The sequence below is a fragment of the Heliconius melpomene genome, chromosome 11, assembly GCF_056956725.1.
Source record: "Heliconius melpomene rosina isolate 202511_hmr_F chromosome 11, ASM5695672v1, whole genome shotgun sequence".
Classification (NCBI taxonomy): domain Eukaryota; kingdom Metazoa; phylum Arthropoda; class Insecta; order Lepidoptera; family Nymphalidae; genus Heliconius; species Heliconius melpomene.
In genome coordinates this window covers 658,543-802,721 of record NC_140399.1, presented here as the reverse complement: position 1 = coordinate 802,721, position 144,179 = coordinate 658,543, and the positions used below count along the sequence as shown (strand labels likewise).

General features: G+C 33.1%; 3 protein-coding genes across 3 annotated transcripts; 1 reads left to right on the top strand and 2 right to left on the bottom strand.

Moving 5' to 3' along the window:
• Window positions 1–6,010: 6,010 nt before the first annotated feature.
• Window positions 6,011–6,781, bottom strand: LOC146534237 (uncharacterized). The gene has a single exon (XM_085193256.1). It carries the CDS (start codon window positions 6,779–6,781, stop codon window positions 6,011–6,013), a length of 771 nt encoding a protein of 256 aa, XP_085049382.1.
• A 42,579-nt stretch (window positions 6,782–49,360) lies between these two features.
• Window positions 49,361–50,680, bottom strand: LOC146534236 (uncharacterized). Its single transcript, XM_085193254.1, has one exon. The coding sequence runs from the start codon at window positions 50,678–50,680 to the stop codon at window positions 49,361–49,363; it is 1,320 nt and encodes a 439-aa protein (XP_085049380.1).
• Window positions 50,681–54,290: 3,610 nt separating this feature from the next.
• Window positions 54,291–140,759, top strand: Nlg3 (Neuroligin 3). The gene is made up of 12 exons (XM_085192411.1): window positions 54,291–54,448; window positions 99,583–100,135; window positions 108,844–108,999; window positions 116,286–116,483; window positions 126,552–126,668; window positions 127,283–127,408; window positions 129,107–129,242; window positions 129,722–129,934; window positions 130,356–130,494; window positions 137,181–137,332; window positions 137,676–137,834; window positions 138,251–140,759. The coding sequence occupies exons 2-12, from the start codon at window positions 99,685–99,687 to the stop codon at window positions 139,098–139,100; spliced, it is 2,697 nt and encodes an 898-aa protein (XP_085048537.1). The 5' UTR covers window positions 54,291–54,448; window positions 99,583–99,684; the 3' UTR covers window positions 139,101–140,759.
• Window positions 140,760–144,179: the final 3,420 nt, after the last annotated feature.

Below are 144,179 nucleotides of genomic sequence, written 5' to 3'. Positions count from 1 at the left end.
TATTGGAAATTTTATATAGATAGGTATATAGGCAAAGTGGTACAGTGTCAAATATACATTGGTTTTAGGTTCAATTTTTATTTAGGTTCACGCGTTATTTAATGTTAAAACACTACGTTTGCCATGCATTACCCGTTTTTAGTAAACTGACGTATCGAATGGCAGAAATCACAGTCGTACTTTGTCTTGTTTCACATTCACTTCCCATAATTAGGTGACCCGTGCGCTAATTTGCCTTCTTTTCCTTTAAAAAAAAAGAATAAGAAATGAAAATAATCCATGCCCACGAGTTAGAATCAATCCCAGAATCGTTGCACGGCGTTGTTTACGACTTTAAGCATACAGCTGCATTGCCATGGCACTCATGGCAGGTTGTAAAAGCAACAGTAGGTTCGGTTCGTACAGGGGGTTCGATTCGAGCAACGTAAATTAATAATAAGTATATTAAAAAACCAAAATAATATCAGTTTTACGGTCTGTCCCACATATAGTAGACACAGGGAGCCTAATGTTAAAACACTCAATTCCCCTCTTTCCTCTGAATTTTTCGAGGCATTGTATTTTGAGTGGTGGAATTCAACGCCGACCTTTTGCCTTGGTGACAGAGCGAAGGAATTAAAATATTAATACATAATAATTCATTCCCTCGAATGGGGATCGAACCTACAACTGTCGTGTTATAGTTACTTGTGCCCCTGTGCCCTCTCCTATTATAAAATAGTTTATTATAAAACTAGTTTCATTACCACTAGGTACCCGTAAGCTGTCTTATCCGCGTCCATTCGACTGTTCAACGCGGTCGGACGTTGAGATGGATTGATGGCCTGTCGAAGCCAGGATTAGGACGGATGCAAACTCACCGGAAAGAGTGCAGACAAATGATCAATTAAACTTTTGTGTTAATTTGTGTTTATGTGTTCTGTGCAGGTTGTGAGTTCGGTTGAAGAAATTAAATCTTTTATGTTTTTTTAACAACTGATGACAAGTTCTCAACATATAATGCCTCCAGTTTTACCTCTAATACAATTCCGCGGAATGAGGGGAATGCAAGTGCCTTAATGGGAACAGAGTATCTTAACACTAGGTTTCCCGATTAACTCTGTGCGGGATATGGCATCTTAATGAGTATATTTTTATCTAACCCAGCTGGATAGACAAACGAGTATGGCTAAATCCTAAAATAAAATTTATTTCAATAATAACTCAAACTATTTAGGTAATAATAAGTATATCTTAGGTTTACTTTATGTTCCGGCATTACCCGTAACATAATACATACATACAAAATATATAGATAAAAATTATTAGCTAAAAATGACATAAGTTTGACTATAAGAATTTTAATTTTCCTTAACTGTTATAGTAGTTATTTGCTTAACATGTAACCCCATTGGAAATGTAATTAATTATAGCAACTATTCCCCCCTCGTACAACATAGCGTGTCTCAAGGAAATGATGTCAGTGTGAATTAAAAAACTTGCGTGACACATCTATATATGTAGGTTGTAGTGAAATTTTAAGGTGGAATAATAATATAACATAAATCATAATTATTCTAGACACGTTTTTTGTTTCTATAAAAAATTCTTGCTAAGGATTTTTTTTAGAACTGTATAAAAAATTGAGGCCGGTCTTGGAACAGGAGCACAAACGTGTGACTATAAACATGACAAGTTTCCAGTTCGATTTCCACTCGAGGAAATGACATATTTGATATTTTAATTTTCCTCGCTCTGGTAACGAGCCAAAGGTGGCGTTAAGATCCGCCACGCATATTTCACACATATAATCCTCATTGTTTTCTCTCGCACTGTGGAATTCTGAAGATATTGTTTGTTGAGTGGTGGAATTGAAAGCCGTTCTATGATTGGTTTCTAAAGTGAGAAAAATGAAAATATTTAATATTTTATTTCCTCGAGTGGAACTCAACCCGCAACACCCACACGCCCCACTGCGCCACGATGGCTATCTATACACATATTATATAATTTATTTTTATACGATCCTATCCAATCTTCGCAGGATCGTCGTTTCCTCCATTTTCCCGAAATTAACGTCACGTAAGAATTAGTTGACAACTGAATCACGCCAATTACTCAACCCTAATATGCTGTGCTAGGGGCATTCAGACATATTTTATTGAGATTTTCTATGGAATGTCCGCATATAAAGTAAATACTTCATAGCTAGGACTTGTCTTATTTTTTTGGTTACTGGTACAAAATACTGAACAGTGTTTGGGCGGTTTTATTGAAACCAGGGTTCGAGTCCGCTACGTTCAGTTTTTTAATGTAGAATAATACTTTAATATTACCAAAAAAACCTTTTCGCCTTTTAAATTGTTTATAGATATATTACGTTGACTAAAATATTTTTGTTTCTACAATATAACGCTTTATAAATTTATTGTTGCGGCTGTCGTGGCGTAGAGATCAAGCGTGCGAATGTAAATTCGGCGATTGTGGGCCAAACCCACTCGAAGGTATAAAATATTTCATATTTTCATTTCTTCACCCTGATAAACAGGCAAAGCCCGGTGTTGAGTTGCACAACTCAACACACAATGCCTCAAGAATTCGGCGGAATATGAATGACGGAAGTGTCTGAATAGGCAATGTAGAGTTTTAACACTTCATTCCTAGGTTCCCTCTGCCTACCCTCTATATACAGCTATATATAAAATTAAAACGATTTTATAATATGTTCAAGGCATAATTTAAAAGTTTTTCCTTTGTATAGGAATGCTAACATACTTCATTCCACACTGTAGTAGGAAATGCAAAACTAAAAAAGTTACAAAGGAAGAACGCCTTAGAGCCTTATCACTAAAGCGTATGTACAATGAAGAATAATATATTGCTTTACGTAATAGAAAATATCTATTTTCTTTATTTATTGCATAATGTGTGAGTGTAAGCGGAACGGCTGTGAGTTCGATATCCTCTTGAGGAATGGTTATTTTTTTTAACTTCACCCTGTATCGGTCCATTAATTTAGGAGCTACAGTGCCATAGACAGACACACAAACACGTCAAATTTACGTCACTTCGCATCAGCCTAAAAAGAGCAAAACAAATACGTTTGTCAAATAATAGGACCTGTTTTGGGTACGGTAAGGTAAAAAAAGCAGAGTAAAATGATGGAATTTAATGTTAAAACAAACCGTTTACACTTAGTGTCAGAACTCAACGCCGCCCTCATTCGAAACACTTACTTTTACAATATTAAATTTATTTCCTTTATTTTAACACTTACTAGCAAATAAATGTAAAAAATCAATATTGTCAAATCACCTACTCTGTGGCTGTAGTGTGTACAGACAGACCTATAACAATGATTTCCTTTGGGAAAAATCTGATTCAATAAACGAGCTCGCTAAGTTGGCACAACAAACTCCGAACTTTGTGGTGCACTTTAATTTTTATTTTTGCGACTTTTCGATTTATCCACGGAGTAGTTGTGCCCGCGGCTTCGTCTACGTAAGCTATACATTTTTTTTCTTTATGAAGCGAATGAAATAAAACAAACACTAAGTGTAGAAATATAAGAGTGAAAATTGCATTTAAATCGATATAACCGTTCCTGAGTTTAGTGTGCAACAAATAAACAGACAATTTTTTTTATAAAGAATTGTTCTGAGTTCTGTTACACTGATAAACGCCTAATTAATAAATTCTTCACATATCTTCCGTATACGGACAATAATCCAGCAGTAAGCAAAAATAGCTGTGATTATAGTAACAACAATATTTATTTATAAGATTTTTTTGAGATGTTTTTGTATACATTATTTTCTATTTAGTGTTAAACGATATCTCACTTAAAGCCGGGTAAGCAGAGCGTGTTAATGTTCAGATTATTATCAAGATATTGCATGCTGAGTGACGAAACTTAACGTCACGTTTTCTCTTGTTATTCAAGTGGTAATTGAACCCAGAAACGTCGCGTTTACTATCAAATGCTGCGCCACTGCTCCACAATGCAATATCAGATTCAATAAACCAGTTATTTGAATCATTAAATGGATGGTCATGGATCAGTCCAGTTCTATATTTGTCGGTTTAAGCCGCACGATTCTGTCAATAAAAGCTACCGTATTGCATTTGGCAGTAAATAGCTTAGTCCGAGTTTGTGTGCTTAGGTTATAGCTCGTAATTAAATATCCTATTGTTGAGGAGTTTGATATATCCGGTGGTGACTTCCTGTAGGAGTAACTATTGACCTTTTAAAATACCTTGACATTTTGTAAGAGATAGTAGAGTTCTAATTGAATAAAATATAGTGATTTTGATTGATTTCATATATGTGTACAGACTAGGGAGATTGATTCAATCGTGCCGCTTTATATCAGTGACTGCTGGTACAAGTCATAATTACGGGTTAAATTCCCTCAGAGATATTTATTCTTTTGATAATACAAGCTGCGATGTTAGGTTCTGCCATATACGCAAAAATTACATTAGATTATAGGAGTTCTACTAGATTTGCTGATCCCGATATACTAATGTGGCAGAAATGTAAAGCTAGAAAAAGAAAGAGAATAATATTTAATTCACAGATAATATATGTATTAGATAAATATATCAGAAAAGGATATAGTGTAGTAATTGCGGCACTATAACACCTTTTTGATTCGAGTTTTTTATTTATCCCCCACCCCATATTGTAATAAGATGGCTGCCCAGTACCCATACATTCATTACCATATTACTCAGTTACATACGAATTTAATCAATCAAAAGACCGGCCGCGAAACGGGGCAACGCATTTTCATTTCGCTCGCTTTAATATTTTATTACTATCCTACTTAGCTGCGCAGAAACTTTTATAATGGTTTTGGAACGCAGCCAGAAAATGAACCTATGGCTGAGCTACATTTACCCTGAACATGCTAATATTTCTAAAAATATACATGCATTATACAATATATTACTAGTATGTAGGTATTATCGAATTTGTGTATACAATGAAGCGAGTGACAGAAATGTCCGGCTCGAAGGACTAAGACTTGGTTTTCAAATATTTTAGCTTTATTTTCTTTAGCTGTACTATACTGTACGCTGTTTGTTACCCTCTGTTAAACATTTTCCATTCAATTTTTGAGAAATTGGCTGTTGGGTGACGCAACTCAACGCCGCTCTTTTTTTGTGATGCTACGATGAGCTCAATTTTTGCCTTCTTATCTATACTTGATATTATAAAGTTGAAAAGTTTGGTTGAACTTGCTTATATAAGGAACTATCAGTTAAAATTGAAAGGTCTTATTTTTTGGAAAGTCCATTTATCGAGGAAAGCTATTATGTGTTATATTTTATCAGTTTGGTAGCGTTTCAATTTAACACACTGCAGCTTCGGTCGCATTTACCTGAGGCACTTAGAATGTGCCATGTATCATAACAATCTTTAGTTATTTATGTTCAAATACACGGGAGAAGCCACAGGTAAAAGCAATTTTTTGTCTTCATCAGCATAGGCAGAATAGGGAAAATGGGAATCTAGCATTGGGACACTCCGTAACCCCTAAAAAACTAGTTTTCTTATTAAATTCACCATTCATATTAAAAATTTGAACATACCAGGATTCGAATGCATATTGTCTATATATAAATAAAACTTTTCAAAAGCCAATTTTCGCTGAATTTTAATAAGCTCGAACCTTTATATCGAATAAACATGAGATTTCAGTACATACATTAATAAAAAATCATTCATTCCGGATTCCTGAATGCGAAGACTGAAACAATTAATAACAGATGGCATTTGATCTGACTCCATACGAGTGTGTCAGTAAATATGGTGAAAAAATAAATAATTTCAACAGGAAACATAATGGAATGTTAAAGTAATTTATAAGAAAATATAACTCCAGAACACAATATTATTTAATTTACTTAGTAAACAGACAGCAATACAAATTACAGTATATGAAAGAAATTATCGACAGACAAGTCATTGTTTTTGACATTTATCAAGATAGATGGCGTTATTCAGTGTTGCAATTAGTTAATTTCAACATCCTCTTCTTAATTGCAAACCCATAGCTGTAGAAAAAACTTCAGTCTTCTTTTGAGAAATTGGTTTTGTAAGTATGTCGGCAACCATTTCCTGAGTGCCAATATATTTGAGATCAATTTCCTGATTAGCGACTCTTTCGCGAAGAAAATGATATCGTATATCAATATGTTTGCTTCGTGCATAGTAGGAATCATTGCCTGTAAATTTAATTGCACTTTGATTATCACAGTAAATTATGGTAGGTGCAACTGAAATATTATACTGCAATTCTGACTCCAAATGTCGTAGCCACAAAGCCTCTTGTGTGGCAGTAGCTAATGCCATGTACTCTGCCTCCATGGTTGATAATGCGACTGTGTTCTGACGTTTAGAACACCATGAAACTGAAGCACCCTGAAACAGAAATGTGTAGCCAGTGCATGATCGCCGGCTGTTAGTATCTGAAGCCCAATCTGAATCACTGTAGCCAAACACTCTTTCCTCTTCTTTGCTTTGACTAAATATCAATTTACAATCCTTTGTGCCCTTTATATACCGCAGTACTTTTTTTACTGCTAGCCAGTGTTGCATTTCTGGTTTGTTATTGAAGCTGCTCAATTTGTTTACTATAAAACATATATCTGGTCTTGTACCCTGTGATAGGTAAAGTAAACTCCCAATTGCTTCTTGATAAGGGACATTTTTAACAATATTATCTTGCTCTCCTGTGCTAATCAATTTAGAGCTAAGATCACATGGTGAATGAACTGCATTGCAATCTGTCATATGGAATCTCTGTAGAATTTTTTTTATATAGGCAGTCTGATCAATATGTATTTGGTCTCTGGCCTCATTCTGAGTTATTCTCCAACCAATAAAATGATTTACTGATCCCAATGTTTTCATATGTAATTTACTTTTAAGTTGTTGCTTTATTTCTTCTCCTTTCTGTTTGTTATTATAAAAAATTAATAAATCATCAACATAAATCAGTATAGCAAGAATGTTTCCATTATCATTGGTGGTTGATTCATATATATTTCAGTGTCTATGTCTCCCTGTAAAAATGCTGTAACTGCATCCATTTGATCTATATATAAGTTTTCTTTTACAGCCATTGCAAACAAATATCTTATTGAAGTATGTCGTACTACCGGAACAAAAATCTCATTATATTCAATTCCTTTCTTTTGTATGAAACCTTTTATGACTAATCTAGCTTTATATCGTACAACTTTACCGTTTGCATCGGTTTTTATTTTAAAAACCCATTTGCAAGGAATTATCCTCTTGTTTTCAGGAAGCGTAACTAATGTATTATTCTGAAGGAGTGATTCATATTCACTATCCATGGCATCTTTCCACTCTTTTGCTTTTGAACCTGAAAGAGCTTCTTCCACAGTTTCTGGTTCCTTTAATAATATTGCTGAATCAGTTGGCTTCTCATCATGACAAAAAAATGTAGTAGGTTTATTCCTTGGCCTCAAAGTCATATTTCTAAAGGGCATTGTTTCTTCCTCTTCGAAACTCTCTGGTGTGTAATCTGGGTCATTATTATCTGACTTTGAGTTTGACAATTCACTGGTGGCGTCAAACAATTTGTCTTCTTCAGAACTTTCATTTACAAAAGTATCGGTATCAGATTCTAGTTCAGTAGCTTCCTGTTGTTGCAATGTAGTAAGCGGCATTATAACACAATTGTTTTTGACTGTGTGTTCCAGGAAAACAACATCTCTGCTCTTGTATATTTGTTTTTTACTCATATCATACAATCTGTAACCTTTTGTATGTTCACAATAACCCACAAATATCATTTTGACAGCTTTTGAATCCCATTTTTGTCTCTTTTCTTTTGGCACATGAACCATTGCATGACAACCAAAAATTTTCATGTTATTCAAATTTGGTTTTTTACCAGTCAACATTTCATATGGTGTCTTGTATTCCAAAGCTTTTGTTGGTGAACGATTTACAATATAAGCCGCTGTTGAAACCGCTTCAGCCCAAAAATATTTTTGTAATCTGGAATTCAAAATTAAACATTTAGCTCTCTCTACTAATGTGCGATTCATTCTCTCTGCCATGCCGTTTTGCTCAGGCGTATATGGGTTAGTTGTTTGATGCTGAATACCAGTTTTACACAGAAACAATTTAAATTCGTTATTTATATATTCTCTTCCGTTATCGGAGCGCAATGTCTTTATTTTTTTATTTATTTCATTTTCTACTAAATTCTTGAATTCTTTGAATTTCTCTAAAGTCTCAGACTTATTTTTCATGAAATAGACAAATACCTTCCTGCTATAATCATCTATGAAAGTAACATAATATCTGGCACCTCCAACAGAACTTGTCTCCATCGGACCACAAACATCAGAGTGAATTAATTGGAGCAATTCAGAAGCTCTAGTGCCAGTATTTTTGAACGGTTGTCTACTCATTTTACCTTCTAAACAAGTTGTACAAACTTGATTGCCTTTTTTTAATAATTCAACCCCTTCTGCACTTTCTGTTATTTTCTGTAAGTCAGTGAAATTTAGATGGCCCATCCTTTGATGCCATAAATTTATATCTTGCTCATTCACTGTTGATAGCAATGCCGGTGCTTCAGAAACATTATTTACTATATACATGTTATTGCGATGCAGAGCTGTCAATACTAATTTATTATTCTTATAAATTTGACAACCATCTCTCTCGAATTTCACTTCACAGCCATTATTTATCATTTGACTTACAGAAAGTAAATTAACTGATAGTGTGGGTACAAATAGAACATTTCTAACCTGTATTGTCTGTAATGTGCCATCTGAGTCTCTTATCTGGAAATCCACATTGCCACTGCCTTTTACTGGCACTATTTTATTATCTGCCACCTTGATGTTATTGGTTGTACATGGAGTAACATCATACATCCAATTCTCATTATTGCACATATGCAGGGATGCTCCAGAATCCACATACCAGCAGTTTCCATCCAATTCAGCAGAAACTGGAAAAGCAGCATAATAACCATTAATTTTTGAATTATCTGTGTTTGACGAACCCTTTTTTTTGTCTTTAAAATAGCAATCTTTACTCATATGCCCATACTTATTACATACATAGCACCGTGGGCCTTTGGGTTGCCTTTTTTCTTGTGTTTGGTTATGTGAATTATTCTGTGAAAACTTTGACACATTTTGTTTATTGTAAGCCTTGGTCTTTGAATAGTAAGCAACAGAATCTGATACCTTAACCTCTTGTAGCAACTTGGTTTTGACATAATCAGCAGTAATAGCCACACCAGAACTCTCTAAAGCCATTATCATCGGTTTGTAGTAATCAGGGAGGCCAGCAAGCAGCAATGTACCAAGCCACTCATCTCCTACCACAAAGTTGATATTCCGTAACTTATGAGTTGTTGACATTACCTTGTTGACATATTCCTCAACACTCGAGCAATTTTCCAAGTTGGTGGTGATCAGATCTCTTAGTAAACCTACTTTTCGACTGAGCCCAGAGTCATCAAATACTTTTTCGAGTTTTATCCATACTTGTTTCGCTGTTGTAGCTTCTTGAACGTGGACATAATTAACTGGATCTATCAAAAGTATTATTTTCGATCTTGCTTTCGTATTTTTCTTGCTGTCGGATTGATAACCCGCATCAGGTTCAATTTCCTGCCACAATTCTTCATGTTCCAGATAGTTTTTGACGGCAAATTTCCAACTTTGGTAGTTTTCTCTTCCAATGAGTTTCTCAATTGTGCCCATTGATATTTGTGACACCATTTTTAATGTACTTTTCGTCAAAGAATATGTTGGAGAAGGAAACAAACACGCCGGTAATGGCCGATTGCGAGGTTATGAAATTGAATCCAATTTAATCACAGCAGTTTTGTATCGAATTATATTTCGTATTTACTTTCGGACATTATTTGCCCATAACCTAATGGAATGTTAAAGTAATTTATAAGAAAATATAACTCCAGAACACAATATTATTTAATTTACTTAGTAAACAGACAGCAATACAAATTACAGTATATGAAAGAAATTATCGACAGACAAGTCATTGTTTTTGACATTTATCAAGATAGATGGCGTTATTCAGTGTTGCAATTAGTTAATTTCAACAAAACAGGTAAGCATTTTTTTGTCTACATAATTAATATGTTTATTTTGAGAGCGGCATAGTTATGCATTCGATTCCCACTCAGGGGAGTAAATATATCTATGTAGTAAATATTGCCGTGGTGTGTCAAAACGAAGCGTTAAGTTCCGCCATTAAACATACAATGTCTCCGAGAGTGGGTAACCAAGACGATATAATACTAGGTTCACTCTGCCTACCTTGCTATATAAGAGGTATTTAAAAAAAGAAAATTTTAATACACTCTTTGTTCCGATAAACTCTTCGTTTTTCTTCGTATGTCTTTTTGTCCAGCCTAAAATATATTTTCTCAATAAACCAAACAAAATTGTAGGCAGGATCATTGTAATAAATCAATTTTATTGCGGGTTTTTACTACCATCGTTTGTGACGATGCAGTCGATAGCGTTCATTATTCTCGGCGCTAATAGTCCCGTTGTTTTTATGATGTATTACTTTCAATAGATCTATTGGATTTGCGGATATTGAAACGTAGGTAAATAGAGATGGAAATAGTTGTCTTGAATGTTTTGATGGAACTTAGGTTCCCTACTTCCTTCCATCCTTCGAATTTTTGAGATATTTGGGAGATTGAGTGGCAGAATTCAACGATGCGCTTTGTCTTTTTTTATTGAGAGAGAAAATGAAAATAATTCATTTCTCGAAATGGGAATTGAACCCCCTTTGTCGCGTTTGCTGTCTTTCGTTAAAACAATATTTATTACGACATCTTACGTGCGTATTCCTAAAGAAATACTAACAATATAAATATATTGTAACAAATCTATAAGAGTCTAGACGTACCTCGATGAGAACATATGGAACCTTGGAAGGTTCCACAACTTCGTAGTTGCTAGATCTGATCCACCCTCCATATGGTACCACCATCTGAACCATTATTAACCGAAAGCGTAACTTATAGGTTAAAAATATAAGAGAAATATACATTTTATATGAGGAAAAAAATGTAAATTTCTACGTAGCAAGTTATTACGTAATAGTTCTAACAAGTTTATAAAAGGCTTTCAACTTTCGTAGCTCTTTCATTTAATTGTGTTAAATATTTTATTAAAGTGAACAAGTTAAGTGACATAGGTATTTGAATTCTTTAATTTTTTTTTAAATAACGAGAAACTGTATTTTTTTCTTCTTTCTGTTATTAATTTAAAATGAGAAATATTTTCTATTATATAGTTTTTTTTAAGCTCTAACTCTAGAGTCTAAAATATATATATACTAGTGGACCCGAATGCGGCTACGCCCGCTTGAACTATACATATATTTATTAAATATATTTATGAAATTATTTTCAATTTTCAATAGAAAGATGCGTTAAGCAAGCTCATTTTGGTTCTAACAACAAACTTTGCACATCGTTGCTTAGCAACGGTCGCATAGCGATGGTTGTTATTAACATGACAGTATGCATTGCATGTCAAATTAATAAGTATTTTAATATATTGGTATATATCGACAATATTACAAATATGAGAAAAAAAAGTATCATATGTTCATCCCGAGACCCTCAAGTATCTCTATATGAGTATTTTATCACAATTAAATTAGCGGTTTGGCCCTCATGGCAAAGACAGACAGACAGACAGAGTTACTTTTGAATTTATAATATAGGTATGGATATATAATGAAACACAAATAAAATTCAAATAATCACCAAGCAAATACGCACACAACATACGGACACAACTTCCACTTTATTATCGTATTGCATGTTACGACAACTAATCATTACGCTTTTTTAGCCCTAATGATAGTCAAAAGTAAACAAGTACGGAAAAGAATAAATAACTAGAACATATACGACTATCTATATATCCATAATAATATTATAAAAGTCAATAGTTTGTTTGGTTGACAGTGCTGACCTCTAGAACTACTGGTTTGAATTAAAAATATCCTCGAATGGGAATCGAATCCACAAGCTGTCTTGTATTATATACAACAACTTTGGGGTAGATAGAGCCACCGGTAGCGAGAGTTCCGTACAAAAATTTGAGGCGTCGAGCTTTTTCTAAAATTAAGGCTTAGCTTAGCCAGACCTTATAGCCTTAGCCTTAGCCTTTCCTATAAGATTAATGTTAAAAGTGATGAATAGATGTGTTCCATGAACCATCTTTAATAGCGGGTTCGAGTCCCGCAATGTACAAACTTTTAGGCATGAACTAAAAATATAAGTATAAGATTTCCAAAATACAAATTGAAAATGACACTCAGGCCTGCAAGTATTTCTCTATGAAATTTCGAGGTAAACCACAGAACTCCATTAAACTGATGCTATATCAATCAATGCCATTGGAGCACTTCTGCGAAACGCTGCTTAAGTAATTTTGGGTAAGTGATTTCTTTTATTAGATTTTTTTAATAAATTACTGTATTTATTCGCTAAATTCTTACTAAATTCGTTCTTCACTCTCCCCCCTCTTTTTGAGGCCCCTATTAACTTATTATTAACTAGCGGCCCCAGTACAAGTTTTTAATATTTTTTTTTGTCACCAAAGATTACTTATACACAGATATATAACATGAAGACAAAAATCTACACGCATATAAAATTTGGTATAAAAGATATTATTCTTAAATTAATTAAAACGTTTCTAAATTCATTTCTGCACCTGAAAATCATTAACAACAGAATATAAATGGCAGATCAATTTCTGTTTCTCACTGAGAAGTAGAAGGTTATTCTCTCATGAGAATCGTCTCTCGTACTAATTGGTATGTCAAAATATGACAGGATACACCTTGCTGATAGGCCTGAAACGACGAACGGTTTTATCGACGTCTATTCTATTCGATTTAGTGTTTTATATTCCATTTTTATAGTGTCCGTAGTGACGAAATGGCAAAGTCTCAAATTTTGACCACGAAGTTGCGAGGTTAGGGTTTGAAATGTTAGAGTGTGAAGCTTATAATACATTTACAGCTTTTTGAGAGTTTGAGTCATTCAATTCAATTAAGAAATGAAACATTTATTTAAATGTATATTTTTATTTCTTCGCTCTGATGTCGAGGCCAAGTAAGGCTTTGAGTTTCGTCACTAAACACCCAATAAAATTGGGCAGAAAGTGGGAAACAGATTCTCAATTTTCAATATTAATAATTAATTAATAATAGTATTTAAGATTAAGTATATATATTTGTATTATGTTCATCAATAATAAATTACTTCTATTTATAGAGCTATAGACAAAATAATATCATAAATTTCGTTTCCATAATGGTTTTTAGATCATTCATAAAATCGATGAAATGTAATTAAAATGCAACAAAATAAACCCCCTGTCCTAAAATAACAAAGTTTTTTCAACCCATAAAAAAATAAAATACATATTTAAAAAGTATATTCTTCATTAATCATGTCTTTTAAATTGTTAGCCAAGATTTAAAGTTTGAACGTTAACCCTAATTTGAATGTAATTGACTATGTCAATTACTGTGCCGGTACTACGATTTAGATTTTCGATACTCGCTAACGAGTACTTTACTGTATACGTGGCGTATTCTTATTATGTCAAGAACCAACTAACAGAAATTCGTTTCTTCTACCAGTTAATGAAATGAATATAAATTATTAAGTTTTTTTTTATTAAAAAAAAAAAAAATTAAATAAAAATCACAAAATACTTGCAGATATTTAAATTCTAATAAACACTGAACCATTTAATAAGAAATTGAGGTTGTTACACATTAAAAAATATAGCACACGTGTGTGGAAAACGAAATAATTAACTAATTCTAATAATACGCTTCTATTATATATAAGGCTTTCTTTCTTTAAAATTGATCAAGAACAGACATTCCATACATAATAAACAGGTACGTATTTTATAAAAGTAAGGGAAAAAAACAAGAAATTTCCTTCCTACCCTCAATAATACAATTAAGATGCTAAGTATCTACTTACCGTCTAATTACGTTCCCGGGGAAATATCAGGGTAAATATCCCATGTTTCATCGATACCTTCCTCTTGTGGATCCGCATCCACTCAATTGGTATTTGCATCGACCAAAAAAACCTACTTCTATTATTGACAGCATTCATTCGAATACAGTTTTCTTTTTTGCGATCGTCTATACAGATTTGTTGGATTTTGTGGTTGGGAAATTATGAAGATTTGTTTTTGTTTTTACGCATTTTTTATACATTGCGTCTTCATTTATGACCTATCGAGATTGTCATGGCGTTTTACTCAAAACGCAACGGTTGCGGGTTCGATACTAACCCGAGTATAAAAGTTATTTACATTAATTAGCTCTGACATGAAGATAAAACACGCCGTAGTTTTCCGCCATTCAAAACGAAATGTCTTGAAGACATTAACAATGAGACAAACAGTGTGAAGTTGAAAAACATCTCTTAAATAAGGAAGATAGAGAAAAAAAAAGTAATAAAAGCTTATGCTACTGATAGAAAACATCGTCTGTATACTTCACAAACAACTTCACTAGTTACGAGGTTCGATGGTCGAGGATGCGAGTCCTAATTGGCTTCTACGCCTCTAGAGTCGACTATTGTTTTGCAATCAATGTCTTTTCTCTTTATGTATGTTTGAAATTTTTTCGAAGTAAATGAAAATAATAGTGTTAAAAACTCTACGTTGTCCTCTTTCTTGTCCTTTTTTACCTTAACGCTGTATCCCGCATATATCTGGGTAGGTTAAGGGACCCGGCATTTGGACTTTATTCTCCACTTCTTGTCTTTCTCCTTATTTTCAAATAATTGCTTATTGAGTGGAAAACAGCGGACGGAACACACTGCGTTTACTCTACACAAGTACGTAAGCACGATGTTTTTGAATTTATTCCACCCGATGAAATTATAGATAACGTGCAGCGTTGAGTTCCGCCACATATAATTAATATTTCAAATTCTGATATTAAATAGAAAACGCAGTGATTTAGCACTAATTCATCTATTCTAATTCTATCTGCTTTCTCTGCTATATGTAGGAAAAAAACATCCCCTAAGGAAAAAAATAAATCTACAGGACTATGATGTCGTCAGTAAGCAATATTGGCTGTTTTATATTTTTTATGTTGTACTTGTGTAGTCAATTGTACAGGTTTATCGGTTCCTTTGCTTCATTACACTTTGATTGTGTCTTGACCTGATTTGAAAGTATTATTGAACATTGAATGAATATTTGCTGTAAATATTTCAGATTATTTTGTTACAGACAGAAGAATGTTATTTGCAGAAGTGTGTATACTTGAAAAGAAAAGTTATTTTTCTTTGTGGTAACGTTAAATATATAATAATAATAATACAATAATTGAAGAATAAAAAAATCAGTAGAGATTCGGAGAGATTTTCGTTCTACGTTCTGTTCTGAATTCGTTTTTCTCATCAAAAAACTACTTTTATAAGTATGCTAATAGCTTTAGTTAGATATATTGAATATTTTTAGCATTTCTTAAAGCATTAAATATTCCACTCTTAGGAAAGAAAAATACTTTTTTGGAAAAGTATAACAAATGGAACATAGAGGGATTTGAACTCGTACTTCTTAAAACATATAATTATGATGTTGTCATTTAGTTATTCAAATTTACTTTAGAAAACAATATTATTCAGGAGTCCATTTCAAATGGCGTCGGGCCACAGGGTTCAATCCTCACTCGAGGCAATGAATTATTATTTCTTAAATTTACATTTCTTCGTTCTGGCACCAAGGCAAAAGACCGGCGTTGAATTCCGCCACTTACCAAGTAATGCCTCGAAAAAATTAACACTTTCCGCTAATTTTTTACTTGGAACGGACTTTTAGTCTCCCCGCGGTGTGACGTATATAGTGTAAAACTGGTTTATTCTAAATGACCAACTCTTGTAACCATTTTTCTTTGTTTTCATTTTAATGTATGAAAGATAATCCTCCTTAGGCCCTAAACTAATATTTTTGTTGTTCTTTAGGCCTTCAATGTGATTGAACGGCCAGATTGACCATGCGTGTAAGAAGATTGTGTTGTTATTCTTTTATTTTAGTAATCTTAAAAAAAAACTATCAATGAAATTGCCTTCCTCAACATATTTGAGACGTGATCGAAAGTAAATATTGGTGGCTAAAACTATCTTGAGGTCTTCGTAGTGCAGCGGTAGAGTGTCTGACCATAAACGTGACGATTGGGGGTTCAACTCTCACAAGGTTCCTTCGTCTTATTTTCAAGTCATTGATGACTTTGCTCTTTGTTTTGTTTCCAGAAATAGAAAATGAAAATAATTTACTTTCTCTGAGCGGGATATGAATCCGAAGCCGTCGATTTTTTTATTCATCGCTGTACTCTCTAAATATATACTATATTTCAACTAATAACATCACCAGGACACCAATTTGCCTAAGTGCAAGTAAAACTTAATATTTCAATGACCCACTTTCGTCGCTTTGATCTAGCCATAACAGTGCGGGCGGGCGGGTATTGTGACAGTTTTCTAACTATTAGCAACATAGCCTCAAAATACTTGATAACTCTGTTATTTAAGCAGATTATTTGGCTAGTTTAGTTTTAACTGGTTATAAGGTCCTCGGTTCCATTCCTGGTGTGGAAGATTTTGAGTTGAGTTTATAATAATAGAGAGAGGAGGTGTAATAAGAGGGATCCTAGAGTCAATTCTTGGTTCCCTAAAATTGATAAAGTATTCCACCCAACTTTGGAGATATTATGTATGAAATGAAATAACTGAACACCGCAATCTGTCTTGTTACGAGAGCGAAGAACTGAAAATTAATTATTCCCACGAGTGGGATTGATACCCAAAGCAATCGCGATTACTATCAGATGCTGTGCCGATACACCACGACGGTCTTTTATTTATAATTATTTAGCAAAATGTACCAGATAGAAAATTTCCAAAAAAATCTATTTAATAAAAATATATATATTTAGTTTTAGCCTAACTCATTCGAATAAACTAAGGGATATTAAAAGTCTTAGAGGAGAATCTGCATAAGTTCCGTGAAATTATCAGTTCACCAAGAGATATAATACTAGTAAATCTCATCGAAAATTTTCTTGCCCGTATTATACTCGTTGCAATCCGGCTTTGGTTAATCCTCTCACGATGCACTGAGCTCTTACTCTACCTACATTACTATTATGAAAGGTGAAAAATATTTTTAATATAATATTAAAATTTACTTTTATATTATAATTTAAAGTTACTTTTAGGGATTAAATGTTTTATAGTTTAAATAATATAAAATATTGTGTAGGATTCCCTTATAGTGCCTTATGATTAAATGAGGGAGCTTTCAGATATTTAATTTTTTTTAAAATTTTAATCTCTTACCAAGTAATTGACAGATAAAACAAACAAAAACTACTGGACTTAGAAAGTTTAATTCAGTCTGTAGATAAATGAAACAGTGTAAAAATTCCTACGAAAACGGGAAATAACTAGGATTTCACTACAATTGATAAAAATTTTATACATAAAGTAAAAAAATGTAAATTTTTTATTAGAAAATATTTAATATTTTGCGATTACACAGCCACGCCTTATTCCCTGTAACTGGAACTGCGCGACCTTCCTATCGTGACCTATTATTCAGCTATTATAAGACCACCATAGAATAGAACTTGTAAGCTATTTTAGATATTTACATACTATGTATATGTAACCCGCTGTCATGGCGCAGTAGGACTGTGGCTATAAATTCGGAGGTTGCGGGTTCGATTTTTGGGAAATGGCTTATATTATTTTTATTTCCTCGCTATAGGTAAAGCGCGAGTTTAGTCTTACTACAAAAAAAGCAGAGAAAATAGGATGGAAAGTGGACAACGAAGTGTCCTATTACTAGATCTTCTGTGGCTGTCCTGCTATGCAAGACAAACGACGCAAGGCGAAACGTAAAGCTAAATAAAATTGATATTTAGCTTGTTATAGCAGTAAATGAACTAAACTGAGTTTAAAAATAATTATTAATTTTCTTTAAAATAACAGTGTAAAGTTTTAAGAAATTTGAGCCTTATTTTTCTATTACTTTATTTTACTTTCTTTCATAGCGTACAATCAAGATAGACGTTTTTAATCCTAAACTATCGATATAATGCTCAGCTGCAACGTTTTAAAAAATAAAACCATCAATACCAGTTTGAATTTAAAACGGGATGAGATTTCTGCATCGGCAATTTATAACATTGTAAAGAAACGGGCGTTGAATATATCGCGGCTTCAACAAAACAAATTTACATATCTATTAGAAAATATAGGTCGATGCATAGTTTTATCTAGATTTTTAATATGTAATTTTTTTATTGAAAAAATTGCTTAAGCAGCTTCCCGTTGTTTAGCAGGATAGCAGAGGAAACGAGTGAATATTAAAATAATACAAAATGTTGAATTGTGGCAGTGGATGGAAGACCTAGAGCGGAGAAGCCAAAAAAAATTCTCGAGAGGCAGCTGTAAAACGAATGATAAAAGGTAGGCAGACCCTCCAGAAGGTGGGCCGACGATTTCTTCAAGATTACGGGAAGCCAGTGTATGTATGCAGGTGCAGATGTAATGATGATTAAACTTTGCGAGGATATATATTTGTTCCGTAAAAGCTACTGAATTAAGTAGTAATTTCGCTAATACATTAGAATAACACATATTATTATGCTACAATTGATAAAAATATTTTGTATAATTTATCAATAATGAGCAGAATAAGTTTAAAGTTAAGATAAAACCATTTTAATACAGTTAAATATTTTTCCACCTAATAAAACTTAAATTGCCTCGTCACTCAATCTGTAACCGGAGGTACTAAAAACCAAGACTAATGAAGCTTCATTTGAAACGTTTAAAAAAACGAGTGTTGTCAATCACTTTGATGTTTATTAATTAATTATTAAGGATGATACTTTAAAAGGATTAATGAAAACACGAAATTTTGTTTTAAATTTATTTTTAACTTGGAACTCTAATACTATTGACAAAATAAAAATCAAATAAATTAGCTTTACCCTGTATCCCACATGCACCAGTATAGGCAGAGGGAGCCTCATATTAAAATCCTCCACTCTCCACTTTCAATACCAAGTTTCATACTCAATACCAGCGAAGAAATGAAAATATTAAGTATTTCATTTTCTCGAGTGGGAATTGAACGCACAACATATCACATATCACGCTTGAGCCACAACTGGCCCCAAATAAAAGTTATTTATAGACTAATATAGAAGACCGTTGAAAACTTATTTCCTTCACTCACCGCCATACACACGATCAGTTACAATTGATCTGCAAATTATCCGTACATTCCAACTGATTGATGGACATCGGCTGACATGACGTCGACCTATCAATATTGGATTAACAAACCTAAGATCGTTTGAACTAGATTGGAATTGATGAAACTTTAGTATATTATAAAAAATATGTTAGAGGAATATAAGAAGTTAGAGAAAACCTACGTCTAATGTTAAAACACTCCGTTCCCCAGTATAGAAGAAGAAGAAAATTTTTCATTGTAAGAATACATGATTATCTATATGTTAATTCTGAAGGTTTTTTTTTTTAAAAAAAGCTCATGGTGGCACAGGAGCAGAACATCTGATTGTAAATGCGACAGTTGTGGATTCGATTGCCTCGCTCTGGTAAATAGACCACGGCGTTGAGTTACAAATTGAACTGAAGTTCTTAACACTGTTCCTCTGCATCCCTACATATGTGTCCCATACAGTATAAAACACAGCATATAATACTTCCTGTCCGTTAATTAATTCAGTTTCACGTCACATATTTCCGTTTAATCTACTTACAGAACTCCACGTGGCATCGCGTAAAAGTTTGTTTTGTACACAAGTTAAGTAATCTCATTTGTAAGTTTAGAACACGTGCAATTTACGTTTGTACATAGTGTTGCGAATGTTGGCATAATGATACATTAGATATATAAAATTATATATATATATATATATTTTGCCGTCTTGCCTTGCTGTATCCTATACAAAAGAGTAGACATGGGGAACCTAGTGTTAGAACACTCCGTTCATATTAAAATCTTCCGTTCCCCACTTTTTACTGAATTCTGGAGACATCGCGGATTGAGTGGCGAGCTTTAATAATGACCAAATATATCTTAAATATAATTTGATCACACAATTATCACATTTCTACAATAAATCGAACGATACTCACAAAACTTACATAGACACAATATTTTAAAATTCAAATACATTCCAATTTTCAATACCCCATACAGAACTAGTATGAGAAAAATAAAAATTAAAATCGTACATCCCGAGCGTATATCACAATACTGACAGCGACGAGTCGAAGGCTTTATACCCACTTGGAATTTATCGTTCCACTTCCGCAATATATCTATGTATGTGTAGGTACTTGTTCGTGTATCGTTTCGTAGATATGTAATGAAATGTAAATTAATATTAGTTTTTTTATTTACATTTCTCTGGTTTTTGTGGGAGAAAATATGTAATTTTAATTATGAGATACAAAGAATGTAGATAGAATGTAGATAGCGAGGGTCTCACAAAGGGAACCTGTTCGGATAGTTTGGTATGTCGAAAGAATGAGTGATGGAAATATGGCAAAAAGATTTATGCAAGAGGTAAGAGAAACAGGTGAAAACCTCGATTGACTTAAAGGAAAGAATGAGGACCCTCCGATGGGCATTTATAAGAAGTATGCAAAGCATATACATTTGAAATCCTACCAAAAATATTTTTCGATTCGACAATAATTTGTCGAATCTCATATTTTGACTAAATTAGCCATACGTTTTGACTAAAGTGTAGAGTAGAGTTTTTTTAGTTTCATGGTTTATCCTGCAAATAGCAGCGTTGGCGGATAATCTGGAAACCTAGTGTTAAGATACTCCGATCCCATCAAAACACCTGTTCCCCACTGTCTGCTGAATTCTCTGTACGTCTGCTGTATTCTAAAAATGTGACGTGAAGGCGTTGAGTTCTGCCACTCTACAAGTTATATCTCAAATCACCTTAATATTTAGTTCTACTTTTCTGCCTACTAAATATATACTCTTATTTCGAACAGCGAACGCGCTACGAGTATTTGCGTAGTAGCAAAATGTTTCCATCGCCGCCGCCCCGCTCTTGACTCTCTTGACAGACCATCGACCCTCTATTGAACTATAGAAAAAAATTGTAAGTAATAAAATATAATATTATAATTTAATAATAATAAGATTTGTAACCGAGTTCAAAGTAAGTGAGGGGAATGTAGTGTCTTAATGGGAAATGAGTGTGTTAACACTAGGTTCTCATGCTTCTTACACCAGTTATGTGCAGGATACAGCGTAAAGCATAAAAAAATAAGATAAAACTCTCTGTTCGCCGCTAGCACTAGTTTATGTTATTGGTTGGTTTAAAAAAAGTAATAATTTTTTTGACTTTTAACATTAAATAAATACGGTTAGGCTAGAAATTAATTTTATACAAAAAAAATATCATTCCAGTTTGATATTAGTTTTATATATTTACCAGAGATTTGTGATTGTAGATTCAAATATATATATTTTTATATTCACTCAGTATCCCGCAGAAAAAAAAGGGAACGGAACCTTGCCATTTGAGGGATACAGCATCTTAACACAAAAAAATATATAAAACGTTTACATAAAAAAAGGAAAATAAATAAAATTCTAAAACGATTTGAACCTACACCACACTAAACTTTCAATCCCAACTGATAACAATAGAATAACAATTACCACTGACATTTAAAAAGGTACAATTGATTATCCCGCGGGGTACGGGATAACCCCGGCGTAATCCCATAGATTCCCCACAATCCTCCTTAAATCCTGCCGAGGACATCAATTCAGGACCAAACTACTACATATATAAAGATTAATATATACTAACTAACTACATATATAATTAATCACTATTCCAGTAAAAATAAGGGTGGCGGGCAAAGCACCTCTATTTTTGCTCTTCCCAAATTATCTTCACAATAAACTATGAATCGAGAACTCGTTGCGTAGAAGATAAAATTTGAAGTCTCTTTAATCACTTTGTGCTTGTTAAGATACGGTGTCTTTAAATGTCTTTGGGTAGAACGCACATGGTTATTAAAACCCGACCTAATATATAGAGGTCATATACATATATAGAGGTCGGCGAGGCGCAGTGGCGGAAGCGTGTGACTATAGACACGAAGGTTTTGGATTCATTTCCCACTCGGTAAATGAAATATTTCATTACCTCGACTGGGAATCAAAGCCACGACTGTCGCATTAACAGTCGCACGCTTGTATCTCTGAGTTACGACGGCTTGTATTATGTAATATAACATATAAAATATTAAATTACCCCTATAAACTTGTAATCAATGAAAGTTTGGGGTATGAGCGTCAAAAGTGTCGGGAGCAAAGCCTTTGTGTTCCAGACACTTGATGCTGTTGATAATTTAAAAACGTTATAGTAAAATTATTAACTGAAACAAAATATGAATTTTATAACAATTTCCTTTTCAGCTTCACGCGGGATATACCCGCATAACGCAAGAGGACCGAGAAAACTTAGTGCCAAGACACTCCGTTTAATACTTTACGCCTTTACTTAATATTTGATTTTTTGTAGCTTCGCTTTCTTTTTTGCACGTTGCCTTAAGGGGACGCCCTATTAGCGCACGCTTTTCTGACGTGCACGTGGTAGCGTAAGTGTTGGCAGGGGTCGTTGCGGGCTAGCCTTTCATTGTAGACCCCAATGCCACTATAATGTTAGTTTCCAAGCTAACTCTGCTATTATTAATAAAATACCGTAGCACTTCGTGCTCAGTTATCTCTGGCTACCCCATTACTACGGAATACAGCGTAGAGCTAAAAAAACGGTTTATTGTGATATACTAAGCAATCTCTTGAAATTCCAACGGGAAACGAAAAAAAAGCATGTTTTTATGTTTTTTACGTTACGAAAACGAAGTCGCGGGAAGCCACTAGTGTCAATATACAAAATCATACATTATTTCCAATACAAAACGCGAAGCTCAATATCCATCTAAGATGGAGATATCCACAATTCTCATGTACATATTATTTTCATTTTTCTCTGCAATATGTTAACGTTGCATTGTGCAACGTACAGTCATTGTTAGTTTTTAGTTTCCTATATTAAAATTTAGTAGAGCTTTCAATTCGTATTTGAAGTACGTGGATCACTATGTGTTTTGTTGGTATGTAACATATAGAGTAAACTTGGTGAAATTATTTTATTTAAATTATGTAAGCTTTTAACAATTTCGAATACTATTATACTTTCGATAACGCACGATTTAATTACGGGACGCTTAATGGATTTCTGCAAGCTCTTATGGAAAAGGGAAGAATCGGAATTTTATCCTCCACCTCCAACATCTAAGATTAAGCGGTGCGTGAAGAACAGAATGTCTTAACACTAGGTTCCCTCCGCCCTACTCTCTTATGAGCGGGATACAGCGTGAAATAAAAAAAATAGTTTCCCTTTTTTTTTAAATCCACTCAAGCGAAGCTGCCGGCTAAAACTCATCTGTCACAAACCATTTCTTTCAAATTATAAAATAATACAATATATTTTTCAATTTCAATGTGACTAAATTCAATTTCTACTTAGTTAGTTTTCTTTGATATATTTTCTGCGAAAGAAACCTAGGTCTCGAGAGATTTCAATTTCCCTTCTGTTTATCCAGTTCAGACAGTAATATATCTTGATTGATCTAAAATTGTATATAATTTGTCACTATTTTCTTTACGATCCTCTTATTTCGCATAGGTATATTGCGTAGGATTTTGTTTTTATATACCTATCTTTTTCTTTGTTCACACACTGTTATATAGCAGGTTAGGTAGACAGAACCTGCGAACCTAGTCTTAAAACACTTCTTTCCCATTAAGACACTTTAAAGTGGGGACTTTCCGCTGAATTCTGGAGTTATAACGTTTTAGTAGCGAAACTTAACGCCATAAATATTTATGGTTCTAATTTTATATGGCCATTATGGAGCAGTGGCTCAATGTTTGACGGAATTTAACGCTGCACTGTGTCTTGTTATCAGAGAGAAAAAATTAAATAAAGTATACCTCTGAATCATCAAGGGACCTTACTACATATTGTACATATGTACAATATTTACATTATTATAAGAGTTTCTAGATATGTGCGACGTAATGCCATTTTAAAGTGAAAGTAGATAAACTTTTTGAACATGGTCTTAGTTATAGCGGGTATATTAAACAGTTTTTTTTCTAAATATACTTTATATTTAGAAAAAAAACTGTTAAACGATTTCCAAATGACTAAATGGCCAGAGGAAACCTAAAGTTAAGTCATTGTGTTTCACACCTTCCGATCAATTTTAGCAATATTGCTTGTGAACTGGTGGGACGACGCGCTATGTCTACAAAAGTAAAGAAATGTAGGTAATTTCAATATAATAATTCCGTGAAGTGGGAATCTAGCACAAAACGGCGGACGGCTACAATAACATTTTTTTAATGACCTGGGATGACTCGGGATAGACCTGGGAACCTTGTGTGAGACATTTCGTTCCCATTAAGATACTTTCGTGACCGATTTTTCGTCGAATTCTCGAGGCATAAAGTGTTTTATTTATTTATTACCAGAGCGAGAATATTAAAACATTAAGCATTTCATTCTGCTAAGTAAGAATCGAACTACAACGTTCTCCACTTTCCGCCAAATACTGGAGGCATTGCGTATTGAGTTGCGGAACTCTGCCGCGCATTGCCTTGTTACTAGAACAAGGCAGTCAAAATATTTTTTTTTTCATTTCCTCGAATGTCAACCGCCATCGGAATCCAGTGGAATCGAACCCACTACCTGTCACGTTTACAGTCGCACTGGCCTCTAAACTAAGAACTGAATATCTTAAAAATCGCTGACACTGGCACAATACACATTAAGCGATATATGAAAACATTACGCCCGCATTCCAACAGAACGGTGATAAGCTCGAAATATAATTAATAACATACGGTTGTATGAATGTATGTATGTAATGTCTATAAATAAACAAAAGGGAATTAATGATTGTTCTGACGAGATATTATAGCGGTTGAGATGTGATACCACTATTCAATATGATCTTATTTATTTTACACTAAATGAGTAAAATTAAAAATCCAAATTTTGTGGAGAAATTGTCCAAATTTATTTAACTCACAGATACGTGAAGAGAAAATAATCACAGAAGGAAATAAAGAAATTTAAATAAATACCAATAGAAAATACAAGCTAAACTAGCACGTAATAGTAAGAAGTTAAGGTTGAGAATTGAATGCAAGCTAAGAGAGCAATGGATACACAAGTGAATGTCGCAAGCGATTCTAGCCGACTCTTTAAACGTGGCGATGCTAGCTAGCAGCCTACGACACGCATAGCAAAAAAACTCGGAACAGGTTTGAATTGTTCCAATGCGCTGCGTGCGGATGATTTTAGTAAATGTAATAATATTAATTTAGAATAAGTAATGTTCCCTACAATATAAAACTATTATAGGCAAACTATTCTAGGTTCGATTCCCACTTGAGGGGATGAAATATTTCTTAATAGGTGTATAACTTTAAGCCATTGCGTTTGCTTCATCATTCATTTGTATGTAGAGTACAACGTTTCGTGTAAAAAATAATATAACTGTCATATGGAAATGATGAATGCGCAGTGAAATTATGTATGGAACTGCCGTGCGTTAGTTTACTTTACATAAATGCCGCTTTGGTACGTAGAACTATATAAAAAACGAGGAATGCTTGATTGAACGACTACTATAGTCATAGATTCAAATTCTATTGTTTGAAAAAATCTTTTTTGTGTATTGTGTTATGATAGTTAAACCTTATCTAATTAATTACACGAAGGAAAAGTGAAGATTGGACTGACGAAAAGACTTTACAGTTTTTTCCTACTCAACGACGACTAATTTCCATATATTATTTTTAGTTACTCTAAAAATTATGTATTTTAAATTATAATTGTTGTTTCTTTGTAATAAGTAATAGATTGAAATTCGAATTTTTATGTCATCTTTGAAACCTCATGAGATATTTCATCAATCTCCACTATCAGCTACTGTGCTGAAAAAAAATACGCATGTAAAAATATACAGACATTCATTACTCCGAGTGGAAATCGAACCCATAGCCATTGAGTCTACAATCAACGATGTTCCACTGCGCCAGGACCGCATCAATTCCGTAATGAAAATAGCGAAAACTTTGTAAGTAATATTTTGAAATGCACTTTATGTTTCGCAATGTTGATTGTGTGCAAATTGCTACATAAATTTAAGTAGGAGCTTTACGCAGTATCTAGTATATTTGCATGTAACAGAGTAGACAGAGAGAATTTAGAGTTAAAACATTCCGTTCTTTCATTCATGTTACTAAACTCTTGACTCTTACCTAAAAATGAAAATAACTCATTCTCTAGAATAAAAATCAAACCCACACCCTTTGTGTTACAATCCAACGGCCTCGACATACCTCACACATTTACAAATGAAAATCCTGAAAATCTCTCTGAAAACTGATGCCAATATATTCAATTTTTTTAGCTTTATCATCGTAATCTAGACTTAATACATTCGGTTCCTCATTTTTCCCAGAGTTCTGGAGGCATTGCGTATTAAGTGGCAGAACTCAACGCTGCAATTTGCGTCGACATCACAGTGAAGAAATGAAGTGAATTTTTTAGTTGCTCCAGTGGAAATCGAACCCACGACCTGTCGCTTTTACAGTGACACTCTTGTGCCCCTATCCAAATACTTATAAAATAACAAAAAAAAACATGTTATTTAATATAGTTAAAACAAAATTTTCGCAGCACGATTTAAATTTTACAAGCAACCACTAAATTTGAACTGAAGAAGCTTCTAAGAGTATTAACCCATAATTTCTCTCCGTCTTCATTGCAAGTAGATGTTTTTATGTCGAGTTTTTTTACTTATTCTTATTGAAATAATTGTTTGGTTTTACAAAAATATATAGCTAGGGAATATAGAGGGTGCTGTGTTTACACACTATTCTCTGCCTCTAGCTTAATTTTCGAGACATTGTGCGTAGAGTAGCAGTCTTGAACGCCGCATTGTGTTTCTAGAGTTAGGCAATGAAAATAATTAATCATCCGAGTAGAAATCAAACCCACAACTGTCGCGCTTGCAGTCAGATGTGATGCGCCACGGCGGCCTATATGATATTTTTACCAAATCAACTAGATTATCTAATATTAGAAGCCTTTATGCTGAATTATTTTATTATCTCACAATGGTTCCAAAATAAAGGACGATATTAAGGTCTGTTACTCATCTCCCAATATCTCCAAAATTGGGTGGTAAGTAGGGAACGGAGTGTCTCAACACTAGGTTCCCTCTATACTGAAAAAATCTTTAAAAAGCATTGTAACTATTCAAATATCACGTCAGTACATCGTACCTATACTGAAAGGTGAAGAAAGTTGGATACTAAGAATGCCGTCTTTATAGGACCTGTATACGTCGAGAAATGAGTTGCCTCTGGCCACCCATCCTGCTTACTCATGGTGTCATAGGGTAAGTAAAAATAGAGATATTTGCTTTATATTGATAGAGTGAGAGTATATAAATAATGATAATTAATGTGGAAATAAAAAGGTTGTCGGTACAATGTTTGAATGTAAACTTGACGATTGTAGGTTCAATGTCCACTTGAGGGAATTAACTATTTTAATTGTAGTTATTTTATTTGTAGTGTGTTTTCTTTATTTTTATATGAAACATTTTTTTTGCCGAGACAGTCGTGGTCTCGATTCGTACTAAAAGAAATACTTTAATCTTATCGTTCTGAATAGATAATTTGCAGCGTTGAGTTTTGCAAATGAACACTCAATGTCTCAAAAATTAAATTATCTCTGCCTAACCTAGGAAGGTGGGATACAGTTCGGAGCAGAAACATTAATTAAATTATACATTTAATAATATATTATTCAGAATATTTTTTCACAAATACGATAAACCTATAAACTGCCTACGTACATTCAAAATTTTATTAAAATAGTTCCACCAGAAACTATGTATGAGAGGATGGATGTAGCTGTTATTTGGCCTTGTCTAAAGTTTCAACTGTTCCGCAACTTTTCAGTTACAAAATCCCCAAATGAAATTAGGTTATTTTGTCACTACAAAGTAGACATAGTACGTGGCTGTGTGACATTTTAGTTAATTTGCAGTAAAATTCTAAATAGCTTTTCGCAATCGTTTATGTTTTAATTGGCGCAGTGGCAATGTAAACGCGATAGGTTGTAGGTTCAATTCCCATTTGAGAAAATTAAATATTTATAATTTTTATTTCATCCCTCTGAACTGAGTAGAAATCGAAATTATAAATAATGAGACCGCTTACTAAGTTATATAACTGTTCTACAAAAAACAAATATTGCATTATGTACCAAATTATACGCAAATAAAATGATTTAATAGTTTAAGCTTAATTTTAGTTTGAAAGGAAAGAAGAAAAGCCACTGTGTACTATGAATATAAATTAAATTATAATAAAGACATCATGATTTAAACTAAAATATTTCCTTTGTTTAAACCAACTGTTATAATAAAACGTAGTGCAGTTGGAGAACAGAAAGATTTGTTTAATTTTTTTTAGCAAAACGCTTGTAGCAGGATAGGCTAAGGGAGCCTAGTGGTACGACACTCACCGCGGTACTCAAACCCGCGCTTTACCTCAACACCTGAGCAAAGACTTGTAAATATTAAATATTCCACATTTGTTCAATGGGAATCGAACCTTAGAACCTATCACGTGTACAATCACAGACAACGACAGGCCTCTTCTCTTTCCTCTAAACATTTTGATAATGAAAGCCGATAATAAGGGAACAAGGATAATTGTTATATCTATAATTAGAATTTATAGTAAACAGCTGTATTATATTATAATAACAACATTATGTTTTATGTAGAGTCGATATAAGTACAGGCAAATAACCATTTCGTTCGAGGTCGTCCTATCACAGTGGCTCAGCGCCTGAATGGGTTATGGGTTCGATTCTGTCTTGTCTCTGGTAACAAGATAAAGTTCGGCATAGTGTCTCGAAGTTGATGTCTGGCGGACAGTTTGTTCGCCAGACATTAGGTTCCCTCGTACGTAATAGGTTCCCTGTATATATGAGACAGCAGACAGCGTGACATAATAATTTTCTAATATTAGTTAAATTCTATAGTACATTACATAATATAGGTTGGCGTCTAACCAACTGCTTCGTGTCTCTTTATTACATTCCTATAACAAGTATTTAGGACTGGCAAATGAAATATTTTGTAAATTCGCTACGTGAGTGAGGCACTTAGTGAATACCTTAGTTATAGTTGTTTCAGTTTCACGATTTATGATGTGATGACGAAAATAGCTTTGTGTTGATATTTTGTGTTTCTGCACTTAAGTGTAGAGTGAGAAAGAGTAAGTAAGAGAAATCTATTAATCATAAAATTGAGTGGAAAAATTGAACGTAGTGAGATGTAAACTCGCTCCTAGAAATATCTAGACAACTAAGCAATTAGTATTTCGAAGTTAGGTCTCTGCTTATCCTGATGTGGGATATTTGTAAAATAAAAAAGAACTTGAATATAATATAACAACTCAACACAGAGTATTTTAAGATTTTGGCGCAAAATGAAATGCATCTTAGTCCTAATACTAGGTTCCCTCTCTTCCCTACTATATTCAGGAACTTAAAACAAACTTGAACATTAAAAGAAAATTAATCAGTAACCCTAGACTCAGAACTATATCTACTCTGTGACACTGACCGTAGTCACGTCACGCGTCATTAGCGTTGTCACAATGACCTCTAATTCGGACGTCATAAGTACGATAATCCGTTAACACGTGTTTAGGCATGGTATCACGATTGACAAAGCGAGGCAAATCGAGGCTAATGAAATAACGAAATGAATTCAGCTGAAATTTGAGAACGGAAGCGTCTTAAAGGAAACGGAATGTCATAACACTATGTTACCAGATTCCCTCTTCCTACTCTGCTACGTGCGTGATACAGACTAAAGCTAAAAAAATGAAATACCGCAGCACACCGTCTAACCTCGATGTTCAAACCATTATAAACTGATGTTTCAAAGGCGCTTGCGAAAGCCTAATTGAGTGCTGAATATTTTAGTTAAAATTTGACTATCTCGGGACGATGCTCTTTTGTTTAAAATTAACAAATAAACGCTGTTATGGCGCAGTGGGTTCAATTTTGTTGTAGTTGTTATAGGTTCTAACATTGTAAACCTGTTTTTATTTTTTTGTAAGAATCTTTTAATAATATACGTATACCTAGGTACTCTTTTTTTTTGAAAACGAGTTTTGTCTTTTGTAAAAAATTCGCATAATACGCTGTTAGCAGGTTTACACTGTCAGCCGATGATTCCATGTTGAGTAGCGGAACTCAACGCCGCGTTGTCTTGTACTAGCGACAGAACATGATAATAATTCGTAACTCCTTGTAGATTCGAACCCACCATCGTCGCGTTGACGTCATACGTTGTGCGCCATAATGACGTATTTCAAATAGCTTCGTATGTCCCTGACATTCAAAACCGTGACAATATTACATTTATAACTCGATTCGCTGTTAAATAGAACTGAATTATGATAAAATATCAAACAAAAAAATATATACGATTTGAACACGCAAAAACTAAATTTACATACCAGTTAGGTAAATAGCGGAAGGTTTACAATTTTAAAATATGATTTATTTATAGTAGTTTCTTTTTTGGTATAAATTATTTTACATTTAGATTTATGGTTTGGATTTTAGAAGGATAGATAATGTTCCCGTTTCTGACTCCCCAATTTTGAGATATTACAAGTTGAGTGCTAGCAGTTGAGAGGAACTCAACGCCGCGGTTTGTCTACTAAAGCGGGAAAACAAAAATAATTTAAATATAAATGTCGTTCATTTGAGGTAAGTCGTAGCGTAGGCTCAAGCATGCGACTATAAGCGCAACTGGTTGTAGGTTCTATTTTCACTTGATGAAATGAGATATTTAATATTTTCATTTTTTCGCTCTGGTAATTCAACAAGTAATTCCTTTACACCTCGGCGGGAAGTGAGAATTGTAGTGTCTTAACGGGAACACTAAGGTTCCAGGTTCCCATATTTCGCAAGTGGGAGACAAAATCAACAACCAACGCGCTTACAGTCAAATGATATCCCACTGTGACACGATTTCCGACTGCGACCTACTCACGTCATTTTATAAGGAAGATAACTTTAAATTTCCAACAAAATCATAACAACATCCAGGTAACCTCCATAGTTCCCCATTTTCTATATAATTTAGAACGTTCACTCACTTCGCAACCCTTAAATTACATGAAATATTTAAATACCACTATTAAATTACTAAAATTAAACCACCCCGAAACTAAATTAAAGTTAAATTCCAAACGTGAGGCTTTTAAGATCACTACTTCTTAATTAAGGGTCCGTTTTAAATAATATATGAGGGAATCTGCGGTTAGCTTAAGCATTTTGCGAAATGAGAGATGGGCGGGTACGCGTCGTGTACAGAAATTTTATTACTCAGAAAAGTGCTATGAAAATTGGTATTTTTTTGTTGAAATTAACGTTTTTCACCCTAAATTCTGCTATTTAAGGAATTATTTGTGAAGATTTCACTGTGATAGTAAAGGCGCTTATACTGTGTTAAGTGACGTAGGGTTAAGATACATAGTTACTCACGCGCCAGTTTTTTTTGAGATAGCGTGTTGGCTGGTGGAACTCAACTACACGTTTTGTCTATAAGCGGTAAAATGAAAACGCATTTAAAAAGTATTTAAAACCACCTAAGTGCTAGTCGAATTCGCGTACGAAGGGAAGAGAGAGAAAACTAAACATAGCAAAAAATTTATGTCTGTTCTATGATTCAATTAACTATTGCGGTTCAATAGACACAACCTGGTGACAGACAAACAGACATCAGATCGTCTTGGTAATAGGCTACTGTAAGCTCTTTGGGTACGGACCAACAATTAAAATAATATTAAACAGTAAGTACTAGTTGTCTAAATTTCTGGATTTTAAAACAAAGACCATCATAGAAACAATTGAACTTCAATGTTATTTTTAGCAGTTCCTTGTGTTTTTCTGACTTTGACTGTTCAAATCGTTAAAAATATTACAATTACATTGTTATCTCTTATCTTATCTATATCTATATTTTCATAGAGACGTATTTTCTCATGTTAAATTGGCTTCTCAATACGTGAAGAAGATTAGGACCCGGCACAAACTTTGAAGTAAAATCCAATACTCACGTATAATGAAGAGATGCTTAGACAACTCTAAATGGAATAGTCGTGTTTTCCTTCTATATTTATGATAAATACATTTTCTTTAAGATATACATGAGTCTTTCGTATATTAGGTTTTTAATTTTAACCAACTTCAAAATATGGAGGTTATCAGTTCGACACATATGTATGTGTTATTATTTACATTTATAGCTGACGAGAATTTACCAATAATATGTTTACTAATTTTGTATTTTATATACATAAATTCATCTTTCACTCCACATACTACGGCCTCAAAATTAATAGTCAATAAAAACAACGTTTACTCGACCCGATCCAAGTAATTCATCATTGTCGCGAATGGTCAGGAAAAAGCATTAATGACTGAGAAAGCTGTGAAGTTTTTGCAACTAGACCGCTAGTGTTAGTGGCTGATATAAATGAGCCTAGAATTTAGTGTTTGCAGTGACTTTGTGCCGTTTTTCTATATGAATTATAGGGAGAGGCTGTCGTTATAGGTAGGTCCAATGCCGTCAAAGTTCGACCCAAAGTGAGGTTCACTCAACACTAGGTTGTCAAGTTCCCTCTGCAAAAGAAATATAGTATGTTACATTGATATTATAATGATTAATGTGATATAATAAAGGCATCCCAAAACCTTCTTTTCCGAACCAACATTTGAGATTAGTGCATCCCACCATCCCAACTCTGCTGTATAATATTAGTATAGATCAGGCTACCTTACTAATGTAGTATCTTAATCCCGTCAAAAACATAAATGTAAAATGAAAGCCAAGTTCTGTAACAAAACGTATGCTTTCAGCGATAAAAGAAGTGAGATGTAAATGTATGCCAAGTTCAATGGTCAGTCCTGAAATTTATTTTAAACAATATAAAATATTTTATAACAACTGAAAATGCCCATTCTTCTTACAACTTGGAGACTTTATTTATGTGTAATATCTGACTTGGCTAGTTTTCAAATTAATTTACATCGATATTAATGAATGTATTCAAATTCTGTTCTATTCAGATGCTATTGTAATTTATGAATGTAATAACAAATTAATTTACATCGATATTAATGAATGTATTCAAATTCTGTTCTATTCAGATGCTATTGTAATTTATGAATGTAATAACAAATTAATTTACATCGATATTAATGAATGTATTCAAATTCTATTCTATTCAGATTCTATTGTAAATTCATATGAAAACTAGCCAAGTCAGACATTACACATAAATAAAGTCTCCAAGTTGTAAGAAGAATGGGCATTTTCAGTTGTTATAAAATATTTTATATTGTTTAAAATAAATTTCAGGACTGACCATTGAACTTGGCATACATTTACATCTCACTTCTTTTATCGCTGAAAGCATACGTTTTGTTACAGAACTTGGCTTTCATTTTACATTTATGTTTTTGACGGGATATCATTACTTTTTGTACAGAAATCATAAGTAGAAAGGTTCATAATGTAATCAAAATCTAAATATTCTTTATTCAATTTGGCCATTACAAGTACTTTTCCCATAGGAAGCTACTACGGCAAGAAACTCAATAGTTGCTCTTTTTAAAACATAGTTTAGAGTAAGCGCTTCATAGGACATTTATCTTCGCCGAATAAACCAAGTAGGACACCATTGTGATAATACACTTCTATCTTAATATTGTACAAATCTACTGCAGCCTTTATTTCGGAAGTAGCTCCGTACGTAGTTAAGCAAAGCATGTCTTCTTTAGAAGAGTAAGGATTCCCGTTTCGAGCGCTAGTGTAGATACTTAAATCATTCCAGTTACGACATACGTACTCTACTATAGTCTCGCGCAATTTATTAGTTTGTTGTATATCAATACGCTCAAACAAAGAATATGCAATAGCATGGAAGAGACAGCTCCCATCGGGAGGCATTGGAACAATTCGGTGTAAGTTCTTGTTTCAACCACAAGCAATTCTATTGAACGACTCATTGTTCAACATGTCTTGGAAAATATATAAACAATAAGTTTATTAAGTGCTGACGGTACCAATCTGAATTGATATGATCCCAAGGTCGACTTCGTTCTCTGCCGTTTTCACAAGTGTTCCTAAAACCAGTAAAATTATGAAACCCAGGCCAAAAAAAACATTAAAATATGAGCGCCTTCGTACAATTAAATATATCTAATATAATTAGGTATTTACTTTTTTATTATGGTCAATAATATTTTGTTTTATTACTCTTAAGACGATATTTAATTATATATGAAAATAGATTATATTTATCTATGAATCTCGACTATAGTTTTTATTTTGTTGATTAAATGACAGTTGTCAGATTAGAAAGTAATTATTGTATGCTGCGTTTAGAAATCTGATATATTTATTATTAATTTTATTATTTTGTTGGAATAACTCAACACGCAATGCCTCCAGAGTTCGATGGAAAGAGGGGAACTGAGTGTCTTAACACTAGGTTCCCTCTGTCTACCCCGATATGTGTGGGATACATCGTAAAGCGGATTTATTTATTTTTTATTCTTTTGTTTAAGTAATTTTTAATGTTCTCTTTTTTTCTCTTATTTTTTTATTAACAATTACTTAAATTTTTACTGTTAATAATTACTTTACAATTACTTCTGTTAAGATAGCTGGTAGGCTGACAATATATCAAATTAAAAATAAAATCAGCTTCACGCTGTATCCCGCACACAGCAGAGTAGACAGAGGGAACCTAGTGTTAATACACTCAGTAACCCCACTTTCCATCGAATTCTGGAGGCATTGCGTGTTGAGTCGCGGAACTCTCCGCCGCGCCTTGCCTCGACACCAGAGCGAAGAAATGGAAATATAAGTTTAAATAAATATTTCATTTCCTCGAGTGGGAATCGAACTCAATACCAGTCGGTTTAACAGTCACACTTTGTGCCCCTGTGCCACGACTGACCTTACAGATAGTATATTATTCTTAAATTTTATATATATTTCTATCAATATAATTATTTTTTTTATATTTATTTTTTAGTGTATTTTTTTTCTGTTTTAGGGTTCTGTACCTCGAAAGCAATAAAACAGAACCCTTATAGGATCTTATATAGGACTTAGTAATGCAAATGCAAATACTCTTAGTATAATAAGTACTAAAACATATGTTTAAATTATAATAAATAATAATGAAGGATGTTAATCCATTTATTATATTTTTATATTTTTACGTGAAGCCCTTGAAGTCCACATGATGGCAGGCTTTGTCAGGACATAAATTAGAGGCATTTTCAGCTACAAATGGAGACATATCTTATCTTAGAATATACTTGAAAGCATCGTGTTGTTTGAGATGGCTTACGTAAGTAATAGTGAAGTTAGTCTCCATAACAAATAAAATATTTACTAACGCGTGACATAAATTAAAGCAACATATATAAATAATGCATTGCTCTTATTTTTTTGTCAGGCGCTAAGCCTAAAAATCAATTATCATGAACTTTGATTGCTATGCTTTCATTACAGGCGCTATAAGTAAATGTTCCTAATTGAATCTATTTATTGAAAAATTATAAGAAAATATTTAAAAAATACTAGTTTCGGATTTTTCCCTTGACATACACCCAATTACTTAATCGGATGCTAAATTTCACCATTCTAGGTCATCTGGAACTTGGTTAACATTAAGGTCTATAGGTCAGTCACCCCCCTAAAAAAATACGATTTTTGGACGTCATTATCTAAATAACTGTTTGAGCTGTGTTTATGAAATTTAATGCACGTATACAGGTAGGGGGTCTAAATATTTGAGCCAAATATGACAGCTTTAGATGGAATAGTTTTTGAGTTACGAATAGGTAAAAAGTGGCTTCAAATGGTTCGTGTAAAATAACACACGGTGCTGCTCGCCAGTTTTGTTTGTAAAAACACTTGGCTACGCGCTCCGCGCGTTTTAAATTACTAGCTAATCTCTATAACAACAATGAAAGCTATAAAATTACTTTAGCGATAAGAAGAAAAAAACAAATATTATTTTACATTTATTCAGGCGCAGTGGCACAAGCGTGGCTAAAGATGCGATGCTTGTTCGTTCGATTCCCTCTCAGGGGAATACAATATGTAATATTTTTATTTCATCACTTTTATATGCGTCGTTGAGTTCCGCCACTCAACACACATTCTCAAAAAATCGTTGAAGATTGGGGAACAAAGTGCCTTAACACTAGGTTCCCTCCGTCTACCCTATGTCATGGATGCAGGGTGAACTTATTTATTTATCAGACAATATTTACACAGCACTCAACATCAGTTAGCATCATAAATGAATGTATTCAAATAACATCGGATGCGGTAATAGGATCCTTTCCGAGGGATCGTTTCATACATTTCGACCGTGAAGCCTTTTTATTTCGACTTCCTCCCGTTTTTCATTTTTAATAGACTATGACAGTGCTAATTATGCTTTTATTGAATTCGTTAAATTATTAACCAATTTAAAAAAGAGCCGGTTTGAGGTCGGTCGTGTCGCAGAGGGAAAACATACGACTGTAAATGTGTCAAGTTATGGGTTTGATTCCCAGTTGGGAAAATTAAATATTTAATATTTTCATTTTCTTCGCTGTAGTAACAAGATAAAACGCGGCTTTGAGCTCGCTATTGCTATCGCTCGCTCGCAAAACGCAATGCTTGCAGAATGTTGCGGAAAGTGGAGGAAGGAGTATGTTAACACTACATTCCAAGAAAATGAAAATGTTAAATTTGCATAATATGGTGATCTATTTAAGATTTTCTTATATGTTTTAGATTTAATAATTGTACATTCATATGGGAATTAAAAGTCATATAGAGATGAAAAACGTCTATCAGACTTAACATATTTTTACTAAAATGGTATTTCATCATTATTTATAGTTTAATTGGCCTATTATGTTTCTTCATCAGAAATCACAGCCAAATCTATTTTATGCCAATAAAAATCATATCTTACTACTTTATATCAATAAAAAAAAATCCTTATATACCAATAACATTTGTTAAGGCAACATTTCCTTGTTTCTTATAATTTAGTCCACCATATGGCTTGATAAAGTATACTATTATTCCGAATTAATTATAACTTCGATCCTGCTCATGTTAATTAGCTATACATCAAAAAATATAAAAGGAAATTCGTCAAATAGTTCCTAAGATTATATCTTAAAAAGTTCGTGTACAAATATTATAGTAAAACATGCTTCACAAGCGCTATTTTGAGTTTCCTTCGTAACACACAATATCTCGAAACTTAGGCAGCGCGTGGGCAACGGAGTGTCTTCTCACTAAATTTCCTCTGCCTATCCTCCTGTATGCGGAGAGCTAATCATATAAATTATTTTTAGGAAAGATCCCTAGATAGTCGTAAAGTTCTCGAGTAAATTCAATTTATAACTTTATATACGTACATACATACATATGTATATATGTACATTTTGTATTCTGTTTGTTCGTAACGTTGTTACAAAAAATATAAAAAGAAATGAAACGGGATCTTGAGATAATAAGATTTGTTTAAGATCGTAAATCTTTCGTTTTTGATGGAATGCATACATATACGCGGTGGCTCAGTGATAGTGTTTGTGGACTTAATTATTGTGAATTCTATCTTCATTTGGAGAAATTAAGGAATAATTTACACTGTAGTGCCAGTCATAAGTTTATTCTCGGTCTGATCTCGTATTCTTCAGTGAGAAATACTCTTATATGCGTGATTGGACCGGATTTTAACCGGAAAGATAGTATGAAGAGCAATGAAAGCATCGTTGTTCCCCATATACGAATATTAAGAATATATATAAGAATATTTTTTAACTGACTCTGACGAGAAAGAACAGTGACTGACTGACTGACTGGCTCTATAGTTATTTTCATTCACGAATTGTTTTAGTTTGTTTTAAATAAATAACTTCAAAATACCTTGTATTAGGAAATAAAAGAAGAAGAGTTGGTTTGCTTGAACGCGCTGATCTTCGAAACAGGTAGTCTTTTTAATTACGTATAATAGGCTATAATATATATATTACATTACGACGATTTATCAACGCTTTTCACTAAATATTTTTTTTCCTAAGCAGGTTAACTTTAAAAATATTAAAAATACCTCTTATCTTGAAACGAATAATACACAAAGTAAAAGCTAAAAACACAATTTTCCACACAATAACGAGGCTAAAATTCTATTTCCATGTATTTTTCTTGTACACAAACCCGTAAGCGTTCTAGTGCTCTCGTTACAAGAAGCTAATGCGGCGGCCATTTTGCGTCGTCACGTTTTACACGCATCTCCTTATCTTGGAATAATGTTATGCACTTTCCTTTGTTGAAAGCAAAAAATTGTATTATAATTTCTATAAAGAGACTGGGACAACGTCTCGATTCGATTGTTTTGGGTTCGATTCCTATTGGGAGTGATGAACTATTTTCATTCTCCCTTCCGGTATAACGACAGCACGACGTTGACTTCTGCTACTCAATGTTCAATGACTCAAGAATTTGGCAGTGGCAGTGGAGAAAAGTGTGTCTTAACACTAGATTATTTCTGCCTACATTCCATTGCATTGCATTCTCTATCTAACCTATATGGATAAGTTATAAAAAGATATTAATATCGAAAATGCACTATTAATCTAATCACAAAAACTATTTTAAAAAAAATATATTTTAGATTTTATCTGCGTACAAACAGATACTTTCAAACAACAAATATGATCATGATTTATTTTCCTGAGAACGACTTTTATTTAACTTGGAGCATTCGAACTCAGGACCTTCAGACGTCCAAATAAACTAACCGAATAAGGTCAGCCAAAAATATAGATTAAGAGGCTCTTAAATAACAGAAATTGATTTACTTTTTAACTATCATAAACAATTGTACTTCTACATATAACATAAGCTAGTTTTCAAATTCAACGTAAGACTCTTATTTGTATAAAAAATAGAGTCGAACTTGCATTGATAAATAACATTGGGTGCAATTTTCAAATTGCTTGAAAACCAATAAAAAGGAATAAGGGTGGAAATTAATCTAGCAAACAGCTTTTAGAAGTTTTGATTTGTTTATTCCAGTTGTTTGAGTATCTGTATGTGTGTGTACATATATTTTAGTATTGATAACTCAGAAATAGTCATTGTATTTTTTCTTTCTCTCTTTTTTCTTTTCATTTGAGCTTTCGATGACAGAGTAATGACAAGTAGTTCAAGATGGTACCAATACATTTCGGATGGTTCTAACGGTACCAATACATTTCGGAGAGAGGAAGACAATTCGAACTGCCTTTTCTTCGCGGTGAGTAGCGCTTGATTTAATTAGCATCATAGGGGGATGCTGATCAGAGACTATCTAGATTTAGGAGTCAAATTTAGGAGTTCAATTATATTTTCCTTATGTGGTTGTATGTCAGACTCTGTCTTTTATCAATTTGCTGTTTCTTATCATAAGGGAGGATGACAATAAAACAAGACACACACAAAAATGCATACACTTATAATAGACTAACCTGGAGGAGTCTCCAGGGACACCCTCAAAAATGTCCATCGGGCCCTCTCATCCAGTCACCGACCGGCTGGATGGCGCACCCTTGGCATTACATAAGAATGATTAGCTCGCTACTTAAGCCAGCAGCAGCAACTGCGGTCAGCAGTAAGCCATGCCTCGGACCCCGCTACCCTCCACATTCAGGTACCAAATGTGAATATTTATGTATGAACCTTATTCGGTCTACATAAAATGCAACGTGAGTTCAACTCTTCCCTTCGCTTTCACTTGACAACATGACGTAACACGACTAAGCCGTTTTACGACACGACTTTGTCAGGTGGTGTTGTCAGATTTGCACTACCCAGGAGTCACGTAAAGGGATTCAAGGGAACCAGTTTTCTCCTACGGACCGCTCAACCACCAAAAGATATTTTCAATTAACCTTATTCTTCCTAAAGTGGGTTACACCACGTATACTCATTTTATCCCTACATAATTATGCACACGTTATGAGGCAATACAGTTCGCTATCTAATCTCGTGTTAAGTTAAAACATAAACCTTTTACAGGCGCCCTTCCTTTACGACATCACTATACTTTATAAGTAATTTGAATATCTTTTATTATCAAAAGCTGTAAAAATATAGAGGTAAGGAAAATTGAAGCTAGTAGTAGCGCAGACGCTCAACCGAGAGATTGTGGATTTGATTTCCACTCGAGGCAACGAAATATATTTATTAAATTAAATTAAATTAAATTAAATTAAATTAAATTAAATTAAATTAAATTAAATTAAATTAAATTAAATTAAATTAAATTAAATTAAATTAAATTAAATTAAATTAAATTAAATTAAATTAAATTAAATTAAATTAAATTAAATTAAATTAAATTAAATTAAATTAAATTAAATTAAATTAAATTAAATTAAATTAAATTAAATTAAATTAAATTAAATTAAATTAAATTAAATTAAATTAAATTAAATTAAATTAAATTAAATTAAATTAAATTAAATTAAATTAAATTAAATTAAATTAAATTAAATTAAATTAAATTAAATTAAATTAAATTAAATTAAATTAAATTAAATTAAATTAAATTAAATTAAATTAAATTAAATTAAATTAAATTAAATTAAATTAAATTAAATTAAATTAAATTAAATTAAATTAAATTAAATTAAATTAAATTAAATTAAATTAAATTAAATTAAATTAAATTAAATTAAATTAAATTAAATTAAATTAAATTAAATTAAATTAAATTAAATTAAATTAAATTAAATTAAATTAAATTAAATTAAATTAAATTAAATTAAATTAAATTAAATTAAATTAAATTAAATTAAATTAAATTAAATTAAATTAAATTAAATTAAACTAAACTAAACTAAACTAAACTAAACTAAACTAAACTAAACTAAACTAAACTAAACTAAACTAAACTAAACTAAACTAAACTAAACTAAACTAAACTAAACTAAACTAAACTAAACTAAACTAAACTAAACTAAACTAAACTAAACTAAACTAAACTAAACTAAACTAAACTAAACTAAACTAAACTAAACTAAACTAAACTAAACTAAACTAAACTAAACTAAACTAAACTAAACTAAACTAAACTAAACTAAACTAAACTAAACTAAACTAAACTAAACTAAACTAAACTAAACTAAACTAAACTAAACTAAACTAAACTAAACTAAACTAAACTAAACTAAACTAAACTAAACTAAACTAAACTAAACTAAACTAAACTAAACTAAACTAAACTAAACTAAACTAAACTAAACTAAACTAAACTAAACTAAACTAAACTAAACTAAACTAAACTAAACTAAACTAAACTAAACTAAACTAAACTAAACTAAACTAAACTAAACTAAACTAAACTAAACTAAACTAAACTAAACTAAACTAAACTAAACTAAACTAAACTAAACTAAACTAAACTAAACTAAACTAAACTAAACTAAACTAAACTAAACTAAACTAAACTAAACTAAACTAAACTAAACTAAACTAAACTAAACTAAACTAAACTAAACTAAACTAAACTAAACTAAACTAAACTAAACTAAACTAAACTAAACTAAACTAAACTAAACTAAACTAAACTAAACTAAACTAAACTAAACTAAACTAAACTAAACTAAACTAAACTAAACTAAACTAAACTAAACTAAACTAAACTAAACTAAACTAAACTAAACTAAACTAAACTAAACTAAACTAAACTAAACTAAACTAAACTAAACTAAACTAAACTAAACTAAACTAAACTAAACTAAACTAAACTAAACTAAACTAAACTAAACTAAACTAAACTAAACTAAACTAAACTAAACTAAACTAAACTAAACTAAACTAAACTAAACTAAACTAAACTAAACTAAACTAAACTAAACTAAACTAAACTAAACTAAACTAAACTAAACTAAACTAAACTAAACTAAACTAAACTAAACTAAACTAAACTAAACTAAATTAAATTAAATTAAATTAAATTAAATTAAATTAAATTAAATTAAATTTATTATAAATATATTTTCATATCTTTGCTCTTGTAACTAGCTTAAGGAGGCTCTTAATGGGAACGGAGTGTTATAACACTATGTTCCCAAGTTCCCTCTGTCTATCATGCTATGTGCGAGATCCAACGTAAAGCTAATAAAAGCAATGAAACTAAAGTGAACGGTAAGTGACGTAAGAACTTAAAGTGACGATGCGTACAAACTTTTCCATAATAAGTGAGATTTGAACTTATATTTTAAATATTTCTTGAAGTATCTACATATTTATATTTAGAACATGAGATTCAAATGTGTACATACATCTTATGTATCTTATGTTCTAAATACGTAAAAGGAAAAGGTGATTGATCTATCAGAGCGCAGCTGAAAAAACTGAAATTCGACATGTAGGTAGCGTCCGCTGGAAAAGGATTTTCTGAAACCCTTAAAAGGTCAAATGGGTCTCGTAATTTGTAAGAAAAAATCAGAGTAGTTGCTGAACGAGGACTAGACAGGATACTAAAGGATGTCAGTGGAATTTTGTAGTATCTTCCTGTTTATAGCAGCATAAATAGGGAGAGCCTAGTGTCAAGACACTCTACTTTCTGGGTTTTTTTTTATTTTGGAGATTGTTATGATATGATATGTGTTGAATCAAAAATTCACACTGTACCCCGCACATTAATCTTCTATATATATAAAAGGACTTGTCCTCACTGACTGAGGTAAGACGCACGCTCAGCCGTAACCGCTGTGCGTAGAAACGTGGAATTTGGACAGATGTTTACTTTTATAATCTGGACATCCACTAAGAAGGGATTTTGAAAAATTTTAACCCTAAAGGGGTGATATAGGGGTTGAAAGTTTGTATGGAAAAAAATTTAAATCGGCACCGATTCTTAACAAAACTAGAAATTTAGATTTTTAAAAGTATTTAATTGAATACGTGTTTCATAGTTTTCTAAAATTCTCCCGCTAAGGGTGCAAATAAGGGGTTGAAAGTTTGTATAGATTTTTTTTCATCGGCACCAATTTTTATAAAATTTGTAATTCAAAGTCTTAAAAGTATTTAATTGAACACATGTTTCATGGTTTTCTTGAATTCTTCCCCAAAGGGTGCAAATAAGGTATTGAAAGTTTGTATGGAAAAATTCTTAAATCGCCACTAATTTTTATAAAATTTGAAATTTAGACTCTTAAAAACATTTAATTGAATCTGTGTTTCATGGTTTTCTAGAATTCATCCCCTAAGGATGCAAATGAGGGGTTGAAAGTTTGTATGGAAAAATCTTCAAATCGCCACCGATTTTTATAAAATTTGAAATTTAGACTCTTAAAAATATTTCATTGAACACGTGTTTCATGGTTTATTAGAATTCACCCTAAATAAGCTAGCGAAGCTGCGCGCGTCCGCTAGTTATCTATAAGAGACCAATCGACTCGGTGTCGATTGGTCTCTTATAGATAATTAATGTTAGATTACTTCAGTTGGAATATGAACTCGGATTTACAGTTACGATACTGCACTATGACAGCACAATTCTTAAAAAAATATATTAAATAATTTACTTAACTCATGGCAAAAGTTCAAATTTCTTAACTGAAATAACAAAGTTTTAGTGACCCAGTTACAATGCTCATGTTTTGTGAAACATTGAAAGAAGGAATATTTCTTAGTAACGGAGCCGTACGGAAATCCCATAGGAATATGGAATGGCGAAACTTTATTGTAATGTATCGAAATGTTCATTTTTTATGACAATATTTGATTATGAAAACGCGATTGTTGTGAGTTCGATTCTCATCTCGGAGAATGAGTTATGTCCATTTCTTCGACGTTTCCTCGATTTCCGCGACATTGAGTTCTGCCACTCAACATACAATCCTCCAGAATTCTGTGGAAATTGGGGAACAGAAATGTCTTAATAAGAAAGGAGTGTATCAACACTAGCTTCCCAGATTAACTCTGCCTACGCTACTATGTGCGGGATACAGCACGAAGCTAAAAACATACATTGAGGCTCATGTGCCAATTACACTTATGTACTTCCAATTTAAAAATAAACAAATATTTACTCATAATAATAATTCTAAGTAACTTATTTTCAATTTCTATAGTATTCAATACATATGAGTATTTATCTTTAAAACATTATTTTCATACATGTATAACATACTGAAAGAGCTCTCATACAAATTATTACTGAGAATACATACAAACATATTATCTCCACTGAAACAATAACAGAGTATACCATAAAGTAAATCAGGGAGCCGGCAGCGCATGAAAATTGAGCTAAACTGAAATTAGGTCGAGGGCTCAAAATTAACGATTTAGCTCAAACATTACATGCTCGGTCCAAATGCTACTTTGCTATGTGTTTTAAAAAGAAATTATATTTTCCTGCTTTGAAAAAAGCGCGGTGTTAAGTTCCGCCATCTGATGTCAGGAAAATTGGGTGGGAAATGGGAAACGGAGCTGCTTTGTTTTATTATGCGTAATTATATTAAGCAAAAGTTTTAATCTCTTACTACTATGGTGAGGATTTCATTATTTTTTTTATATTGTTCCTATATGATAAAATATAGCCTAGGGTCTGTCATCCAGCTCTCAAAGTATACAGCAAAGTGTATGGTAAGAAAAAGGTCTGCGTTCTCGAAGGCGAGAACATAGTATAGATGTTACTGAAGGCAGGTCACATATAAAGCAGGAGAACCCCTGCATGACGAGGTTGGTGACACGTGGAAATAGGTTCTCTCGTCTTTGGTAACCCTGCTAAGGATAAACCAAGACTGAGTGAGATGAGGGAACCCATTACCACCTTATTTAGAGTCAAAATGTGTACTCTTATGTGACGATGGCCTCAAAATATCTATCCACAAATATTTGAATTGACAAATGAAATAAAAGGAAAGAGAAAAATAAAAGTCTTTACAGACGAACGAAATAAATTTATTCACAGTTTACTTCACCCGCGGTACTGAAGGGAGTGCTAAAGATCTACAAAATGTATAGCGACTTTGCGCTTGTTTTGGCGGAAGCGGAAGTGGAATAGTTCTATTGGTTTTATGTTTGTTGATGTATGATTTTGTTTTTTTTTTTTCATTTTATAGTATTATACATTTATTAATTTCTTTGCTGCGATAAGAGACAAAGAAACAAACAAAAGGCAGCGTTAAGTTCCGCCACTCAATATACAATATTTCGAAAATTGGGGTGTAAGGCTAAAAAAATCTAAATTAAATCTACCATTAAATTTACGACGTTTTTAATATATATATATATATTTTTTTTATAATATAACCAGTCAGTTTCTTAGTTATTATTTGTAATCAGCATAAAACAGATTAAAGTCCAATTTACTTATAATTAGTACAGTTTTGCGTTCTGCTACTAAATACTTATAATATCAGAAAAAGTAAATAACAACATGAAAAGCGTGCAGCTAAAATACTTTAATTAATAATAATATTAATATTGACGTACACCACGATATAAAAATATTAAAAGGGGAAAATATTTTTCTCAAACTAATAATTAATTTCCTTTAAGTTATAGATTACAAAGTTTATTATCGGAACAAACTTCTTTGAGAGATTATTTGTTCGATAGATCATATAATTGGCAGAATGTTTTAAAAAAATATCTCAGTGCCTCTACTGAGGGACTGAGATATTTTTTGCTACTGCAAATGTGTGAATGTAAACGTGACATTTGTGGGTTTAACTCCTAGTTGAGGAAATGAAAATGAAATGCGTTGAGCCCTCAGCACGCAATATCTCGAAAATTCTGTGAAATGTGGGGAATAGAGAGGGCCCATCCCCTCTCAGACACACGATGAAGCTAAAAACATATGTTATAAAATGTAGTCAATTAAAAGACAGATATAGAGTGGAAAGATAAAGCAGATAGAGTAAGAAGTAAAACATAGCAATTTTTTTTCTATAAATAATGCTCTTTAAGATTACATAGTTTACCATCGGAGCAATTTTCTCCGAAATGCCATGTCCTAGATTGCATTTTAAAATATACATTTGACATTCTGTTAAGCTTTAAAAGGAGACTCTACCATTAAAAATAGCAAGTGTATAAAAACATTTATGTAGAAATTATTAGAATAAAGTCACTTAGCTCTACCATCATTGGTCCATGGTCTCTGTCTACCATGCTATGTCCGGGATGTTTCTAACCTAAAAAAATTAAGTCATCCTATATCTTATAAAACAAAGTCGCTTTTCGTGTCTGTCTGTTGTTTCTAACTCTTCTTCTTCTAAACCACCCAACGGATTTTGATGCGGTTTTCACCATTAGGTCGAGTATTTTCCGTAGAAGGTTTATATATAGTTTATTATTTGTACATTCTTATGTAAATTAACATAAATACGATAAATATGTATAAAGTCCTACCCGTTGAGACACTTTCGCGCATGCGCTGCTTTAATGGTAAGTACTACATGAAAAAATGTACTGGAGTATTGTTCCTCTTAATAAGATCTACAAAAAAGTCCGCGACAGCATATTTTTATCTTTTAAGGATAACGTGTAGTTAATTATTATTTTTAGACAGAAATATGATCATATTTCTGTCTAAAAATAATAATTTCAATATATTTTTTATTGTGAGGGATATTTTTCCATAATGGTATTAATCCTTATCCTTTAAAATACTTTATTAATTTTCTACGTTAAACGAAGATAAAATTTGCTTTTTGCACTATTTCGAAATTGCGAATAGTTTTAGAGAAAAACGCATTTAATTGTTGACACATCCCGCCGTTGACACATCAGCTGTATGTTACTCAAGTTTCACTTATCCCTTACTCTCAGCATATAAATAAGTATATTAGCTACGTTGGCCATTTAATGTAGATCAAAGCTGTCTTTTACTGTTTTTCTTTTTAATAACTACTTTAGAAGTTGTTATAATATCAAAAAATCCTTGCTGCGGAACGGCTCGCCACTCCGCCGCGGCCGCCTGCCTTACACACATCGGTAGTTCAGTGGTAGAATGCTCGCCTGCCACGCGGGCGGCCCGGGTTCGATTCCCGGCCGATGCATTCTATTTAATTTTCCTCACAGGCAGCCACGTAGTGCTTGCTTTTCATCAGAGGGACAGAATACCCTCTTCAGCATTAACCACAAGCTCGAAAAAAAAACCCGCCTGCCTTTATAGCAACGAAGATTTAGATGCGTTTGCACGTATTGGATAATTGGAGTTGAATGTATTATTTCAGCGCGATATATTTGGTTTCATATTTTTTGTAGTAGTTATTAGTAGGTAGGTTTTTGTTTATAATTTCTTCCGTTTAAAAATAGTCATTTAACTATCTAAAAATAGTCATTTAAATATATTTTAATAAGTACTTGAAAAGATTAGTAGCTCAGATTTAAAATTACGGTACCTACTAAAAAATCTTTGCTCTGTAAAACAATTGGAAAATCCTTATTGAAACTACGAAAATGCGGGTTGCATTAGGGTTTAATTAATTTTCACATTATCTGCTTGTGCTTTGCAAACATACATTATATGAATAATCCAGTAGTAAAAGCGGGCGAAGCCGCAAGAGGGTCGCTAGTAGATTATAAAGTTCACCATCGGAACGAGCTTCTGTGAAACGTCGCATCCCAGTTTGCTTATCGGACAGTAGATTATGTAATTGACAGAACGCTCTATGACCTCATCTTTTACACAATTTATGAGAAAAATTTTTGCTTTTAAAGAGAAAAAGATTTGAATTTTCCTTTTCTTTTGCGACTTCGAGTGGAGTTGGTGCAGTTAGTGATTTTAATTAGAGATCACTAGGTTTTTTTTTTTTTTAAAGATCCAGTGATCCCCTGGCTTGACCAGGGCCATTTTATATCTAACTTTTTATTTAATGAGACTTTTCTTTTTGGAAAGATAGGCTGCCTATTCGGTGCTTTTTATTTTACACGATACTTATTGTCTAATTTACACTTACATTTTTATAAGTTTAATAAGTACATTAAGTGCGGTTTAATTTTATACATTTTCCGCAATACTTATTGTCTAATTTATACTTACATTTTATAGATTTTATTTATACATTGGTTACGGTTTTTATTTTATACATTATTATTTAATAAAGGTTATAATTAATGCATATTGCTTGCTATCTAATATTTATATCTGGTAGATATAACCATCAGGTTATATCTGCTATATAAAGTTTCTTATACATATTTTTTATTACTTAATGTCGGAGTACAGGATTTGTGTTTTTTTTTTTTTTTTTGCATATGTGCTATATACAATTAGTATATCAAATATACTCTTCTTTTTATTTGGGTTTTTTTTTTTTTTTTTTTCTATAACTATATCTATATTTACAATTATTTTTGTCAGTATATTGCGGGGGTTTGATTCAGTATGAATCTCCTCCTCCATATAATTCTGAGTGTTCTGGTTTAGTTTGATGCAAGTATAAATGAGTGTGAAGGTCGCGTAAGTGTTTTCAAAGTGTACTTTTGTTATTCCCCAGGTACTCCAGGCGTTTGCATCCCCCCCGCGGATAATGTCTACACCTCCCAAAATGTTTATAATGTGGCCCACGTGCCAGATGTTCCGTTTCATGTCCTTATTGCGTTTGAAGCATACAGGGGTCACCCCCAGGGTCCGTGCGTCGGTCCTGAGGGTTGCGGTAGCGATGGTCTCGGCGGTGGGTATTTGATTTCCAATAGTTTCATTATTGTCGTCGAATACCACCACCGAGCCCTTGACCGGTTTGGTACTGTTTAATATCTTTTGTATTATTCGGTACCCCAGTCTGCGCTTTACGCACCCCTCAGCACCGACGCACGGCTCCCGGATCAACTCCTCGCTGGCCTTCCTCCTTCCCGCTTCGAGTTTAAACTCCTGGAGGGCCAGCTTACTCCCCTGCGACTTGGACAGTGTAAACTTAAACATTTTGGTATTATCCTGCTCGCCCGGAGCAACCCTAGCAGTACGCCACCGATGATCTGGCCAGCCTATCCCACCGCCTCCTTACGGGGCAGCTGTCATCAAAGCTGTTATGGTCCGCTCTGTCCAGTTTTGCCTGCGTGCAGTTATGGCAAGCTGGTTCGCCTCCGGCCAATCTGATCGGACACTCTGCTCTCAGATGTGGTCCGGCACAGTGACTGCATTTATCCACGGTCTCGGTGCACAGCCTTCGGCCATGGCCGTACCCCAGGCATCGTGAGCACTGGATCAAGGGGGTCTGGTCTTTCACAGTGACCCGTTGCAGGTCAATGTGGACCTTTCCTGCTTCCGTCAGCGCTATCCACACCTGTGGTGATACCTGGAGTACGACATGGCTTTCTAGCTGGTTCCGAGCCCGTCGTCGATATCTAATGCTTGTCCGGTAGTCGCCCTCGTTTATATGCCCTGTTAGGTGCTCGTTCTGGACTTTCAGAGCGCTCAGTATGTCCTCGTCGGTGTTATATGACAGGACATTTTTGATTATTATGAGCGGATCTTTATTTAGCTTCGGCTCCACTTTCAGTCCAGGTTGCCCAGAGTTTAATTTTACTTTTATCTTTTCCAGGTCGGCTTTACTTGAGCATCCTACGACCACCTTCTGGTCCCTGGCCTTTCTCAATCTGTCCACCCTGATGCCTGTCGTCCTCGCCTCAACAGCAGCGCGGATCTTGTTTATGACATCCTCGCTGCTGTCCTTGGCGTCGTCGGACGACACGACAACAGAGTAGACCGATGGATCGGCCGGGCCTCCAGCGGTCAAATGGGTGCTGTTTGTGGCTGCTTTCTCCGCGTAAGTCACTGTCTCTTTCTGGTCTTTCCTCCTAATCTCCTCTTCCAATTTTCCCATCTCCTGTCTCATTAACTTGATATCCTCTCTTGTTTCCTTTGTCATCTCTTTCTGCTCTTTTATTTCCTCAATTAGGTCCTTGTTTAAACCACTTTCCAGCTTTGCGGTAAGCTGGTGGACTTTGGTGTTTAGGAGGAGCCTTTCCTCATTCATTTTTAATATGATTTCGTACATCCTACCTAAATTCTCGATGACCGTCTCCTTTATTATTGTCTTTATATTTCCAGACTGCTCGAGGTGCGTCTTCGCCTCCTGATACAGCCGGTTTGCGGTTGCCCTCATAGTTTCAGGCTCCCCATCTGGAGGGGGCTGTACCGCCTGGATATCCCTCGACGGAGCGGGTACTTTTGGAACCACTCTTTTCCTACTCTCTAACTCTATCCTTTTTTTCTCCGCAGATTTTGCAGGACCGGCAGCGCCCGCGACCTTGGATCCGCCTTTGCTGGACATCTTGGAGGTAAGTATGTTAAGGTAAGTATATGTATTGATTTATTTAAATTTAAATTTAAATTTAAATTTAATTTAATTTAATTATTGTGTGTATATAGAACCTAACTCAAACTCAAACCAGTCAGTTTGTAAATATTAAATGTTTTTGTCAAAAGTATATATCTCTATGTATATCTCTATGTTTGTATCAATTTGTATATATCTGTGTGTATATATTTAGTCAATGTATGTATATGTCTGTGTTACAATAACTTGTCAAAATATATGTAAAGAAATATAAGTTTATATTAAACTTGTCTCAAAATTTAATCAATTTTACAGAATAAAAATGTGTATATTTATACACTTTGTCCGAGATGGTCACAACAGATCACTAGGTTTGACTCTACTAAGGGTGAGGTATGATGAACAGATGATGATGTTATTTTGCATATTCATGCTATTTATATCCAAGTATGGCTGGGTAGGTAAAGAGAGATTTCTTTTGTAACCAGAGCCAGGACATGAAAATAAGTCATTTCCTAGAGTGGAAATCAAATTAATAATTCAAAGTTTTTTCCAAATTATCACATATAAATAAAATGGAAATATTTATCTGTGATTTAAAAATATATGAAATTTCATAATACATATGTCAATAGTAAAACACAAAAATTTGAACATTTTTGTTTGCCTGTTTGTCAGGGCTAATTTTCGGAACAACTGGAACGACTTTTATGGGACTTTTACTGAAAGAGGTAGCCGTGGAGCAACAAATAGGCTACTTTTATCCCGAAATTCTCAAGATATCGAGATTTACGCGGAAAAAACCGTCTTTACCGTGCGCTCGTTTCTATCTAGATAGATATAGTATAAATCATTTAAATAAAATATATTTTTTTAAATGCGACAATTTTTGTAAGTGAAAATGAAAAATAACCTTAAAGAATTGATACCATTTTAAATATTAAATGTAACCTAAAGTACTTATATAAATAAAGGCATATATAAACTACTTTACTATACCGACTTATACTAGCAATAACAATAAATTATAGAGAATTATCGCCGCAAATTCATTCAAACTTCTGAAAACGTCTAAATATATTTTGTCGAATATATATACACATGTTTATTTCTTTACTCAAAGAAAGATGGTAGGAAAAATGCCGAAAAGGCTATCACGGGACGATTCTTCGCTAGCATACTATTTATAATACAATTTAGGAAAACGATCCTTAATAATATAAAAATAAGACAGAAAATCGTTAATTCTATTTTTTTGGCTGCAAAGTCGTAAAAATTGGGATTTTCTTGTAGTCACGATGATTGCCGAAGTTGGCCGAATTCGTCCGAACATATCCGGAATATTTACTTGTATTTAAATCTTCCTATAGTGTGCTTAGAAACGAAGATAGTAGGTAAAGTTTTTTATTGAGTCAATGCCCTATGCCCTATTTGGAATATCCGATATGGAAACAAACATGTATATCTACATAGTATAAATGTTGTAATATTAGAGATATTTTTTTAGATCCACGCTGCATCCTGTACATAACAGGTTAGGCAGGAGGCAATTATCGTCTAATTTATAGACATTGTGTGTTCAGTCGCGGCAGTCATATCAGCGTCATCCTTTGTCTTGTTATCAGAGCGAGTAATTGAAAATAATTCATTCCTCCGAGTAGGAATCGAACTCACAGCTTTGGTTTTTACCATCACTGCACCATGACGGGCCTCTATTATTATTTTGTCTATCTTACTATATTGGAATTAAAAATTTTATTATAGTACATAGGGCCTTGATAGGTTAGAAATTGGAGAACGGAGTATGTTAAAACGTAAAACTAAAAAAAAAATAATAACAAAAGAAAATATTTCGTTCCAATTATAATTTTAATATTACTTAGAAAATGTCAATTTTTATTGAAAAGGAAAATTGAAAAAGTAAACATATTTTCTCGCAAATATTTCGAGAATTTGTCAGTATTATGTTTCCATAATGTAAATAAACAATTTCTACAATTTTGATAGAACAGATTTACTTATAATACTTATATTAAAAAATAAGCTTGTTATTTTGGTAATTGTCATAATATGAATAATTTATTTATTGTTATTTACATACTTATTATTTGTTACATACATAGTTATTCAAATACTGGTAATAACAAAACCAAGTCATGTCACGCTGTACCCTCAGTGCATACAGGAGGGTAGGCAGAGGGAACCTAGTGTTAAGATACTCCATTCCCCATGTAAATCAACTTTTGATCTTAATTAATTGTAATTATTGTTGGACATTAAATACGGAAATTATCTTCTCAAATAGAATACCTTAGGGAGATCATTTCATAAGGTACTACATTTCGACGCAGTGTACGTGACAGCTAATCTTGTGATAAAAATCCAGTGTATAAAATAACACTGTCAATTTAAAGTTTAACGCCATTGTGGCATAGTATACTTGGTTAGTAGTAGATAAAGTGGGTGTGAGTTCAATTCTCATTAAGGGGAACGTTGGTGTTTGACATTTATTTCAATTTGTATGATCTGAGTATCTTGTACTGCACTATATCTCTCATTATCATAAAATACTATTATTTACTTACTGTTACTATATAATAAAAAAATGTTTAAATAGCTTTGAATTCCGCTACTCAATACGCAATACCCCCCGAATTCGATGGAGAGTGGAGAACAGAAGTGTCTTAATGGGAATGGAGTGACTTAACACCAGGTTCCCATATATATGGGGAATACAACCTGATGCTAAAATAAGATGATCCATGTTTCTAGATCTACACGCTTTCACTCTATGTACAAACCCTAACACAAACTCTTACTTCACAAACTCTACACCTCAGTTAAAATATGTAGCTTGGCCGTTTCGTTATGCACGAACTTTTTAAATCTAACTCTTACCATTTTTGGAAACGAGATGTTTCCAACACTTTCCAGTAGTCCATCAGCTTACTGTGAACACAGACTGTACTATAATATTCTATAATATAATAATAGCGAAAATCATAGATCTTATTAAAAGGACTATTAGAATAGAATATAAAACATTTACTTGCAGAACAAACCGAATACAGTACAATAAAAAATAACAATTACAAAAAACGATCTAATTTTTTTTTTAGCTGGAAGTTTGACATAACTAAGGTCAAGTGTTTCCTCTTTTCTATGATTAAAAAGTTGCGTTTAGTTACGCAATATTATCTTTAACAATGTATATAACCTATATATTTTTTCTTTTAATTCACGCTGTAGCCCGCAAATACCAGAGCAGACAAAGACAAGCTTCACAAATTTAAGTGACTTTTTTTTCCATGTTGCGGTCAATATTCGAATTGTTTAGTGGCGGAACTCTACGTCTATTTTCTATCTACAATTAGAGTGACATAACACGTATTTTTTTCATTTTTTTTTTATTTTATTTTATTCATTTTTCAAAAAAAAAATCGAAAAACAGAGTGACTTAACACTCAAATATCCAACAATAGATGAATTAACAGCGACTTATAACGTAAACCAGACAAGTATTTATTCGTAGTGAGTCGACCAGCTCCGCTCTTAGTCGGCGGTACGAGGGTGCGCGCCAACATGCGCAGTAGACCCCCAGTTTCATATTGTATCAGTTTGGCGAGAGGACTTGCCGCATATAACGACCGCGCCCGCGTTAACATTTACCCCAAATCGGAATCGAACCCATTACAAGGCTATGTGAGTGTTTGTGTGTGTGTACTGTGCTATGGATATGTCTTGATGTGTGGGATTATTATGGTATGTATACGCAAGTTAATTACATAGCTTATATGTTTTTTCTATTTCTTGACAATCAAAATCGTGGGGTTTCCTGATAAAAAAAGTGCTGAGTTTTTCGTATTTTTTAATATATGTTTTTTAAATATATTGGAAAATAAAAAAATATATTAATTTTAATGTTTGGAATTTATATTCTACTGCAGTTTTATATTTGGGTGACCTTTAAGTAAATAATATATGAGTATACGGTTCAACTAATATTGAAAGTAAAATTATTGTTCTATACAAATATACAAACAAATTTAAATACGTGCAAGGTTTGGTCAAAATTCAATGACAAGGTGTACATTTTTAAGATACCGTAGTATACCTTATATGTTTATTATTACTTAGTCTGTTTTTTTATTTTATTTATTGGGAACCTGAGAACTTAGATATTGAGACACTCCGTACTCATTAAGACACATCCGTTCCTGACATGCTATTCTGGAGGCTTTTGGTGTATGGTGGCGGAACTCAACCCCGCGCTTTGCCTTGTTACCAGACTGAGTAATATGACAATATTACATATTTAATTTCCTCTAGTGGAAATCCTACCCACAACCTATGACATGTTTTTGCCACGTGTTGCCCGTGCCACGACTGGCAGGAATTATGACAATTTCATCAAGATAAGGAGGTCATTGGCGTGGCGCAGGGGCACAATGGTGCGACTGTAACCGTAACAGGTCGTAGGTTCAATTTCCACTCGAGAAAATCATATGGAGGCGAAGCATGGCGTTAAGTTTGGCCACTCAACACAAAATGTACCCAGAATTCACCGGAAAATTAGGTATGGAAGTGGCTTAATAAGCGGAGTAACTTAACCCTAGGTAAAAAAAAGAAAATTTCATACATATTTATTGTACTTTACTATGGAAATACATTTCCACCACACATTGACTCGAGTTGGATCACGGAGTGACTTATCAGAACCTTAATCCCAACCATGAAGTCTGTAGAAAAGTGAATATAAAAAGTAAGATTAGAAAGCTTTTAAGTCGCATCCCAAAGAAAAATGCTTTTGACTAAGATGTTGGGAAGCGATTTCTTTCTATTGTAATGAAATAGTGTAGTCATCATCATCATCATCATCATCATCATCAGCCTGTCCTCATCCACTGCTTGACATAGGCCTCTCCACTACGAAGTACTAAACACATTTTTTAGCTTGATGTATCCCTAATGGAGTAACCAGAGAGAACAGAGCGAGAAAAACTACGGTCTCTGCATTATTTCCTTCGGCAGGTCCAATGTCATCAACCTCTTCAAACATGTCCTTTGGGAGTTTTCCATGATTTTTACGTGACCTTCCTTCTATTTTTTGGATTTTTTATTGGTCACAAATACCGAACCTACCACCTTCTACAGTCTGACATTCCCCAACTAAGCTTTATTAGTGCCAATAAATATCAATGCATTTTTCTTATGCTTGGTTAATTTTCTTTCACAAATGATTCAATTCACCTGAACTTTACTATTTATAATATATTATTTTATAGATCACTGCACATAAAAAATATTATAATATGAATGATTTTAATACACATATTTATTTTAAACAGCCTTTCAGTGTAGACAAAGGGAACCTAGAGTTAAGACAATCTGTTCCATTTAGACGCTTCCGTTACCAAATTTCGTGTTGAGTTGATTAATTAACTGTTTTTATTTCTCAAATTTTAAAATTTTCTATTGTGTAAATATGTGATTTTATATAGATTCATTTCCTTGAGTGGATATTCTCTGTCACTGGTGCCCATGGGCACTGCCCCTTGTTTTCTAAAATTTGTATTAGTAATCTTCTTAGTTTAGTACTAGTATTGTTCTTCGTATACGTCTAAAGATGCAAAATATTTATCATGTCCAGCTACCCAATAAAACAATTCACATTTGGAATCACGATCGAGTCAAATGTTTTATTTACTATATTCGGTTGTCATTAATAATAGATCCAGCGTACTCCATGGGGATTGGAGCCATCACAATCGATTCTTCCTAATGTATTCTGTGTTCCGGAAGCTGTGGAAGATATGTGAGTGGTTTACTAAATCAACTGATTTATGACGTCGTCGTGGCGCAACGACAGAGCGTGTGACAGCAAACGCGACTGTCGCGGGTTCGACTACCACTCACCGCCTACTTCCTTACCCCACTCACTTTCCGCCGAATTCTGGATGCATGTTCAGTGGCGGAACGCCGCGCTTTTGCCTCGTTATCAGAGCGAGGAAATGAAAATGTTAAATAATTCATTTCCTCCAGAGGGAATCGAATATACAATCTGTCGTGTTTACAGTCGCCCACTTGTGTCCCTGCACCACGACTGGTCTTAATGGCTACCCTACTCCTCGTAAATATTATAAAAATTTAGGTGTCATCAACTTTGTAATCCATTAAGCAGGTAACCTAACTATAACGGCCAAATTTATTAAATTTCCATCAATATTGATAATAATTTTATTGTATTGTACATATTTCTTCCAACCAGCATAGAAAAACTAGTATAGTTCTCAGGGTAATTAGTATTTACTCATTACGAACCATGAATGCTACGCTAGAAGAAGCCTCCACATTAGACATTAAAGTAGCACAGGTGATGTTCCAGATTCAAAACATCTCAACGTGTATTCAAGATACATTTTGACAATGCTCTTTTTGGAATAGGACCTTTTGTCCGTTAATATCGAACAAAGAGTTGTATAACGGAGGCCAGTCGTGGCGCAGGGGCGCAAGGGGCGATAGGTTGTGGGTTTGATTCCCACTCGGGGGAATTAAATATTTAATATTTTCACCTTCTAGCTCTGGTAACGAGTCAGTTTCCTTTGCTATGTACGAGTGTACCTATGTACTGTGGTCATATGGAAATAAAAAAAAAGATTAACATAAAAGGATATTTTCACTTCAAACAAGTAATTCCTGCGATTAGTGCGTTCAACCAAACAAACTCTTCAGCTTTATAATATTAATATACAGTATAGATTCAGATTAAATTGAATGTATATTTCATAATTATTTATTTTTTAGATTGTGAACATAAAAAAACAAAATATGTTGACTCATTAACTAAGACGGTTAAGGGTTCGATCCCCACCCGAGGAATTTATTATATTTAAATTGTTTTAATTTCCTGCTCTGGTAGATAATACGCGACGTTGAGTTCCGCCACTTAACACGCAATGTCTCGAAATTAGCCGTAAAGGGGGCACAAAGTGTCTTAGCACTAGGTTCCATTTTCCTACCCTTCTATGCAAAATAAGCATGAGAGCTAAAAATACTACTTAATAATAGCGAGCACAGCTTACTTTTAGAAATGGTGAAAATTTTAAAGGCCAGTTCAAGATACTCGACGACGATGATATTTAAGTAGGCTATTAGACTGACCAAGCAGCTTTGGGTGACAAGGTTATATAATGTTTTATATCCATCCATCCATCCATCAGCCTTTCAACGTACACTATATATACATGCATACATGACTATGTTTTATATACATTTATTTAATAGTTTAAATTCCTCACTCTGGTAAGTTGACAAAACGTGGCGTTGACGTCCGCCATTTAACACTCAACGCCTACAGGAATCAGAGGAAAGAAAGAAACCGATGTGATTCAATGGGAATAGAACCTCTTAATGCTAGGTTCCTAGGTACCCTCTGTCTATATAATAATAATAATAGTATATTTAATTAAAATCAAATGACTATCTTAAGGCCATTATGGAACCACAGCATCTGACAATTAAGAGTTCGATTCTCACTCATTTTCATTTCTCCGCTCCGATAACAATACAATCTGCGGCGTTTAGCTCTGCCACTTAAGAGACATTGCATATGTCTCAAAAATTAGACGGTGTGTGAGAAATATAATATTGCAGACTCACTCAATCAGACTCGATAATTAAAATCAATTATCTTAAATTATTTTTAATTAATATTTATTGTTTGTATATAATATTAAATTATCAAAATTCATAACTAAGATCGAAATTAATATCTTAATGCCTAAACAATCACTTACATTTTTGATAGTAATTTCGGGACTAACCGTATTTAATAGGATAAGCTGCGATTAAGCCAACATAATAAAACGATTTACGGCCAAAATGTACTAATAATTAAAGACTAATTAACTTATCTTATGATTATATTTTTAGAAGTGATTTCCAAGATTTTAGTTTCGTTAATTATTTTTATAAATTTCTTAGATGGTTTTGTTTGATACTGAGAACAAGTAAAATTGGACGGCGATTTAAACTATACTCGTACCTACGCAAAGGTGAAGGTTAGAAAAAGTTATGGAGCAGTAAAAGATGATTTTTAAAAAATTCTACAGGAACAGAAAAAAGACCATTTTCAATTTTACTTAATAAAATCCACGCATCGTTTAAGGGTGACGCCTAGTCCTACTAATATTATAAATGTGAAAGTTTGCGATGTATGGAGTGTATGTTGTTTCACTATTACGTGAAAACTACTGAACATATTTAGATGAAACGTTACAGTAATATATCTTATATATCAGAATAACACATAGGCTACAATTAATGTAAAGATTTTATATCATTTGTCTGTAATAAAACAATTAGTAAAAACGGACGGAGCCGCGAGTAGATCGCTACCGTATATATAAAACTCTCCCAATTCTGTTTCTAATAGATAACGCACAGGCAAAGCTTGTGAGCGTAGCATGCTCAAATCTTGGCGTGCCAGCTGAAAGCTGCATTGGGAAATGCAGAGCAGCAATACGAAGTAATTTCCCGAAATTCTTACGGAAACGAGAAGAACGAGATTTTACGTTTAATAGTTCACGTAAATGAAGTTGGGAAGGTAAACTTGTGGAGAAAAAGTAAAGTGACGGATTTCAATTTTCTTTAAGTAAGCAAACTTAGCTATCTATAATATTATGAGCTGAATATTTATTGCGTTAATCTACTGCACTAATTAGTTTTTCTTTAATTGTTTTTTTTTTAGCTTCACGCTATATCGTGCACATGTAATAGTAGACAAAGAGAACCTGGGAACCTAATGTTAAGATACTTTCATTTCTTATATTACGCTAAGAGCAGCAAAACTAGAGCGAGGAAATGAAAGTTATAAATATTTAATTTCCTCGAACAGGAATCGAACCCATAACCTATCGCCTTTACAGTCGCACGCTTGTGCCCCGCACTACGACTATCTTCTTTTTAACCGACTTCTGTAAGAAAAGGAGGTTATCAATTCGACTGTATTTTTTTATTTTTTTTTTTTATTTTTATTTTTGTTACCTCATAACTTTTGACTGGGTGAACCGATTTTGATATTTTTTTTTATTTGAAAGGTGAAGCTTCCCGAATGGTCCCATTTTTTTTTGGTCCATGTCTGACAATGGTATCTATGAGAAAATCACATAAGTCTTAAATTTGCATTAGGTATGTGCGCGACAAATAGACGAATAACTCAATGTCGCGCCAACCGATTTTAATGATTCTTTTTTTATTTGAAAGGATACACTTCAAGGATAATTTGGTGAAAGTTTGGTTAGGTTCCGATTATGGAATCCGGAGAAAATTGAGAAAGTTTGTTTTTTTTGGTAAAAAATTGGTTATACTAATTACAGTAATTTTGTTGTCAAACTACTGCTACAACAACCTTACTACAATATCTAATTACTAACCCTGTTTGTTTTACTTGGCACCGACTTCAAAATTATAAAATCTTTATATAATTATTTTTCACTTCTTAGTTCGTTGTTAGAAGTCGGTTTTTCGTTTTGTTAAAAATTAATTTATTTGTATTGAATAGTCCATTTAGCGAGGAGGACTATAGTCCATATATTCCAAACATGAGATACACATATATTAGTAATTTCGATCACACAAACAAGCGTAGGTACAGGAGAAAACTAACAAAAAATAAAATGGCAAGTCACACAAAAAGAAGGTTCCGAACTCCGCACGGCACTTCCTACTCGTAGCAATGAAACGAAATTGCTATTTGCGTAAAAGTGATACATCCGCTGGTCCATTAGCGACTCCAAGTATCCCCTTTCCCGGAACTTACGTGAAGAACGAAGTTGACTTTTTTATTTCAACTGGGTTAATAGTATCTTTGAGGGATATTTTATTTTATTTATTTTTGTACGTAGCTGTCGTTTGTACATTAAAGTTTAATTGGTGTTTTTTTTGTGGTGTTTTAATTTTAATTATTAAGGGTATTGTGGTCGTTCAGAGAAATACTTATATATCTGTCAGGCTAGTCGTGACGCGTACCACTCTAAGCGGAACAGGTTTTGGGTTCGTGTTCCACTCTGAGAAATGCAATATAATATTTTTAATTCCTCGCTTTGATGACGAGACAAAGGAAACGGAAATATCTTAATGAGTACGAAGTGTCTTAACACTATCTTTCCTGGCTCACTCGGCCTATCCTGCTAAGTGCGAGTACATGGCAGGATGGACAAAGAATACAGCGTGAAGCTAAAAAAATACTCAATTTCCTATGAGAAACTCAACACTGTCTTTAATCTTTATACCGGAACAAGGCAATGAAAATAAATTAACATAACACTCCCGATTGGAGATTGAACTCACGACCGTTGCGTTTAGAGTTAGACTCAGTGTCGCTTTACGACAACCCATATAAATTTTATTTAAGCTTGAAAAATGTTAGTTATTATATAAAGTTGTATAAAGGTTTACAAATTTCAAGAAAATTGACGTAAATGACAATCTATCGATCGAACTTCCATAGTCTTGGGGTCTTTCAAGGCCGGCTGACGGGTAATGCAGTAGGTATATTGTAAAAGTAAGCCAATATCTATATATATAAAAGGACTTGTCCTCACTGACTGAGGTAAGACGCACGCACAGCCGTAACCGCTGTGCGTAGAAACGAGAAATTTGGACAAAAGTTTACTTTCGTAATCTGGACATCCACTAAGAAGGGATTTTGAAAAATTTTAACCCTAAAGGGGTGAAATAAGGGTTTAAAGTTTGTATGGAAAACAATTTAAATCGGCACCGATTTTTATAAAATTTGAAATTTAGATTTTTAAAAGTATTTAATTGAGCACGTGTTTCATCGTTTTCTAGAATTCTCCCCCTAAGGGTACAAATAAGGGGTTGAAAGTTTGTACAGGTTTTTTTTAAATCGTCACCAATTTTTATAAAATTTTAAATTCAGACTCTTAAACGTATATAATTAAACACATATTTCATGGTTTTCTAGAATTCAGCCCCTAAGGGTGCAAATAAGGGGTTGAAAGTTTGTATGGGAAAATTCTTAAATCGCCACCGATTTTTATAAAATTTGATATTTAGACTCTTAAAAATATTTAATTGAACATATGTTTCGTGGTTTTCTAGAATTTACCCCCTAAGGGTGCATATAAGGGGTTGAAAGTTTGTATGGAAAAATCTTTAAATCGCCACCGATTTTTATACAATTTGAAATTTAGACTCTTAAAAATATTTCATTGAACACATGTTTCATGGGTTATTAGAATTCACCCTTAAATACGCAAGCGAAGCTGCGCGCGTCCGCTAGTATTGTATAAGGCTAGTTCTAGCAGTCGAGATAAAAGAGGTAACTGGTTCAAATATTCGAGTTTTTTTTTTATTACATACAAAAGATAAATAAATATAAATTTTAGGTTATTGATAGTAATCATTTTTTAAACCACCTTCATGCTTGTTCCCGCAATAGTACCTAATGATAGTTTTATATTACAATCCTTATATTACATGTAATTTTCGTAATTTACTTCGAATCGAACCCTGAAATTGGATATTTTTAACCAGGCCGAAAGAAAATGTTGGAAAGCGTTACGTGTCATTTCCGGGTAAGGGGACACTTAGTGTAGTCGCTAATGGACCAACGGATGTATCGGTTTTGTACAAATAAAGCCTTTTATTTCTTATATAATTTCTAAATGAAAATTGCCACAATAATGAAGATTAGTAATTTGAAGAAATTTAGTAATTTGAAGCGGTTTGAAACGGTAGTGAGTTCAATCCCATTCGAAGAAATTAATTATTTTTATTTTATCGCTGCAATATCAAGACTAAATGCGGCTCTAAGGTCCGCCACTCAAGACGTAATGTCTCAAAAATTGGGTACTTCGTGGGTGTTTAATCATATTTTGTACAGCAACTACGTTCTATGCGTCCTCTGATCAATTTTACGGTAAGGGTGGCCTGGAAGATCGCTTGTGTTGAAAAGCTTATATACCAAACCACAGAGCAAACTGTATACCTCTGTTTTAATATTATATCCTATCCTATATCTTATAAAACAAAGTCGCTTTTCGTGTCTGTCTGAACTTTCTAACTCTTCTTCTTCTAAACCACCCAACGGATTTGTATGCGGTTTTCACCATTAGGTCGAGTATTTCTCAGGAAAGGTTTATATATAGTTTACTAGCGGACGCGCGCAGCTTCGCTTGCGTATTTAAGGGTGAATTCTAATAACCCATGAAACATGTGTTCAATAAAATATTTTTAAGAGTCTAAATTTCAAATTTTATAAAAATCGGTGGAGATTTAAAGATTTTTCCATACAAACTTTCAACCCCTTATTTGCCCCCTTAGGGGATGAATTCTAGAAAACCATGAAACACATGTTCAATTAAATATTTTTAAGAGTCTAAATATCAAATTTTATAAAAATCGGTGGCGACTTAAGAATTTTCCCATACAAACTTTCAACCCCTTATTTGCACCCTTAGGGGGTGAATTCTAGAAAACCATGAAACATATGTTCAATTAAATATTTTTAAGAGTCTAAATATCAAATTTTATAAAAATCGGTGGCGATTTAAGAATTTTCCCATACAAACTTTCAACCCCTTATTTGCACCCTTAGGGGGTGAATTCTAAAAAACCATGAAACATATGTATAATTATATACGTTTAAGAGTCCAAATTTCAAATTTTATAAAAAATGGTGATGATTTAAAAAAACCTATACAAACTTTCAACCCCTTATTTGCACCCTTAGGCGGAGAATTCTAGAAAACGATGAAATACGTGTTCAATTAAATACTTTTAAAAATCTAAATTTCAAATTTTATAAAAATCGGTGCCGATTAAATTTTTTTTCCATACAAACTTTGAACCCCTATTTCACCCCTTTAGGGTAAAAATTTTTCAAAATCCCTTCTTAGTGGATGTCCAGATTACGAAAGTAAACATCTGTCCAAATTTCACGTTTCTACGCACAGCGGTTACGGCTGTGCGTGCGTCTTACCTCAGTCAGTGAGGACAAGTCCTTTTATATATATAGATTATTTGTACATTCTTATCTAAATTAACATAAATAAGATAAATGTGTATAAAGTCCTACCCGTTGAGACACTTTCGCGCATGCGCTGCTTTAATGGTAAGTATTACATGAAAAAAATGTACTAGAGTATTATTCCTCTTAAAAGATCTACAAAAAAGTCCCCGACAGCAAATTTTTATCTTTTAAGAATAACGTGTAGTGATCATATTTCTGTCTAAAAATAGTAATTTCAATATATTTTTTATTGTGAGGGATATATTTCCATAATGGTATTAATCCTTATCCTTTAAAATACTTTATTAATTTTCTACGTTAAACGAAGATAAAATTTGCTTTTTACACTATTTCGAAATTGCGAATAGTTTTAGAGAAAAACGCATTTAATTGTTGACACATCCCGCCGTTGACACATCAGCTGTATGTTACTCAAGTTTCACTTATCCCTTACTCTCAGCATATAAATAAGTATATTAGTTACGTTGGCCATTTAATGTAGATCAAAACTGTCTTTTACTGTTTTTTCATTTTAATAAGTACTTTAGAAGTTGTTACAATATCAAAACATCCTTGCTGCGAAACGCGCCCCGCGACGTCTTGCTTATACAAGCGCGTCATGAGCAGTCATCGGTGGTTCAGTGGTAGAATGCTCGCCTGCCACGCGGGCGGCCCGGGTTCGATTCCCGGCCAATGCATTCTATTTAGTTTTCCTCACAGGCAGCCACGTAGTGCTTGCTTTTCATCAGGAACAGAATACTCTCTTCAGCATTAACCACGAGCTCGAAAAAAAAAACCCGCCCGCTATAGAGGCATAGCAACGAAGATCTAGATGCGTTTGCACGTATTGGATAATTGGAGTTGAATGTATTATTTCAGCGCGATATATTTGGTTTCATATTTTTTGTAGTAGTTATTAGTAGGTAGGCTTTTGTTTATAATTTCTTCCGTTTATATATATAATAATAGTCATTTAACTATCTAAAAATAGTAATTTAAATATATTTTAATAAGTACTTGAAAAGATTAGTATCACAGATATAAAATTACGGTACCTAAAATCCTTGCTGTGTAAAACAATTGGAAAATCCTTATTGAAACTACTAAAATGCGGGTTGCATTAGGGTTTAATTAATTTTCACATTATCTTAAGTGATTTGCAAACATACATTATATGAATAATCCAGTAGTAAAAGCGGGCGAAGCCGCAATAGGGTCGCTAGTTTATTATAAAATACATAAATATTGTCAAACCATTAAAAAAAAAAGATCAAAACTGTTGCACTCGAGTGAAGATTTCCTTGGAAGTTGTAGATAACTGTAATTAAGTCTCAAGTTTCATTTCTCTACAGCAGATGGCCGCGTTACTAAAAAATAAAGTTTCCACCTTTCACCTGAGACTCGTAAGGATTCCTTCCTTTTAGTTGTAACTTAATTATTTTGAGACTTGGTTCTTTCTAGTACCTACTGTATAGGAATGGATATAGAATTATTTAGATCTAGAACATTAGTAAGTTTTAAATAATTTATGATATTTGATGATTTGTAGTAATATTTTCATTCAGTATCGGTCGTTCTAATCAGTAGTAATATTTTTGTTATTTTTTATGAAAAATCCGAAACTTTTAATATTTACTTCGCCGTGGGGAATGGAGTGTCTCAACGTTACGTTTTCTCTACCTTCCTTTTTATATACGAGATACTGCGTGCAACTAAAAAAATCTATATTAAAAGTCATTGTATTTAGTTAAATTAATTCACAATTCCCATAAGACAAATAATTCGACACCTAACAATCAACCTCTGCGAAATTAATAAAAAGAAAAAAAATCAAAGAAACAAAAAAACTACTTAACACAACAAAAAAAAGGTACCCTAATGAAATAACTTAAGCAATTTCCTAGAAAATGGAAGTAGAAATATAATTTATAGTTCCCATCCACAAACTTCATTTCACATATAATACAATTTTCGTCGTTTCCACGGGCCCAGGTCTATTCACGTTGAAATATAACAATGGGGACGTTTATCTTTATTTCATTCAAAAGCACCTCAAATCACTGGCGATGGCTGTTTCTTGAGTTTTTTTCTTTCTATTATAATCATATTATAGATTTTATCATTTTTATTGAAGGGAAGTGGCGTCTTCTTAACCTTTGTCTAGTACAATCGTAGTACTACTTTTTTAATTTTACATGTTATACCTATGAGGTAAACCAGTGCCTCGAGCCTAAGGCCGACTCTCATCAACCATTTCATACAAGACCTCCGGGAGGTATCATCGATATTGAGTTCGCAAAGGTTAGCTGAGTTCTACTTCCCCCTCTCTTGCTGTTCACTCACTCTTAGCAAAATCTTTAAGCAAAAGATGGTAGCCTAATCTTTCTTTTAGTAGCAATCAAGTAAAAAATTAAAAAGTTTTAAACATAAGGCGTACGGAACATCTGCAACTCACGTCAGCCATCATTTTTGATGATCTCCATCTGGAAGATTTACAGTCATTTGCAATTTGCAAGAGATTCGCATATTTTACCGTTTTTACTTTTTCTCTGTATCTTAGGAAAATATTTACAAGCTGTATTTTTTTAGTTTTACATTACATCCCACATATAGCCAGAGTACGCAGGGATAATCTAATATTAAAACACTCCGTTCTCCACTTCCCAATCATTCAATCTATTAATAAGATAATGAAAGTAATTTATCCCACCTAGCCGCTTAACTAGGCGGCGACGGCTATTTATATTATTATAATAGATGTAATATGGTCATTTCAAAATAACAATATAATAATTATATATCTACACGATTATAGTTGTTAATAATAGAACTAGCAATTATATTAACACACAAATGTGCCATATGATTTAATGCAAACAAGATCAATTGGCTATTTATTGCGTAGTATCGGCTTATTAATAAAGGAAAATAGTGAAAGTATTTTCATATGTGTCGCAGCTTAACAAAATTTTTTTGTGCCTTAAAACGATTGTGGGTTCGATTTTTCAATGATAAGATATTATTATTGTATTTCAAATTTCTAAGTTCCTCACTTTATATATATTTTATGTTCAAAAAACACAACATTTTTTCTAATTTTTATTAATCAAGAAAACCTCGAAAAAAATTAAAATCAAATTAAGCAGAATGTCTCCCAACAGTTGAAAATAATATATTCTTGAGTCATGACTAAAGATTCTGGATTAATACGCCTTTCAAGATCTTATAGACTTTTGTATATTTATATGGTTTATTTATTAACCAAACATATTACAAGCTGTGTCTGTGTGTACAAGATCAATATATATTATTACTATAAATAAAATAACTAAGGAGGAAATGGATGGATGTTTATGTAAGGTGTTGCCTGGCAAGGTCGATTATCAATAAAATTGATTGTCAAAGATAAATGATCCTTTCCTAATATTATAAATATATTACAGCTACATATATACTGCTAAGTTAATAAATTAACATTTTAATTAAATTATCCAAATAATTCAATATTATGACAAAACCTACTAGCATCAATTTGAAAAAGAGCTGATATTCTTCAAACTGCTAGAGCTTATTACCAAGCATAAATTAAAAACCACTAGAAAATAGATTTTTTATATAAAAAAATGCTAAAATTCGTTAATTTATTCAGGAGCTACGATGCCACAGACAAACAGGTCAAACCTTTTTTCGTCGGGGATTAAAAATAAAGCAGAATAAAACACTAACCACGAGTCTGTTCAAATACCTCTTAAGATTTAGACAGCGTAAGCTAGTTAAGTACGACACTTGAAATTTCGTCTACTTCATTATAAAACAGTATTTCATCTTCATTATTTAAGTGCCTTAGTTGTTTGTATTTTGATACTAAGTCAAAGGTTTATTTGCTTGTCAGAAATTTATGATCATTATGTTATGATTCTTCTTTCCGCTTTTCCTGAATATTCTCAATATTTTTTTAACCTCGCGCGTTATCAAAGGGTACGCAAAGGAAACCTAGTGTTATAACATTATGTTCCCATTAAGACACTTTATCCACCGTTTACCGTTTACCGGAAAAATTGCGTGTTGATTAGCGGAACTCAACGCAGAAGATATGCAAAATATTATATTAAATTATTTTGAAGATAAAGCCAAATTTAAGACATTACGTGTCAAATGGTAGAACTGACGTTCATCGAAATTAATGCATTGTCACAAGTAATCAAATCCACAATCATCACATTCACAGTTCACTATAAAATATTATTCTTATAACAATATAACATTTACAATAATATATAATTTAAATGCTATAGGGACTTTTCTTCTTCTAAGTCATTTGACCTACTCCTGACTACGATAGGCTTTTGAACTTAGAAACCTAGTGTTCAGTGATGTATATTTTCCACTCCATATATCTTTTATTATATAAAAGACAACTTTATATTACAAATAAAAAATATCTGCAGCCAGTCGTGGCGGAGGGGCAGAAATGTGCGTTGCGACTGCGACAGGTTGGGGGTTCGATTCCTGGGGATGGAATATATATATTTTTTATTTCTTCGCTCTGGTAACGAGGCAAAGCGCGGTTTTGAGTTCGCAATGCCATCATATTTCAGCGGAAAGCAGAGAACGGAAGCGTTGTGTAACGACCGTCTCGTTCCTATTAAGACACTTCCGTTCCCAAATTTACACCGATTTTGGAGGTAAACATTTAAAGTTATGAAATATATTTCACTATTATAATGTTTGATAACAATTAATTAACTATTACGAAGTTTAAATTATTCAATTAAACTTTCTTAATTTAGTCTTGCCTTTGTGGTTTCATGTGGATTTGGAAATGGGATGCAGCTTCTAATCTATATTCATACTAATATTATAAATCTAAAGAAATTGTTTGGTCGAACGCACTAATCTTAGGAACTACTGGTTCAATTTCATTTTTTTGTGTTCGATAGTCCTTAAAATGCTATAAAGCCTACATAATATCATTATGATCGCTTCGAAGAAAATTAGTTGTAACTATTCGATACATTTACGATTTATACGAACATAATATATATCTAAAAATCTTTAAATTGGAACCGATTTTTATAAGATTTGAAAATCAGACTTAAAAATATTTCATTGAACAAGTGTTTCGCGGTTTATTACAACTTACCCCCAAAACTGAAACTAATTTCACAAATATCTATATATATAAAATCGAAAAGTCACTCACTCATCACGAAATCTCAGAACTACAAGTGCTAGGAATCTCAAATTTTGCGTAGGATTTACTTATAGGACGTAGGTGCTCGCTAAGACGGGAATTTGCAATATTCGACTTGTAAGGGGTTGTTTTTGGGGTCGAAAGTTTGTATGAAACTTCGTTACTACAAATGCTAGGAGTCTCAAATTTTGCATAGACGTCACTAGGACGTAGTCATGGAGACAGAAATTAATAATAACATAGTTCACGCGGGTGTAACCGCGAGCGGGCCGCTAGTCTATACTTATAATAAATCTGTAGAAAAGTCATTTCTGTACATTGAAAATATTTAAAAAAAAAATAGCTAGGGTGTTAAAGGACAATTAACAGAATCCATTTCCAGCATTTTTGGAATTTTTGTCTGTTTGTCTGTTTATCTGTTTGTCTGTTTGTCTGTTTATGTGAACACGTATCACGTAAAAAGTACACAACAAATTTAAGCAACGTTTACATATAAAAATTACAAGTAAATCAGAGTAGGTTTTAGTTATTATTTCATTGTAATCGCTTCAGTCTATCAAAAGATATAAGTATTTAACGTTTTCAAGAAGTTAATATTGGAGATCTATTGACAACAAATAGTAAGTACTACCGAATCTTGATAACGAATAAAACATCTCAACAAGTTATTATTTGTTAAGCATTAATTACTTCGGGAGAAATATAATTAATTTTGAAACTTTAGCAAAATATAGTTTTTGATTATTTATACTGAGAAAACGGTATGTTTTAACTATGATCGAACGATTACAGTTTAACTATTAGCACAATAGATGGCGCTCTGGCAAGATTCTCTGGAAGAAAAGAATTTGAAAACGTGTTAATTACATGACTGTTGATAAAAATATAAATAAAATTAAATAGTCTGTTAAGTGTAGTAAAATATGTTTTTTGATTACTTATACTGAGAAAACGGTATGTTTTAACTATGATCGAACGGTGACAGTTTAACTATTAGCACAATAGATAGCGCTCTGGCAAGATTCTCTGGAAAAAAAAGAATTAGGGAATGTTGTGTTTTTATCAGTGTATATATGTTTATAACATAACTTATTTATATCTATTAATATCATATTTATTATTACTATTTACACCTTTCTGCTATCTTCTTTTCTTTCAAACGGTTGCATGTAAGAAAGCGCTTTTAGTGATAAGGCGCGCCATTGCACTTTTTTATTGTCTTTTTGTAAATATTGTTACTGTATTGTTTCTTTGTTTTTAGTGCAATAAAGTATTATTATTATTATTATTATATACTAGCCGACCTGCTGCCCCGAATAGCAGAATAAGTATTAAAAACACAAAATAAAGAATGACTGTTAGGCGGTACGAAGTTCGCCAGGTCAGCTAGTATTTAATAAATATTCGTATGACTCAAGTGGGCGAAGCGTCCTGAGTCTGCTAGTATAGAATAAAAAAATAACCTATAAAATATAAGTAACTTTTCTAACAAACAAACCATTTCCTTTCATTTCTATTTAATCGCTTTATTGGACTCTATACTTTTATTATAGGTTTACGTGTGGATTGTTATCTGATCGTATCCAGCCTTGTTAAAGTTTTGGTCTTAATTAAAAAAGTTTTCGTATATTTAAGCTCCTTATAACTGGTTTTTAGAAAGTATATAATTCTTTAAAAAATCGATCAAATGCGAGTCGCCCTCGCATACCAATTTCAGTATTGTATGTCAACGGGCAGTTCAATTTGTAAAAGTTGACAAACTTAAGTTTGTGGACGTATACACTCATTTTCTATGAAATGAACTACAAATATAAGTTCTTAATATATTTTTTCTAGATACAATTTCACTTTTCGGAATGTTCTGTACTTTAGGGAACCGTAAATTTAAATATTTGATATTATTTTCAGATCGATTACGTACATTTACGTGATCTCGAGCTCAAATAAATAAAAAAAAAATGCTTTTGACAGTTTGACAGGTGGACAACAAAGTGACCCTATAGGGGTTCCGTTTTTACTTTTTGAGGAACTTTAAAAATGTATAAAATTTGAATATATTTGGCTTGTACCGCCGCTTGGAAACGGTCCAAGCACTCTGGCCACAAAGCTATTTGTTTTTATCAAGCTACGTCGAAGTTCTTAAACGTTCATTACAACCTATTTTGCAGTGTTTGAGAACCGATAGTCGTGAGTTTGATTCTAACTTAAGGAAGTAATAAAACTAAATCTTTTTCGGACTTGTAAAAAATGGCAGTTTTCAAAAACTCACACAGAATGAGGGAATAAAAAATAGGCATATTTTTTTTAAAAAATCAAAACCACGACCACAGTGTATATAACAATACCTATCATAGAAAAGAACTTCTAGTATTGATAAACGAAACTATTTGAATTTTTCTTTTGAAATAATTACTCTTTAACCGTTTTTATCGTGAAGTTCTTAAATTAAATTAAATGATGTTTTTTCATATATAAATAAATGGAAATTAACAGCAGTCGAAAAGTACCATAAAACAAAAATAGTAACTGTAAGAACAAAACCAAACTGTGTGAAGTATTTATTCACCTAATTCCGTTATTATTTGACCTAGCAAGGTTGCCCCTGAGAGCGCACTTGTGTGGGAACAAAAACTTAATTTGCTTGCGCGAACTGCGAACTAAACATATATAATCTTGGAAATATATGTAAGACTTTTATATATTTATATAATATGTATGTATGTACATATAGATACAAAAACCCACCTTGGCGCAGTGGGACAGCTCCTGAATGTAAACGCGATAGGTGCCTTCGATTCCCAGTCATGCGATTGAAGTATTTCCACGTCCTCGCTCTGGTACTAAGAAAATTCGCGGCGTTGAGTTGTGCCATTCAACACACAATATGCACTAAGATAGCATATCGTCCAGTTGAAGAGACATTAAAGGTTGAGTGACACAGGCTACTTGCTAGTTACGTGTTGTATAACAAGACAGACAGAACCTACTGGTTTGTTACAAGCTTTTATTTAGCTTTTATTTATTTTACCTTTTCCTATGTTAGTCTGTATTAAAAAATTTTGTAAATTAAATTTGATCTACTTTTCGGTAGCATGTATAAATCGCAATGGAACCGGAAGGTAGCCATAGGAAGTTTGTAGTTAGAGGATACAACCCCATCGAGCGTCACAAACTTCTATTTAACTTGCAATGTATGTAATCACGCTGCTGCTGGAATCTTGCATGAAATTTTGAAACAGATATCACCCGATGGACCTGCAATTTTGTACAGATGTATTGTTTGGATGGCAATGCATATCGCACTAAGTTTTTTGCGTTCGTATAATATGGGTGTGTGTGTGTGCGGAATATAGCGTGAAGCTGATTTGTTTTTTGTTTTTAAAACAAGCTTTTTTAAATTTACTAAAATATACTATGCTACTAATTACACAAGTTATACGATTTTATTTATGGAAAGACTTACTTGTAGATAAACGAGTAAATTAAATAACATCTTACTCTGAAACTAAGTAAACACAAATACTTTAATCTCGAGACAAGCTTTTAAATCACATAAATTGACATTAAAAGTTATTTTTTGTGCATTTAAGTAAAAACTTTTAAAAAGTTTAACTTTTTTATTTTAAATATGTAGTTTGGACAGACAAACTGCGCTGCAATGCTTCTGAATTCAGCGAAAAGTGGAGAACGTCTTATAGGAACGAACTGACTTTACATTACGTTGTCAGGTTCCCTCTCTCTTGAGTCCAGTTTCATCCATTCCAGTTCATTTGCCAACTTACATTTGGTCAGGTAAAGTTCCATACTTAGAATGATAAAAATCAATTATAACCAACCAGTAATCACATTCTGAAAACCTAAGAAGGCCTTATATGTCGACGAAAAAAAAAAATTATAATATTAAATGAAATTTACATATATTTACAGAAAAATATGTACAATATTGATGGTATTCATAAATAAAAAACGTATATAAGTAAGTAAACCTGAATCGTCGACTGTCAAGAGCTAAACAATTTACTTGGGAAAAATGTGCTCCACTCAGGCCACGGTAGATGTCTTCATAAAATATTCTGTGCTCCGTAGCTTCTAAAGTGTCTTAGATGAAATCTAATAGGCTTGGATTTTACTTGGATAAGTGAATGTATATATAGATGTAATATTTTTTTAGAAAGTATATGTCTAGGAAATGGATGTTGTGGATAGGTGGGTGTTGACGGTTATGGGTTCAATTCAGATTAGGGGGAATGAAATATCTAATATTTGTCGTTCCTTCGATTTGGTACCACGTGAAAAGTGAGGAATAGAAGCGTAAGACACTTCTATGGGAACGGAGTGTCTTAACAACAGATTCCCAGGATCTTCTGCTGGTACATTTTAAAAATGATACAGATAAACGAAAAAAATGAGTACAGATAAAAAGAAAAAACAAAAATAATAAAAAAATATCACCTGATAAATAGGTGATAGCTTAAAATGAAATAAGGAAACGTTTCGTGTTTCAACTCCTTGAAGGACGATTACTCGCGTGGGTTCATTTCAAAAGAATGCTTGCTTATTTATTTTTAAATTTTTCTTGGGGTCAAATGTAAGAATTTAAAATTTTCTACGCTTCGATTTGCCTGTGTGACCGTAAATTATTTTCTAGATTTCATTTAATTATTTTCTAAATTTCTATTTTCCTGCGTTCTTGGCAATAATTATGTTTTAATTATTTTAATTTTACTGCTCTTGTAGACTATGACGGACTCTACCACTAACTTCCTTCTGCCTATATTCGGGAAAAGCGTGAAGCTCCCAATATATTTTTACATATACCACGTGAAATTGGGCTATAAATCTGCCAAGCTCCGTTACCAAGGTCTATAAGTCTTGCATTTTTACCGAATTACGTTGAAAAAAATCCTTGTTTAGACAGTCTTTGTTTTATATCTTGGAGTCATAAAGAGATTTTTCACCGAGAGCGTGAAATTTTCTTATATGAAAATCATTTTTCAGTGACACTTTCTATGTGTTTTTCTGTATTTTATCGTTGACGTGTAGTATGTATGGGGACAGTTAATATTTCATTTTTTAATTTATGTAATTTTTGTAGCTTCATGCTATATCCTATGTACTAAAACAGAAGGAACTTAATGGTAATAACTCATATTCCTCCACTTACCAGAGCTAGAAAAAAAATAACTCGTTCCCTCAATTGAGAATCGAACCCACGCCTTCGCGTTTACATCCACATGCTATACTATGTTAAAACAAATCATTACCTACAATCGCTTCAATTGATATTTCAGCAAATTAAGACCAGGCCTAGGTTTACGCCTCATTTAATCCTCATATTTTATGAAATAACATAACTGTCAGCGTACTAGGTATATACATATATACGTATATGTATATATATGTAAATACTACCTCATAGGTCTATAGTAATTAATATATCATTACTATACTAATACTGGAGTAATGTGGTATTCAATTTCACAGTTCAAAGTTCGTTTTATATTTGACACGACTTGAAAGACTTGTATTACGTTCTAATTTAGTTAATTTCTTAGAGACGTAGGCAAGGCGGTCGTGAGTTTGATTCTCGCCCTAGTAATATATGACAATTATTGATCCGGATATGTTCAGTGGAGGAACTTAACGCCGCGCTTTGTTTCGTTACCAGAGCAAGGAACTGAAAATTTTAAATATTCCATTCTTCTGAGTGAGAATCGAACCTGCAATCATTGGCGTAGAACCCACTTCATATATCAAAATAACTCATGCTTAATTGCGATTGTTTCTCCACAGTATATTATTTTAGCGGGTGCTTTTTACAAAATAAAAGCTTGAACAACAAAAAATATATAAATTAATTTATATAATGGACAGGTGCTTAGAAACACGACGCCGCATCGATGAACGTTTTTACCGGATTTTATGAAGATATTGTTTACTTTGTAAGATGTTTCAGTGAAATTTGTATGGAATTTAATTAAAATGTGATTTTGGTTTTTGTGTTATATATAAACTACTTTACTACTTCCCGTAACTTCGTTTTGTTTTTAGCTTCACGGTGTATGACGCACATAGCCGGGTACACAGAGTGTTGATACACTCTGTTCCCATTACGGCACTTCCGTTCCCTACTTTCCGCCAATTTCTGGTGGCATTTATAACTCACAAAATTGGTAAGTATTAACAATTCAACAATTCAAAGACCAAATGACTTTATAATTGTTAGGTGTTTCTTGTTGCTTAAATACCTTATATAAGTAAATCCGGGTTGAACAGATGGTTATATTCACATAAAATATTCCTAAGAGGCCAAAGGCGGGTACGTAAGGGCTTATGCGTAGATATTAAAAATTAAATTTGTATTCGACTTTTGCAGATGTTGCTCATTTTTAGTGTTCATCTTTATTATTCTATAGTAAAATAACAGAGAAGTTAGTGTAATCTCTAATATTATAAGCCTGCAGTGTATGTAGGGCTCGATGCGCCTATCTCAGGAACGACTAGTTCCAAATGGAAAATTATTTTTGTATTCGATAGTTCATTTATCATGAAAAGCAGTAGGATATATAATGTGATTTTTAATATTTAAAGTGTTATTCTACATTTAGGAAATAAGCTCGGACTGAAATCTCGCTATGTTAACATATTTAAACGTTTTTAAAAAAGTACTATACAGTTTCAATGCAATTTCTGTATCTGTAATCAAAGTCTAGAGGTTTTCTCACACTATTAAATATTATACACAATGTTAAATATTTCATTTCCTCGCTCTGGTAAAGAGGCATATCGCGGCGTTGATTCCCGCCACTCAACACGCAGTGCCTCCAGAATAGGTTCCCACTTCCCTCTATTTAACTCGATATGTGCACGATATGGAGTGAACCTAAAAAATCCTGTCATTGGATTTGATACTAATACTATAGTAAAACTACACAGATATTTCCCAACTTTGGCACAATAACGTTGATATCGATTTTAATTCTAAAGCCTATTCAGTTTAACCTTCACTCAGTCACGGGCTGAGCTGAGCTCTTTGATAAAAAAATATATAAAGCATTCTAGATATGCAATTCATGTTTGAATGAAGGCTTTTAAAAATTGTGGACACGTTTCATATTAAAACTTTCATAAGATATTTTAGACTGGGATCCGGCCGTTGAATCCTGCATAAACGAGTTTTCTTAATTAAACCTATATTAATGAATAATACATGATTAGTAGAACAGATTACACCTGGGTTGCCTGGAAGAATCCTGCCGCAATCACCTTTAATTACATTTTTTCGTAACTCGTTTTTGGAGAAAATTGCACCCATACGTTTTTTATATGAATCGCACATCATTTGAAAGATAATCGCATAAGGAATTGGAAAATTAAGGGTTGCCAGCTCTCAGTCTGCCGCAAGTCTAGGGTTGCCTGGTTTAAACATGTCACTAAATGTTAATAATTTGCACTCATGTGTTTTTTTAATGAATTATATATCAAATTAAAGCTTATTTTTTTCTGAACACTATAAAACAGGGTTGCCTGGAAAATTCCTGCCGCAAACAGGGGTTGCCAGCGTTTGAAATATTTTATTCCGGTTCCGTTTGACTATGAGAATAGACGATAAAATGCGCGGTCTGCCTTATGTTTTAAAGTAAAATATTATATAATAGAAGGTCAATCTTAAAATCAATGTTTATTCTAATTGTTTATCTGTTAAATGATGATTTTAATCATATTAAGTACACGCAGAAAACTATTTAAAGATCATAAGGCAGAAGAAATCATCCTTATTTTTCAAGTAAAATAATGAATCTATAATATTCTTTTTCTTTGCAAAATCTATTTTCTAAATACTAATATTTATTTATTAATTTAAATTACCATTTTGAAACAATTAAATTATCTAATTAAATAAATGTTTACAAATATCGATCTTCTATAAACTATTAATATACATACATATACATCATGTTCCCTTAATATAAAGAAGGGTGACCATTATTGCGGATATTTTTTTTATTAATTATATTGAAAAATACATTTCAATGAACTCTCTCTCTCTCTCTCTCTTCGTCCTCTACTTGTTTGATTTGATTTGATTAGATTTTTTCTCACGCAATTTTTAATAATTTGCATAGGAAAGAAATATATATAATAGAATTATAATAAACAAAACTAAGTTAGCAAAATAAATTCGAAGAAAATCCGACAGTAATGCCGACTAATAAACGCTATTTACGGTTTATGACCAAGAGTCGGCAAATATCAATTAGTTGGCTATTTTTTACTATAGATAAACATTTTGCGGCGTGATACAAAGCAAACCAAATGCAATAAAATTATTTTCGAAGATGTATTGTTTCTAAATGCAATAAAAGTGCAGATGGCCAAATGAGTTGTTTTTGAGCATATTACTTAGTTACTTACCTTTCGTTTTGGAGTAAAGACGTTTTTACTTGACAAAAATGAAGATGTGAAAATGTGATAGAATTTAACAAGGAATCTTTCCAAAAGTGTAAAATTATGTTATTGTTTCGCCAAAAAATGAATTTTAAATACAGTGACATTTTTTTAAATAGTGACATAATGCACGGTTATCATTTACAGTGTTACAAAAAGTTCATTGTTTTAAAACAAAAATATAAAGAAGTATTTTTTAATTATTTTCTAATGCAAAACGAAAGTATACTATAATCTTTAATATTATATAGTTTAATAAAATGTGACAATTGTGGTCGTGGGAATTGCCTCAGTTTTGATTACACTAAGTTAGGGACGTGAGTGAGTGATTACGCTTTATTATAATTATAAGAACAATTCTTTCAGACCTAAATGCCTTAAAAACTATCAGTATAGACGGACAAGTTCTTGCTAGCGACATTTTTTTATCTATATTTTTTAATAGTTTTTATTAGTTGAATAGTTTTCATTTACTTTGCAAAAACGTAAATATTCGTACCAAAAAGATGGGCGCCATAGTTCTTTCTATGGATACGGACGGCGTTGTCAAACAAACAAGCAGAGGGCGAAGAGAGAGAGAGATTGTTTATTGAAATGTAATTTTCCATATTTTCTTAATTAATAAAAAAATATCCGCAATAATTGTCACCTCTCATTATATTAAGGAAACATGTTGTAATTAATACCTTATAGTAGATCGATATTTGTAAACATTTACTTAATTAGATAATTTAGTTGTTTTGAAAGGGTTATTTAAATTAATAAATAAATATTAGTATTAGAAAATAGATTTTGCAAAGACTCAATATTATAGATTCATTATTTTACTTGAAAAATAAGGATGATTTCTTCTGCCCTATGATCTTTAAATAGTTTTCTGCGTGTACTTAATATGATTAAAATCATCATTTAACAGATAAACAATTAGAATAAACATTGATTTTAAGATTGACCTTCTATTATATAATATTTTACTTTAAAACATAAGGCAGACCGCGCATTTCATCGTCTATTCTCATAGTCAAACGGAACCGGAATAAAATATTTCAAACGCTGGCAACCCCTGTTTGCGGCAGGAATTTTCCAGGCAACCCTGTTTTATAGTGTTCAGAAAAAAATAAGCTTTAATTTGATATATAATTCATTAAAAAAACACATGAGTGCAAATTATTAACATTTAGTGACATGTTTAAACCAGGCAACCCTAGACTTGCGGCAGACTGAGAGCTGGCAACCCTTAATTTTCCAATTCCTTATGCGATTATCTTTCAAATGATGTGCGATTCATATAAAAAACGTATGGGTGCAATTTTCTCCAAAAACGAGTTACGAAAAAATGTAATTAAAGGTGATTGCGGCAGGATTCTTCCAGGCAACCCAGGTGTAATCTGTTCTACTAATCATGTATTATTCATTAATATAGGTTTAATTAAGAAAACTCGTTTATGCAGGATTCAACGGCCGGATCCCAGGGTATTTGAAAATTGAGGGGGTATAATAATTTAAATAAGTATTTTTTTCTTAATATTTTTTGTGGCGATTTTGAGGCCACTCATGGCGCAGAGCGCCTCATAGGCGTGGCTGGTTTTGGGTTTGATCCCCATTCGAGGAAATAAAATTCGGCTGAAAATGGGGAAAAAAATATCTTAACATTAGTTTCTCTCTGTTTACTCTGCTATATGCAGGATACACCGTGATGATGAAAAAAAATTGTAATATTTTCATTCCCTTCACTTCTCATTGGTACATTCTGCCTCGGGGAGATATCATACCATTGTACGCATGTATGGCATTCCTGGCGAATGGAATGTTGCAGATTTAGGGCTGGCAAAGACTTTTCTTTACCAAATTCCAATTACATTTAGAATGAAGATGATGATGAAAATGACGTGGAACTTAATAGTTGTGATTTTTCAAAAACAGTTGTGGAGACACAGCGTGGCGCTGAGTTCCGCGGAAGGACACAGAGTGTCTTAACACTACATTCCGCATATTTTTCTGTAGGAAATATATTATGTCAAGTTAAAAAAAACGTATTTCTGTACTCTTCACTCATCATCCATACATTTTTAAAATGAAATCAACGAATATACGTTACGAATGATATAAATCATTCAACTAAATATTAATGTGATATATGTTTTTATTGAACTAAAATTAATTAATCCCTACAATTGTCAATCAAAATTGAATCTGTCTGTACACATTTAGGTCAGTGTATTGTGATGGCGCTATGGAATATGTATATTATATATGTAATGAGGCAATCGAGGCTGTCGTGGCGTAGGGGCTTAGGAGTGAGCGCGGCGGTTGCGGGTTCAATTCTCACTCGCGAAAACGGAGTGTCTTTATATTAGGTTTTCGTCTGGCTACCGTGCTACGGGCTGCTATGTGGGAGATATAGCGGGAAGTTAAACAATAAATAAATTAATGACGATAACAAATAACTGTAAAGTGTAAACGCAATGGTTGTGGAATCGATTCCCACTTGAGGAAATGAGCAGAAGAGGTAACATGGCAAATCGCAATGTTGAGTTCTGCCACGCAATACGCAATGCCTCCAGAATTGGGAGAGAAGTGGGGAACGGAAGCGACTGTCATCTATGTATTAATCTCACACTATAGATATTTAATTTTACATCTTAAAGTCCCCGCAAAAAAAGTCAGGGCCACTACTTATGTATATCTTGAGACAAAAAACCAATATATTTTCGTCACGAACCAAAGCTTAACAATAAAAATTAAAATTCGCTTAAGACAACTGAAGTAAAGTGATTTTGTATTCGAGCCACGTCCGCGGTAACCAACTTTGTACAAAGTGTTACCGGTTCAATAATTGTATTAATTGTTGAAATGACTTCTGGTCACACAGGTGCAAAGAATATTGACTAAAGGATTTGGTTATTTAGAAGAGGTTTTACATTTTTTCCTGAATAGCAGGCAAAAGACACTTCAGTTGCTCATATTTCGCATAATTTTCGTGAAAGTACGTGTTAGTGGCAGAACTTAACCCTGCGCTTTGTTTACTCATAATCATTCTCCCGATTAGGGATAGAACCCATCACTTTTAAAGTCAGATGCTGTGCCACTGCGTGCTGCCATCCCCAATATAGTATTAGTAACATTTTGGAAAATAGCAAAGGCTTTTTATAAGTCAATATTCAGTTTTTCCTATTCTTCTATATATTTTTAGATTATATTGTTAGCAATTGAGTCTAGACATGGCGACGCCATTGAAATTGTATTGCAAATATTTGATTATTTTTTTCTATACAATAAATAATTATTCAGACGCTGTGGCGCTGTGACAAGTGCGGGGTTGAGTTTCATCCTTCAAACACGGAATGTCTCGAATTTGAGGGAAAAGCGGGAAGCGGAGTGTTTTAACACTAGGTCCTTTACACTAACCCTGTTATATGCAACATAAATCGTAAAAGTGAGAAAAAAAAACAAAACAAATATTTTTTGTCATTATTAAAACCGTAACTGGTCTGTTAAGGATCTGAGCTTCTTGCTCCTTACTTAGCCTTAACATTAAAATTAAACCTTTAATAATCTCAGAATTTGGACTTTACACGAAGAAATCTTTTTTTAGTATCTAAAATTTAATTTATATTTTTAAATAAATGCTATTCTAATTAAATGCTAGATTTACCAGTATCATGTGTTCTCCAATATTTCGGAACGTTAAATTTAAAACAACTACTTAGAAATGATCCGCATAGTGTTATATAGCCTATAATAGACTTCCTCGATATAAACACTATAAAAAATAAAATATTTTTTTTAATTGAAATCAGTAGTTCCTGAGATTAACTTGTTTAACCAAACCAACGCTATTAAATTTATTTTGTTTGAATTTATTTGGTCGTAGCAATTTATATATATTATATATTATATATATAGTCATTCGACGATTCAAAAGTACTTATAATAATTGCCTATTTGAATAAAGAATATTTTGAATTTGAATTTGAATATAGAAAAAAAAATAATTTGACATTAGCTTACACCGATTTTCATAATTATAATATATCCAAATATTAAAATCCTTTAACATGGAATTTCAATTAATTTATCACTTACCAAAAAATCAATAAATCCCATATTCCATATACATATTACGTATTTGAACTCAATACCTATAATGTTCCAAGAACGACAAGGGTCCTTACAATGAAGAACAACTCAATCAGTGGACCCAGAGATTGTTATTAACGATCACTTGTGAAATATCCCCTTTTTCCCCCGGAAAGTGCTTGGAGCTTGGAAATAGATGAGGGTCATTAGATATACGCTGACCAGGGGTCCATATTAAAAATGAGATTAGCCCGTATTTGTGAAGTACGTGAAGTTAGTGAAATTTTGTGCAGTTTTTCTTTTTCATTCTTGATTAAATAGTCTTAAGATATTTTTTTAAATTCACGTGCTATGCTGCACATAGAAGGGTAAGTAAAGGGAATTTGGGAACCTAATGTTAACACACTACGTTCCCTTTAAGATATTTCCGTTGCCCACTTTGTCACTTTCCAGTCCAATCCAGCCTTCAGTGTCTGCACTCTTTAGAGATTTCATCTTCTAAGTGCGTATCAACTAAATAAATCTAAAAAATACATCTGATTGAAAACGTGACAGTTGTGGGTTCAGCATGCACTCGATGAAATGGATTTTCTTATATCCTTGCCACGATAACAAAACAAAACGCGGAGTTGAAATCCGCCAATCAACACGCAATATCTTGAGAAATAATGAGAAACGAACATTATGTGCCATCCTCCTAGCCTTATACCTTCTTTAGATTCAATCTGTATCCTGGATCGTAGATGGAACCTGGGAACCTAGAGTTAAGACACTCGTCCCATACTTTGTTTCTCTACCAGACCTGTAATATCCGGGTTAACGTAAATCCTTCTCATTTATCTAAGCACGTTTCCACACCACAACCAGTGTCAATTAAAGATTTACTTATAAATGAATAATAAGAGCTTTACTATTCAAAGCGTTGTCTATTTCTTTAGCTGACAGATAGACAGTTGGGGCTTAGTAATTATTCCTCTCAATGTATTTTGAGTGGTAAGCACTATTAAATTTGTATTATTTAAACATATTTCGTTGTTGTAAAGTGAACGCGATGATTGTGGGTTCGATTTTCACTCGGGGGAATAAATTAGTTTCATTAGGAACAGAGTGTCTTAGCTCTATTAGGCTCTCTCTACTTATTTTGCATTACATGAAGCTATATCTACAAATACAAAAACGTCTATAATAACATTTGATTTTTTTCCCATTTATTAAATCCACGCTCATATTTGCCGCCTTTCATTTAATTGTAACGTTAGTAGGTACATTGTAGAGCCGATTTCAACAAATATACTTTGTTGGATTTTCATCATAATATAATCTATTAATACTATTTGAAGAAAATCCAACAAAAATCTAACAGTAGGCATAGAATAAAATCCGGATAGTCGTTTTAAATTTCCTCGAGTGAGAATCGAACTCATAGCCGTCGCGCTTACATAGTCACAAAGGCATTTATGTAACATATTTTAACTTTGTTAAGCGTAGCATATTTATTTGTCTCTAATCAAGGAGAACAAGGCTCTCGATACTAAGCTAGCTTTAATTAAACCCATAGTTCTAAACTAGAACAATTCAAATGCGTGTTCAAATTGTGTCAGCTTGTTACTGAAACCCGATTTGAATTAGATTCATTTTTAAAATCTTCTAAAATTTGTTTAAGATATTTCTTATGGAGGCCATTATGGCGCTGTGGAACAGCTAATGTCTTTAAACCTGACGGGTGTTGGTTTGATTTGCAATCGACAGAGTATTCATATTTTGAAGAAATTGTACATAATCCTATAAGTGAAAAATCACTGTAAAAATTGCATATATAGTCACAATAACAAAAACCGTGAAACAAAATGGAAATTAGCAAAATTTAAATTGTTTTTAGAAATCTTCTTTTTGTCCCTAAACAAATTTGTGCCATAAGTTAGTTATTATAAGGAAATATCATCAAAGAATAATCGTTTTTTATGGTATATTGCCATGTGACGCACGATGACGTCGAATGGTTATGAAATATGATGCAAGTAAAGTGTGAAAATATAAAGTTATAAATAATAATTATGTAAGTATTCTTTAGGTTTACGCTGTATCCCGCATATAGCAGATATTGCGTTCTTCATGCACAACTCAATTTCGGAGACATTGCTTGGAGAGTTGAGTAGCAGAACTTAACGCCGAACATTGTCTTGTTATACCAGAGCGTGGCAATGAAAGTAATGTAGGTATTTTACCTACTGGGAATGGAACCCACAATCAATACATTTACAGCGAGAAGTTTTGCTGCTACGCCACGACCGCTTCAATTATTCTTTATTTGTACTAAAATACAAAATTCAAGCACTTACCGAATTTCCTAAATCTAGGTCAATGAGGACTGTACCTACTGTGGATTTTGATTTGTTCCAAATTAAAATGAAATGTTCATAAAAGAAGGTATAATTAATTGTTTTTGTTTTCATTAATTTCTTCATTTATTTTGTTTTTTTTTTTCATATTACTGGAAATTGATTTTCATATTATACTTACAATTACCTAAACAGAGTCAAGAAAATATGATTTTTAACTATTTTATACAAATTATGATGCCATTGTGGTAACGCGGCGGTTATGGCTTCGATTTCCATTCGGGGAATGAATTGTTATTTATTAAAAGTTTTATTTCTTTGCTCTGGCACCAACGCAAAAACCCGGCGTTAAGTTCCCACAACTAAATGCCTTGAAAAATTTGGCGGAAAGTGGAGATCAGAGAGTCTTAACACTAGGTTCAGGATAGAGCGTGAAGCTGATTTGTGGAAATATAATTATATTATATGTTTACTTTTTGGGTTATTTAAATTACTACATTTTGAACGCCAAAAACAAAGGTCAGACATTTTTTCTTAGTCACCATTTTTTTCTCTTTTCATAAAAAAAAAACATAAAATCTAAGTATATATTCCAAACAAACACCCAGAACCCGGTCATCGTATACGCAACAATCACACTAACTTCGCAATATTGTATCCTTATCACTCGCCCTTCGCACGCGATTTGATCCCATCCATTACTCAGTATCGAGTCATTAATGGAGTTCCGATTAACGAATACATCGTTAATCAAAATGAATCCGATTCAATATCGATACAAGCGTCATTAGGGATAAATGATACAGCCAAGCCAAGCCTTTTCCAATTTTATTAATACTAACTAGCTTTTGCCTCTGGTTGTGCTTAATTTCCACTTGTAGGCGTACTTGTAAGAGTGTGACTTAAACGCGAAGATTATGGGTTCGATTCTCACTCGAGGGAATAAATTATTATTTTATTAATATTTTCATTTCATGGCTCTGGTAGCAACGCAAAAATCGCGGCGTTGAGTTTTGCCACTCAACACGCACTGTCTCGAAAATTCGGTGGATATTTGGAAACGGATTGTCTTAACACTAGGTCTCCTCTGTCTATCCTGTTATTTGCGGATACAGCGTAAAGCTGAAAAATATTGCAAAAAAGGTAAAAGAAAAGAAAATAAAATTAAGCATGTACCTATTACTTTTGTCTCAAGCTACTCATCAATAAAAGAAATGTGTACTTACACACATTTCTTTTATAAATAAATAAGTAAATGCATGTATATGTATGTAATTACACATTATTACACATAAATATAATTTTTAAATTAAACTACTTTTATAAGTATGCGTACATACAGTCATGATGATCAATTAATCAGTTGAATAGTTTACTCGTCAAAGCGTGCAAACCTATTTTCTCATTTCAACAATATTATCCGACTGGAAGTGGTGGTGGCGTGACATTATAAGCGTGACGGTTGTAGGTTCGATTCCAACCCCGTTGAACAAATTATTATCATTTCTTCGCTTTAGTAAAAAAACAAACAAGTTAAAAATAGCGGCGTTTAGTTCCGTGAATGATTTATCGGGAAATAAGGAACGAAGTGCTTTAACAGTAGCTGCCCTCTATCTCCTCGTACCTTACTATATGTGAAATCCAGAAATACAGCGATGAAGCTAAAAATACTGGCTACAATTTTTTTTTAATATAGAATGATTAAAAAGGAACCTTTATGTTTCACGCTCTACATTGACACTGGGACCGACCTATATACCATATAATGAATAAAAACATTTTAATTTAAAGATTTTTTGAAAGGTATGTATGTATATACAAATTTGAAGTGTCGTTAACCCATATACGAAGGGGTGTGCGTTTTTATAATGTAATTGTAAACACGTTTGAAATGTTGAAATAATTTTGAAATTGCAGTAATTAATATAACATTGTTACTTTTTAGCATCTCGCCTTATTCCGCATATAGCAGCTTGGTAGGGAACTTGGGAACCTAATGTTAGGACACTCTGTTTCCGGTTCACTTTCTGCCGATATTGACTCGACATATGTTTATTTAACAAATAATACGATATTAAAATGAAAATAAAGTTGAATTTCTCTAATATCAGTTCATGAAATTTCACGTTACTTTGACACGTGATACTTAAGTAAGATTTTAGAAATGTATCGAACCAGACTTACCTAATGTGTTTCAAAGCTGAAATATTAATAATGTTCTATAAATAATTTATGACAAATACTTGTTTAAATAAAATATTCAAAAAGTTTCAAAAAGAAAATAAGTTTTTTAATAGTTTCAGTTCCAAGTATTTTCAATTTTAGTTTGTAATAACTTTTCTGATTATTTATTCTAGACGAGTCATTTTTATCGCAGTATTTTATCAACAACACAGCGTGCTGTGTTAGGTAAAATTTATTAGTTTCCTCAAAATCCACATAATAGTATGTATCATCACTGTTTAGAGTAAAGCTCGATAATGCTGCGCTACTTAGGAAGACTGTGAACGTAATATCCTGAGAACATACTAGCTTCCGCTAAATATCTAAATATTCATAGTAATTAAGTAGTTCACTCTAGTACCGTAGAGTTGTATAGATGCAGGTTCGATTTACATTTAGGGTAATAATTGAAGAGGCTTTTGTGGCACAACAGCACAAGGTGTGGCCGATACGACGATTGCCCGTTCGAATCCCACTAAGGGATAAGTTATTTCTTTCATTTCTTCTGGTAATCAAACAAGACGCAGTTTCCACGTCTCTTAACAGAGTCATGCTATAAAGAAATCTTAAACATAAATGGCACTAGTAGTATATGACGTCACTTGCCACTTTATTGTTCCAATTTGTCGATTCTGAAGAACCTAATTAAATTTTCAATGTTAAGGTCCACTTCATAATAAAGCAGAAGTCAGATATAGAAAATAAATAAATTTAATTAAAAGAACAAATGGCGGACGAAAGTGAAACCGGAAAGGAGTATCTTAACATAAAGGTACCTGGATCCCTCTGCCTCCTCTGCTATGTGCAGGATCCAACATGAAGCTGCAAAAAAAGTAACCAACGAACGCAGGTTTTGCACGAACGCTTGTAAGAACAAGAAATGCCGGTTCATGCCGCCGATATGTAAAAAAAATTCTAATCATATATTTTATAGTACATAATTAAAATAGACATCATATTATAATCAAGTTCGTAGAACTTTGTTTTTGGTTTCTAAGCAAAGTTGAGAATTTGGGTTTTAGTTTAGGAATTTCTTGTATACCTCGTTACGTTGCTATTCAATTTGTTAGCTAACTTTCAAATTTCAATATAACTAAATGTTAGTAAATATGAGATACAATTACCGAAAACCATTGTATTGTTAATATTCTACAAGAACTCGCGATGAATTTCGTTACTAAGGACGCAATATCTCGATGAGATGAGATTTTTACATTAGGATCCCTCTACCGACACTGCCATATGCGGGATACAACTTAAGCAAAAACAACAGGTCTCCAGTTTTATGAAATTTAATTGTATTAAGTCCTTACTTACTCAAGACACTAATTGTATCGAAATCAACGCTGCGCTTATGCACCGAAGCAGAGTAATAATTTTTTATTTACATTTAATATTTCAATCACAAATTAAAAAAACTATACATTTACTTAACAAAATAATAAAAAAATAATCGCATTAAAATTTAGTTTACCAAGCTCTAAAAACAAACTACACATACGAAATAAACACAAGCCTTAGAGTATATCAAGTGTTTTCTTTAGCGAAGGCAATCTTTCACTTTGACTGGTGAACGCTCCTGCACTTAAGTCGAAAAGTTTTTCAGCATTACTCTAATAAACAGCCGAGCTATTCCATTAACTCACACTAAGCTGGGAAACGTCTAAAATGCTTTATTCCTGCCAATTATGTATGGCCCGAAGGATTTTACTGTTTAGTGTTTTCCTTAACACAACGCCAATCTGATATTGGTAATCGGGAGGATGAAATTTAATACGATAATGAAGAGATTTTGTGAAAGATTGGGTTTGGAGGATAGATGAGTATTTTTTTAAATTTCATGCAGGTTCTTGTGAAGCAGCAATACGGTGACTAACTGCAACGTGATGGGTGTTTAATTTCCAGTGGTTAATGTTTCCAGATGTTTCTGTATTAATAATAGATTGATTCAAAGCAGGTTTATGTATGACCGAGACACATTCCAGCTGCAAGATGAAATAAACAACCTAAATAGCTCCCTCGGAGCACTAAGTGAGAAATATGAATCCTCAGAAAATCAAATTAAAGAACATATTTTAGCTGCAGGCGATTTGGTTGATCTTTGCAATTACAACATGGAAAGATTTGAATCACTAACAAATAAACATAGTTGTGGTTGTTCAGTTGTAGGTTCCACTGAATCAATTGCCTCGCAAAATATAAACAATTCTGAGGCTGTGAGTGACTCGGCCATGCATGATATACTCAATAAAAATAAGAAAAATAATTTACATATTGTCAATTCCTCCCGCTCCTCATCAAATAATATTATTGTTATATCTGATAAATTAGGTCAAGGCTTTGGGTCCCTACTTAGTCACCACTTTTCAAATGTATTTAATGCATGTTCGCCTGGAGCCAGTTACCAGTTTAATATTAAGAAAATTATGTCCATGAATTTAAATGAGCATAGTACTGTTGTACTATTACATGGTCATAGTTTGTCAGTGAGGAAACAAGATATTATAAAGAGTATAGAAAACTTGCTTGACTTACATAGTAAAACTAAATGTAAATTTATTATATGCTCTTTTCCATATTCTTCTTCCCTCACAGAAAAACAAAATAAATATATATATAACCTGAACTTGACATTATATAATACGACACAACGTCATAGCGACGCATTATTTTATTTAGATTTAAATAAATTTATTTTTAATAGCTGTAAGTTGACAGAAGATACATTGTATCTACCTTTATATTTTAAGAAACAAATTGCTACTTTAGTAGCATATAATATACAAAACCCCGTTGTACATGGTATAACGAAGGAAATTAAATGTACTAATAATACTTCTATAAAGTATAATGATGTAAGTTCCAATTTAAACTAGACAATAAGACAACGCCTAGGTCATTTAAAGTTAAATTTAACATTGTACATCAGAATATGCAAGGCCTAGGAGGCAAAGAACTGAAACTAGAATTATTTCTAAGAAAAATTAATATACATATAATGTGTATAACTGAGCACTGGATCTCGAGATGTAACAATACAGTAAATATAGAAAACTATACATTGTCAAGTTCGTTCGTTAGAGAGAAGGCCATCCGCGGCGGTTCGCTTATATTAGTGAGAAATGACATACGTTGTAAATCGCGACCAGATATAGTAGCTCTCTCCGACGAACGCTCCATTGAATTGTCCTGCGTTGAATTCAATAGACATATTATAGTATGCGTGTATCGACCCCCCTCAGGTAGTTTTGAAGTATTTGAAGAAAAAATGGAGGATGTTCTGAATAACTTGAGTTTGAATAGTAAATCTTTAATCGTATGCGGAGACTTTAATATAGATATAATACAGGTGTCATCATTAAGCCTTCGTCTTCTAAACTTATTTAAATCTTTTAATTTGTTTAATATTTTCTCTGAACCAACTCGTATAACGAATACGTCCGCTACTTGTATAGATAATGTTTTTTGTCATTGTGAGACTGTAGAAAAACAAATTATTACTAATCTTAGCTCGGATCATTGTGGTCAAATGTTTTCGGTAATAGATAAAACAGTCGCAGAACGTAAACAAATATCAATTAGACCAATTACCGAAAATAAAATTAATCTTTTTAATAATAAAGTGAGTGAAAAAATAGCAACATTAGAAATAACCGGATTAAATCCGGATCAGGTATATTGTAAAGTTTTTAATTTACTCACTACAGAGTTTGATAACATTTTTAAAGTTAAACAAATATATAAAAACTCGAAGTTAACTTTTAGCGACTGGGCAACTGTTGGTATATACCGAAGCAGAAACAAACTATATGAATTATATGATATGAGGCAATGGAATCAAGATCCGGCGTTCTTGTTAAAAGTTAGAAATTTTTCAAAAATATTTAAAAAGGTATGTGTCCAGGCTAAGTCTATGTATATAAGAGCAAAAATTTTAAACTCTAATAATAAAATTAAAGCTACATGGGATGCTATTACTACTGTAACTGGGAGATCTAGAGCTGTCAGTGAACCTATTAAATTAAAAGTTAATAATATAATCTTAAATTCAGATTTAGAAGTGGCAAATACTTTTCAAAATTTTTTTTCCGATATACCTATCGAAGTAACACGTTCACTGCCATCATCTCCTTCGGAAGCAGAATTAATACTGAAAACCCATGTAAATAGTTGTAGACAAAATTTTGTGTTTAAGAATGTGTCACCAGATGAAATAGTTAAAACTTTTAAAAGCCTTAATTTAAAGAAAACTGGTGACCTATGGGGCATGTCTGTTAAAGTTCTTAAAACAATTATACCTAATATTGCTCCTTATCTAGCTTTAATTTTTAACAATTGTGTAGAATCCGGTACTTTTCCTGATTTAATGAAATATAGTAAAATAGTGCCCCTTTACAAAAGTGGAGATAGAACTGACCCTGGAAATTACAGACCGATCTCTGTTTTGCCGTCTCTAAGTAAAATATTTGAAAAAATAATATTTAACCAGCTCACAATTTTCTTAAATATTAACAATTGTTTCCATAGTGAGCAATATGGTTTCACCAAAGGTAGATTCACTACGGATGCGGGTGCTGCACTCCTAAAGCACATTTATGACGCATGGGAGAAGTCACAGAATGCTATTGGAGTGTTTTGTGATTTATCCAAAGCCTTTGATTGTGTAGACCATGAAACTCTGTTATTAAAACTATATCATTACGGTATACAGGATACTGCTCTTGATCTTATTGCCTCATATCTAAACCGAAGAATCCAGAAGGTTAGTATAAATAATGTAAAATCATCTGGATCTCCCCTAAAGATGGGCGTTCCACAAGGATCTATACTTGGTCCCCTTTTATTTCTTCTTTATATTAACGATCTGCCTTTTTATGTGAAGAACATATGTGATATTGTACTTTTCGCGGATGATACCTCTTTAATATTTAAAGTTGACAGAAATAAAATAAACTATGACGAAGTGAATAGTGCATTATCGCATATTCTTCGTTGGTTTGATGTTAATAATCTATTGTTAAATGCAAAAAAAAACGAAATGCATCGAGTTTGCTTTACCAAATGTTAAAAAACATAATTTTAATCTAATAATTAAAGGAGAACCTCTTAATGTGTCGGAATCAGCTATTTTCTTAGGTGTTACTATAGATTCCAAACTCCAGTGGAACGCTCATCTGGAAGCACTTGCAGATAAACTCAGCTCTGCCGCGTTCGCAATTAAGAAAGTAAGACAAATGACGGACGTTGAAACTGCCCGACTAGTCTACTTTAGCTACTTTCATAGTATTTTATCTTATGGAATGCTGCTATGGGGCAGTGCTTTAGATATCAGTTCAATATTTATTCTCCAAAAAAGAGCCGTGAGATATATTTATAATCTAAGAGCTCGAGATTCTCTGCGAGATGTTTTCAAAGATGCAGGTATTATTACAGTTGCTTCCCAATTTATATACTATAATATTCTCTTTGTCCGACAAAATATACATTGTCATAGAAAAAATAGCGACAGTCATACGATAGAAACGAGAAATAAAGATAAGATTGTTACTCCTAGTTTTCGCCTCCAAAAAGTTAATAAATCTTTTATGGGGCTGAGTATACGTGTATATAATAAAATTCCGCAGTGTATTCTTAGTTTGCCACTACCAAAATTTAAAATATCTGTAAAAAATATTCTAACAAGTAAAGCTTATTACACTGTTCAAGAATATTTAGAGGATAAACATGTATGGAATTAATGTCTATTGAATGTCAGGCAGGACAGCTGCCAGCTAATGTAATAGTAAAATATACCATTGACTTTGAAAAGAGCAACTGTTGAGTTTCTTGCCGGCTCTTCTCAGCAGAACTGCCTTCCGAACCGGTGGTAGCTTTTTGTTGACATGTACATTCGACGATTCAAAAGTGCTTTTATAGTTTATTTGAATAAAGAATATTTTGAATTTGAATTTGAATTTGAATAGCGTCGTGGCTCATTCTAGGACTATATCTGTTTTCCTTGGGGAAGTTTTTAGACTTCTAATTAAGAGTGTTGTAATTTCCTTAAAATAAGGACTTCGGAAAAAGGCATGAAGTTATCTTTTTAAACCTACCCATAGCCGGGTATTCAAAGGGGCCTAGGCACCTGGTATTAAGATATTTCTTTGTTATTAAGACACTTTCGTTTCCGTCGAATATTCGAGGTATTGCGTGCTTAGTAGCGGATCTTAACGGAGTCCAATCAATCTCAAGTTCGTTCATTCGTTTGACTCGTTACCAGAGCGAGGAAGTGAAGGTATCAACTATTTCACTCTCACGCTTGGGAATCAAACCCACAACGGCCGTGTCCGGGTCCCGGCGCTACGAAAGTCTCATATACATTTTTTTATATATCGTCATAAAGTCTTTCTACTCATCGGGGACTACTTGAGTAGTTTGAAAACTGATAAGAATAAAACAAAGGTTTCGGGTAACGATACTGAGTTCAGAAAATGGTCGGACGATAATAGAGGAAAATTTCACACAATCCTATTTCTTTTTATGTACGCTTCACTGTTAGAACCATATCGGATTAATAGCTAGAACGTTTTATAGTCTATAAATATATATTATGTTTTGTTATAGAGTGAATTTTTTATGTTTTATTCAAACAAATATAAATTTCACAAAAACAAAATTGGACCATTCGATTCAATTATCCAATTTTAATTCGCTGGGATTCAGAATGACTGGAGCATCAAACTCTACGATCTCTCTCAGGTGTACTCATGTTTTTTAGATAACTTTATAATAACGGAAGTCTCTCCTTCATCTCAACATTCACTTCTGCTTTATTACGCTGCAATTTTGTATTAAATATTTTTCTGAATGAGCGAATATTTTCTAATTACCATAAATTATAAAAACGTAAATAATAATATAATTTAATTATATTTCAAAAGGAATTCTCTAATTGAATACATTAGTTCACCTATAAATATTTATTAAAAGCCGATTGAATTGTATGAATAATAAAAGGTCCAGTATAAATTAGGAAGAATATTGTTATATTTTAACTAATTTCTTATTCAGCATCATCTCACTATGCAAGTGATAGTTTGGGGTTCTCTGCCAACTCATATGCTCTAATAAGACACAGGGTCCTTGGGTCCCGCAACCATACACATAGTTCCTCTAAAAGGCAATTTCAATACAATTTTATCCCAAAAATATTTATAAAGTGCAAACGGAGACAACATTAGGTATCCTACACCTAACCTGTTCTATGTGGGATAAAGAGAAATTAAAAAAACAAGAAAACAAACAAATAAATCTCTACCATTAGAATAACAGTATTTCAACTAACATGCAACTGTAGTCTAGTAATTTGTCACCCGCATTCGAAGCAATAACGCAAAGGAAAATGGTGTCTGTGGGAAATTGTAGGTGCCGTACTGAACTGTACTGTGCAGCCAATTGTTCGCTTTATATATCAACTTGTATTTTATGGGCCTTCCTATTTACGTAGCGTGGAAGTGCAAACTTTGTGTTTGCTACAGCTTAACGGGGAGGTTCCTTAATGTTTTTAACCCATTTTTGTTATTAGGTCGAGCTGTAATAAAATCTAGGAAAGTGAATTTTGGCTAAATTTTAATAGTTTCCAAACTAACCAATATCAGAAGATCAGGTGACGACGCAATTATATGATATCATCGAACTAGTGTGGTGATGGCGTCAGGACCTGACTAGTGGAATTCATCAGAGGTTACTAGTAAACCACTCGATTCGACGGTTTATAGTCAGGATATTAACCACGAAGGCCTCCATCAATATTCTTTTTTGGATTCACGCTGTAGCCTTCACACAGCAGGGTAGATAGAGAAAAACCTAAGAACCTAGTGCTAATCTACTTCATTTCAATTTAGACACTTCCGGTTCCCACTTTCCGCCGAATTCTTGAGACATGGAGTGTTGAGTGGTGAAACTCATCGCCGCGCTTTGCTTCCTTTCCAGAGCGAGAAGCAGAACGCCAAACCAACCAATATTAAAATATTAAATATTTCATTCCTCGAGTGGGAATTAAACCCATAGCCGTCACTTTTACAGTCACATTTATCACGGGGAGCATGTACCACGGGGTTGTGGCCTCTATCGCAATTTAACCATCTAATAATACACTCTATCAAGGAGTTAGCGATCAACAAACATAGGAACCCATTAGTAGTAACGAATTCAAACCACAGTACGAGTGAATACTCGTTGACGTCATTTGCATTACAACTGGGAAATTAAGCGCGAAACTCCAAACCTTTCTGTATCTACTTCGGTTACTATGAAAGCTAATAATGTACTGGAAATATGCATTTCAAGTTAGTTGGTATGTGTTTGTTCATTAATGTTGTGCAATTCTTTACAATTATTTATGGTGATTAACTTTTCTTCATGATATGTTAGTAGTAGAGGCCAGTCGTGGCGTACGACAGGTTGTGAATACGATTTCCACTCGAGAAAATGAAATATTTAATATAGAGATAAAAAGGTTGTTAAGACCTATCACATTCTAAGTATTCGAGGTAACTCAGACCGTAAATACTGTCGATAAAATAGAACGTGATGATGAGGCCAGTCATGAGGGGCGTAAAGCATGCGACGGTTCGATTTAATATTTTCATTTCCTCAATCTTTCAACGAAGCAAAACTCTGCTTGAAGTTCAATTACTCAATAACTAATGCCTCCAAAATTCAGCGGAAAATGGGACACGGAAATGTCTAATGGGAAGCGAGTGCCTTAACACTAGTTTCTCAGGTTCACTCTGCTTCACCCGCTATGTGCGGGATACGGAGTGAAGATAAAAAAAGTTGAATTTGTTGTGACCTTTTCGGCCACAACAAACAACACATCACACACACCTACGAACTATCTACGAAGTGTTAACTCGATAGCGATGCGTACATTTTTCCACGCATCGTCTATTCCCCGTGAAATAATATAATATGTATCTGAGCATCACGTAGCGCCCATTCGTGCGCAACTGTGATAAAACTTCGAATCAAATCATATTTTTTGTTCTAATATAACTGTTTCTGTAGTATTTCATACCAGTATTATACTGCTTGTTAAAGTAGATATACCAAAAAATATTTTTATATATTTTGTTTGGGGTGTAATTTTTTTTAATCTTTTATCTCCTTTCGAATTGAGTAGGTGGAACTTAATAACTTATTTATCTAAGAAGACTAGATCGTGGTACAGTTTCCAAGTATGAGAGGGTAGCATGGTTTTTTTTTAAATATAGCATGCTAGCTTTATGCTATGCTTTATGTTAACAATTCTCACTTTGTTAATTTTTGAGACATTTGAGACACAAGTGGCAGAACTCAACTCCGTAATTTGTCTTGTTGTCTGGGCAAGAAATGAAAAAGAATTTATTCTCCTATACCAAATCCATAACATAGCTTATAGGGAAACGATTTGCCGTGTCGGTGCGCCAGGATAGGCTTCATATCACATTTATATGCTGCTGTTGAGTGGCTAAACTCAATGCTACATTTGCTCCAATGGAGACCGAACCCACAACCATCGCGTTACAGTCACATCCTTGAGCCACTGCGCCACGATGGCCTACTATCATACTTAAGCTAATAAAATAATTTTAAAAAATGTATTATCCAAACTGGTATCAGCTCTAAAATTTGCTAAATAATAATCTTTGCCTGTCTAGAAGTATCATCAATTTGAATTTGATTTTGATTTTGATTTGATTTGGAAAAGGAAGCATCTATTGTACGCAAAAATTTCAATTTTATGTACCTAGTACATTTAATAAATATACATTTAATTTTAGTATAAAATTTCAACCAAAAAAATCACCTTGTATTTTTAAATAATACATTTTGATGCCCTTTTTGTAAGCGGTAACGCACTAACTGAAACCAGGAAACTGCATCAGCAAAAAAGACCACTTACACGAAATAAATGTATATATTTAAAATGCTTCAATATTTATTCTGTAAAAACTTTAAAATGGGTTAAATCTCTTTAATGATACCTGTAACATTTTTTTTTATTTCCACGGTGTATTTCGTATATAGGAAGGCAGTGGGAACCTAATGTATTAACATGAAGCGAAGACATGCTAGACTTTCCGCTTAATTTTAAAAATTATAATCAGAACAATTTTCTGAACTCGACTAATCTGATGTTAAAAAAAAACATTTTTTCATGAGAATCGCATTTTTATTTCAAGGACTTTCAGTGGCAGAACCAAACTTTGCCTTGTTTTACTGTATGGATAACATCTATGGATGGACAATGACAACAATTTCTCAAATTTTCAAAATAACGTTCCCACGTCCTATAGTAAAACTAAACCTAGCGCCTTCCCAAATCTTCTGTAAAACCCACTTATTATATAAAAATATATTATATACATATATTTGCTACATACATATGTTCCTGAGATAAGAAGTAAGAATCGCATCGACATGTCGAGTTATTGGCGCAATAAATTTACTAGAGATAAATATACACCGTCGTAAAACCTTGGAATGGAAGGACTTGAATGCGGACATAAAACTGTAGATACGGTTTCTGAATATTTATTGTATGGACGAACAAACAATGGTAATACGATAACTGGATTAGACCTCAATAATACGAATATAGACTAATATTTTAGAACTGAAGAGTTTGTTTGTTTGAACGCGCTAATCCCAGGAAGTACTGGTATGAATTGGAAAATTATTTTCTGTTGGAAATTCCATGTTTTGTGGAAGGTTATAATAGGCTATTAGTATAGCCTTACATTATGTTGATAGTTTCAATGTAACGTCAGGTCGTTTTGGCGCAGGGGCACAAGGCTCTGACCATAACGTAACGATTGCGGGTTTTATCGTGGATTGGGGTAAGTAACTCAACGACGCGTATTGTCAACCAGAGCGGGAAAAAATTATAATTTAACTATCCCCTCAAGTAGGAATTAAACCCACGACCGTCGCTTTTACCAAAGGCAACCTAATACCACAATTCTTGTCTCCACAAACTGTTCCTTTTATAATATCGCCCGAAACTTCACAGACAAAATTTCCAAACTTTCCTCCAATATTTATAACAACAAGTATAGTCTGATGAAACATTGCCTCGATATTTCAAAATACTTATGTCACCCAACATAAACCGTTTACTGTCGAATATTCTACGAACAAAATTCAGAAGTTTAAAATTTTAAATCGTGAAAACTTGAAGCGGTCGTAGCGCATTGCGACAAAGTAGGGAACCTAACTCGTAAAACTAGGTTCCTAGGTTCTCCTTTCCGAGTTCCACTCCGATCCACATTAAGACAATTCCATTCTCAGTTTTCACAGAATTATGAAGGAATTGCGTCTTTAGTGACGAAACTCAATACTACGCTTTGCCTCGTTACCAGAGCGAACAAATGAAAATAATAAATAATTAATTTCTTCGAGTGAGAATCGAACCCACAACCAGAAACAAAAATTCAAAAATTTTAATTTTAAACTCATATTAACTTCAATATTCTTGCCAGAAACGCTTACTCATCTTTCATGCTGTTGGTGATATAGTGCATATATTTACCCTTACAAGGTGCCAACCGAGTGTGAATAATACATGGTTAGATATGACCCAGATAACATGCAATCTTTTATGCTTTAAGTGTTTATATTAGAACATTTTTCTTTGATATTTTTTTTTCCTAAGTAAGGTGTTAAAGGAAGTGGTTGGGAAAGACGTTCTTTATCCATGCGCTAAATTCTCTTTAAACGACTAACAAGAAGGAGTCCAGTTGTGGTGCAGGGGCACAAGCGGGTGACTGTAAGCTCGAGAGATTGCGGGTTCAATTCAAACACGAGGAAATGAAATAATTAAAATTTTATCAGGCAATGCTCCAGATTTCGGCAGAAAGTAAGGAACGGAGTGTCTTAACATTAAGTTACCTCTGCCTACCCTGCTATGTGCAGTATAGCGTAAAACTGATAAAAAAATATTTTAAAGATTTTGGGAACTCGGTCACACATTATTATGGAATTACAAACAGTAATTACATGTTAAAGTCATAAAAATATAATTAAAACAGTACATTTAAATGTTCTGATTTAAGAATTTGAGCAATCAGTATAACTATAAAGTATAATTTTCAATTTATAATTTAGGCATAAAGAAAAAAGTTATTGATCTTTAATTACGTAAGGCCTGGGTCTGCCTGCCTGGCCTTCTTATAGGATAGAGTCTTACTATACACGCGATAGTTGTGGATTTAAACCACACTCGGAGACTATATCTGACTGACAGAGCTCGGTATATAACTTCTTCAGTCACTACGCAAAATGTCGTAAATATAGCGAAAAATGTTAAACGGAAGGTTAGGACACTAGGATAGTCCCTCTGGCCACCATACAAATACGTGACAAAACTTGAAATTGCTTACTAATTTCTTAGTATTAATTAAAGAATACATTGTTAATGAACATACATGTGAAAAATATTAAAAATATGCAGTCAATAAGTCAATAAAAAATATTCTACTCGAAAAGTTGTTTCCGTACCCTTTTAAATCGTTAATTTAAATAAGTCACGCTGCGAGTCCCTTGAGAAGCTACCTGAGAAGAGCGTCCAAAAGGCTTTCTGAGCTTTAAGCGCGAATAAAATCTGATATAAGTCTTCAATTAAAAGTAAAATCATATTAATATTATACTACCAATTGTCGCCCATAATTTTGTATGCGTGGAATTTTACGTGGAATATGAAAAAACTCTCGTTAATTCTTGTTCCGTTAGGAATATCTTTTTTAAGTGCTCTATACTCCCTACGTTTAAAAGTTAGGTTGGTGGAATGGTCTAATCTCAGGAATTTCTGATTCAAATCGAAAAACTCTAGCTATTTATCAAAGTAGATTATAAGCTATTTTACATCATGTCACTTTTAATTTAACTGGAGCGTTAGCCTCTCTCACCCATTCCTACAAAATTCTGTAATAAAAGAACAACAAACAGTGTGTTATAATTTTATATGTCAGGAACACAGAAGACTTCTATCGTACTGTCCGAGACGATGCGAACGACACCTCTCTCATTTTCAAAAAAAGGGACTCCTAAATAAAGCATCATATAAATATTTTAAAGCGTTCATTTGGTTTGACTCGATCCCCTCCTGACAGTTTTATGTTATTTCAAATTGTACATTTACGTTTTGAGGCCGCAACGCGGAAACAAGACCTACATGCGATGGATTTCGAAAGCAATTTGACATGAAAGTGGGTCACAACATGATGGTTGACTGTTTCAGAAATACTGGCAAAGAGCTGAATATTCTTTTGAGCCTAAAATGGACTTTAAAATATTTAACTTGTGTAATGTGTCCTAACGTCCACTCAATTACTCTTTTTATAAATCGTATATTTTAAATAAACAAAAAAAAGAAGCACTAAGTGTTTCTTTGAAATATTTGTATATGGCTACATTATTAATGAAAGGGAACAGTTGCCTAATCATTAATTACTATCAGTATCAATTAATATTAAAATTATACAATTAATTGTAAGCAATTACAAAATTGAAGAAAAAATCAATTCAGTACAATAAAAAATCCATTTTGTTACAGATACCACGTTAGATGCCGCACCGTGGAAGATTCAAATTGCAAAATGGTCGACTTATAGCACCAACCAATATCCTACGCCCACGGACGGTGTAAACGGAGAAAATGTTAATATTGATCATAGTTCACTTCATCACTCTACCCGCACTGTCACACAAAACAGTCAACGGTGAATCTACTATGGAGGAAAAGAATTTACCTGTGATAAGTTCTCGTGTTGTTCGGACTAAATATGGTGATATTCGAGGTTTCATAACTACCCCCGAATCGAGGTTTTTAGAACCAGTGGAAGTGTTCAGGGGAGTTCCCTATGCGTCACCTCCTGTAGGATCTCTAAGGTTTATGCCACCAGTATCAGGTGCTCAGTGGTCTGGTGTAAAGATTGCTGAGGAATTTGGTCCAGTCTGTCCTCAAGTCCTGCCAGATATAAGAAATGAGACTGCTGTCCTTAAAAGAATATCAAAAGGAAGACTTGAATATTTGAAAAGGATATTACCATTTTTGACCAATCAGTCGGAAGATTGCTTGTACTTGAATATCTACGCACCAGCTCAAGGTAACTAAATCTAATTTAGAATAATTTAATTAATATATTTTTCCTTAATATCTTAAAATATTTAATAATTAAATTTCAAAGGAAATCCCTTAAAATTTTGCTTCACATTTTAAGTAGATATAATTATTTTTTTACAAAGAGGAGGAATGAAAATAATTAATTATCCTGAGTCTATATAGAACCCACAACCGACGCCGTGCCGGTGGACTAGGACGGCCCCTAAAATTATATTTAAGATAAAATGTTAAAATTACAAAAATATTAACTTTTTAAGTATAAAAGTAAAGATCAAAAAGCGTTATTAGATCTAATTTATAATTGTTAAAAGACGAAGCGTTCAGTAGGAATAATTTGGAAAGTAATTTTGTCCTTAGATGGAAATAGCATTTCCAGTGAATCGGAAACGGGTCAGGAATTCGGTGGAATTAAACACGAGAGTGTATTTCACAATTCGTGGACACCTAATTAGTGAAACAAATAAAGATGCATTAGCGTTTAAATGAATTGAATTTTGCAATTTAGTTTCTGTACGACAATTTAATTTGAATTAAGGAAAAATGTATATGAGAATCAATTATTGATTTTAAATAGGTATTCATTGACAAAAAAGGCTCTTGCTCTGACAGAATTAATGCATTAACATGTACGTGGTCAATGTAATGGGTAAAACTACCGTGTAACTTTAATATAATAAATTGTAATAATTTGTGGAGTGTAGCGTCTGCCATATGCAGAGAAATATATTGATTATATGAATACCTATTATGATTCATGCTGCATGAAGTATAAATAACCCAATATGAGTACTATTAAGACCTTCTACAAAAAAAATGCTTTTCATTACGAATAATTGTTTCGGAACAATACATAGAAAACAAAACTTGATATTTTCTTTAAACCTAGCCCGAATCACTACAGTATTCATGGACAATAACCTAAAAAAGAAGTACCATCATTTCCTATTCAACCTTCCAAGTTTTAATCCTCCAAATTCTAACTATCGATCGCAAATGCAACAATGCTAAGCAGTGTCGTCATAAAGGCAACGCAGCTCCAAAAAAGACCTCACATTCTTCAATATTACGTTGAAACGAATACGTTCGGGCGTCAGTTGCTTTTTTTAGTAACTTTTTCGATTGGCGCAAAAGATCGCTTTGTTCGATCATTCAGCGAGAAATGTATTTTAAAAAGAATAAAAATGTTGAAATGTATAGAAAAATTGAGTTGAAGGTAGTTAAGGTCATGGAATTTTGAAGGTATAATATCAATATTAAATTTGAATAGGTTATACAGTCGGTTTTGCCCGCATAATCAAATACAGTTTAGTTCAATTCTTCATTTATGGTCTTTCGAGAGTGCTAGTTGAGTACGTTTTACTTGCCCAATTTCACGCTGTATTGAAAACACGCGAAGAAAATTGATCAATAGAAATAATAACTCTACATAATTACGGAGTACATGTAAAAAATAATCAATTAAAAAGTCTAATAGCTGTATTTGTAATAATTATGATACATTTTAAGTGCTCGAGGTCACTCCACACGGTAACTCCAGGTACAGTGGGCTACATCGAATCAATTAATAGATAAACAGACTCCATAATTTCACTATCACTTTTAGCACTTTCTGAAATAACACATTCGACCAAATATATTTTTCAGCCTTATATTACCTATCAATACAGATGAGAACATAATCAAAAACCTTGGACACGGACAAGGAAACGCTAAAGTATATGACTTAAAGTGTAAAGTGCGGTTAATTTTAGAAAGCTTTTAGGCTAAAAATTGAAAACCGTCTAGACAACTGACGTGCTTTGTTTCAGATATGCTTAAAAATACAACAAAAAAAATGCTACTGTTTTAAAAGGACTTTACATTTAAAACGTTTTGATATTAAAAGTATATTATAAAAAGTATAATATTGATATTAGTCATAATAGATTTGTAAAGAGACTGACGTGGTACAGGGGCAGAAGCGTGTAACTCTAAACGCGACTGTTATGGGTTCAATCCCCACTCGAGGGAATGAAAATTTTAAGATTTAACATTTTTCGCACAGGCAATCTGTGACATTGACTTTCGCCTTCCAACAGGCTATGCCTCCAGAATTCAACAGAAAAGGAACAGAACACACCATTTTTGAAGCATTGTGTGTTAAGTGGTGGACCCCAATGTCACCTCATTTTGGTACCAGAGCGAAGAAAATAAAAATAGTTCATTACTTTGAGGAGAGATTGAATCTACAACCATCGCACTTACAATCAATCGTTGTTTCCCTGCACCACGATATCCTCATTACTTCTATACATCCATATAATCTATTCCATCACTCGCTAACTGCTGATCCCATAAATTTAAGAGAAATTATTAATACAATCCATCAAATAAAATACAAAATTCAAGCCTAATTTCATAATGTAATACCTCGTTAGGGTGAATAAACGCTGCCGTGCATTAGTCACGTCGCGCTATAAATCCGTATAAATGAGTTCCGCAAATACAACGGTGGGAATTTATTCTGTCAGTTCGTACCAATCAATTAGGTATCTGTATGTGTGCATGTTTTTGGTAATGTTTCCTAGTTATTTGGTCCATGTTATGATGAAGCTGATTTTACCAGATGTTAAAAGCTAGAGCTAGAGGTATGAAGAGCCATACGCTATTTTAGCTACGCACCCTTCACTGCAACTTGAGTAGTGGAAATCAGTTTCACGCTGGGGCCTGTCGGAGCAGGAATATAAAATAATTGTGTAAGCAATTTAATGGTACGCGTAATGTTCATAATAAAAGTAAATGGGAAAAAAAGTAGTTAATCTTTTTTAAATATAGTCTATTTAAAAAAAGAACGGGAGATTTAAAATATATTTTCCATAATATTTTACACACTTAAATTTGCGGACGTATGCACTCATTTTGTATGAGAAATGCAAAATAAAGTAATCCGATAAAAGTTCTGTTTTTCCATAAGTATCAGGTACGGAACCCTAATAACAATATTTTATATCTTTGCTATAAAATAACGTTTTTACTTAACCCTTATTTTGCCATTCTCATACAATTTTACCTATCTATTATTTAGAAAATCTAACATTGTAATCTTGTTATATTTCCCCCAAGATCATAATTTATTACCTACATTCAGTCGCTACACTGTAACGTACGCCATACACTAGGTATTACCTTTGGGGTTTTTGTTTCTGTAAATGTATTGACTTGCTTACTGACCTACTTGGCCCGACCCTCGTTTGATTAATGCCGACGCCAAACGCATCGACCATATTTGCCAATTTGTAATTGATGGAAATCGGATTTGGGCATTGTTTTATCGAGCTATGTGTTTAAATTCCATATTTTGTTAAATTAGGTTCAAATTATTCATTGAGTTATCAGAGCGGAATATAGATATGTATGTTTGTGTGAAATATTTCAAATTCATTTGATATTTGAATCGCTGTACACTATTTTGTTAATTTTTTATTTATTTATTTTTTTAACTACCAGTTCTATCCCCGCACACGTCAGAAAAGTCTAAGGGAGCCTAAGAAACTAGTGTCAAGATACTCCGTTCCCATTAGGACACTTACGTTCCCAACTTTACACCAAATAGGGACCCACAAGCGACGCATTTATAGTGAAAAATTGGTAAATATTTTTTAATATTTAAGTAAACAAAGAAACAAAAATACTTAATCAAATTAAGCATAAGTTTTTAAGAAAATTTTATCAGTAAGTTTGTACTGACTCTGTTGTGAGGGAAAAAGCGTAAAGCTGCTTACATTAAATATTAGTCTCTTTTAATCTCAAAACACTTATATTCTTGCCAAGATTCTTAAAGTTCTACAAAAAAACCCGATTCATTTCCTTTAAAATATTACAAAACTTGATTTATCCCTACCCTCGATTTATCCTTGCGATAAGCCTTGCCAATGCTGAACCTTCTAGATACGTCTTTTTTGTTTAACATTTGAATAGAAGATGCGAAGTTTTCGTTCCGATACGCTTTTATTTTATATTTTTCACTTGGTACGAAAGGAATAGTATAAAAGACGACAAAGAATTGAATTTTAAAAAATTGTGTGTGAATATGTCGTGTTAAATGTCGAGTTTATTTTTTATACTTTTCTGATGTTCTCTTTCATAAAGTGGAGGAGCGAAGGTGCCTTGTAAAGGCCTGGTTTCTCTCGTTCTTTTTAACAAAAAAAGGCGAAGGGCCATCTGATGGTAAGAGGAACCGAATGTGACCTGAAAGGTTTGCAGACGCGATGCCAGTCTTGACAATGATGGTATACTCTTAGCTTGAAAACCTAGAAATTATGCCCCGAAGTTGTGTTCCTGAAACACATTAGGAGGAAGAACATTCCACAGCTTGATTACAAACAAAAAGAATTACTTTAACGTACGTACATACTTTAAGTGCAGACCATGCATCCAGGTGGTGCGCATGAGATCTCTTTCTGAGGTGGTAAAAGAGGTTCGTAGCAGCAAATGGAATAATTGAACTGCACCGAATGAAAGCATTTCCCATAGTAAAGTTAATAAAATACCATTAGAGTACCAATGCTCACAAAGAACCAGAATTCATTAATCCGTTTGTAAGTTTGCGATCATCGGCAATTCAAATTGTCTGACGTTTGTGGAGTAAAGTGGTTTTAGTTGATACTTACGGCACTGGCCCATAGGTTGGAAGAGTACTTCACATAAGGATGGACGTCAGCCTTATAAAGTATAAGTCTATTGTCAATTTGGCTTTACTCTCCAAATAACTGCTAAACCTACTAAATGGTAACCCTCTCTGCCTACTCTATAAAGCGGAAAAATGAGTTTTATTTTGTGCAAGTTTTTTAAAAATCAAATTCTTTGTCTAACCACAAGTCTAAAATCAATCAATCTTATAAGTAAGATTAAATCAACGAAAAAAGAGAATTGAGGCTATTCGTGGCACAGAGTCAGAAGCGTACCACTGTAAACGCGACTGGTTGTGGGTTCAATTCACGAGGATATTAAATATTTTCATTTCCTCGCTCTGGTAACGAGGTAAAGTTCCACCACTCAATGTCTCCAGAATTTGGCAAAAAAAGGGTAACAGCAACAACAGCGTGAAGCGCAAAAAAGAAGATATTTTTATTACATCATTATTTATCCTCATAGTACCTTGAATCTACCCTTCATACTATTTTTAGTCGCTCTCTAAACAGATAATAAACTTTTCATTCAGAAAATGGAAAATAGCATTTTATATAACGAACAGAGTAAAAGTTATCTTCCAAAGTTAGACTAAAATAATTAAAGTAAGAACTATAAATCTGTAAATCATAATTGGATTGTAAAGCTTCTCAAAACAAATAAAGTAAAACTTGTGAATTACCCGAAAATCTCTGTTTACAATTAATCTTTGCTAAATTAAAGTCATTTTAATTGGAAATTACAAAAATCTCTTCGTTTATTATGTTTACTATGATTGAAAATGTAACGATTATGGGTTCGATTCCCACTCAGTGAATATTTAATATTTTCATTTCTTCGCTCAGATAACGAGGCAAAGCACGAGATTCAGTTTTTGCAAGTGTGTTTTGATTTGCAAGAATTAGGCTCAGCATGTTATATTCTTCTGTTTCAAACTCGGTTCTGGGTTCAAATCCAATGCAAAAAGGGTAAATTAATTATTTTTATTGCCATTTCCTCCTTATGCTAACATGGCAAAGGGCTACCTTGAGTTTAGTCACTCAAAATAAAATATCTCGAAAGATTTAACGAAAAATAGACTAGATTCCCTATGCTTTATATGCGGGAAAGAGCGTGAAAGTCTTTTTAATTCAAAACAATCTAAACAACTGTAGCGCAAATTTGTCTCTACCGAGTACCAAATGATATCAATATGTTATTTTATTAGCGCTTCCTAACCAATAAAGGCAAACGGTCGTTCAATGTGTCTGTAAGGAGCTTATCTGATTAATGAAATAGGATGAAACAAGGTCGTTTATATTAATAGAACAGATAGCAGCCAAATTAGAAGTTAGAGATAAAAGTGGACAAATATTGCGGGATTTTGTTGATATTTTTCTTAGTGTTTACCAACTATATAAAAATAAATTTGCATCTATATTTTTCTATAATTAATATTATATTCTCTAGACCTCTCCAAACTCTAGATGCCGTTGTAGCGCAGGGAAACTAGCGTACGATTGTAAACGTAATAGTTGTAGCTTTGATTCCTGCTCGAAAGATTGAAATATTTAATATTTACATTTCCTCGCGCTGAAAACGAGACAAGAGCGCAGCGTTCATCTCCACCACGCATTACGCAAAGTTTCGAGAATTTTGGTTAAAGTGGAGAACAGAAGTTCTTTATTGGTATCTTAACAGGTTACGTCTGGTGATTCTAACAGGATACAGCGTGTAACCAAAAAAAAGAATATTTAAGTTGTTATATTACATTTCTATTCCTAACTCTTACAAGCGCCAGCTCATTTCAAACTATCTATCTAGCATCACACAGACAGCCGCTATGACACTCCCACTACAAACATATGAGTTTTCCAATATGTATCCAATATTAGTTAGAGCAGAAGTTTCATAAATTGTTTCGTCGTAGTTAGTTTTATTATTGTGCCTTTTATTACTTTTGACGTATACGAAAAATTTACTTTGATTGTTTGCCGACTTCATGTTGTTTGAGATTTACTTTTATTGGAATGTATAATACTTGTTAAATTTGAGGTCATGATTCTGTCTGTGTATGCGATGGTTGTGGGTTCGATTACCTGTCGGGGAAGTGAATTAATTTTAAATCCCCGTTCTGATAACACGATAGAACCCGGCGTTGAGTTCCGCCACTCAACCTGCAATATATCGTTATATTAGGACAGAAAGTTACGAATGAAGCATTTTATCACTAACTTGGTTTCTACCTTTTTCAAAATGTGTTGGTTCTTCTAATAACCGGAGGTTTGTTTTACTAATTTAAGGCCAGTCGTGGTGCAGGGACAAATTTTTATTTCCACGCTCTTCAAACACAAAAATTAAGGAAAACGCATAGAATAGAGTGTTGAATCACTAAAAAAAAAGAATACCTAAAAATCCGTGTAAATTACAAAAAGTGGACATGAACTGACGGCAGGAGACCGTTTCATTAAAGTCCGCCATTTAACGTAATGGGATCATACGCTCGCTATTCTCTTTTTATATCGTCGGTCATTGTCGCTGTGATTTAGCTATATTACTTTGTAAGAACGTCAATTTTAGAGTATTTTTATGTTCTCGTATACGTATACTGTTGTGAAAGTGTTTTAGTTTGTGATAAAAATTTACGATTTTACTAAATTTACTGGTACTATATAAATATAAAAAAATATTTGTATTTAATTTTAAAAGAAAAATCTTTAACTAAAATAATTACACATTTTTGAAAGTTCGACGTTTTAAACCCTTTGCAATAATCCGCGGTCACATTTGACATGCGTCTGCCAGTTGACATAATGATAATACCAAACTACCGCCAACAATTTCTTACTTGTCTCGCAGAACTATAATTCTTGCAATATAATCAAACATCTTATTATTCAATTATATTATGTTAAAGATCTTCTTATAGTATTTCTTTAAATAAATCACCTATCAACAACTTTGATTACAAGAAGCATCTAATTAAAACAAGGATTGTTGTGAATCATATCCCAAGTCGGGCAGCTTCTCAACAAATTCTAAATCTCAGTGTCACGATTATCTTTGCATACCCTGATATACCCCCCATTTATAAAGCGTTAAGTTCAACAAACGCTCTTTTCTTATAAAAAAATCATAAAAAATATGAATATCTAAACAATAAACTTTGATTTATTAAAATAAGTATTAAAAATGCTGTATACGATGATTTTATGGTGGCAAAGCGTGATACTTGGAAGTTAATATTAGTTTCAACATAAATAAAATTAGATGTTCTAAGTCATAACGTTTGAATGTCACGCTATACTCAAATAAAACAAATTTAAATTAGCAGTATTCAAATTCTTGTGGCATAATAGATAAGAATATAAAACAGTCGCCCTCATGGCGCAGTGGGATAATGTGGGTTTGATTTCCACTGGGGCAGTTCTCGGCATGCACCAATCAACACGCAATATCTCGAAAAGATAGACACAAGATATAAAACACCGAGGTTCCCTCCGCTTACCGTGCTATATACGGGATACAGCTTAGACCTCGTTACTAGAGCGATGAAATGAAAATATTAATTATTTAATCCCCCCGAGTGGGAATCGAACCCACAATGCTCACGTTTATAGTTTGACGATTGTGCCCATGCGAGACAATGGTCTCATTTTAAATTTTCATGTAGTACATTATATCATGTAGTAATTTAATATATTTGAAGAAAATAAATACACTCCTGTATTTTAATGGACTGCCGTTCAATTTCGTTCTAGTTTAGTTTTTGAGGTTGCACATTGTGAGAGACTAAATTTAGTTTGTATGAAAAATTTGACTTCACGGTCGGACGAAACGTTGATTAACTCCTTTAAAATTCATTTAAGATTTGACTAACTAACAAAAAAGCTAGTAAAAAAATAACACCATACAACTAAATAATGACATTAAGACCGTCTGATGGCCGTATGATCTGTAACTGATAACCTCTTCCTTTGAAGTCGGTTAAAAACCATGATATTTTTGAGCAACTGGGTTTTTAACCCTACTTTTTCTCTTCAGCAGGTGTACGTGATGCAGTAGCGAGGTACCCAGTGCTGGTGTTCGTCCACGGTGAAAGCTATGAATGGAGTTCAGGGAACCCATATGACGGGACGGTTCTAGCGTCGCACGCTGGTCTTGTCGTGGTTACTATTAACTACAGATTGGGGATTTTGGGTATGTATATATTTTTTTAAAGTATTGGTAATCCACATGCGGCTTCGCCCGCTTAAACTTATTGTGATATTATGTTAGTATAAATATTAGTTAATTTAAACTTATTATTGTATTAAATTAGTTATACGAAGCCTTTACACATGTTGTAGCCTACGTGTTATTGCGATGTGGAAGCTGTTATTTATATATCAGGGTAGGAGAGCCTGGGAAGCTAGTATTAAAACCATCCCCATGAAGACGTCGTTCCTCACTTTTTGCCAAATTTTTGAGGCAATGCGTGTTGAGTGCCAGAACTCAACGCCGTGCTTATAAAATATATCTTTTCCTGCACTCAACACATAATGCCTCCATAAAATAGCGGAAATCGGAAGTGTCTTAATGGAAACAGAATATCTTAACACTATATTCCCATGTTCCCTTTACCTAACCTGAAATGTGTGGAATTCAGCGTGAAGCTAAAAAAACTATATTTTTTCTGTTTATTCCATAAATTGGAAAAATGCGTGCTAATTAAAACGAAAGCTAATTATCACCCCCAAATATATAATTCCCAGCTAATCCACGGCATTATCATAACAAAATGACCATAACACAGTCTCATGTCCCCAATTTTGGTTTAAATGGGCAGTTTATGCCATTTACTATTATATTATACGTATGAAAGGACATTTACTGCCAGTTCTAGTTACATTTTACGACAAAGCCGCATAGTCAGGAAATATATTTTATTAGTTAAATATAGTTTGTTATCTTCACGCTGTATCCCGCAGGCAGCAGGGTGGCAGAGGGAACCTAGCTTGCTAAAATACTTGTGTTTCCCCGTGAAAATATTAAATATGGGAATAGAACCCACGACCTGTTTGTTGCTGCTGTTCTTGCGCGACGACTGACCTCTGTCTTCATGTTAATAATGAATAGAGTACATTGTAATGCTAAGTATACAATTATATTTACGTTTAAAATAAACCAAAAAGAAATACTTGGCGCATTATTATGAAAAACAAGCAAGCATCATTGACCTTCACTGCATTCAGGTCGACGTATGCTCATCTCCGCTAATATTATAAAGCTGAGATTGTATTTAGTTAAACGCGCTGATCCCAAAAATTAATAATAATAATAATAATAATAAACTCTTTATTTCACACCATAATACATAGCAAAATTAAAATTTACAATAGCTTAAAAAAAATAAAAAATAATAAAATGTGAAAAAGGCGGCCTTATCACTAAAAGTGATCTCTTCCAGGCAACCGAATTGTAGGAATAGATAGACAGGGGTGCGGGCATAGTGCGTGGGAAAAAATAATTATGTCAATACACGAGAATTAAAAACGATATATACAACACACATAACATAAATATATATACTAGAAGTATATAAAATAAATAAATAAATAAATAAATTATTAGTTCGTATTGAAAGAAACCTCTTTTAACCTTTACTTTAACCTCTTAATTTTAATTTACATGCCGAATCTTAAATTTACCCCCCCATTTCAAACGCTCTGACCACTAAGCCATATATTTTTATCAAGACTTACATGCTTTTTACAACTAGATAATATCCTGCACATAGCAGGGTAGGTAGAGAGAACCTGGAAACCTACGTTTCTGGCACCCGAGTTCTGTTTTCCAGAAATATGATAGTACATGCCACTCTCTACCTATGCCAATCCCTTATATAATCTTAATACTACGGAACCATTCATGACAAAACCCAATTCGTCTTTGTTTCTTTTAACAAGTTTTTATTTAGTTTCACCTATTACACGATTTTATTTAACTTGCCATATTAATTGATGTGTGTGAAATTTTGCAAGCTCAATTTGTCCCACTTTCCAGTTTCCGATTACGCTGAAATTTAGATTACGACTTCAGTTCTGATGACAATAAAGTTACATATAATCAATATTGTTTTCAATGCAAAATGGCCGCCATAAAATAACGGACTATAAATATTTGCACAATCCACCTAATTTGGATATCAAATGAAAAAATGTAGACACTAAATATTATCTTTAGAAAGCTTGATTTTTTTTAAAAATCTTTTTGTTACGTCTGTATCTTATATTTCACCAAAGTAAACAATTGTAAGAACAAGCAACTCAATATAGTCTTTTCCACTTTATAAGAGACGAGTAAAATCAATAATTGGTTTCATATGTCCCAGTGACCTATAAAAATAAATCTTGACGTTATTGCTATAGTAATTTACTTTACTTTTATAGCCTTTTTGTTCTTAGATCATAAAACGTAAGATAAAATTAAGATGTTGGAACCATCTTATATAATGTAAGCGGAAAGAACTTAGTAAAAGAATACTTCGTTTATTTTAGTAGTACTAAGTACTACTAAGCTTAAATTGACAAATTAAGTAGGATTTTGCGTATAGCTGTATTTTGAAATTTAAATTTCAAATCAGAAAAAAATATAGGTATAACTTGAGCTTGAGGTCAGTCGTGTCATTCTGGGTGGGTAGATGCGTTGGATTGTGAGTTTGATTCCTAGTAATGGAAATTAAATATTTAATATTCTTATGTCTTTGCTCTGGTATCGAGGCAAAGCGCGGCGTTGAATTCCACCACTCAACATGCAGTGTGTCCAGGATTCGGCGGAGGATAGATACGTTCGATGGTTCACCCTAGTGTTAATATCCCCAGGTTTCTTCTGCTAAAAGTTTAACACAAAAAAAATTGATCCACAATATTCTCTCTCGCATATACACGTAACAGGATGGGAGTGAAGATAGTGTCAAGATATACCGTTTTCTACATACCTCTAAAATTCCAGACGTTATTTATTAAGTGGCCTAACCTAAGCCGATGCCTTAATAGAGGATTGAAAAGAGAAATACTTCATTTTACCATTCCTTCCCTTTAATGTCTATAAGAATATTTATTTATAAGAAACATGTAATATTCGAACTTAGGAACCTTATTTATACACATCAAGACTTCCTAAGAAGCAAAATTGAATATTTTTTCTCATTTTTGCGAACAATAGCCGTACAGAAATTGAGTCCTCAACTCGCCAACTTTGTCTCTTTAAAAAATTTTCCTCCAAATTTTCGCATGAAAGGCTAATATTGTGTTAAGCTTGGCCAATTTCACTTCACTGGTGGCTCAAAATATTCTTACTTTAAGTTTTTTACGACATTAGCCTGTTATTGCCTTTTTCTTCCCGAGAAGCGGATTTTCAAACTGGTTTCGAAATAACAAGATTTTTTGTGATGTATTTTAGATATATCTCACTGGTGATGTTCAAAATTCATCTACATCAGTTAAATCAAACACTTGAAATGTCCTATTTAAAATATTTTATGTTGTTTTTAAGACAGTTTTAGGACAGGATGTGTCACAAAATCCTAAAAAACTGTAAAAAAAATAGTATATAAATATAATTATAATACGAGTAATATATAAAAAATAAATCAACAGAGAATTAGTTAATTAAAAAAGTTAGTTCGAGAAAGCTGGAAGGATAACACAATATACTTCCATAACCTGTCTACAGCCTATTTACAGTCACACGCTTGTACCTCCTGTGCCACGAATGGCCTAAAAACACAATATGTAAAATAATAAAACAATCTTTTTACTAGAATTATCTCCTTTCATTTTTAACCGATTTCTGTAAGAAAAGGAGGTTATCAATTCGACTGTATTTTTTTTATTTTTTTATTTTTTATTTTTTTTTTTTATGTTTGTTACCTCATAGCTTTTGACTGGGTGAACCGATTTTGATAATTTTTTTTTTATTTAAAAGGTGAAGCTTCCCGAATGGTCCCATTTTTTTTTGGTCCATGTCTGACAATGGTATCTATGAGAAAATCACATATGTATGTGCGTGACAAATAGCCGAATAACTCAATGTCGCGCTAACCGATTTTGATGATTCTTTTTTTATTTGAAAGGATACACTTCAAGGATAATTTGGTGAAAGTTTGGTTAGGTTCCGATTATGGAATCCGGTGAAAATTGAGAAAGTTTGTTTTTTTTTGGTAAAAAATTGATTATACTGTAATAGTTACAAGCAAAAACTTTTTAAATTGATGTCAGAGGTGAGATTCCTGATCGTTGCATTTCTTTACAACCAATCTCAAAAAAAATAATGTTCTCATTTTCAACCAACTTCAAAAAAGGGAGATATCGAATTCACCCGAATACTTTTTATGTATGTTCTTGTCAATATACCAAAATGTAACTTTGCACAAAAATAATAGCTAATTAAATGAAGTTTTACAAAGAACAATCACAACCACTACCACCACCATCACCACTCGTTTAAGAAGCATCTTTTTAAGATCTACCCATCACTAAAAAATCGTAAAATAAATTAATTTTTAACAAAAAGAAAAACCGACTTCTAACAACGAACTAAAAAGTGAAAAATAATTATATAAAGATTTTGTAATTTTGAAGTCGGTGTCAAACTAATGCTACAACACCCTTACTACAATATCTAATTACTAAGCCTGTTTGTTTTACTTGGCATTGGCACCGACTTCAAAATTACAAAATCTTTAGGTATATAATTATTTTTCACTTTTTAGTTCGTTGTTAGAAGTCGGTTTTTCTTTTTGTTAAAAATTAATTTATTACATACAAAAATATATTTGTATTACCAGAAAATAAACTTACAAGTTTCTTATTCGACTATTTTTATGAAATCACTTGGTCATATACCTCTATTTATGAAACTATGAACGTAGTATTACTTAAAGCTAACGCCAGTCTTGCACCAATATTTGAAATGGACGTTAGATTTGAGCTTCTATAATATCATAATCCACAAGTTATCCAATTTTGGTTCCAATTTTTAGATTGGTCTTACCAACTAAAGAATTGTGACCAAAGCTAGGACCAATAAAGTGTAACAATTTGTGGTAATAATTTAGAATATTTTTTCCTGCTTACAGAAGTGCTTTAACACTAGGTTTTCTCTGCCTATCTTACGGTATAAAGCGTAAAGCTAAATTTTGGAAACAGCCTTTTGTTTTTAAAAGTACTACTCAAACTAAATACTATTCCGAAACACCGAACTGTGCGCTCTCGCACAAAAATCTGACGTGGGTGTTAAAGTCGCTACGGTGCAATGGGACTGGGCCGGACACATCTGCCACATGCCTAAAGAGTCCGAATGTTATTGAGTTACCGGCGTAAACGGCGTTGAGTTTTGCCAATCAACACGTAATGCCTCTAGAATTCGGCCGAAAGTGAAAAACGGAAGTGTCTTAATAAGGAAAGAGTTTCTTAACAGTAGGTTTCGTCTACGTACCCTGATAGGTGCGGAACACAACGTGTAAGCTAGTTTAATAAGAATCGAGAAATAAACTTGTTTCGTAATAAACAAGCATAACGATTAAAATATATAATGCGTCAATTTCCAAATTGGCTTTCTATCCAACAAAATGTTTTCATCGAAGCAATTTATATTAACTACGTCTCGTTATAATTTACACAAAGTTGCCGTAACAATTTCCTTGCAAATTTCGTATTTATTCTTAGATTTTAATTGAATCTTACTACTTAGGCTTGTTGGTAAGTTGCTAACAAATTTTATGAGTTAATATCGATTTGCTTGTTTTATTAATTAATTAATTATATTTTTATTATTATTAAAATTTCTAGGCGAGAAGTGGCAAGGGCATAAGCTCGTGACTGTAAACGTAAAGTGGCTTCGATTCCCAATCCAGAAGATGAAATATTTAATATTATCATTTCTTCTCTGGTACCGAGCCAAAAAGCGCGGCATTGACACCGACATTCAAGACACAATGCCTTGAAAAAAATTATGGAAAATGGAGAACGGAATGTCTGAAACAAGGTTCCCTCACTTACCTAGGGTTCCCTCGCTTACCTTACCTACATGCGGGATAATATTACATTATAAAAATAAATATCGTAGCTTTAAATTTTTATCTATTAATAATGAAGTTTATACTTCGTTATTCTATTTTATCATTATTATCAATGATAACTATTAAAAATTATGAAAAAATACATGTTTAATATGTAAAAAAGTTCTAAAGCAACATCTATGGAATGTAAGGTATTTTTATGAATAGCGACCCTGCTACCAAACAATGCAACTCTTTCTTGGCATCCTTTTGACGATAAAGGGAAGCTTGTATCAAAATGTCGACTAACTCGTGAATATTATGAGACAGCTTGCAATGTCAAGTATTTCATTAAATAATTATAATATCATGATACGTGAGAGGAACTATGAAAGTAGGTTAATGTAGGTGCAATTTTGCATGTATTTTAGTAAAGACATTCTGCTGTCCATTTCTAGTCCAATTTTACGAGACATTGCATATTGAATGGCGAAACTATAAGACACATTTTATCTTATTATAACAACAAAAAATGAAAATAATCAATTCCCATGAGTGGGAATTGAACTCAAATACGTCGCATTTACAATCAAATGCTCTGCCACAATAGCCTCGAATGACAGCGATGTGTTCTACTGAAGGAAAAATTTATAACAAAACGAATTCTCTTAATACTGACTTAAGTCAACATCAAAGCTAAATTCAATAAAAGGAATATGTATTCAATAATAAGTATCTACTAAAGCTACTAAAGAATAACACAATGATAAAATATTTTTATGAAAAATATTTTATTAAGTATAATTCGTCCCTCGCGGCGCAGTATAAGCGTGCGACTGTAAACTCGACGGTTGTGGGTTCGATTCCTACTCGGGGAATGAATAATCAATATTTTTATTTTCTCATTCTAGTAACAAGGAAAAAAACGGAGCAACGAAACGAAAATATTAAATTTTCTCGAGTTGGAATCGAACCCAGAGCCTGCCGTGCCTCACAACTGGCCACAATTATATGAATAGGTGTACTAAAGAAATTTAATTAAAACTTATTAAATCTACACCAACTAACATACCAGGAAATGTTCGCAGTGACCTTTATGCGGTCTTTCCGATGCTAAAACTCGACTGAATGAGAAATGTTGTGTAATACTCATTTTCGACACTCTAAAAGCATTGTAAATGAAATTAGAACTGAAATTGTAAATATAATTTTTATATTATGTAATTTACACCTATTATATTTTATTATTTGTTTTTTGTATTCGAATGTTCATTTCTTGTCATTGCGTATCAAGTAGCGGAACTAAACACCGCGCTGTATCATATAAGAGAGCGAGGAAATGACAATAATAAATTGCCCTGTGAGAGAATCGCCCCCTGTTAAACGTAATACAAAATAATTGTGCAAGGCAGTGTTAATTAATATAACTTTTGTCTTCCACCAGGCTTCTTGAACCCTCGATCAGATGACTATCCACGGTCTCCCGCTAACTACGGCTTAATGGACCAGATAGCAGCTCTTCATTGGATCAAAGAAAACGTCGCCGTCTTCGGTGGAGATCCTACTAACGTTACACTAATGGGCCACGGTACTGGAGCTGCCTGTGTTCACTTCCTGCTCACTTCTCTTGCTGTTCCTGAAGGTATGAAGTTTTTTCTTTCTTCTTTTGTCTGCAGCGTTGAGTTACAGCACTCAACATACCATGTCTCGAATTCGGGCGGAAAACGGAGAACGATGTGTCTTAACACTAAGTTTTCTCTGCCCGCCCCGCTATAAGCGAAATAAAGTATAAAAATTAAGAAATTTTCGTTTCTCCATTCTGGTAACATAAATTATATTGGGATTCATCACACACTATAATTCAAACTCGATAAAAAGGAAAATAAAGTAACTTCTCAGTTATTTCTTACCTACGTCACAAAATATGAGTCAACCTCACCCTGCATTAACGTAACCGGGTAAACACGTTTTCTAAGCAATTTGTGATATTACCTTATATTTCATTTACTTTTCCCAATAGTCCGTAACTTCGATGCTCAATTAATCAGTCTTACAAGAACTTTGTATTTTAAAACTGGTATAATTAGACATTCTTTTAGCTTCACGCTGTATCTCGCATACAGTAGGGTAAACAGAGGGAACCTAATGCTAAGACATTTCGTTCCCCATGCACCGCTGTAATGGTATTGCGTGGTGACTGGTGTGTCGGAACCGTGGAACGTGGCGTGGCGGAACCCAATTTCAAGTTTTATCTTGTTACCAAAGAACGTGAAGAAATTAAAACAAATCATTCCTAGTGGAAATCGAATCCATTCATCATCATCGCGTTTACAGTGAAACTAATCAGTTAGTTTAATCAAGAGAATTTAATCAGTTAGGCCAAATTGTTCCAACATATCATATATGGGCTTTACATTAAAATCGATACGGTATTAGTTAGTGGATACACTAATCTTCCCTAAGGGGTTACAGTTTAAGTCTGGCTAAGCCCGTCCTATTTCATCCGTTCAGTTATTATGCAAATGAACCCTTCTAAGTAGTGTGTTTAGCATTTACTTTAATTTGCTTGATCAAGTGGTGAGAAAGATTGTATGGTTAATTTTTTTTTTACTTTCACGCTGTATTTCTCTCGAAACAGAGTAAGCAGAGGGAACCTGGGGATCTAGTGTAAACACTTGATTCTTCATTAACATACTTCTGTTACCTACTTTCTCCTAAATTCTGGAGGCTTGCGTATTGAGTGGGGAAGCTCATCAGTCATCGCCTCGTTTTGCCTCGTTACTTGACTGGGAATCCGAGTCCTTGCGAAAAAAATCTTTTTTATTAAAAAAACTTACTTACATGTAAATTGTAACTTAATCTAGATCTACTCCGCTAACCAAATACCCTATAACCAAAATAAACTAATACCATATAGTTACTTTACAAACATCATAGACAACAGCAAGGCCACCAAACAACGTATCATAGCAAGTATTTAGGGCAGATTGTGTTATTTGTACCAACTTGAATAAGCTAATATCGTGGAGTCAGTTTACATAGGACTGTTGGTATACCATAAAAGTGGAGTGGAGGAAAAGCGATGTCAGCTAAGCTGGTGGATATTAGAGGATGTCGTTGTTGACTATGGCTTTCGAGTGTTAGTCAAATGAAATCTGGTAATGATTTTATGTCCTTGATCAGTTTGGATAGGTCTTAAGGTTTTGTCTACTATCTTTTATGCTAAAGCTTGATTGCTAATGCTTTTAGGGGTATAAATTATTTTTAAATTTGATAGATATATCACGCCATTGATTTAGACTACTTAACGAGACGAGAAAATTAGGCGAAAAGTGGGAAATGGAATGTCTTCTCTACACTAGGTTCCCTCTGCTTACCATTAATAATAAAATAAATAATTATTCATATTTATATTTACATAAAATAAATCGTAAACCATTATAGTTCTTATATTACTGTGTTGCAAGACTCAAAATTTTGCAAATAAATATACTAATATGTCACTTCAGTTCAGTTCAATTATTAATTTATGGTATTCCGAGCGTGCCAGGTGAGAATATATCAATTCAAACCCATTTTTTAGATCGTTCTGACTGGAACCTCAACGGTTCTGGATTAAAACCTTAACCGGAGGAGAGTATTAATCTCATTATCAAGACATAGTGCGGCGTCGAGTTCCACCATTCCAGGGAACCTCATTTTCTACTTTACCTGCCCTGCCATATCACAGCGTGAACCTAGAAAAAATAAAACGTAAAACAAACCAACAAATAAAAAATCTGTAAGAGATTTTTCAACGTTTTAAATTTAAGTTAAACCGACTATTAGGTACAAGCTTGCATATTCATGTTACACTTATGAAAAAGGATAAAGAAGGCGTGTCATTGTTAGTCTGTTATATTAACAGCCATCGCCGATGTTGCTATAAATTTCGGTGACCGTCGTAAAGTAAGAAATTGTTATGTGGGTCTTAGTTCTGATGAAATGGCGTTATAGGATCGTTATTGTTTTTATTAGTTTTTAAATTCGTTTTGTTTTGATTTATATTTAATTTTGCGTTAAGTTAATGACAGAGGTCATAGTTGCTTAGTCTGCCTGTAAATGATCATGTTGGTTGTGGTTTCGATTCCCACTTGAGAGTGATTTTATTTAAACTATTTTAATGTCTATGCTTTAATAGACATAACGAAACATTAAGTCTCACCACTCAAAAGGCAATGTCTCATAAATAGGGCAAAATCATAATATATCGAATATAATAAAATTGATTTCTTTAGAAGAAACTGTTATATTGATTTGTTCCAATAATTTATTCATTTCCTTATCACAGAAGTGAGAAAATACGACATTACTAACAAAAAATATCCATAAATATTCCACAATGGGAACAGCATATTTCTGAACTCAAGCAATCCTAGGACTGCAGTAAGCACTACAGATTAAATACTTTGAATACACAAGAAACTGAAAATACAAAAGGAATATTGCACAATGTACTAGAAAACACTCTTTCATGTTAGAAATGTTACTAATCTTTGTGTTATTTGGATTTTTGTAATACTATTTCTTAGGATTTGAAATTTTATTTTTAGGACTTCTTTCATCGATTTTAACAATAGATTTTTTTTATATTTAGAATTTATTCTGTGGTTTATAGGTAAGCACTTTAATTAGGGATCCAAATTATCATTACGGAAGGTCGCCTTTCTTGAACAAAACTAGTGTTGAGACACTCCGTTCTATTTTGCGCCCAATTTTCGAGATATTGCCTGTTGGGCACCTAACGCTTCTTTTTGTTATCATATTTTTTGTTATCCGTTTTCAGTCAGACACTGTACCGCTGCGCGCCAAAATAAAAGATAAATAATGAAATGTGTAAAAATAAAAAAATATACGTAAAATAATTTTTAAATTTATACAAAAATATGTATACAATTTCAATATATATATATAATAATACATTTATACAGGAACATGTAAATTTGGTCATGAATTTCATATCAACAGTGACGAACAGTCATGGAAGTAGAACTGTAACCTAGACCGAGAGATATTGTAGACAAAAATAAACAATCGATTGAGTCGATTTAAAGTTTTTTATAGAAATTAATGTAATCCAATTTTAGACGTAATGTAGGTGCAGTGTAGCTTCTAATTGTAAGCACAAGAGTTGTGGGTTTGATTCCCATTTGAGGGAATAATTTATTTCATTTATAGAAAATTCAAGGAAATGAAAATAATTAATAACCCATTCATTTCTAGGAATCGGACTCACAACAGTCGTATTTGCAGTCAGACTCTTCTATGCTTAAACAATTCTCAAGCTAAAACAAAACAAACAATATATTAAAATATTATTATTATTTCATAGAAGCAGTTTGTTTAACTCAGTTCCGCTCATTTAATAAAAACGCAATTTACTTAGCTGGATTACCATTTGTATTATGACGTAGAGGCTGACGCTATAGAAAATATTAGAACAATGTTAATTCACTAAGAACGGTATTCACGGTATGAAAAAAATAATATTATTTATATACGAATGAACTATGATGAAATGATGCTAATTGGATGACAATGTTTCGATATATATAGAAACCGTTGTGGCGTATAGGTATCATTGTAATCGTGAGGGATGTAGATTCGATTACCATTACGGGGTTTGAGAATTTAATTTTTCTTGCTATGGTTATAAGACAAATCGCGGTGTTGAGTTCCGTTGCTTAACACTCAATATTTCAAAAATAAGACAGAAACCAAGTGTCTGAACACTAGATATATACCGTGATATCTTCCATTCATTTCCACTGCGAAAAATAAAATGAAAAAAAAAATATATTTTAAATATATAAATCAAAAAGCTTATCTTCTTAGTTAATAGTATTATATTAAACGGATTCATTACTCGATTCCGTTTGAATCAAACGGTTGAAATCAATCCTACGGTCATGTAAATTTAAGAACTGACTGTCATAGTGCATAATGCATGAATGGAGTGGAAACTGGGACAACCCAATTGGTTTTTCAATCAATGAATATAAAGTCTATGATTATATGAGAAATGGATTCATTATTATTCTTCTTTTTTTTTGTGTTATACTAATTTTGAGCTGTGGCTTCGTCCCCGTTTTGATATATAAGAAAGTAGGTAAGATAGAAGCTTTTTTTTAACTTTAACCTGTATCCAACTCTATGTATTCAACTCTGTATGGGTATATACATATTTATCGATAAATTGACTTTTTAATATAAAAACAAATTTTGAATACGAGCCTGTTGTTTCTGATTGTTAGCGCATTCAACTTAAGAAATTGAAATTTATTCTATTAGTAAAAATTTATTCTTTTTTTAGTTCCATGCGGTATCCCGCATATAGCAGGTTAGGCAGAAGTACCTTTGGAACCTAGTGTTAAGTCACAAAAAGCAAAAGATTTTCAATTCAAAACAGTTAATTGACATACACACTCAGAGATGTCAATTAGCACTTAATTGGAGTGCAACCCCAATAAAAAAATCTTTAAAATGGCTCGAATGAAGACAACACACATATATAAATATATATACGCCCGGGTCCTGGCTGGCTTCGAACAATGGAACTAGGACCATACATAACGTATTGTCTCTTTTCCGCCGTTTTCCTCTAATTAGAGGAGAAAATAATGCTTCCAGTCGCTGTGGTTGCGCAATAAATTATATGTAGGGATGTGTGCTATGAAATATGGTAGAAATCAGATTTTTGACGGTTATTTTTGTAAAAAAAGGACAGTCGTGGCGCAGGGGCTAGAGTGTGACTGTAAGCGCTACTGGTTGTGGTTTCGGTTCCCACTCGAGTCGATTATTTAAATTTACACTCTGCTTTCGAGGCAAAATCGCGGCGTTGAGTTCCGCTACTCAACACACAATGCTTTCAGAATTCGGCGGAAAGTGGGAAACGGAATCTCTTAACATTGGTTCCCTCTTCCTGCTGCACCCTACTGTGTGCGGGATACTGAGCGTGAAGCTGATTTGTTTAAAAATATTACCACTAAATCTCATCAACTCATTATAATGGATATATTTTCTACAAGTTTTGCAATAATGTATTCAAAGTAATTAAAACTTTAAAATAAAATTCTTATTAAAAACATGATTCAGTTGTCGTCTCTATTTCTTGTTAAGGAAATATCTTTTTTAATTAATATATATATATAATTAAACATAAGCTTCACGATGTATTTATAACAGGGTAGGCAAAGATGTTTTTTTATACATTTTATACTCAATTTTTGCAACGCCAAGTTGAATGGCGGATTACTTTCAGTAATAAATATTTAACTTTTATGCTATTTTACTTCATTATATTTTGACTATCTTGTATAATGTATGAGGGACATAAAAATAATTAAAAATACAACGCCAACTTACCTCTTTTAGAAGGATAATTAATAAAAATAAAGCAAGCGAGCGTCCCGCTAGGATCTCTTTATGTCCTCCAATATACAAAATCGTATACATATTTTGTGTCTCTTTATACAACATAAAAAAACATATTATCATCAAATAAATTTATATTTACATACTGAAAAAGTGTATTAGTTAAAGATAGTTAAGTGGTAGAAGAAGTCAGTATAATTTGGTGTACTACAAATTGTTCTACACAAAGTAAAACGAATGTTCGTAGACTTTGAAACTGAAAACAAGCGTGACACATTTTAATTAAAAGTTAGTTCAGTCTCGTGACTTCATAATAGAGACTTCAGTGTAATTTCAATTTGAATATTTACTTTGGACTTGGACTTTGCCGGACTATTATTATAATAAGAAAAAGTACCTAAAATACTTAGTCTTGAAATATAATAAAAATTATATTACTTATTTATATAATGAAAATTATATTACTTATTTATATAATGAAAATTATATTACTTATTTAGGCCTTGTTTTTTTTTTGCAGGAGCTTTTTCTAGTATACTAGTGTACGTAACAGGTTTTGGATTCGATTCCAACTTGAAGAAATGAAATATTTAACATTTTCATGTCCTGGCTCTGGTAATGAAGCAAAGCGAGGCGTTGAATTCTGCCACTTAGCACGCTATGCCTCTAGAATTTGAGGAAAACGGATTGGGGAACGGAAGTATCTTAACACTAAGTTTCCAGATTCCCTCTGCCTACTTTGTTATCTGCAGGATATACCATGAGGTAGCTAAAAAAAATTATACTGTATTGAATATAAAACAGTACACATATATAATTAACATCACTGTGTTTAACTCCGTATAAATTTGCAAGCGTAGTTAGACTCGAACTTGTTGCTCTTGGATATTTCGCTCAAGCGCTCTGGCCAATTAAGCTATACTCTCAAATACCGCTGCGGCAAAATTTTATTTGGTTGTTTCAACTTTTTTTTGTTGGGAATTTTCTGAAAAATTTCCGGCGTTTCTGAACAAAGTTCAATATTGGCTGCCCGTATTTTTAAATTGTGGACATGATTTGTCGCTAGGTTCTCTGCATACCCTCTGAAGATTGTGTTTGTAAGAGATAGTAACAATTGCAATTAAGGCAGAAATGCAGAACAAAATAAAATTCTGCCACTCAACACAAGGCAAAGACTTTCTTGAGTTTAGGTTGCCTCTTCCTACGCTATATGGGAGAAGCATACAGCGTAAAGGTTAAAAAAAATAGTATTCCGTTTACATACGGGACCCCATTACTAAAATTTCGCTGTTTGCCTGTCTGTCCATTTGTCACCAGGTTTGTCATTATATATTAAAATTATTAAATTATTAAATCACCGTACCTAAAATTATCTTCTTTAAGTTTAATAGGTCCCAAATACGCCACAAGTCCACCAAAATATTTGAATTCACAATTAAAATCGCATTGAAATAATATAATTCTTAAATATTATCGCCCTGATTTATGAAAGCCACTGCAATTGGTTAAAATATCATGAATTTCATTCGTAAACGCTCGCGTGCGGTTTAAAGTTAAACCATTGTCATTTATTTAAGTAAACCTTAACGAGCTCTTTTATTAATATCTACAGTCGAATAATGCGTACGGCCAATTTGTTAAATGTATGGATCATGTTTGAATGTATTTTTGTCATACAATAATATTTAAAGTAATATTTTGTATATTTTTGGAAAGCAATTACTTTAAGGCCGGTCGTGGCGCAGGAGCACAAGCGTGTGACTCTAAACGTGACATGTTAAGGGTAATAGTTTCATTGATTCGCTACATGAGGAACGAAAGGTAGGTTCCCTCTGCCTGCTACGTGCTTGATATATCGTGGAGCTAAAAAGCTAAGCACCTCATCAAAAATCATCGTGCAGGTACCCATGGATTTGCAGAGTAAAGAGCTTAGGGCAGTGTCTGGGACTTTCCGCCCAAGTATAGATGAAGGATAGACCTTCACTGTCGGAACTCATATATCTACCTAACCAAATTTTATATGTGATCTTTTTCATATTAAGAAAAGACAAATGATTTCAAGTACGTTTAAAAATTTTAACATAACAATATTTGATCCTGCGCCTCTTTGAATTTTTTAGTAGTTTAGTTTAAACTTTTAGTTTTTTTAATACAACTTTTTTTAATATATTTTTTAAAATGTTATTCCTTTTCTATATCTTTTATACCTGTAGCATTCTGCAGATAAGCTAGCAACTTTGTTCACTACAATCTGATTTCACATCGCGTTTCGTCGATTTGAACCGAAGTAATACCAAATGGGATGAACTAACAGCTTCTACTGCATTTCTTTAGTGAGTCGAGAAATTTCGTACGTTTCCATTGCAGACATAAAATTAACTAATCTTTTAAAAAGCTGTTTGAACTATTCAAAATTATCTTTCTAAAATACTACTTAGTTTGCTTTGCGTTTTTGTTTCACAAAAAGATTTAAATAAGAAACTGATATATGTTCATATACTCAAGACGTTCGTGTCAATATATTTTTTTTAGCCTCACCTGTATCTCGCATACATCAAGCTAGCATCAGACGGTAAGAGGGATCCTATCAATGCGTGTTGAGTGGCACAACTCAACGCCGCACTTTGCCTCGAGACAACAGAACGAAGAAATTAAAATATTAAATGTTTTACTTTCTCATGTGTGAATCGATCCCACAACCTTCCGTGTGCCCACACTTTGTGCCCCTGCACCATGACTGGTAAGTCAGCCAATTTATTTTAATCTATTAAATTATACCTAAAAGAAACTATATACGTTGAAAAAGTACTTGCCATTTCAAATGAACCTGTGACCTTTGCAAAAGAAAAAACTTGACCACTACTTCGTCCCTAACGACGACTAAATGTGAAAGGCCAAAAGATTTTCATAATAACGGAAATAAGAATGTCTGTCACTGACATAATTCGCGTCAACAAAAGTATACACTTATTTGCAGACAAAGCAAAAATGAAATTTCACTGTAAAATCCAGTGGAACCTTTCTCCAAGTTACTTTTTATTTGAGTCAAAGAGCTGACCTACTGTAAATCCAACTTTGCACCAAAGATTCCTAAAGATTTCGTATAAAAAAGTAATCTTGATATTTTCGTGGAGGAATTGTTGCCTTTTCAATATTAAAATGAAGTCTAACCATATTAAGTGCTGCTTCTTTTCTAGATGGAAACGCTTTTTGATCTAGATATTTTTCTATATTCTTATGACATTTTACAACATTTGTAGCTAGTTTTAGTCTTAAATTTTAGTCTTTAGTTTTAATATTAAAACTAGCTTTAGTTTTGTAGTAATCGTTGCGTAATTGAAGACTAATAAAGTAACTTTAAAAGTCAAAATAAAATAAAAATTAGCTTCACGCTGTATCCCGCACACAGCAGGGTAAGCAGAGGGAACACAGTGTTAATACACTTCGTTCCCCACTTTCCGCCGGATCCTAGTAGATTAGAATGTAATAAATGTAACAATAGTACTAAAACGGAACTTTTATACATTTTATACCAAGAAAAATACTTTGTAAAGTTAATACCGCGCTCGTTATAACATTTTCCTCAAAGAAATGTAATCAATTTGTTATTGATTAATCCTTCATCAATATTCAAGTAACATTATTCAACATCAAAACGCTGACTACCAAATAAATTTGCTCCTCTCAGACTTCTAAGAGTCAATTTAAATTATACTAAGTAATTTTACTTGCCTCGCTAATTAGTTATCTTAATAAAAAATGTTGAACCTTTGATAAAAAGTTATTGGGTTAATATAAACATGGCATTCATAAATATTAAGCAACTGGTTGCAACAGGGTTCAATACTGGATTTATTGGTTTGTGCCTAGAGGCTGTCGTGGCGTAGTGGCACAAACGTATGCCTGTATGCGACGGTTGTGGGTTCGATTCCCACTTGGGGGAATTAGTTATTATTTATTAATAATAGCATTTCATCGCTCTGAAAACGATGCAAGCCACGTCGTTGAGTTCCGCCACTCAACGGTAAGTGGCAAACGTAGTATCCTAACACAAAGTTCAGACAAGTGGCTTTTTACTATTTTCTGAAGAGTTCCTCTATTCAGGTCCCGGCTAGATTTTCAGACCAATTCATTATACCATATTTTGAAAAAAATTAAAACATCCTTTAAAAAAACACTAAATAATTATTAACATAATTAAATGATTACCAAATGTATTGGCTCCTTTCAGACTCCTAAAGAAGTCATTTAAAAAAAAACTTTAATTAAAATATTTAAATTAAAATTTTTGTTTCAGGTCTCCTATTCCACAGAGCGATACTAATGTCCGGATCGGGACTAAGCCCGTGGTCGCTGGTGGCTGATCCTAACAAATACGCCGAAATAGTTGCCAACCACGCGAATTGCTCACCCGGTAGGCCATCTTTGTTCTTTTAGCTTTACGATACAGTGTATAACTGGGAAGGCAGAGGGAACCTAGTGTTTAAACACTCCGTTCCTCTCATCCCACCCAAACTTTGAGACATTGTGGAGTGGAATTCAACGCAGCTCTTTATTTTTTCACAAATGAGAAGAAATAACAATAATGTATTCCCTCGTACCTGTATTATATTCTAAAAAAGAAATAAAACTGTATAAAAATAATATTACAGTGAAAAGAAAATAATCGTGTTTTACACGAGTAAAAAAATATCCTTGAACTTATAACGAGAAAAATGAATGTTCTATATTTTTATTACACATTTATAGCTAGAAATGGTTTTATAAAAAGAAAAAAGAGATAGAACTTAATACTAATTTTAAAGTTGAGTGCCGGAACTCAACGTTGCGCTTCATCTTGTTACCAAAAAGAAAATAATTGACTCCCCCAAGTGGGAGTCGAATCCACAACCGTTACAGCTACATTACCATTACGCTATTGGGCTATAGATCGTGGTCTTACTGTAACCATGTTGTGGATTCGATTCCCGTTCAAGACACTATAAGGTTTCATTTAAAAGAAAACTTAATAGATTGTTTTTGGTACAGAACTCACTCCTCCAGCATTACTTCGGTGCCTAAGAGAGCGTCCCTTAGAAGCGTTGCTATCTGCGCCAGTTCATGCGCCCGACTTCGCTTACGCTTTTGGCCCAAGTGTCGACGGCGTTGTGATTGGTAAGCATTATATATAACCACTCTTAAGAAACAATATCTTAATTATTTTTTTAGCTTCACGCTTTTCCCGTTCATAGTAGAGTAGGCAGATGGGACCTGGGAACCTAGTGTTAAGACACTCGATTTCTATTAAATCATATTTATTCTTCACACTTTGCCGAATCCCGGAGGCAGTGCACAATGAGTGGCGGAAATTTATCCCATGCTTACCAAAGTTACCAGAGTGAGGAAATGAAAGTATTAAATATTTAATTAGCCCGAATAGGAGTCGATCCCAGAACCGTCAGGTTTCCAGTAGCACCCTTGTACCACTGCGCCACTACAGCCTCTAGTATCCACTGCGCCACTACAGCCTCTAGTAGTAGTATCTTTACAACTATAAATATTTGTACAATGAACATACATAGCAGAAACTAGGAATATCCACCAACTAAGACGATTTCACAGAGACTGATACGAACGTTTGACTGCAAGATACTACTTATACTATTACGTTACTTAGAACTTTCTTGTTTCCAACGATCATACTGAGTTTGGTATATTTTAGATAATAGTAGGTAAAACTTAAATGATTAGTTATTTTATGTCTTTTATGGAGATGAAACAATAAATTTATATAGAGTGCCCTTTAATTAACACAAGATTTTGCTTTTTTCAAATTGGTTATTGTCAATTTTAAAAGAACAACTACTTCATAAGATCGGCTCCAATTCCATTCCATACCCCATGTGCTATTTCATAAATAGCAATATTATAAATAACATATACTTTATAATTCCGTTTAAAATATACTTTAATTCTTGTCTTAATATTGGGGCAAACTGTATAAAATCTAAATTCTAGATTGGTTTAACTACTCCATTACTTATCGAATTATTGTCTCATTTTATATCGTGTAAGATATAAGCTACATAAAGACATTTCCTGATCTTTGAAGAAGACCTCATACCATTACAATTTAGCCATCGTCATATCACACAAAAAATTACGAAACACCAAAACTCCTATACATATCCCATCATTCATCCTCCATATTGTTATTGTAGAGCTGATACTTCCATGTCTTCGTAAATTGTGATCCCAGAATATCTGTCAAGCCGTTCCGTCCGTCCGTTATTAAATTGCGCCCACAAAGTTTTCTCATCTCGCTCCCTTGGGCCGATGTTTTCAGTTAGCTCACTTGGTACGACACGGGATTCTTTTGATTTTATAAGGTTTTTTGTAACTAAGGACAATTTTACCAACTTTTTTTCAGAATTTATGGAACGTTTATGAAGAATTTGTGATTGGACATGATTGGTGTAATTTTTGGGTGGTATTAAATTTGATTCAAATTTGGTTGGATTCTCGTTCGGGAGAATTAAGTAATTTCATTTAATCTTGTAATGCCACAAGCGTGCATCTGTAATCACGATGGGTTCTGGATTCTATTCCCATGCGAGGATTTTTTTTTCATTTCCTCGCTCTATTAACAAAGTAAATGCGGAACGTTAAGTAACGTCTCCCAACACGCAAAATCTGAAAAATCCGCAATGGCAGAAAATGGGATACCGAGTATCCAAACACTATGTTCTCTCTGCCTAATCTTCAATATCAGGGGTACTGCGTGAAACTGAAAAAAATCTACATATTTACACCGACTTATTTAATCCATGACTTTAATTCGACCATTTTCCTAAAATAATCTTTCATTTTTAGACACAGGCGACATGCTTATCAACCCCGAGCCAAGCTACGAGTGGCAGGCGGCGCGTGCTGCCCCTGGCAAGGCCACCGCTGTTAACATTATCAATGCGGTACTTATGCGGAAAAGTGCTATCGCTCAACTCACCAAGTAAGTAAATTTGGATTGTCTTTTGTATTGTATGTTGGCATATTTAGTTAATGTATAAATTGAAAAAAAAATGGTTATATTTTTGTTGTATAAGATTTTTTTTCATGAAAAAGATTTAAACTAATTACTACTTAAAAGTACTAGATAAATGAAAAGTGAGTTAAAAAATATTAACTGATTTACGTAAGTGTGTAACACATATTACTCTTAGAGTCCTTGCTACCTGTAAACGCGACGGTTGTGGGTTCGATTTAGATTCGGACAAGATAGTTATTTCATTTCCTGGTTCTGGTAAAAAAACAAAGTGCGGAGTAATTAACTCGGTATGCCTCGAAAATTAAAGAAAAAATGGGGAACGGGGTATCTTAATACTGCTTTCCGTCTTCCTATCTTGCCACAAGCGGGTTTCAGCGTGAAGCTAAGAAAAACAAACGAGTTGATTAATAAAACTCTTAACGATATGTCTTTTTCTTTACTAGGTACGACTTAATGCTAGGTGTAACGAAAGCTGAAGCATATTTCGCCTTCAGTGGAGACGATGTTCAATATGGCATAGAAGCAGACAGAAGATCGAAAATTCTAAAATCATTTGTTAGAAACACCTATAGTTATCATTTATCTGAAATTTTAGCGACCATCATTAACGAGTACACTGATTGGGAAAGGCCTGTACAACATCCTATTAATATAAGGTAGATGGTCTTGTTTAGTAAAAGCTTTTAGTGATGTATTTCGATTATTTGGATATTCGCAGTTGTAAATTGTGAAAATTCATAACTATTTATAAATGGAAGCACGACTATTGCGGGTTCGATTCTCATTTGGTGGAATAAATAATCTTTTCCACGCTCGGTTAACGAGAAAAAACGCGGCGTTGAGTTGAGTCTCAACATACATTGCCTGGAAAGCTGGGCAGTGCAGGGGAAAAGAAGTGTCCTTTCTGTAGGTCCTCTCCGCTTAACCAATATATAACACTAGGGTCTGCCTACTCTCTATATGCTCTCTGGTATATGCTTGAAAATACAAAAGAAATTATGGATATAGAACTTTAACACTTTACTATAAAATATGCCGAAGATATCATTATAATTTAATTATACATTTTTTTAACAGAGACGAAACATTAGAAGCTCTAAGCGATGCTCAAGTTGTGGCACCAACGGTTCTCACAGCAGACACTCATTCAGCACTACGAAGGAACTCATATCTCTATGTTTTCGATTATCAAACGAAATACGGTGATTATCCTCAGGTAAGTGAATTATAACTCATATCGTAATATAATGTGACTAGCTTTAAGAAAGAAATAACTTAGATTTGTATATGATATCTTCTAAGTACCCGAGGTTACATTAAAATATACCGTGGCTTACATCAAAATGCTTAACGTGGTATTAGAATATAGCCTTAAGCCATCAACATTAGTTGTCTTGGTAAAGATGAAATTTAACGCAGGGTTCGTCCAGTTAGGATAAAATACTTAAGCCCTTTCTAAATTAACCTGTAAAATCTAAATTCAAAAATTGTTTTTAATTAATAGAAAATAGTGTTATAAACAAGTCGTTTTTAGCAAAATATATGTAAATATGACATAATTATGTTTTACGACTATAAAAGATAGGCAGTGTCCAGAAAACTGGGAAAGAAAAAAATAGACGTATCGAATATAAATCTTTTTTTACTAAACTTGCTTTAACTTTCAAACGATCTCTGCGAAAAAGAAAATGTCCACCAAATGTCTGAACCAACTTCCGAACTCTCATTAAATGCATTAAGGAATTCTATAGAAAAATGAAAACTTGCCAAGTTCAGCGTAGCATATATAAGATGGCTGGAGCTGCGGAACTTTTGACGTTAGCATTATTTTGTAGTCTGCCAAGTGGCGTAATTGAGTGTAGTTAGTCTAGTTTGAGGGAAATATAGATATTTGGCATAATATGTAGGAATAATATTGATTACGCATGTAAGTCGAGAAGGGAAAATACTTAAAGCAGGAATTTTTTAGAACAATTTTCTAAAGTCGTCGTGACGCAGCGGCTTGTGACTGTTAACGTTACGTGGTTGTGGGTTCCCCACTCCAGGGCGTAAATTATTATTTCTTAATATTTTCATTTCTTACCTCCGTACCATGGTACCAGAGCGAAGAAATATGTCACTTTCCCATGGGAAAAAAATTGACTTCTACTTCTCAACACGCTATGTTTTAAGAAATCGGCGGAAAGAAGAGACTTATTGTTGGTTTCACATCCTGTTCTCCGCTAGTGTGGGATTACAGCGTAACGCTAAAAAAAGATATCTGTCACTTAATAAAATCACTTATCGAATCTGTATTTTCTTCAATGATTTCGTAATTCCTATTAAAAGTAATTTCGATAAAATCAAACTGCAAGCTAAAAATATTTTTATTTTTTATGCATCTAAAATACACCAAAAATTACTTTCGCGAATTCCTTTATAAAATACAAAATTAATTTGCAAAGTTAGTAAAATTTTAATATGGCAATCCACCTCTGTAGGTATAAGTTCTTAATTCCCTGCTAGTATTGCTTGCATTGTGTCGAAACTATAAGCTGTTTTCATCATAAGCCCGGTATTAATACTTTGGAGAAATAAGCGATAGTTATTAGTTCGATTTTTAATAAATTGGTTCTACTTCTTTTTATCTATGAACCATTTTGGAATGGTTGAGGGTGCGATTATTGTTCGCGTGGGAAAAAAATCATTACCTCGCTCTAGAAAAAAAAAATCGTGTTTAATATCGACAAAAATCATAAAAAAGTTAATAACAAATAAAAAATAGACAGACCGACAGATTGTCGAATTAAAAACTATTAAAGATATAAACACGTGGTAGATCTAACACATATGTAGGTTAAGCCACAAAATAGATATGTAACTTGGCAAGCCAGCAACTTTTAAACTTTGGGATTTTTTTGAAATATTATGTTTTTAACTCTAAACAGGGGCCGCATTTGTTCCCCCACATTAGTGGGGGCACAAAGGTGTGACTATGAACGTCGCGGTTGTGAATTTGATTCTATTATATTAAATATTTCCTTCCTCTGACTTTATTGCAAAGTCAACCCAATATTAAGAACTAAAAATACTTCAGTTTTCCACTTTCTAACCGAATTCGAAACACCGTGTGATGAGTAACGGAGGTGAGGAATCTTGTCAGTAGAGTTAAGAGATCTATTTAATTTCTACCACTTAATAGATAGTTTTAAATGATTTGAATTATTTTTAAAATAACTATTTTTAATCCAAAGAAACTGTTCAATAATTTCCTTTAACGATATTCCTTGTACAGATTATTTTAGTAACGCAAAATCATATTGGCATCTAGCAAAGCAGTGAAGGGCAAATTAAATATTTATTTAACGCTTATTTTTCATCAAAAATGTCAGCAAAGTGCAGACTGTAAAGAGAACGTTCTCATAAAAAAATATTTCTAGATCTAAAAGAACAACTAAGCTTTTATAATGTCGTGACACTTTATGTACAAAATTAAATACCACCTACACACCACCTACTATACACTCCTTTTCATAATATTTTTATATCACTTTTATTTTTATTTTCTGCGCTTTGAAAAGTTATAATTAATAGTTCGAGCATGTCGTGGTGCAGTGTCATAGCGTTTGAAAATCAAAATCTTAAAAGTGCTCCGTTTACGTTCTCTTAGGTCGAACCGATGAAGTCATCAGCCAAATTGCCTGCTCATTAAAGTGTGGACGTGCCTTGTTGTTTCAAATTGATTTTTATCGGTACTCCATTTGAAGGCATTTTAGCAATTTATAAGTCTAGGGAATTTCGTTATTCAATTTATAGGTTGTTTGATATATCTTATTTTATGATTTTGAGGCAGTTTGGGCGCAGTTGTGTAGTATAACTGTAAACACAACTGTTGTGAGTCCCGATTATAACTCGGGGGAATGATTTATTCGTGTTTCTCGGCTGTAACAAGATAAAACGCGGGGTTGAGTACCGCCATTTAATACGCAAACGCAAATTTGATGCGAATTTTTTATCTTCTTTTTTGCAAAAGTAAAGCCATTTTTATATTGTAGTTCGACTATATCTCCTAGGGGTGCCCAAAAAGAAACGTCTTAAATGTCCTACATTTGATGATATTATGATAAACCAACACATAACAGGACTAAAAGAAATGTGCAAATTACATTTGCAATTTTTGCCAAATTGCTTGCCATTTTTTTTTTTGTAATCTACTTCTAGTCAGAATTAGCTCGTATTTTACAATGAACTATTTCTAATTTACTTGTTCTCAAAAGTTGTTAATTGGACTCCTATCTCATGAGGTTATTAGATTTTCGCAGGCTTCCTTTGCTTCTGAAAAATATTTTTAGGTAAAACGTATAAAAATAATTTAATTGGGCGGAAAGTACTCGTAGGGGACAGAGTGTCTTAACACTAGGTTCATGTACCCCGTCTGCCCTGCTGAGAGACCCTACTTCCCCGCAGAGAGAAAAAAAATAAAAAATTTAAACTGATATTACAAAACATATATCTATACTAATATAATAAAGCGGAAGAGTTTGTTTGTTTGTTTGAACGCTAAGATCTTTGGATCTGCTGGTCCGATTTACTATGTTTTTGTTTTATATAAAAGCTGCATTCTTCAGAAGTGCTATAGGCTATATAATATTACATTACACATATGTACTAATAAATTAAAATACTTTCTAATTTGACATGCAATTTATTCTGCCATGTTAATAACAACCGTTGTTGCTAACCACCGGTTTGCAAAGTTTCTTTGTTGTTTTAAGAAAACGTCACCCAAAATGAACTTATATTATGATACTAGTGGACCCGGACGCGGCTACGCCTGCTTCAACTATAAGAATATTTATTAAATATATTCATTAAATTATTTTCAATTTTCAATAGAATTAGTAAGAAAATATAAGTTTAATAATCAAAAAGAATAATAAGTAGATACACATTATTAGAAAAAATTATCAGAGTTATTGAAATGAACCAACAAAGGGATTAAAAGTGACTAAAGGATAGGTATTCTTAATATTAGAAAAAGTACCTAAAGTTTTCCGTGCGTGCGTACATAGATATCGACTCTACGAAATAACTAAACATTTCTCTCTATTAAGCAGGATAATTTTAGCGGGCAATATCAAATAAAATAAGAAGAGAACCAAAGTGTAGCTTAAATTAATTATAAACAGCAAATAATTACATAAACATTTACAATAGTTCGAAAATGTATGAAAATTTATAAAATCGTCAACGTCATCTGCCCGTTCGCGTCGGTCATACTGTGCCGCCCGTAGGCTAGGTCATTTGCAATCAGTGACATCTCCTTAATTATTTATTAGAATATTATACAGTAAACTATAATTTCAATCTAGATCAAATGTTAATAGTGACTATTATATTTATTTTCATAAGGATGAATATCAAAATGTCGCGGTAACGGTTGCGTAGCGACGCGACGGTTGTTATTAACATGGCAGAATAAATTGCATGTCAAATTAGAAAGTACTTTAAAATATATTAGTATATATGTGTAATGTAACGTTATATAGCCTATAGCACTTCTGAAGAATGCAGCTTTCATACAAAACAAAAACAATGAAAATCGGACCAGTAGATCCAGAGATCTTAGCGTTCAAACAAACAAACAAACAAACAAACAAACAAACAAACAAACAAACTCTTCCGCTTTATTATATTAGTATAGATTCATCCTTATAAAAATTAATATATTATATAATATTTAATAAATATTCTTATAGTTCAAGCAGGCGTAGCCGCGTCCGGGTCCACTAGTAAAAACATATAAACATATTTAAAACTCACTTAGAATTATCCATAAGGGATACAGTTGGCTAGTACAATTAGGATAAGCTAGCTGATTGACTTTTTATCTGATATAAGTTTCTAGACGTGATACAGAATTTCTGATTTGAGTGACGTTAGCTTTAATTTAGGTACTATATTTACGTATGATCATAATATTTATTTAAAATTTAAGATTTAACACCACAATGAAGACGAGAGAAGCAATTTACAAAAATACCACCCAACATTTCAATATCAAATTCAAAACATTGAAATAACACAACACACGAAATAAACTTAACCGCGTGAAAGAAATCACCAAATTTACATTCAACCTGCGCCCGAACTCGAAATCTGCACAAGGCAGCCTCAGAACGAACGCCGACAAATGGTCCAACCAATATTTTAGTATTGAAATGTTTTTCGACGTCTCCTAAAACGATCGTGACATTACGTACAGAACATAAATCTTTAGCGTACTTTCTTGTGTATTTTAGATAGCTTGTAGACACTCTCAATGTTGCCAATTCGATTTCTATACGCTATACGTCATATATCTTCTCTGAAACGTTTTTGGTAGCCTTATGGCTCGATGGTAATGGATTTTTGAAATTTCAAATTGATAGTCAGGTTTGAAATCCGAAATATTTTAACATTTATTCTAATATATGATGAATGGTAATGGAAATGGAATACGTTTTGGTTACATTTAAGCTGTTTAATAAATTTTATTTATAATAGGGAAAATATAATCAATTAAATTAAATTAAATCACGCTTCACGTTGTATCCTGCACACAGCAGGATAGGCAGAGGGAGCTTCGTGTTATGCCATGCCGTTCCTCACTTTCACCGTATTATGGAGGCATTGCGTGTTGAGTGGCGAACACAACACACACACACACAACCAACCGATTTTGCAGCACGCTTGTGCCCCTGCGCCACAACTAGCCTCAATGTCATCGTTAAAATTGTATCATCTGTAATGCCATTGCAGCATATGAAATTTTAAACTTAGACTTACTTATAATTGAACTTTACCAGACTTTCCGTCTCCTATACTTTATAGCAATACTAAGTTATTAGCCTAATTTGTTGATGTTTTGTTTACCAATAAATTAAAAATTATTTATATTTATAAACCCTTCTGTTAATATAAACCAAATCAACGCAGGTGCTGTTAGATACTTCTCATTTACTTTCACTACGGCCTAAAACTGTAAATAAATGATTAAAAGCATAGCAAGCAAGCATTTATATATAATTTATATTATGTATAATACACATTTGCGATACAAGACTGGATGGAAAATAAAATTTGTAAGATCCAAATATTCGAACATTTCCACATTATACACCCGCAATATTGGTACGTGAAGAAAACCATTTGATAGGAAATCGTGGAAAGTTTAAAAAAAGTATCAGAAATGAATAATATCTTCCAATACCATCCCCCAGCTTTTATTTGAACGGCGTATGAAATGAAAATGTTACCTTACATTTAATATTTCCTTTGAAAATCGTAGCGTCGTCGAAGTCAAATATTGGTCCTTGTAAAACTCAACGTTCTTTCTATGTTTATTATTTATTCATAATTTCTTAGAAATTTAATATTGTGCTGTACTTGTGATGTTACTTTTGGAAATGGAACCTTCCTGTATTATGACTTACATATTATGTCGTGGAAAACTCATAAAACTTAAATGGTTAGTTTAGTATTTCAATTTAAGTAGTAATCTATAATAACATTATAAAGCTCAAGTCGAACTCTCTAAACTGAGGAACTACTGTTTTGAATTGAAAAATTGTTTGTGTTTAATAGTTCGAAATTCAAATTATGCTTAGGTATATTTAAATATTTTACACCACGTCAAGAATATATTCATCCCGTTAATCGTCTTTATATAACCCACTGTACCTGCGATCAGAATCACCTCCTGCGCTCTTGACGTGGTCTACAAAACAAGTAGAAATAAAAATAGCTCATTCCTCTGGGCTAGTGAGTGAGTCCCCTGAATTAAATCTACAACCATCGCGTTTACAGTTAGAGCCCGTGCCGCTGCGCTACAATGGCTTCATGGAAATTATATGTATATTTACACAATATTTTCTTCAACAGCGCCAAGGCTGCATCCACGGTGAAGAACTGCCTTACATATTTGGAGCACCTCTAGTCGGTGGTCTGGCTCACTTCCCTCGAAACTACACTAAATCTGAAGTGGCATTGTCCGAATCCGTCATGCTATATTGGGGAAACTTCGCCAAAACTGGGTAACCTATTTATAAGCCAGATCAGTATTAAATTCAATAGTATATTTTTTGGCAATAGCCATACTAATAATGGTCTTTGTATTATTTATTGTTTTAGGTAAAAAAAACCTAGGCTTTAACTCTGCGCCAATTAAGACACTTAAGTTCCCCAGTTTTATATTTATTTACATACAAAGCTAGAATATGTATTTCAGTTCACAACTGATTGTATTTTTGTTTCTAAATAATAATAAAATATTACATTTTAAATAAATACTTTTAGTAAATGTTGAGTAAATATTAAATTGTGAAGTTAATTAATATTACAAATCCGTTTCACAAAAACATTTTCTATTTGATATAGAAATCCAAACGAGGCTCAAGAGAGTGACCCAATTAGAGCCGGGAGACAAGAAAGGGTGAGAATGAAGAATATTGAATGGACGGCATATGAAGCTGTTCACAAAAAATATTTAAATATCGATATTAAGTCGAAATTGAAGAACCATTACAGAGCTCACAGGTACGCAAACGCGGATGATAAATAAAACATGAGATTTCGTTTCTTAAGCTTCTCCTACTTAAAGCGGAGACAACATAATATTATACACTTATTAGTATTATTATTGCTTATTGTACAGAATACTCTAATGCCCCCCTTTTATATGCACATTCAGGTCAAGAAATATTTTTTCCAAATATAATTGGAAAAAATATTTCATCACGCAACTTTATTATTTTGAAATGAAAGTTCTTTGTACTTTTGTTTTAAAATGTCAACAATATTTATTCGTATGACTAATCCTGTTTAATAACATGGGACAATATATTTTTATTTTCATCAGTCAAAAGAAAGCTATCAAAACTTTCATAAATGTTATTTTTGCAATATTTAAACAGTGGTAGAAACAAAGGGTCATATTTTTTATTTGTTCACAGGCTATCGTTCTGGCTTAACCTAGTGCCAGATCTACATCGCCCTGGCGGTGAGGATGTTCCTCAATCACATCATCAATTAGAAAATGAAGAAACCTCTTTACAGCCTACGCTTAAAACTTTTACGCCCACTTTCAAAAAAGCTACTGAAATGGTGCTGACTGACACTGGCGTAGCCACTAAAGTTCCATTACTATCCGTTCTAAATGTCACGTCGCCATTAAATTTTAATATTGTGGGATTAAGTGTCGTAACTCAAAGTACTATTGGTGTATCTGACGTCCACAAAACTGATGGATCGACAACTGCTCCGCCAGAAGATGGATTTGCAGCGTATTCTACTGCCCTTAGTGTAACTATAGCTATAGGATGCTCATTACTTATACTTAATGTACTAATATTCGCTGGTGTGTACTATCAACGAGATAAAACTCGAATGAATGGACAAGACCACGCAAACGGTTCGCATTTAAAAAAACGTGTAGAAAATGGCCAAATGCCGAACAATATTTGTGGTGATCTTGAAAGCGCTTTAACATTTCAGACAAGTTTAAAAAACGACCCTGCAACTATTCTGAGCCATCATCATACACATTCGCATCATCAGCTACCCCCTCCGGAATTTGCAGATTTGCCGAGCAATAACGTGGCAGGTATGGCAACGTTGCCTAGAGCGCCTCCCCCTCCGAAAATCGGTAAAAGCAATATAAATACACTTGCAAGTGGCCAATTGCAAGAGAACCAACCCTTGCTCTCCCATCAGATGCAAATGATGAATACAAGTACATTAACGAAGAAGAATACTCAGCTGAACGCGAAGTCGAATGTGACTATGGAGGAGTTACGGGTGTGACGTCAGCGTGCCTGACTGCAACGGGCCGGCAGTTGCAGTGACATGGCCCATCACGACGAAATTGTGTGACTCCCGCCGGACCTTCTAAAGTGCGTTACAGATTACATATGACTCATACGCGCTAAATAAGAAGGCGTTAAAAATATTAGTGAAATGACTAGAGTGTTTATCATATCTACATTTGTCTTGGACGTTTAAATGTAAATGTTTGTATATATTATATAGTGTATTGTAAATAAGGAGGCCATATCCATCCTATGAATGTTGAACTTCGGAATTTGTTGATTTTCTTTTTTATTGTTGATGTGATGAACGGTAAATAAAGTATTTACATGATTGTGAAAGAAAACGTAGATATAAAAGTGTGAAACACCAATTTTATGACAACTTAAACAGATTGAAGCAATAAGTTAATAATGAAGGTGATCCTAAGTGTGATGATCATCATCAATTATGATTTTATTCATCATGAAGTTTGAACCTTAACTGTGAAGCAACTTGAATATTTTAGTTTTAGGTTCTTTTTTTAACCTAGAAGGACCAATAGTGTTGTAAATATGTAAATAATTAGCTAACGGTATAACAGGTTGTAATGGTTAACCTTTGTTCATTGCAATGACTTTGTCATTGACTGATTTAATAGATTCTTGATGTAAAATAATAATACTATAACAAATAATTTCTTTAATTTCCTTTAGCTAAACCTCTGTAAGTATATAAGTAAGGGTAATCATTATCTGTCTCAATGTATTTAATTATAGCAACAAATTTAGTAAATAAATAAAATTTCGACCGATTTTGGTCACGGCCAATCTCAAAGAGACTAGCCTATTGAACAAAATATTGGAAATAAACTATTTCCATTGTATTCTATCTGATATTGGGTTTCGAAGAATACGTTATAAAAAATAATTAGTTACCTATTACACATTTCCAATGTTAGTCAACATAATAATAAATTAATTTAATTTAAAACTATGCTTTAAATATAATTTTAAAATTGAACCATAAATAGCATGACATACAATTATAGCTTTTATTCCCATATTGTCATTGTTATATTTTATCTTCTTTCCATTTCTTTACTGCTTCGATTATTAAGAAAAAAAAACTTTTCTCTTATTTTACTTAATTTTTATTCAAATATTATTTTTTATATTAAAAGTAATCTCTCTGCAAGACCTGACAAATTGAATGATCGTTGGGTTATATTAAATAGATAATTAAATTTACGTCCAAATTGAACCCAAAAACGGGACTTGAAGTATTATTACCAAGCATCGTTGACCTTAACAACATTAAGGTCAACATACATATATTTCAAACATCCAGAAGTTAAATAAAATCAAATCTAGGGAATAATTTATATCTATACTATAGACGTTTTCTTGTTCTAGTTAAACAAACTGCCAGGTCGAGATCTGCCACCTTGAACATATATTTTTTCTCTAACCAATCAAATTTATTATAATGGTGAATTATCCATTTTATAGTTTTTAAAATATATTTATTCGAAGTGCACTCTTAGAAAATTCAAATATTTTGTATTATTCGTTAGCATCATCTATGTTGGTCTCAGTACTTATAAATAAAGCAGTCTGTACAGAAATCTAAAACTAAGTTAACGCAGACTAACAATTTTAATAAAACATAATAAAGTATTAAAACGTTTCATTTCAATTCCTTCAAACTAAGAATTTAGATTACAAATTCGAATGGAGCGGTGAGAGCGGAAAATATGAAAGATAAAGAAAGTAATGGGGAAAGAAAAAAAGATAAAATTCCCACGGAATTATTCAGGGATGTTTTTTTTTATAAAAAACCAAAGCTCAGATTAAAATGAAGCATTCATTACGAGAACGTCGAATCAAACCGTACATTTTTCATCGTTCAGGATTTAAATGTTGATGACTAAATTAACGAATTTGATTCGGCGCTTTCAGAGCATGTATACATACATATAGAATGAAGATAGCGTTATATAAATTAATTTCATTTGATCCTTCTATTGGGAAATAAACTAAACTAAAATCAATAATAATTGACATAAAATAACATTTTTTATTCATGTATAAGTACCAAGCTTCATTTAATGATTAATAATTCAAAATTTATTATTGGACTACGTGTTTGCTAGCGATTACGACTGAGGCTGTTAAAAATATATTGAGAACAGGAAATATTTTTGATAATGGTAAGTAAGTTTTGTGTATATATGCTGTCATAGGTAGAGATATCCTGGTGGTACTCTTCCTTACTTTCCGCCCCACTCACAGAAATTAAGTATTGTTAACCCTTAACTGCTCGCATGGGGTCAAAGCACTTTCGCATATCGAAAAAATGCACTTGCAACGGTTGGAACCTCCCCGCACGCCCGCTAGCCTCTTAATATGCGCTAAAGAACATACTTTAGTACTGTTTAGGCCGCTGCAGGTGAAGGCTAAGGCTCTGCTCTCTTGAGCCGTGACCCCGTGCGAGTACTTACGTAACTTTTTTGAGAAAGGTAAGCTTTTTATATTCTATTGTTTTTTATTAGATATTGATATAACTTTGAATGAAATATTATAGTGAATGATAATTTCTATCGTTTTACTGGTTTAGAATTTTTTTTTTTGTATTTTTCGTACAAATATGTTATTTACATAGGTCTTTCTTTATTCCTCAGTTATCAAACATTCTTGCGACAGCTTGCAACGGAACTTGTTGAAAGTCATCAAAAACGTCGAACCACGCTTTTATTGGAAGTACATGGTTTGGAAACCCCACCTGCTCCACCTACCACTAAACGTGGGCGGTGCTGGGCGTGGGCGTGGGCGATGCGGTGCATGAGAAAGAGTGACCGAAAAATATCCACAAAATGCAGTAAAGGCAAAAAGTTTTTGTGTAATCAGCGCTTCATTGTTTACTGCCAAAACTGCAATAACGATGATTGCCATAGTTCCTAAATATTCATGAAATTTTAATGCATGATCTCATGTTGTACCAAAAATGTTCCTTATTGTAGAAGTTTATATTTTAGTTATTTTTATGCCTTAGAAGCTTTTATTTTAAGTTGTGGTTTTTATGTCTTATAGATTAAATAAAGTACTTTCATAATTACTATTCGCTTGTTTCATTAAAAAAAAGGAATCATCAAATTTTATCCATACAAATTGGGGTCACCACGGACCCCGTGCGAGCAGTTAAGCGACTTTCTTCGTGCGAGCAGTTAAGGGTTAAATAGAACCCAGCGCCCTAAATGTACCTATAATATTCATTCATATATTATAAAACATTTAACACGTACCTTATCCACTCACTTTTAATAGGTTATACGTAAATTGGAACAATTATAACCCCTCATTAGTTTCGAAGTTAAATTCAAAGGGAAACTCAAGTGCACTGCCAATTAAAGTGTTACATTAAATACTCGTTTAAATTTCCATTTCTTGAGGCACTTATTACAAACAGAATTTAATGCTCGACGCTTAACAATATCCGTACTCATCCAAACTGTTGTAAGGCGTCGGTACACCAAATGGTGTGTGGTGGAAATTGTAAGAGCATAGAGTTGAATATTGCCATGTCGCAAAATTAGGAGGTATGTTTGTTCAAGATATATTTCAGGCTCAAGGTAATATTTGAAAATGAAAAATAATTAATTTTACTCCAGGAAAAAAATCTAAGTGATTAGATTTTGTCTTGCAAGATGTGAATTTTAACTAAAGATAAATAATTTTCTTTTTATATCCAACTTCTGATATATACTGATTCATTATAATTTTTTGCAATAATGATGATTTTAGACAAGAATTGGTGAGGATTGAGCTCATAACCAGCCGCGTTTACAGTCACACATTTCTGGCCCTTCGACTGGGCCGACTGGCCTCATTATTATATCAGTAACTTAAAAATTGTAATATTCTTCATATCTACAATTTATGAATTACCTATTGTTACACTTGGAAAAAGAAGAAAGTTATAATTGTAGCTTGTGACTTACGCCATACAACAAAGCAGCTCGCTAATAGAAAATTACATCGTTAGAGTTAACGGTATAACATTTGTTTACAACGCGCGAGACTCGTAAACTTTGTTCAATTTTGATAATAACTGTTGCTAGTTGATGGAATACTTTTTTATGATACATAAATATTGAAATCATTAACTTAAAAATTATCACTTGATTAGAAATTCTCGAAACATAAAATATTGGTTTCTTTACTATACTAGTAGAGTGCAACAGGTACGTCTTTCATTGGTTTGGAGAGATAGAATAAAGACCAACAGAGATAGTTTGGTGAGGTGAAAACCGTTTAAATTTCTTAACGATTTCAGTTAAAGTTGCTAAAACTAAGTTTTAGTTCATTATGTTTTTATTGACCACACAAGATAAGGCAATAAAAACATCTCAGACAGTAAATGTTATAATAATAATAAAACAAGCATTTAACAAATGTATCAAGAGCCGGACAAAAGATTCTTGATCACGTATTGAAGAGTTTAAAATAAAATATCAATTGCTTCAGAGCAAATCTTTTATGAGCGGATGTTGATATTATTTTATATTTGCATAAACGAAAATTGTTTTATTTGATAGCTGTTTTATAAAATGTTTTCTTGTTCTTTAATAAAAAAAAATATATATATTTTAATAGAAAAAATGTTTTCGAACATTTTATTTATTAAAATTCGAATAAAACATTTTTTTTAATCTTCCTCATTTAGGAAAGCTCAGAAAAAATATGATAAGATACCTGATTTTCCATTTCCTACCCTTTTGAATATTTCATATAGGTTGTCGCATATGACTAGGCCTCAAAACTCAAGCCATACTTCATTTAAGGAGACCTCTCTTTCTTCTGCGGATTATTATTTTCTTCTAATAATAGTATCTGTTATAATTGTCTTTCCCTTTGTACTTCTCTTGGAGGACGCGTCCAGGTTTCTACACGGATCTATCTATCACCTTCAAGTAGACCGTCATTTTTTGTAGTGTTTTACTCCTTGTCTAATTTTCGATATATTGCGTGTCGAATAGCAGAATTCAACGCAGCATTTTGTCTTTTTACCAGCGCGAGATAATGAAAATAGCTCATT

Excerpts from the sequence above, each read along its gene's own strand:
- LOC146534237 (XM_085193256.1), bottom strand. The coding sequence starts at position 6,781 with ATGACAGATTGCAATGCAGTTCATTCACCATGTGATCTTAGCTCTAAA.
- LOC146534236 (XM_085193254.1), bottom strand. The coding sequence starts at position 50,680 with ATGTCCAGCAAAGGCGGATCCAAGGTCGCGGGCGCTGCCGGTCCTGCA.
- Nlg3 (XM_085192411.1), top strand. The coding sequence starts at position 99,685 with ATGTTAATATTGATCATAGTTCACTTCATCACTCTACCCGCACTGTCA. Across the intron at positions 109,000-116,285 it reads CTACAGATTGGGGATTTTGG|GCTTCTTGAACCCTCGATCA; the intron begins GTATGTATATAT and ends GTCTTCCACCAG. Across the intron at positions 129,243-129,721 it reads GCTATCGCTCAACTCACCAA|GTACGACTTAATGCTAGGTG; the intron begins GTAAGTAAATTT and ends TTTCTTTACTAG.